Source organism: Aptenodytes patagonicus, chromosome 18, assembly GCF_965638725.1.
Source record: "Aptenodytes patagonicus chromosome 18, bAptPat1.pri.cur, whole genome shotgun sequence".
Lineage (NCBI taxonomy): Eukaryota > Metazoa > Chordata > Aves > Sphenisciformes > Spheniscidae > Aptenodytes > Aptenodytes patagonicus.
In genome coordinates this window covers 2,220,294-2,323,839 of record NC_134966.1, presented here as the reverse complement: position 1 = coordinate 2,323,839, position 103,546 = coordinate 2,220,294, and the positions used below count along the sequence as shown (strand labels likewise).

Sequence of the window (103,546 nt, the reverse complement as noted above, 5' to 3'; positions counted from 1 at the left end):
GGCCGGGCTCAGTGCCAGGGCGGCAAGCGGGGTGGGTGCCGGGGCCGGCGATGGGAGAGGGCAGGGACAAGCGGCATGTGTTGCTGCGCCTGGGAGGCTTCAGGGTCAGACTGCTTTTTACATTGGGAAAAAAGTGGAAAATTGGGGGAAAAAATGGAAAATTTGGGAAATAATTTGGAAAAGATGGAGAGCAGCGAGTGCCCACAGCTGCTCCTCCTGCAGTGGGTGGCACAGGCACCTACGCAGCATCCTCCGGTCAGCGTCCTCCCGATGCCATAGATATCAACTCATTTCACAAGGGCTCATCAGAGAAAATCATCGTAACACTTTCCCATGTAAACGAGAGTGCACAAAAAGGGTTTACAGTGCGCAACGAGGGCGTCTGTAAAACACCCCAGAGGAACTGAAGCCATTTTCAAGCATCTAAGGAGTAAAGAAATCGGTTACATGCATTTTCAAGATTTTTTTTTTTCTTTCTTCTTTCTTTCCTCTAAAAGTGGAAGCCATTTGCAAAGGCGAGGGACCTGGGACAGGGCTTCGCCTCGGCCAGCAGATGCAGCTGCGGCCTGAAGCAACGCGGCTGCACGGCAAACGGCGCAGGGAAGAGCCCAAAGCCCTTTTTTTTTTCCCAGCTCCCTCCATTCAGGCTGAAAAATTGCGTTTCCAGCTCGTTTCAATTAATTTTAAGACTTTTACATTCCCTAAAAGCCGAAGCACTCATTAAACCAGAGTTTTTCCTATTGTCACACTTTGAAACGACCACACTACAACTCAAGCCAGTGGCTCTGGCTCAGCCGTGCCGGGACCTCCCGCGTGGAGAGAAGCGGCTCCAGGTCCCCTCGGCGGCGGCAGCACTCACCTCCCGGCTCAGGGCAGACACACTCATCACACCCTACGGGCCCATCCCATGGGGGGGAGCGTTGGGGCAGCTGGGAAAGATCAGGGCAAGAAAGATGCTTGTCCCGTGCCCTTCCCTACCCCAACCTCCGTGGCACCGCTACGGCTGCGGGCACGGTGGGGAGGGCTGGATGCGCCCCTGGGCGCGTCGCGGGGAGGCTGGGAGAGCTGCCGGGGATGGGGTACGGCTGGGGCACGCTCACCACCCCGCAGCACCCTGCCTCGGGGGATGAGGAAGCGCCGCAGGAGGAATATATCCACCTGCACCCATACATAAATAAATGAACTTTTTTGCATCTATAAGCAAAGCCAAACCAGCCGGGGCCCTGGAGTCACTCGCAGCCGCGTTCCTTGCCCCAGCAGCCAGCCCTGGCTCCTTCGGTGGCCGGGGACAGCCCCAGCTGCCAGCAGCCCCGCTGCAGAGCTGCAAAGCTGGCGGTTTCTTTGATCTCCAAAGATCAGAGATGTTTCCCCGCCCTGTCGCAGCCGCAGTGTGCCCAGACGTTCGACAGTCAGCCAGGAAGCGCAGAGCGGGATGTGCCATGGCACACCCCGGGCAGCTCCGGCTCCCACAGCCGGCAGACACCGATCCCGCTGCCCCGCAGCTGCCTACCTTTCCAGATGCTTCCAAGTGCTCAAACAGTTTCCTTTCCTGAAGAAACAGAACAAAACAAAACAAAACAAGAGAAGCTGTGAAACGCAGCCCTGGGGCTCTGCACCTGCAGCACATATAGGAAAGGGGTATCCTCTAGGGACGTCCACACAACCTGCCCACATTTTGCTCCCTCTTGCCCTCCCAGAGCGTGTGGGTTTTGGATGGAACCCAGGCACTTGTGGGCTCTTTGATTTATTCAGTGGTGGGTGAGCGTCTAAGCAAGAGCTGAGGAAGGGCACAAGGAGCTGAGCAGCCTTTGAGGGAATGTGGAGAAGTCCCCAGGAGGTATTTGCTGCAAGGGAGCTGGCTGCTGTCCTGGCCACCCCGCTCAACCTCAACCTCAACCTCAGATGACAACGGATCCAGCCGCGTGTCCTACCAGGGTCTGGTGGGGCTCCTTGTGTGTTCGGGTATGGATTTCCCTCCCTGCCTGCTGTGATTTGGGATTAGCTGCTGTTCATCTTTCTTGGCTTTACCTGGAGTAATATCCTACACGTTCACAGACTGGGATTTATTTAGTTACTAACAGCCCCTACAGCATAAGGAAAATTTTAAGCTTCACAGTAGAACACGTCAACCAGCTCCTACTGCCACAAGACCACGAGCCTGGAGTGAAGCGCCACGGGGAAACAAGAACACGTGCTCTCACCCATAGAGAAAAAGCCCTGAACATGTACAAGGGGGAGGTAAGTGCCATACCCCACTGCCTGCAGCTGCACAAAGGATGCCACAGTGTGGGACTTCCAGGCCTTTAGGCACTGAAAAACAAGGTTAAATGTTAAATACAGGTGGTTTTCTATGTTCCACAAGTCTCTCATGCACCTGGACGCACAGCAGCGCAGCCAGGGTTACGGGCTGCTCTGGTGTTTTAAGTGTGGCCCTTTGGTATCTCAATTGCAGCTGCTGCAGTGCCCGCAGGCTGGGATAGAAGATTCAGCAGAGGAGGGGGAAGGCTCCTTGGGCTGTGGAAACTCATTCTTTGCTTCACAGAAAGGAAATTTTTAGTAAAAGTCAGATTTCCCCAGCATATTCCTCCTGAGGAGCAAAACCCATCCGGAAAGCAGGACTGAGGAACCCTGAACGCTATTAAGTGGAGACTGAACACCATCCTGAAACCCATTGCCTGATCTTGTACCCAGGTTGGGGGCATGATGTTTAACCAACGGAGCTCAGGCATTATCCCATCCAACTGCCTCGTTGATCTCAGTGGTGCCAATAACTCTGAAGCACACCAAGACGATGCACCCTCGATGGCACCATCCGTGGTGTTGGAAGGGAGACGTGTATTCGTGCCGTAATAAAGCAGTCCTACCAGTGCCTGGGTAATCCACTTATCCTCCAGGACTCAACAGCTTGCCCTGAAGAACTGCTACATCTCATCCATCTAAAGCATTCTTCATCCCACAATAAAATTATTCCACACAATTTAAGAGTCCCAGACAAGGGTAAGTGGACCCTGGAGTCTTCCTCCCACATAAGCCAAAGGAGACAGCATGAACACTTGCTTTTGTGTAGGGTCTCGCTCATCACAGCCAGCTGCAAGACGCTGCTTTAGCCACACAAAGAGACCCAGATGGCAACTGGAGCCAACAGCCCCCCTCCCAAAGCCTCCCGGGCTACAGATGGAGACCCAACAAAATAGAGACGGTGCCCAGCAGACTGGGGAGTTTCCTGCCTGCCCTTTCAGCGTGGGAAGGCTGATGCCAAGAGTGCTCGGCTGAGAGGAAAGAAAACGAGTTGGTACCGTCTGAAAAAGGAGACTGCTGTTTTTTATTAACCAGTGAAGTGGGCCCAGACACTCATGTATGGGAGGAAAAGCAATGTGGGGAGCAGGCCCAGTCTCAGAAGTTGTGGGGTGCACGGCCCAGGCTGCTGCTGAGCTGTCTCCATGTGGAAAAGGACAGCCTTTTGGGGAAGAGGGCACAGCAAACCCCCAGAGCAGAGAAACTACCCAGCAGGATGCAGAGAGGCGGGTGGCACTCGGGAGCTGAGCACAGGCACGGAGAAGTGACGCAGAGGGGAAAGCAGGGACGCTCGCAGCCTAGTTGCAGTTCTTGGGCAGGCGATAGACACCTCCGGAGTAGATGAGTTGCTGGTCCCGGACCTTTTTCTGGAGAAAACCCTGCAGCTCTTGTATATCGATTTCTGTAACCACTGGGCCTGTCATCACAAACATCTTCAGCATGCTGTGAATCCTCTCCAAGGACAGGCTCTCGAGGTTGGTCAGCATAGCCTGGATGTATGTCCAGAACAGCTGCAGAGGGGGACACGCAAGCAACAGTAAATCACACTGACATCTATACCATGAAGAAAAGGAGTGCTTTAGCATCCCATATCCCAAAAGCAGAGCAGGGCTGTGGCTGGCAGTCAGTTCTGCTCTCAGCCATGAGCATGTGGTCTTTAAACAGGAAATATCCAAGAACTGCATCGGGTGTTGGGACACACAGCCGGAACGCAGGATTTGACGTGCAGTACGTGCATGACCCTCAGTGGATAAACACCAGTATGGCAACTGCGTGTTGCACAGTGGCACAACACACACACAACATGACACACAGGTAGGAAAAACACTGGAATTGTCCAGGAACCACAACACAGAGAAGGCAAAGGTCCAGCTGTTAGGGCTGGGTAAGCCTTTTTGGCAGTTTAAGTACCAAAAAGCGCTGCTTGGGTGAATCCAAATAAGTCATGACTATTTTCAAATATGAAATCATGTCTCAGACTTTTTCTTTTTTTAAACTGAAAAAACACATTTAGATGCCCATGTGGTTGCCTGGCTCAGCAGCCGGGCGCCCTTCTGGAGGGAAGAAGATCACTCTTCTGTGATCCAGCACCTGCACCAGTGAGCATTAATCAAGAGATATCCGCTTCAAAAAACCCTCATGCTGGACTGAGCCACTTGCAGTGGAAAATGCAAATCCAAAGTGCAAATTGACTCCACCATCTTAATCAGATTCCCCAAAGCCAAAAGCACGGGATGTTTGCATCATCGTGCCGGCTTCGCAAGCAGCCAAGACACACGGACGGGTACCTGCAGCTCTTCCTCTTTCTGGTCAGCCTGCGACGCCATGGCAGAGTCCCCCTCCTCATCGCTGTCTATCAGAACGACCTTCTCCACCTGGTCCTTCTGCTCCTCCTCAATCACAGTGAAGGTGCCTTGGGGCTCTTCACGCAGGACACCCTGCTGCAGCCACAACGTCATCTTACGCTTCAGCGATGTCACGGGCACCTTGAGCACTTCACTCAGCTCCGTCAGTGTCCACGTGCCTGCAGAGACCACGGATATCACAGAAAAGCACCGGACACCTGCCCACCTCCGCTGCCAGGAGCAAGCAGCTGTGTGCAGCGACTGCCTGAAAGCAGACTGGGTGCTGAGCTGTGGCCCTGCTGGGTGCTGTCTCTGAGGAGAGCTGGAGACCCGGCTGACCCCTGTGGTAGATCCAAGCCCACGAACCAAGTCTTGGTCCTGCTGCCAGAGCTCTCAGAGCCTACAGCCACCCAAGCAACGTGTCCTTCCCACCCACCCATGGGAAGCACACAGACACGGGTGGTAACGCCAAGTCTGCCACGGCACTCACTCTTGGTCTGGAAGTGCAGGATGATGGCGGCATGCACAGGAGAGACAGACAGGGAGAGGGTACGATCTGCCAGCTCCACGTCCAAGCTCACCAGGCCCAGGTGGTACTTCCAGTTCAAGGTCCTCATGGCCTGGAAAAGGGAGAAGCAGCCACTCACAGCAGATCTTCTAACAGGAACCACTCAGTGCTGCAATTATTGCAAACACCCCTCTATCACCAGGGCCAGCTGCACTCCACACACCTCTGCCAGATGAATGCTGCTCCGCTCCTCATGAGTCACCCTGCACTGCCACCACCCAACCGTTCCCTACCCACTCGTGGGAAACATCCTCCTCAGCACAAGTTGTTGTCCAGCCCTTGCCCAAGACCAATGCCCCTCTCCTGCCTGAAAGCCAGACACTCAGCTCTCTGGTAGGGTAAGCACAGGTTGAGGAAACACTGGAAGACCAACTGGGCCACTCAGGACAAACTCCTACCGGAAAATAAATACTCATCTGGGGCAGGATTTCCTCAGAAGAGAAGCAATCTCTTCTGATACTGACGTGAAAAGAGGACTGCTTGCTTTGAACGCTAGGATGCTCGAGGAGGCTGCTTCCTCCTTGCATCCTCTCCTGCATCCTCTCCTAACTAATTTTTTGCAGGCACAGAAACCAGCTGGCATCCACATCTGGCACGTAGCTACAGCAGGAGAAGAGACAGGATCTAGCGCTATGAGCTTCCCAGCCTCATAGCATGTATCACCTGGTGTATAATAACAAGTTAAAGAAAGTTTTCTATAGGAAAACCAAGCCTGAAGTGGAGTCAGAGCACAAGTGGATAGGCAAAGAGGAACGTCTGCATGAGACACCAAATTGCGTTCCGGCTGGGTGCAAAGAACCATCTGCGCGTGCACACAGACACTACACTGGCATGACCTGGCTAGATCCAGATCATCCATGCTCCAGATGTGTGCTCTGCACTCCACCAGATAAGAAGTTGCAAGATGAGAAAGCCGAGACCACAGCTCTGGAAGTGACCTAGATCTCTCCTTGACTTCCAGAGAGATGCTCCTGCTTCCAACCCATTCTGTATGTGCAGAGCAAGATGCACCTCAGCCTTCTCTATCTAACTGCCATGATCAAGTGCCTGGAGAACAGAAGAATACTGCACGGCTGCTTATATTTGCTCTGTATTCCTCTCTTCCACCTTTCCATGCTGTTCATAAAGGCACGGATTCAGCCTTTGTCTGAGCCACAGTCAAACTGACCAAAAATGCTTGCACCTAAACTGTCATGGAGTTCAGGGACCCTCCAGAAATGAATGAAACAACCCAGGAGAGACCACAGACAGAAGAGGAAGCAACATTCACCTAACTCCAGACTAACAGTGAACCTTAAAATGAGATCATGTTAAAAGAGCTTCTTTTCAAGAGGACAAACAGGGGAGGAGAGTGCCAGAGTACTGAAGAAGAGAGGCCCAACAGACAGGATGTCACTCTTACTACTATAGAACTTAGGCCAACAAGCTTAGACCAGACTTAAGATGCCTAAGAACTTCCACCTCAGTATCCATTTAACTAACAAACACTGGCATATTTTAGATAACTCTCTTCCCTAACTGCCATCACTATGACGACCCAGGCACCCCATGAAGAGATAAAGCCGCCTTTTGGCAATAGCTAAGCTAGCGCAGGTTCTAACCCCGATTCAAAGCTGAAGGACTTTGGGATTCCACCGTAACAGCGTGGGTGTACTAGCAGCTAAAATTTAAGGGCTGTTAAAGGGGACTTTGCAAAAACCATGCTATATAACAAAGTCTGAACACCATATACCTTTTTTAAGGAGGGTTAAGGTTGCCTCACCTTTAATTTCTCATACTTCTTGGAATAGGCTTCCATGGCTTCCTTGACCTGCTCTGGAAGCTCTAGCTTCTCCTCTTTCAGCGGCGGCCAGAACTCACTTGACAGGATAACGGCAACGAGGCTGAATGGTGGCCTCTCCTCCTCTGGGAGCTTTTCTTCCTCGTCACGAATGTTGGCATTAATGCGTCGCGAGTCAGCCATATCCTGGAAAAGGCAAAGGAAGCTAAGGCAACTCCTTCTCTTCCAAGTCAGTGCTAACCCTCAGTAAAGGAGAAGCTGAAACAAGGTGACTAGCGTTGTCTCCAAATGATGATGGGGACATTGGAAAGGACATGATCATGTGTGTCTACTAGAAAGTCTGCTACGTACTCAGAAACATTTGCGGGGAGGCTGAGGAAGGGCTTACAACTCAACACTAGCCTACACTGGAGTCCCTCCAGACCTGTGTTCTTCCCACAATGCTCCAAGTGAATTGAACTCCAGAGTCCCAACCCCAGAGGAGCTGGAAGAGCCCAGCGCTTCAATGCCAGAATACTGTACTGCAGGAAGGGCAGGAGAGACAACAGCACAAGAGCAACCATCCCCCAGAGTCAATAAACCAACCCACAGGGCTTAAAAAACAGACATGATTTTGAATGCACTTCTGCCTGTCACAAATCAGACCCCTCACTGGGATTTTGGGAACCCCGCTTTCCTAAAAGACCCTTTTTGGGTCACTCCTCAAGTCCCTCCCCTTCCCCAATGAGCTCAAACACCCAGGACTTGAATTAAAAAAAAAAAAAAAAAGTTACCTTTAACATGACTTCACAATAGTGCATCTGAGCTTCACCAAACCGCAGCTTCAGCAGCTCCACGTTGCGGATTTCCCTGATGAGAGAAACAACAAATCAGACACAGGTCCCTCAGACAGATGAGCCTGGCTTGGCCTCCACCCCTTGCAACACAGCCAAAAAAGGTAGTCCCTGGCACAAGGGTGCCCCTCCTAGGAAGCCTTGCAAGGCACATTATCTGAACAGGATGCCTTCTAGCATCTAAGTGAGAAACAGTCACTTCCTCTGTAGGCCAGCAGCTTTTGAAGACCTTCCATCCCTTTCATTTGGATGAGCACGGCACCTAGCCATCCCCCTCGACAACACGGTGCAACCTCAGCATTTGGCGAGCCACTTGCCCGAGACTGCCGATCCCAGACACGGCTCGCACTAGCTGCATTTCACAGAAAGGAAAACCACTGCAAATGTTGAACAGAGACATAGTTGGGTTGCAGCTGAGGTTTCCTGACGCTTCATCACTTTTTCTTACTTTGACACTTTCTGCTGACCCTAAGCAGCCTGTGCAGGTTGTGAAGGCCACCAGAACATGTGGGATGGAGCTAAGAGGGTGTCGGTGCCTCCAATTTCCTACGTGCTGCCCTATTAGTGCAAGCCAAGGGCAGGATTGAGCAGGAAGCAGCCTGAGAAGAGGTGAGCGCATGAAATTCTAGATGCAAACCCAAAGCTGCAGAGGAAATGGCCGAAGATATTCCTGGCTCCAGAAACAGCCGTTCATAGGACCAAGTCTGAAGCATACCTTTAGCAGGTGATTTCACCATGGAAAGCCCTGGGGTTGGGCACTTGGACCTCACCTCTCAGCACTGTAATTGAACTGATGTAGCAGCCGGTCAGCCAGAAGCGTGCGGTATTCATTGATAAACAGGTCCTTGCTGCCATAGATGCTCACCAGCAGGCTGATGATGTCCGAGGACCGACGCTTGGAACTTGATTTTCCTAGTGAAATCCAGCAGACCACAGTGCGACATTAACAGAGACCTGCCCCAGCCCAGCTCAGCTCTAGAGGAGCAGCAAATGAGCTGCTCAAGACTACGGCCCACCCGGGAAAACAGCAGGCTACCAGGACTTCGGGTCTTGGCATCTAACCTGGATCTGCATCAACCGGGTCAGGAACCCAGTCCCCTGGTTCCGAGATGTCATCATCACTCTCCTGACCGTTCTCCAGGGTCACTGGGTCAGCTTTCGAGAGCTCGTTTGCAAGATCACCGGAGCCCTCGGCATCCCCTGTGAGACCTGCCACAATCTGCCGCACCGTGTCTTCCCGAGTCCTGCCAACAGGCAAGAGAAACAGAGCAAGTGAAGGGAAGGGGGTGGAAAGGGGATGCGTAAGACAGCCCCGCAGGCCTCTTACCTCAGATACTTCCTGATGGGCTCACAGGCGACCTCCAGGATAACCATGGAGGGGTCAAGTTCCCGCAAGGCCTTGATGGCCGAGATATACAGAGTGATGATGTCAGATGTGTTGACTCCTACAGGAGAGGGGCAGAGGGAGTGCTCAGAGTCCCAGAGCACAGGCTAATGGCTTGGACGCCAGGAGCTTGCTCCAAGCCCTCTGTTCGATCTATGGAGTCGGAGGCGAAGGGCTTGCTGCCCTACTGCCCCAGCCAAAGGGAGAGATCGGACCCATATGTCTAAGAAACCAGTTCCAACTGCGAACACAGGCTCAGAGACTACTATAAACCGGCTGAGCCCAGATTTTGCGTTAGGAGCTCAGACCACGCACAGCAGAGAAGCCTTTACCCACCTGGACCAAAGCTAAACTTCTAGCTCAGCTCCTCACCATACTGCAAAAATGAGGCAAGAAGGGGCTGGGATATAATCAGCTACTGCTGCCCATGCCCACTCCAACACAGAGAGCACGCGATGTGCACAGCCTGGTTGCCTCTCACTCAAACATGAAATCAGATGATGGCTCCCAGTAGATCCCCACTCATGCCCAGGCTTCTTACAGTGTTAAGACATACACAGGGATGTAAAACCCACCAGGATGCAGAAGCCGCATTTCCAGAGCACTTTTCAGGGAGCTGAGCAGCTGCTGCCTCTGATTAGTCCTTTCCAGGCAGAACTTGAGGTCCTCCACAGCAGGCTTTGACTCTGGGAAATCTACAAACCAAGCAGTGATTTGAAACAGTGCCATGCTCCGTGGGAAGGCAAGAGGAGACAGCGTGGCAGATCAGGAGATGAAAACAGATCTACCATTCATCCAATCCAAGTCCAAGAATGAATGAACACTGAATGGGTCGCACCTACCTCGAATAATGCTGAAGAGCTCTTCAATGCGCATGCTGGCATAGATGCGGTAGAAGAACCTTTGGACGTGGCACCGCCAGCGCTTCAAGGTGCTGCTAGCTTCTGGAGAGGAGCGTGCCAAGGGACCATCTTGCAAAAAAACCCTGCTGAGCCAGCCAATCACTTTCTCAATCCACTGCACAAGGAGAGGGAGAGTACAGAGACGGTGAACACCACAGCCGGATGCACAACCACGTCCCACGCTTACCCCATCACCAGGCAGCTGCCACAGCAAGCAGAAATGAGCAGCTAGCCGAGGACAGCATTACCTCCAGCTGCTCTCCAAAGGCACCCTGGCCTGGGTTATAGCTGGGGAAAGCCTAGCTGAAAGAATATCTTTAACTAAAGATACAGGATATAGACTGTGCAGATGTGCATGAGGAGATAAGGGGTGACTGAGGACCGCGCATAGGCGCTGGGCTCCAAAAAGGATAGGGTATATTCAAAAACTTGCAGACTGTTCTATTCTTGCAGAATTCCATTCCATTCTATACTTGCAGAACTATTCTCTTTATGAGGATACGAGCAAATTGTCCATCACATCATCCGTGGCCCAAAATGTCTACGATTCCTGAAATCAGTGAAGAGCAAGCAAGCCATCCCGAGGACTCACAGACATACTCCTTACCAACCAAACTCAGGCACTTGAAACCAAGACCTCAAATACCAGCCTAGTCACTGAATAATAAAATAAAACCCTGAACAGAGAGCATCAGAGGGTTAATTTTTTTTATAGTCAAGATTTAGTTTTCTACAGAGAAACGTGTAATCATCAAATTTCAAATTTACTCAACTACAATATCCAGATATTCAAAAGAAATGCTTTTTTTAAATTTTATTTTTCCTTTAAGGTGGCAAATGTGTAGCACTTCCTGGGATAGTATTTGAGTATTAACAGCTAGTAAATATTAACCTTTCTCGACAACTGATTTGGACAGCCTGAAACAAAAATGCTAAGTCCAGATCTGGTTTGATTACGTTAATTTTTAATTATCTACTCGACTGAGGAAACACTGAAGGAATGCACAAGTTCTGCTAATTACAAGGCAGGACAAACCTGAGAACTACAGAACACCTGGGCATCGATCTGGGCAAAACTGTGGAAAAGCTGATAAAGAACTCTCCTAAAGAACAAAAGGAAAGGACTATAACTGATGCAAAGCAACTCAATTTTAAGGAATACAATTATTATCAAACCAACCCATTTTTCCCCATGGGTTTATCTTCTCTGGGTGCTCCTGCTATAGCCTGATTAGCGACTGACACTCCAGACTGCTGCTGATGTGTCTGGAAAGGGGGTTTGCTGTCAGCACTTGTACTTTTAGCAAGCTGTTTCCCAGACTTCTCCTATTTTACCTTTAGCTTGCCAGGCTTGTGCTTCTTCTCTTTTTTTTTTTTAATATCTTCCCAATTTGGATACCACTTCTACTTTTTTTTTTTTTTTTTAAAAAGTTGCCTCTTCCTAATTCTGACACGCTCCAATATTCTGCGGCCAAACACGCTGGCCTTTCTGAAGAGGTGGGAGCAAGGGGACCTTCTGCAACGTCTGACAAGCGGAATGCAGTTGCATTTTCTCTGGTGCCCTTAAAATGTCCTTAAACAATCTCCAGGTCATCCAAAAGCATTTCACACTAGGTCCACTAAAGAAAGCGTTGCACAGCAACTAAAGGAAAGTAAATATAAAATGACTGCCGATGTTTGCAGATGACAAAAACGGCCGGCATGGCAAAGAGCGAGGAAACTAGGGCAACCACAGAGAGCCGTCTGGTTTGCCTGGCAACCTGACTTCACGCACTGTTCGTCAACACAGGCAAAGGCAAGGTCATGCATTGAGGAACAAAATGTGCAGGGCAAGCCTGCAGCGCCAGGACTGTATCCTGGAAGAGCCATAACCCGGAGAAGAATTTTATTTTAAGGTCATACTGGGTAAACAGCCCAACACGAACTCGGTTTAAGGTAGCAGCAAAACAACTGGGTAGTTGCAAGGAAGGATTTTAATTCTGTATGTGGCCCACTGGTGAGATCAATACCAGAGTATCACCTCCCATCCTTGCTTCCTATTTTAAAGAGGTGCTGAAAAATTGGAAAGACGACAGAAAACAGCCACACAAATTCTAATTACGGGCCCACCTACGCAGAGGGAGGGTCCTCTGCAGGCTACGCGGCACTATGTGTTCTTGTAGTTTGTAAAACGGAACCACAGAAATTCTCTCATTACTACGGACATCACCAGGTGAAATATAATGGTCCATGAGGCACAGGTCGGAGCAAACCTTCCCCTCTAGCGTAAATCAAAATGGGGAGTTTTAACCACCTCTTCTGCCAGGGATGGTGGGAGTCATAGCCCTGGACCAGGTGTTTTCACGTGGAATCTGCTTTTAGCCTGAGCTGCTAAAGCAGTAACAGGAGCAGCTGCACGTCTCCAAAGGAAGGGCCCTTGCTGCCCGCACGCCTTCCTTACCTCTTGGAACTCATTCAGGAAGGAGTGCTCATATTCCCCCCTGCATCTTTGCTCCATCCTCTCCTCTATCATCCTGTGCAAGATGGTCGTGACAGCATCGGCGCTCACTCTCTCCAGCAAATTCAGCCGGCGGCTACAGACACAGACAATGATCTGATTCAGAGCGATGGAAGCAAAGGTACAAGCAAATGAAGAAAACCTAACTACCTGAAGGCACCTTCCTCCCTGTATGGTCCACAGATGCAGGCATAGCTCTTAGTTTAAATGCTCTGATAGCCGCATAGATGCACTACATATGTAACACGTGACACTACTTCTATCCCATCTTCCTTAGAAACATTATTTTCTAGCCATCAGAAACTTTTTCATTTAGAAAAGTTTGCTTCTCTGTGGACAGAAGGCCTTAGAGCACGAGGAAGATATTCTCAGACCCAGGGAGAGGAACTTTCTGTCTAAAGACCTGCTCTAGTTCAATCACCAGTTGGCAACCAGCTGCAGAAACCCTGTGTCAAGTTCTCTAACCAGTACCATGATACAGCCTGACCTCACCCATAACTCCTCCCGTTTCCAGATATCAAGAAAACTTGCTGCTGCTCCCCATCCGGACCATCTGCTTGTTCTGAGCGACAGCCACCACCCCGTAACCTACGTACAGAATGTCATTGAGCTGCTGAAACTGCTCCATGGCTTTGGGGCACCAGCACTGCTCTCTCTTGCTGCTGCAGCCTGCGCACAGCGAGCTCTCTCCTCCGCCCTCCTCCGTATCACTCTCCTGCTCGGTCTCACTCATGCTGCTCTCGCACTCGTTCATTCCATCTTCTCCCTTCTTCCACTGCCGCATGTATATCCTGAAAGTGCGGCTGTAGAACTGCTGGATCATCTCCTGGAAGGACTTGGTAGTGGAGAAGAAAAGGATAGCTTTGAACATGGTGTAGACCTTTTCTTGCAGCATCTGAGCGCCTGTCCCCAGGAGCAAGCCTGCCTTGGTCCACCTCTCCAGAAGTTCCAGGCTGTTCAGGTAGGGGTCCAGGCGGCACTTGAGAAGACAAAACGCGTCCAGAAGGAGCGAGGAGCACTGGGGCTCCTCAGCTGTGTTTTCATACTGGCTGATGCAGTTCCAGAACTCAGGAGCTATATTTGCCTGAAGGTCCGTCTGCAGCACCTCGATGAACCACTCCTCCACGACTGAGTGCAAGTCGTAACACCGCAGCACGTCCAGGGCTGCCCGTAGGTCGGCGTCCTTCAGCGGCCCCACAGCATTGGACCTCGGTGCTGCCTGAAAAGTGGAGGGGATACCAAGTTAAGCACGCATAAAGACTTCTCTAAGAGGATCTGTGGCAGAAGAGACCGCTCATCTCAAAGAGCGGGGACGAAATGCACGCGGACTCTGCTGTCAAACAGCACCAGGCGGATACCATTCCTCCGTGGAGACCTGCTGGGGTCTCAGCCCGCTGCTGGAAGCCAAGCGCCCACCTCCCAGGCCTAACACCCAAACCCGGTCCATTGCTGTCCCTGTTGGCAGCTGCTGCAGGACACTTGCGCTGGCGGGCGTGCCACGAGCCACCTTCGGGTCCCCCAAAAGCCAGGCTCTGGGGCAAAACCTTCCTTGGCCGATGTTAGCTCCCCCGGGGAGCGAGGAGGGAGCAGAGCCGCAGCACGGACGGGGAAAGCAGCGCCTCTCTGGCATGTGCGCTTTCCTGGCTGGTGTGATGGGGGAGGAAGAGGGGGACGGCTGGACCCCCACGGCCTTTCCCTGACAGCCCCCCGAGCAAATACAAGCCGCCGCACCGCCAGGGCCAAGGGGGGGTCGGGGCCTGCCCCGGGCCCACGGGGGCGGCCGGCTCCGACAGGGCCCAGAGTCCCGAGGGCGGCGGCGTGAGGTGAGGGGGGAGCGGCGCGTCCTCCCCCGGGCCCGGGCCCCTGCCCGCCCTCCCCGCGGGCCCCGCGTCGCCGCAGCCCCCCGCCTCCCGGCCCGGCCGCCCCCGCTCACCAGCCCCAGGGCGGCGGGCGGCACCAGGGCGGTGCTGAGCGTGTGCCAGGCGGCCGACAGCCCCGCGCCCGCCGGCGGCTCCATGCGGGCCGGGCCGCGCCGCGCCGCAGGAAGAGGCGGAGCGCGGCGGGACGTTGGGCAGGGCCGGGCCGGGGCGATGAGCGGGCCGGGGGCCGCGCTGCGGGGGTACAACGCGGAGCTGCGGGAGGGTGAGCGGGGCCGGGGCCGGCGGCGGGGCCGGGGCCGGGGCCGGGGCTGACGGGTCCGTGCCGCGCAGGGCTGGCGGAGCTGCGCGCCCGGCGGGAGGAGCTGAGCGGGCGGATCCGGGAGGAGGAGGCGGAGCGGAGCCGGCTGCAGGGCCGGATCTGGGCGCTGACCGAGCGGCTGGCCCGCACCAGCGAGAGCCTGGCGCGGCACCTGGCCGCCCGCGGCGAGCTCGACAGGACCATCGCCGAGACCGAGGCGGCCTACGGCAAGGTACCCCCCGCCCGGGGCTCCCCGCCCGGCCCCGGGTCGACGCGTTCTGCCGCTGCCCGGGGCCGGGCGGGACAGAGCTCCCGGCAGACGCAGTCCCCCTTAACGGGGAGGCTGGGGCTTGGGCTGGGGTTTGTTTTGGTGCTGTGCTGTCTGAGCTCGGGGAAGCGAAGCCCGGTGGTGCCGAAGGGCACAGGCATCCCCCCGCCTTCGGCTGCCCGAGGGACCGCGGGGTGCTGCCCAGCGAGGAGCCCGCACGGCTCCCACGGGCTCGGTGGGTAGCGAGTCCCGCAGAGCCCGTCTCAAGGGGAGAAGAAGTGGAGGTTAAGTTAAAGCAAATTGTCAAAATACATCAAAATTGCCCTTGGAACGGACCCCTAAAGAAAGACCATCTCACAAACCGTCATCTGCGGTGGGGGGGGAAGGAGGAAACCAGAGACAAGGCATTGACCCAGAAGACCATGAATTCATGCGGGTAAAAACAAACTGTGGTGGCAGAGCTGTTAGCTTACTAGACACTCCTTTTGCGCAACTTTCCATCCAATTTCTTCCATCTTTAATGGAATAACATCATTTAAAAAAGTAGAAATGTTGGACCAGTAAAGGGGTGGGAAGGAGGTGAACAGCACAAGGGCCCGTACTGTTATTTCAGGTACTGGGGGGGCTCAATCCCTTCACCTGTCCCGTATTTTTAAACTCTGCCAGGCAGGGACTGCTTCATCCTGCACATAGGATAGCAGCTGAATTCACTTTTGAATTACACATTGACCAGCTTTTTAAAAAAATAAAAGGATCTTTCCAGCTCACTTTCAGATAAGCAATGATCTTCCCTCTATTGGTAACCAAGAGCCGTTTCAGTTCAGGAGCACCCCTTCCCCTGTTAGCTGCTGCCTACGTTCTCCTTTTCCCATGCATTTTTTTTAACGTGGTCCCTACTCTGTGTCAGATCCTCTTCATCTCCCAAATTCAGTACTTTCCCGTGACAGTTATTTTTCAGATGCGGCTGGAGCTGTTTTCTCAGCCTACTTCAAGACCTGATGGTTTGGGGTGAAGGGGGGAACTTGCATAAAAATTTAACAGCTTAGAAATTGTGTTGTAAAGCTACATGAACAGACAGCACCTTTTAAAAGAAACCTTCCCTGAGATACAAGTCACAACCCCCCAGCCTACAAATGAATTCATGTTTATTGAAATTAAAAGACAGTCACAGCAGGTAAAAAGCAGAGGTGGTTAGGAGAGGAAACGCGGATGTCCTGTGAACAGAAACCGGTAACAAAGTTCCGTTCCTGTGGATGTACACCTCTTCTCTGTAATCGCACTCCTTGCCTTCCCCCAGCCCGTGACAGTCGCAGGACTCCACCTCCTTCCTCGGACAAGATGGCAAGATCCCACCAACACGGTCTACTGGTGTCTCGTCCTTCATCTCTTCTCTGACCACTTAGTGATTTCCACAAGTTCATAGGAACGTAAATGATCTTTGGGACTACAACCCTACTATCACATTTTGTTACAGTTGTCCACCGTGTTAAAACTTTAAAATGGTGAGATGGACAGGCAGCAAGATCTCCTAAACCTGTTGTAGCCTTGCTTCCTAGTGCATAGTAAGTGGGAGTGTTAGATTATATACAATATAAGCTAAAAATAGAAGAAAATTAATAAAAGGAAAGTCTGACTTAAGGTCATTGTAGAGTTGAGTTAGTCTTTAAGCAAGAAACCTAAAGTGTGCAGCTTTAACAGTGGAAGACAGCTGAAACTGGGTCAGCTGAGCACAATTTGATACTGATCTAAAAAGCCCAGGTATCAGCATCTCCCTTAATAACAAACTAAAGTTCACCCCGCAGCTGCTTCAGGAAGTTCTCTGCCTCGTGCTCCAAGATAGATAAATTGCTTAAGGTGTTTCGTATTCAGAATACGGGCACGAACCAGAGAAATTCCTCCGCAGCTATTCCCGCAGTGAGATAGGACGATACGTCACCGAGAATTAGATGTTGTGAGGGCTGGAGAATCCCTCTTGCTGCAAGGTAGATCAGCTGAATTCAAAGGGAACTCGTAAGAGAAACGGTTAGTTTATGTAAAAATAAGCTATTTTTATTTCTTTCTTTCCCAGATTCTGGAGAGTTCTCAGACATTGCTAGATGTCCTGAAGGGAGAAATTGGGAATGCTGGTAAAGCCAGTGAGCTGCAAAGCACTTCAAAAGAAAAAGAAAAACAAGCACGTGGACAAAAGCATTCCTAAACTTGCTTTTCAACCTGGGAAGTCCTGTTGGTCTGGGGCAGCTGCTGTTCTGGTACAAGGATGCCACATTTAATAAAAGTCTTTGTTTTGCAGAAGTACATTTTCCTTTCAGATGCACTTTGGTATTAGTTAGAGATCTACTAAAGTTAATCCTCAAATGCTAGAGATCAGGGTAGGCATCTACAAAAAAAACCCCAAACCTTTGTTTTGAGCACAGTGATACTGAAGCATATCCACAGAGGTGACCCATCAGCTAATGCTTTTGCCCTCAAAATAGCATTCACCTTGCTTTGCCAAGAACAAGCTGAGAGTTCATCTGGTACAGACAGGGATTAGAGTACAAAGCCGGGAAGTGCGAAGGCAGCGCTCAGCGAGGTGCAAATTACAGCTGCAAGGTAGAGCAGGCAAACTGGAAGGAGTAGAGAAGTCAGCAGCACACCAGGGCACCACGTGCTCCTGTTGAGAAGCACGCTCTGCGCTCTCACCCCTCCACTGAGCCCGTCCTCACCAGAGGAGTTGTAGGCACAGGGCTAATTCACTGAGAACAGCAGGCCGAGTACCAGAGCAGCATTTCAGTTGGCTGAAGTCAGTGGAACAAGCTGCAGGATATTGTTGGCTTTAGCATTCCTCGTTGATCCACAGTAGAACAAAGTCAGGACTAGTTCAGACACCTTGCCCCTAACTTTAATTGCAGGCAGCTTTTGCTTCATCACCTGCATTTTTTTTAAGTTGCAAATCTAGCAATAGAGCTGCCTTAAACTGGCCTGAGCTTGTCCACAGTGCAAGATGCCCACTGGGACCTTTTCTACTAGAAAAGCTGTGCATAACCTTCTCTTCAAACACAGTCCCTGACCTTCTTTGGCTGTGTGCACTGCTACTGGCTGTGGGCACTGCTCAGTGTTTAACTCCACATATCTGGTAACTTACTCATCCCTTAAGTCTAGCAGTCACTAGCAGTCCTGCATTCTTCCTCGCTCTACCCCAGTCTCAGCATCTTGTCCTGAAGTATTTCAGGAGAAGCCTCAGCACATGGGATTCACTGCTCCTTCCGACAGTACTTGCGTCACGTCAGACGCAGATGCACTGCCAGCCATGTACTGCTCCTGGGAGGTCACGCGGGGAGCAGATCTTGAAAGTTAGCGGGGAGTTAGCTTGAAAAGGACAAGCCTCAGAAGTGCAAGGAGGTGGAAAGCGTTCCTTTGTGTCCCCTCCAGCCAACATCTAACAAACTGCTGAGTTTTGGGGTTGTTTTTTTTTTTTTTGCATTATCTTTCCAGAAATATTTAGGCACCCAGGGCAGAAGAAGAGAACAGCCAGAAGTAGGTATGTCCTAACATTTAGTCCTGGCTGTTTTTCAGCAGAACAACCTTCTTCCTCCTGCTACAATATACACCAGAACAAGTGCAAGGTATGGAGAGCATTTTCAGTTCATAGACCAGTGTCAGCTTGACTAGACATTCATCATCTATATATAATAGACAAACCAATAAAAGTATCAAATTTAATCAAAGATACCAGCCTGTTCCTTTGGATAGAGCCACGCGCTGGGGTACCACTCATTTCATGAAGCCCAAAGAGGCCGTATCTATTCCAACTGCATCTCTTTTAATCCCAGAAGTACAAATCACATTAGCAGCAGTGTTCTGTCTTTTCCAGAGTGCAATTTTGACCCTGAGTTTACAGTAGTAGAAAACTTAAATGGAAGAGTCTAGCAGATTCTTTTGCATATTGGCTGCATTAAACAATTACAATAGAACTATAAAAATCCTAGAAAAAAAAACCATATTCCTTGTTCAAGTTTTGCAGAATAAAGGAGTGAAATGGCCATCCTGTGCTTTGCGTTAGAGGAGCAGAGCAAGCATGGCTAGAAGGAAGCCTCCCCACCAACCAAGACGGATAAATCTTGGGCCTGGCCCCGTTAGATGCTGGAACAAAGCAACAGGAGGAACTGGCAAACTGAAGCACAATCAGAGCTGTGCCGAGGCTGGACGCCAGAGTCGGGTATGGACAGATCAAAGCTGTGGCCAATGTTTGGGAATCTTCAAGAGGCTCAAGCCAGTCTGGACACTTCTTTACATATCAGTGCAAAAATGACACCTAAAGCTAAAGGCATTTATTCCCCTTCCCATCCCTCACACAGTGCGTTCAGTTTCCTTCACAAGAACGTAACTGGCACATCAATTCCACGATGGTTCAGTGAAACTAGACCCAGAAACATGCCAAGAACAAACCATGAACCTTCAATGGTTTTCCAAACTGACACCCAATCTAGCTTTCAAATCACAACCACTTCTGTGAATCCAGCTAACTGCCCAGATACTCCCAGTGCTCCAACTCTAGAACCGTTCTTCACTGGGGCCTCTGATGGGAGAAGTATTACAAAAGCCGTCCAGACCCCGTTCAGTGCCTGGATGGACGGACTCAGATAAGCACTGAGAGAATCTACATCCATCCCGGGATTACAGATCTGTTCTTAGGACGCTTGCCTAATCGGCAGCTGATCTTGAACAAGGAATATGCAAGGCCACAGGTAGAATAAATCATACATCTTAAAAGTAGTAGTTAGGTCCCAGAATCCAGTGCAAATATTCTCCAAAGATGCCCAATAGCATCTAGTCCACCCTTGGCATCAGGATCCAGCGAAAACTGTGGTGAGGGAGGGACCCAGAAGCTTATTTCCGTGGTGCTTGCATGGACATTTGGAAGGTGCACTGACACGTTTTGTCCAGCAGCCGCTGCTGCAGGCTAGAAGGTGAAGCGATCAAAAATACAGAGCAGGCTCGCTGCTGAAATCGGAGAGTCCGCCCTTCTCTGCTGGGGTGAGCTGTGGAGAAAGCAGAGTTGACATGGAGGTGTCATCAAATCCAAAGCAAATGAGTACCCGCACCTTTGGACAGTGAAGGCTGCATTGGCACCTTGCCCGGGGCTAACGAGCACATTTAATTACCCCCTCCAAACATGCCCTGGAGTACAAAGTGTGCCAGCTACCTTAAGTCTCCTTTACACATACAGGGAGAGGCAGGTCTGCTAGTGGCAGCGGGACCTTGTGTTGATCCCTTTGTGAGTGGTGGCACACCTCCCTGGGCGGTGAACACACACACAGGTGTTCAGTGGAAGGCACATCCCGTCCCATCCACCGTCCAGACCAACCCGAGCACTGAGATAAGAGCACAGCAGGACAAAGCCAAGACCTGCTTATTTAAAGTCTCACCATGACATGGTTCCCCTGGGAATCAGCTTCCTTTGGGAGGGGTCCCTCTGTGGCAGGCATCTCCTCATATTTCTGCTCCTGCCACTCGCTGAACTTCACAGAGTGCTTTGGGGTGTAGCTGGATAAATCTGCTGGAAGGACAAAGCTGACGTGAATATTTCTCACTGCCCCAAAAAGAAGTGGGATCAGGATCCTGGCAGGGACAGCATGGAAGCTGCCCATCTGCAGTTCCCTGTTCTGGTTCAAGCCCTGCCCCCACTAAGCCCAAATTCTGCTGTCAGAAGTCACCTCCATTGGCATTTCCACCTGTGTGGAGCCCCATGAGGCTCTGTAGGAAACATGGACAGTGTTTGACACCACCAATAACCCCACAGTGCCAACACAGTGCCTCGCTCACCTGAGTTAGGTGTACTGGGATGCAAAGTGCTATTTGGGCGTGGAATGTAAAAGGTGCAAGACTTGTCCTCCTCTGTTTCAGAAGAATCTTCTTCTTCTTCCTCCTCTTCTTCTTCTGCCAGTGAGCTCTCTGATGGGTACTCAAACATAGTCTGCAAACTTGTCTCATTGAAAGAGATCTTCATCTACACAACAGAAAAGGAGAATTATTAGAAAGCAGCACAAGAAACCATCGATCGTAACATTTCCTCCGGCAAAGACCATCTCCCACTCCAGGGCTTCACCCTAGTTTAAAGGAGCCATTGCATATCCCCCGACCTTTCCCCATGTGCCTTGCCGAATCTCTTACCGCACTGAGAGAAACCACAAAGGCAGGTACCCAAATAGATGGGATGGAGTCAGGGGGCTGAGAGGTCGAGAGTACCTCTGGCTTTTTGCCCTGGCACACGCTTTGCCATCGTCTAACACTGTGATGCCCAGCAGCCAGGAGGAGCTGCAGGCATGTCCCGCAAGAGGGATCAGTGCTGCCAAGGAGGATAGGAAAGCATCCACATGTTGGAAAGGTGACATCGCTGATGCCTGCCAACTCATTTGTGTACCCATGCTCTAGACAGTAGAAACATCAGTGATCAGGACTACATTTTTGGGAGGACGTCCTGGCAAAAAGCTATTTAAGCTAGATAAACACAGGGTTTAATACCAAAAGTGAGAAGATGGAAGCAGCTAAAGGAAAGGTGGTAACAGGTGGTAGTAGAGAGGGAAAATACTGGACAAGTGGGAGGTACTTAAAGGTTCTGTTCTGAAACCAGTTTTATTTAGTATTCTCACTAGTGACCTTTGCACAATAACTGGGACACTGAGAATGAAGATGACTCCAACATGGGAGTTCATCAAGGAAAAAACAGAATTTTATGGGTCATTCAGAAAAATGGAGAGCAAGAACACTAGAAATGGGACAATGTTTAAGATCAGCCCTTGCTCTAAGAGAAGTTTGTCACCTGTGAATAACTGAGAAAGAAAATTTTGGATTGGCTACAGGACTGTAATCATCATTAGGATTCTGCTTAAATAAACCAGGAATAAAGCAGGGTATTTCCACTGGAAATAGGGACTGCCTGGCTCCGTCCTCCCTGTAACACCCCGCAGGTAGTGGAAGGCAGCAATTGGACTCCCCCTTTCTCTCCTCCAGGCTGAACAAACCAGCTCCCTCAGCTTCTCCTCGTATGCCACTTCCTCCAGCCCCAGGAGCACCTTGGTAGCCTCTGCTGGACCTGCTCCAGTTTCTGCATCTATCCTGTAGCAGGACCCCCAAACCCAGACACAGTAACTCCAGATGTCCTCTTCCAAGTTGAAAGGAAAAGCCGAGAGAAGGGGTTGTTCCCCTGAAGCCTTAACATGTCTTAATCATTATCTACCATTCTGCTTAGAAGATCTGGTTACAAGTCATCTCAACAGGTGGAGCGGAGATTCAGCCTGTTCACACCAGCAAAAATGAAGGTTGAGAAAAAGCATAACAGCTCTTTTTAAGTACACCAAGAAAATAAACACCAAGGAGCAAATAAGAACTGCTGATGCCAGCATACAACCAGACAAACAAGGAGGATAAGCTTGCCAGGAATATTACGCCAAAAGTAGGGAAGTATCTAGCCAACGTGGATCAAGGTTCAGGACCAGCTGCCTAAAAGGGTGTTGTGATCCCTTTACTTCTAACTACATTTAAAATTGAGCTAATAGGGTTATGAACAGAATTAAAAGCATGTGGTTGCTTGTGACAGGCGGTAGGAGCTGGATGGTTCAGAAGATCTCTTCTGATGCTGTGTAATAACTGGCAAGAAGAAAGCGCAGCACATTTGCCCCATGTGCCTTACTTGCAGTCTTCCTCATAATCAAAATACACCACAGCCTGAGAAATGGCATGTGGCCCCAAGCAGCTATCAAGCAACGACGCACCACGTGTGAAGCCCAGATGCATGTATTTCTTGCAGCAGCAGCAGCCGCCTCTCTGCATCTCCTGTGCATGGAGCACCAGTGCGATGCTGCTGCTGCCAACAGGCCCTGCTGAAGCCAAACTTGCAACTGCATGGGGGGACAGAGCCTGCAAACTGGCAGTGAGCGGGAGCCGGCCTGCTACTGCGTTATCCTGCGCTGCCCACAGACAAGACACGCTGGAGCTATGCGGGTGGTAAGGGTTTTCAAGGCAAGACAGTGAGCATTTCACTGCTGCTTTTCAGAAAAGCATTGAGGGGAGCTGGAATCAAACCCAGGTAACACAGTGAGTACGTAACGCCTCCTCCGCACTGCAAATACGCACGATGGAGCTGTGTGCTATTCTGCCCGAGTCCGGGACTGTAACTCGGACACAGGCTGGCTCCCTTCCCCACGCTCCCAGGAGAAGGAAGGATGGAAATAACAGAGAGGGCAACCAGCTGCCTTTCCCCATTCATTGCCACAGCCCTGGCCAGAGCCACTTTGACCTTCTACAGATGACACATGGGAGGGGAATTACTGTATTTCAGAGAAAAGGGTTGGAATAAAATGGCCCTGAAGATCTGACTATCCCAGCCGCTGTTCCCTGAATTCCTCACCCCTGCTGCTGACCTAGATGCTCCCTGATCCGAGCCAAGCAGCAGAGCGGGCAGCGACCGCTCACAATGTGGCGTCTGTGCTGCGGGGATGAGCCACGCTGCCAGGCACGAAGGCCACGAGGGTGGAAGTGCCCAGGGTTCCTGGAAGCTCAGAAGCTATCCCAGAACCAGATACTGCACGCAGGCTGCTTACCAGTGCTGGCAACTGTGCTGAACAGGGCAAGAAGTACTTGACTAAACATTGAAAATAAAGGGGACAGGAGAGATGTGTCTTGTTTTTAGAATTCAAGCTTTGGAGACGGAACTAAGTTTTCCTGGTTTTCTGCCATCAGGAGGAAACGTCTAAGAAAAATGACTCTGAGTCTAATTTGGACCAAAGCTGCCTGTAGTGCAAGAGGAGAAAACAGCCTCACCAGGGAGTAAAACCAAAGAGTAGAAAGCAGCAGAAATGACCAGGAGACACCCCCCATGCAGTGCCCAGAGGCAACACACCAACAGCCCAGCCTAAGCCCTGAACTAAAGCAGCTCCCACTTGCCCACAGCCAATTCAATTCGGGCCACGCTCGCTCCCCGGAGCCAGGCTGGGTGTCCCGCAGAACGCTCTGCCAACAGGGTTTGTGGGGTACCTGCTGCAGAGGGGCCGCAACGTCGTAGGAGGCAATGTTGAAGCTATTCAAAAAGAGCAATCATTAACCACAGCGGTGCCAGCCCCATGCACCCAGGGCCCCAGCCTGGGCGAGAGATCGTAACAAGATAATTTGCTGCTTCAGCAAGACCTCCGGTTGGGCCAGCACAGCCTACGCAAAGGCTGACACCAGGCAGTCCTGCTTGGCATGAGCACACCCTGGCGCAAGACCCCCCCCAAAAACCACGTTGGCTTGCTCTACAGCAGCGTCCCACCCCCCCGCACCCACTGCGCTGCTACCAAGAAGTAGGAAGAGCCCTGTGGCCGCTCTGCAATAAAGCACTTGGATGCACCCAGGCAAAGCAAACACCGGAGGAACAACCAGGCCCTGGCACAGAGTCGGACTCCGGCAAACAGGCTCTGCACGAGCAGCCGCCTTCCCTGCACCTGCACACCCCCCCGGGGCGCTCAGTCAACCCTGCCCATGCAGAGCGAGAGCCCCAAAAGCAGCCCCAAAACTCAAAGCGATAAACCTGCCGTGGCATCGCCTGGGTTCCCCCCGCAAGCTCCCCTCCCCAAGCATGACGCGGTTTCAGGGGAGGCACAAAGCAGCTCTGCTGGATCCAACAGAAGATGGAGGGCAACTTATTCAGGCAAAATTAGGGGACACGTGGGTCAACACAGCTGCCTTAAGAAACCCTCTGAGCAGCTAATGAGCAGAACTGAGCACTGTGCGTAGGGAACACAGGCAGATTCAGTCCCAGGAACCATCGAAAAAGAAAAATCAAGAGCTCAGTAATGGCACAGACAACAGGTTTGCACAGCCAGCAGCCCCTTGACAGAGCATATGGACTTTTATGGAAACACAAAAGGCGACAGGGGTCATTTTCTTTAGAAGAAAAACGTATCCCAGAAGAGCCAAGCACACTCGAGCCCAGCCAGAGAACTCTGCTCATCGTGTCTCAGCAGTGGTTCCCCCGTTTCTGCCTCAGCAGCAGCTGCCAGTTGTGGAAAGGAAGAATTTTGCACCCTTCAGTTGTGGATGTTTGCAGGGATTTGTCACTATTTGCTCAGCTGAATGCTTCACCCAGAACTCTGTCACAAAACCAGGGTCCAAGCCAAACCCATATATCTATACATTAATACTCTGCTCAGCAATCAGAGCCACACTGGGAAGAATAAGGCAGGCTTTTCAGGGAATATTGTGCTGTTCAGCCACCAGATTTTTGTTGCCATAGCAAAAATCATTTATTTATTTGCTAGGTAGAGCACCCAGGAAAGAGAAGCCAGGGTGAACATTGCCCAACAAGCATAAATCTGAGTAGTCACACAGGGCTTGCTTAGAAAAGAAAAGAAAAAAAAGTCAACCTTGTTTCAGGGGTGCAGGCTGTCAGGACCCAGCCTGCACCCAGACCGACAACGAAAGAGCCCCCATGTACAAAGACATATTAGAAATAAAAATGACCAGTTAACAGAAACCAACCTGCGACATGAACAATGAAAGTCAGCAGACACCTCGCCTCCAAAAGCTGAGGTGGGAAAGTCAGCAAGACTAATTTCACAGTTAATGAAAGAGCAAACACCTGATGGCTTCTCACAAACCAGGGATATCTCTGTAAGTCTCGGGAGCAAACCAACGGGTTAATCTGCATCCTCAACTCCAGAAGCAACCTCTTTAGTGTGGCTTTTCTCTTCTCCACCCATTATCACATTTGCTTTGTGGCAGATGTGGCAAAGCCAAAGTGATAATGTAGGGTGTTTTACACCTTTTGACCAGGCACCTCTTTGGCAATCCAAATCCTCACCTTATAATAGTAAGGAAAAAAGAAAATTGTTCTAGGCATTAAAAGAAAAAAGAGAACAAAAAATCACCCTTTAACTATATTCCAGCAAGGAGAGTCAGAGTCAGCATATTGATCCCCACCATAGCAGCCTACAATGGGACTGAAAACGATTGAGCCCATTTCCCCTTCCCCGCAGAGCGATTGCGAACAGCCTTCTCCCAAACCCGTGGCTCTTGCAGGAGGCTGAAAGGGGCACCGCTGCTGTCCCCGCTCAGTGTACGGAGGAGCCGGATGGGATGGCAAGTCGTGAAGCACAAGCTGGAGTTTATTCCTGCCCCTGCTAACATCACACAGTACCTCCAGCATGTCCAAACCCGCCGCACTGCTGCTGCAGACTAGATAAGAGGGTAGTGGCTGCTGCGTGGCGACAAGAGGGACACAGCAATTTTTCGGTAACGTGGTTACGCTACCCAAGTACTTCACAAGACCCAAACAGCTGAGTAGCACCAGGGATCAAGATTTGCTCTTTTCAGGTACTAATTTTCCTCTAATCCTCTCTCCTCAAGCAATATAATCCTGAAGTGACAAAATTAGGGACTGCGCTGACTCCCTAGGCCATGCATGGGCTGCCGACCGTGCTGCTGGGTGTGATTTAAAGCAGCATTTCACACCTGGTCAATCAAATGCCTCCTCCTTTCTCAGCAACAGCAGCAGGAGGGTTTCAGCTGATACCTGCAGGAAGGGTGGACAACAATTCAGCATGAATACAAAAGAGCAAGTGATTGATATCTCCGAGAGAACAAGCATGAACAAAATCAGTGTTGTGAAGAACCTTGTGCTTCTGTGCAGTCTTACATTGAGCTTTGCTACATTTGCTGCTGCACCAGTTGTCTAAAGATTTGGTCAACGAGACGAAAGCACAAGAGATCACACTGGATACCTGAAAACTGCAGCAGCAGACAACTGGGAGTGCACCAGGAAGCCTGTTGACATAGAGCAACCCATAGAGATTTGCAAGGAACAGCCCTCCCAGGCTGGGCAGGAAAGCTCCTGAAGCACCAAAACCCATTCGGGAGGTTGGTGGAGGCTCTGCCCAGCAGAGCTCAGGATGTGTGCGAAGAGGGGGGGGTTCTTAACACAGAACGACCTCCCACCTCCACACTGCCGTGGGGTGAGAGCGAAGGTCCCTGCACAAATAACTGCTTGTGACACTGGAAAGAGAGGGTAGAAGCAGATATTTTATGGTGGACAAAGATCCCAAAGGGGTTTACCCTGGTCTTTCCATCTGACCCAGTCTGACCATTCTCACAGGTCAGCAGATTTAGTAAAAGGAGGTGGAGGAGCAGTTCATAAACTGCATACCTTTGCGGGGACCTTCATTTTTTTCATTACAATCTGCAGCCAGTGATCTAGACAACTCCCATGCAATGCAGTTTTCTCTCTGAAACTTTTAGATAAAGGATTTTTGGGAAAATGAGCCATTTCATAGGAGTTAGCAATGAGCTTATCTACGTGCCTGTACTTGTCCTGAAAACGTGGTCATGTGTCAGCCCAAATTGTTAACTCCAGGCACAATCTCTATGTGCCACAGCCTGGAATAGTACCCTGGGGGCTGCAATAGCATCAGCATATTACCAAGGCATTTGCTATCATTCGGAGAAGATAAGGAGCTTTTGTACCTCTAAAGCCTTTCCTTGACACAGGAGGAAAGGGTTTTTCCCTGACAGGTACCCCTAGGAATGGAGGGGACTTGAGGCTTGGTTCCTCTATCAGTTTAACCCTGTACTGCTATGGCTGAAGCAGCCTAAGTACGCCCAGAAAACTGCAGATGGCACTGCAGAAATGCACTTTTCTGTCAATCTGTACAAAAAGAAGAGTTTTGAGGCACAGGAGTTGGCTGTTCCACCATAGGCTCACTTGATCATGCTTTTCCAAGAAGTGTTTCCTAAGAGTAACACTGAGTTTTGCTCAACTATAAACTACATCACAGAGTTACTTACTGAATAGAGCTAGCAGCACTAAAGATTTACAGCAGTAGCACGTCAAGGAAGCACTGTGTTGCTGGCAAAGGGGAGGTTGCCTCCAGGATTGCATCCCAGCTCCCAAGCCACAAGGCAAAACAAGAAAGTCTCCATTTACAAGGCAACCCACAAAGCTAGCTCTGTGTAATCAATATGCTGAAGCACATGGTAGATAGGAGCAATGCATGGAGATTCGAAATATTAAACTCCTTGTACAAGACACAGGGAAGTTTCAAATTCCTGGTGAGAAGTGACAGGGTAGGGACAGTCCCGGAGAGCATTGCAGGGCAGGCAGCTTTGTTAACTCTTCCCTTGACTGTGTCAGACAAGGAGAGATTCCAGCACCCAAACAACCACAGGGCAGTTGGAGTCCCAGTCTGACACGGTACAAAGCAGCTATTCACCCAAGGATCCCTTCATTCCTTCGCACATCTGCAGACAGAGGAGCCAGAGCCTTCCACAGTTTAACAAGCAATTCAAATATTACTTACTTGGCCCATAAGAATTGGACAAATCTCCCTACATATATGAAACAAATCTCATCTGAATACACAAAGAGAGCAGGCATAAACAAGATACAATTAGTGTCAAGACTTGGCATCTTCATAAACAACGCACAAAACTCCCAAACAGCAAAGGATTCTGCTTTACAGGCAACTCTGAGCATACAATTTGTGACTGCAAGGCAGTGCAGTGCTGGGAGATGCTAGCCGCAGACATTTCTGTGCAACCGAGACTGACCAGAGCAGTCCAAACAAATACCTCGGTTTGGTGCAAGTGAACAGTCTCCAGCTGGAATGGGACAGATGGTGCATCATTTCCCGGGAAATACGGGGAGTTTGGGAACATAATTACTTCCCACCCTGGCAAGGAGCTCATTCTAGACTTCAGGACCAAAAGCCTTCAGCGATGTGAACAGTATTAGCTGCACGACAGAGTTCATGTCTCTCTTGCCCTTTTTCTGTACTACTAATATGCAAAAGATACTGCCTCGAAGACAAGTGACTAGGTGCAGCAAGTTATAGAATCATAGAATAGTTTGGGTTGGAGGGGACCTTCAAAGGTCATCTAGTCCAACCCCCCTGCCGTGGGCAGGGACATCTGCAAGTAGATCAGGTTGCTCAGAGCCCCGTCCAACCTGACCTTGAATGTTTCCAGGGATGGGGCATCCACCACCTCTCCGGGCAACCTGGGCCAGTGTCTCACCACCTTCAGCGTAAAAAATTTCTTTTTATATTAGATTTAGACTAGATATAAGTCTAGTCTATTATATAGGTTATATATATATAACAACCTATATTGTCCCCCTTGTCCTGTTATATATAGGCCACGCTTCTTGTGATGCAGCCCAGGATACGACTGGCCTTCTGGGCTGGGAGCGCACATTGCCGGCTCATGTCCAGCTTTTCATCCACCAGTACCCCCAAGTCCTTCTCGGCAGGGCTGCTCTCAATCCCTTCATCCCCCAGCCTGTATTGATACCGGGGGTTGCCCCGACCCAGGTGCAGGACCTTGCGCTTGGCCTTGTTAAACCTCATGAGGTTCACACGGGCCCACTTCTCCAGCTTGTCCAGGTCCCTCTGGATGGCATCCCGTCCCTCTGGCGTGTCAACCGCACCACTCAGCTTGGTGTCATCTGCAAACTTGCTGAGGGTGCACTCGATCCCACCGTCTATGCCATTGATGAAGATATTAAACAGTACCGGTCCCAATATGGACCCCTGCGGGACGCCACTCGTCACCAACCTCCATCTGGACATTGAGCCGTTGACCACTACCCTCTGGATGTGACCATCTAACCAATTCCTCACCCACCAGACAGTCCACCCATCAAATCCATACCGCTCCAGTTTAGAGAGAAGGATGTTGTGGGGGACCCTGTCAAAGGCCTTACAGTTCACCATAAGGCTTACGGATATGCCCTCAGACCTGAATTTTCAGGTCTGCAAGCTATACAATTTCCCTAAGCACGCAAGTGTTTTGCTCTCATAACGTCTGAGATATTTTCTTCAGCTTGCCTATAGTCCTTCAAATGCCTACAAAACAGTAGCTCCATCCTGCCAAGTTCCCAAGATCATATGAAGGGCACTTCTCAGAAAACATCAGCACCAAGTTCCTTCAGTCCAGATTTTCCCAGGATGTTTGTGCAGTTTCTCCGTGTGATAGACGCTTCACGTGACTCTCCCTACACAAACTGTCCAAAGAGCAATATCGTTACAGCTTCATGGCATACCCACGTCCCTCTGCAGTCACTAGGAAGAGTCTGGGTTTGTAAATAGATTTTAAATTGCCCAGGTTTCTCTCAGGAGGGAAGTGAGCACAACCCCAGAGGTGAAGGAGATGCTGCTGCAGCAGCTCTTACCGAGATTTCCTTTACTGCCACTGAACCTGGAAACTAAACATTTTACTTTTTCCTACCGTTTCCCACATATAACACAGACAAGCAGGGCTTCTGCCCTAGCCGGCCTGAGTGATTACTTCCTCAGCTCTTCTCAAGAACACCATGACCATGTACTGGAAAAAGCAGAGTGGGGAGGAAAACCCAAACTCAAGACAAGCTGGAGGAAGATGGAGGGAAATTATAAACCATCTCCAATCTGGTCCACAGATTAAGGAAACTGATTAAGATAATGTTAACTGTAATCCGCGTGATCAGAGTTCAGAGCACAAAGCACTCCAAATCTCCTCTCAAGCTCTGGGGCGGGCTGAGCCCTGGGCACGTCCTAACCAGCTCCGAAGGCAGGCTCGTCTCTTATTTGCGTAAGAGAGTCTATTTTAGCTCTTCTGTCCTGTTCCCTGTGCCGCCGACAGCAGGAGGAAGAGAACTGGGCGGGATTTGGGAGCAGCTCAGACCGTCGCTGCGGCACGAGGCGAAGCATGGGAGCGGCAAGGCCATGGAGAATCTCAGTCACAGAAAATTTCCCACTCGGAGAGGAGATAAATATGACTCATCTGCTCTGCCAGGGGTTTAGTACAACAAAGTACCAGCACTTCAAGGAGCTGGCAGGCAGCGAGGAAACAAAAAACAACCTACTTCCCCACCGATAGCCTCAGGTGCAGCTTGTGAGGTGGTTTAAAAGCTATAACCGCAACAAGATCCTGATTTCTAGAGTCTTCAGCCATCAATATCATAGGCTAGAAATCAGCAGAATTAGAAAAGGGCAGGGAAATTGCCCTGTCTGGGTGAAACAGCCTGCTCACATCTGACAGCTAGTGGAAATCACCTCTGCCGGGGAGGGACTATGCCTGATCATCCAAAGACACATTTTCTGAGTGGGACTTGTCACTGCTGACCTCATCTACCAAAAATTCAATACGTTCATGTCAGATACGTAGTACTACAGCCCCTCCTTAAAGGTGGCAGATGTATTTGCCCCAGCAGAGCACAGCCACAAGACAGAAAAGAGAACAGGAACACACAGCTCTCCGAGAGCTAAGTAACACAAATCTTTGTCCTGACCCTTTCAAAACACAGAGACGAGGGAATCTAAGTAATTTTCGTAGAGAGATTTTTGCTTCTACCACCAGGGTAATTTACTTGTGTTATGGTTAATTTACTTGTGTTATACATTGCAAAAAAATACTTCAGGCAGTCACCGGTATTTAGATTCCACACTGTGCAGACTTGCTCCAAACAGGTCTGGGCAATAGTTGGAAGTGTTCATCCCTGCCAACATCTCGAGCCTACACCTGGTTCTCACAGGAGACCATCTCCAGCAGAACTGCACAAATGGAAAGCTACAGAGCAAGAAGTTCAGCAGGTTAGACCAACAAAACTGCTGCCCAATCCTGCCCATGATGAAAAGCTGAGGGATGTTTAGAATAATTTTTAACAAACATTTAAGTGGGCATTTGGAAGCCATGCTCAGGCATTATGCAGCTCAAAACGTTAGAAAATGGACTATGCTGAAGTCCACGTAAGCTGGAACTTTTTGAAGTTCAGCTGAAGCTGAACATCTTAGAAGACAATTTTGCAAAGAAGCCTTGTTCTTGTAAGCCCTGTTCACACAAGGCTGCAGCTCACCTTCCAGCACCCGGCAAACTGCCCACTGTGACAAGCAAAAAACATTAAAACCATCAATAATGTGATGTCTGTTGGCTCTCAAATCCTGTTATTTACAGGACTTTGGGTGGCCTGGCTGGAAGTCACCTTTCCTGCAGGGTCCCCAAGAGGTGCCAGGTCCTGGAGAGGACAAACATACTGTCGCTTGGGATGAACTGCAGGAGTGACAGGACATAAGGAAGGAGCACAGTCGGGGCAAATTCTGTACAGACAGGACCTTCAGCAGAGTCCAGCCTCCAACAAGATGAGAACATGAAGCCTAAAGACAGACAACTACTTCTCAGGACCCCAGCTGGCTCAGCAGTTTGCAGTCCTTTCCAGTCACTCGCTCCAACATGCCGGTCACATGTTTTACAGAAACCTAGATTTCTATCTTGCTGACAGCTTTATTGTACATTATTCTGACAGGTAACCAAACCAAGACTGATTCTTGTCAGCTCAGTCGAGCTAGATTTTACCCTCCGAGATCCCAAAGATCCACATCCTGCAGCAAAGCCTTCCCTTCCTCCTGGGGCTGCTGTCAGGCTGAAGAACAGAGTATGAAGATGAGCACTGATCAGAGGTCACCAGCAGCGCTCTGCATCCTCTCCCCCACTCCCTGTTTAGAATAAAGGTCAGTAGGTCTCCTTCCACTCCTGTGCACGTATCCTGTCCTCACCGTCAGAGCTGACAGCTCAGCCAGCCTCTTCCAGCAACTGCCCAGCGCTCTGCTTGAAACCCAGCACATGCGTTCCAAGCCGCAAACGTTCACTTAGTTTTCAACCTGAAGTCACACCCCCAGTGCTTTAGCTGAACTAACCGTGATACCGCTTGGAGAGGTCTCAAAACGGCCATGGAGTAGATGAACAGTCCTGAAGGGCATCTTAACACCTGTAGGAGGACAACAGCTCAAACTCCTTGCCCACATGGGCAGCCCGGTCCTCGGGACGAGCGCGGCTGGGGCTCTGCCCTCCACCTGCAGATCTTCATTGTGTCCCATCATACACAAACCCATGTTCACCTTCACAGCCCTGGGTGAACGACGACCATCCCACCATAGCAGCTCTAGTTGCACAAGATTGCTGGGAACCCATTTTTGATTCTGACACAGGAACAGCATTTCTCTCTCTCCCTCATCATCTCAAGATCCAGCTCCAACCCCAAAACAAACAGCTGCTTCACATATTTGAAGTGTCTGGAAGGAGCAATAAAGCTATTTTTCCTGAAAGGCCTTGAACACCAGCAGCGATCCTCAGGACACAGCAAAGTCGTAAGTCCTGCAGCCGCCGTCAGCAGCTGTGCAGCCAAGAGCAGGGGGCTGGAGCTCCCTCCACGCAGACCAGAGCAGCGCTGGAATCCACTCCCACACTGTCCCAGCCACCCTCCCACTCCAAAAAGCCACAGAGGATGTGGACCGGAGGACGTGGACTGAGTGGGCTCCATTTTGCTGGCATCTCTGCCGCAGCCAGGCAATCAGTGGCCAGACAAGGGGATGGAAAAGGGAGGCCAAATTTCCGCATTTGAAGAAAAACACAATTTGCATCTCACAGAACAATCAGTCTAACCGCCACAACTGCCTCCCTCCCTCCTAATAAATCATTAGCCCTGACTGTAAGCACAGACACCCCCAATCTGCAGGAATGCGGCACTTCTAGGCTGTGCTAGACCTGCTGTTTATCTCGCCCAGATTCCTGCTGGGCACCAGCAAGCGGATGAAGTTTTCCAAGTCACCGAAGTTTCACTAAACACCACTTTCTTGAGCCTGGAGCATACTTAAGGACCTTTCAGCAAATCCAAGGCAAGGTTTGGGAAGGAGGATGCTCAGCAGGAGGTGGGCTCATCCAGCAGGTCTGCCTGGAGAGAATCACCCCAAAAGACCCGGGTAGCTGCTCATTGAAACCAGCATCAGGTTTGATTTTGATACCCCCAAAAGAGAAAGGAACATTGGTTTTACCAAAGAACTGCAGCTTCCAGCTCACAGGAAATGTCCGCTTCTGCCCAATTCAGGCCACAATCAAGTTTCTGAAAACCCTGACATATCTACAGATCAGAACCCTTGTTTTTGGCCGGTTGCCTTGGCGACACACAGCGATCTCTTGGGAAGAAACCAAGGAATGCATCCTAATACTAGCTCCTTCCTTTTCAGGCATCAACACTCGGCCTTATTACCCAGAGTAAAAGCCACAAACATCCTCTAGGTTAAGAGTAAACAGAAATCTTTCCATTTGCTACAGCATCAGCATCTTCTAAACCCTGGCTACAAAGTCAAACTCCATGCTTGCCACCCCTAGCAGGAAGGGAACGGAAAGAAAACCTGGTGTTACTCCCACTACATCGCCACATTTAATTTTACCCAGAAACTTGTGTCTCTACTACTTCTCCTTAAACTGGATCTTATTTTCCAAAGGGTCCCCATTTGTTTCAGCCTCCTGAGCTCTGCAATGTAACAGGCAGTTCCTCCTTTGCCTTTTAATATCTCTCTTCTCAGAAGCTAGATTTTTATGCAAGTTCTCATGCAGGACGTCCCCCACGTATAATTCTTGGCAAACGCCGTTACAGTTGTATATGCATCTTGCAGTATTTAGCACACTTCATCTTCAGAGTGCCTGCAGAGCGGGACAGTTAATGCTATTAAGCTGATAAGCACGTAGGCAGAGAAGCTACATGACCTGCCCGATGTCACACAAGTCCAACACTGAACAGACAAAACAGCTATTAACCAACTTCAAAGAATCATATATTTTAGGCTGGGAAAGGACCTCTGGAGGTCTCTAGCCGAAACTCCTGCTCCAAGCAGGTCTGACCTGATCAGTTGCTCAAGGCTCTCCCCAGGCAAGCTTCAAATAGCTCCAAGGATGGAGATGCCACTGCTTCTCTGGGTTCCCGTTCCAGTGTTTGACCAACCTTAAACAATTCAGTCGCTGCACTAGCCTTGTCCCCGTCTCCCTCCCTCCTTTTTGTACTGTTAAGGACAGCTTCCACTGCGCACCATTTAATTGGTTTTGCTTACTTGAGGCTTTATTCTTTTACCAGCGAGGCTACTGCCCCAACAGCACCACCCTGCACAGAGAAATCAGCTCCTCTGGCTGCATCAGAAGCCGGGCTTCTCTAAGAGTGTCTGTCCCACAACGTTTCCTCTGTATTTTCTGCTCCATCCTAAGAGTACTCGTAACTGTAACATGTTGTCTTGATATTTTCAGCATTTATACCACACACCTGATTTGGTGTAAATCCAATTAAATACCCCAAACCGAACTGAGCAGAGCCAAGAGAACAGCTGGAATGAGGGCAAGCCAGCAGGTATTTAAGCAGCAGAACAATTCCAGTCTGATCAAGCACTTCCCTGTAGGAGGGCAAGGAAAAACTGCAGGAGCGCTGAGCAAGAATCAACACTCCTGCTTATTTGCTTATTCTGGATCTCATGGTGCTCATGCTCCAGATCTGCTACCTGCATTAGTCACAATCAAATTAATACAGACTGCATGCTCTGACGAAGGAATTTAACAAAGTTAAGCCACGAGAAACAGCATTCCCTGCCTCCCTTCTAAATGAGATGCACCCTATGCAAAGGATTTCCTCAAATTATAATGCTCAGTGCCTCAGGCACCCATGCGGATTCAGTCCATCAAATATTTAGTCGAATTTAGGTAACGGAACGTCAAATGACTCTTCCCGCTATGGAAGAACATGTCATGTCGCAGACCTAGAAATCGGGATTTGTCACCTGGGCATACTGCTTTCAGAGCCAAACAATTCACACCTAATCCTCTGGTGCAGCAAAATAACTCGCTCTTTCAGCATGACTGTGTCTTTATCACATCCAGATGCATTTCACCAAGCCATACAAAGATTAATTCTCAATTTAAGGCTCACAAGTATCTAAGTTAGATCCCAAGCAGTGAGAAAGACACTTGGAGCAACTGACATCTTGCGGATCTTCAGAGATGTAGCTGCACGTCCAGAAGAAGCAGGCAGGTGGTATAATCCTATCAAGGGGAGTTAAGTTGTTGCTGATCTCTTTCTGCCTAATAGAGACCTAATTCTTGAGCCTCTATCAATAGATCACTAATGCGGGGAAGACACCAACACCACGCTGCCCACTGTACTGTGTCACAAGCCGGGCAGTGACCACGGGGAGCTCAACGTGTCGAACACCCGCCAGACACAGCGAGCAGAGCTAGAAAGGGGGCAAGTCCACAGCCGTTCAAACCACGCGACTCACCTCGATTTTCTAAATACCTGAAATATTTTACTTTCCGTTATCATACGTCCAAGAAGCAACTGTGGGAGAGGTCCTGCAGTTATCACAGGTCATATCCCACCCTCATCTACTTGGCGGAACAGCACCCAATGCCCCCTCCCTGAGGGCAAGCCTCCGGCTCTCAAAAAGACCAGAAAAACACTGCCCATCTTCCCACCCCGTGCCTCATGGAAAGACAAGCCAAAAGTAGTACCGAGCTACTCTCAGCCTGGCTGTTCAGTGCAGAGGCGCCCCAGGCAGTTACCTTCTTGCGGCGGGAGCCTGTCTTGCTCATGCAGGACCTCTCCAGGGACAGGTACCCCCCAATCACTTCGATCTCGTTCACCGTGGGGTAGCGCTTTTTATGGGACATCCCCGCTTGGGGCCCGTCAGCGTTCTCCACGGCTTTGCCTTTTCCTTTGCTCTCCTCATCCTCCTCCTCTTCCTCCCGCTGCGGACTTCCACTGGCATTAGTGAGAGTCTGCAGCCCCGAGGCAACGGGCTTCCTTTTGGGCACAACAGTGAAGGTGCTGCCTCCCCTCTGCTGGGGGGCAGAGTGTGGTCTGTACAGGGGCATGGAGGAAAACTCCATCTCCAGGTCAGGGCCAGCTCCTCCAGGCTGATCCACCAAGCTCCCTGTTCTCGCAGCCGAGCCAGCCCTGGGAGAAAGCTCCCCGCTGTCCGGCTCCACAATGTCATCAATGTAAGTCACAGGTACCAATGGATCCAGAGGCGCCGGTGGGGAAGCGACAGGCTCTTCCTGCTCCGGGGCGGAAGCCCTCGGGGGCTCCTTCGGTGCCTTCTCCGAGGACGGTGGCGGTGGCACCGGCCTGGCGCTCTGGGCTGGGGGCAGAGCCGGGCCGCCCTCCCGGCGGGGCACGAAGAGGAAGGAATTGCGCGAATTCAGGCGCAGCTTGGCCAGGGCCTGGGCCTGCAGGTCGTGGGCTGGGATGGCAGCCAAGTCGGGCTTGGGGGCCGGATGGATTTCGAAGGAGCCCCCAGCTCGGGGTGCACAGGCAGAGAGCGGCTGGGTGGAGCCGGTGGCACTGGGGGCCAGAGTGGCACTGGGTGGGGGTGACGCGGCCGCTTCGGCCTCCTCCGGCTTTGGCCTCCTGGCGTTGGTTCTGGCATGGGAAGCACTGGCGGATGGCACTGGCGGCCCCTTGGACGGCGCGGGACGGCCGGCGGGGACAGCGCCGGGCTCGGGGATGCGGCTGCCGGGGGGCAGGCCCCGGGGGGTGACGGTGAAGGAGTTGGAGCCGATCTTGTGGAGAAAGCAGTTGGCCTGGGGGGCTGCGGCCTTGGGGGCAGCTGGGACCGCCTGGGGGGCCACGGCCCGGGGGAGAGCCAGGCTTGCCTGCGAGGCCGCGGGTTGGGGGGTGACAGCCCGGGGGGGAGCCGGGACCGGCTGAGCGGCCACGGGCTGAGGGGGGGCAGCCCGGGGGGCAGCCGGCTGCAGGACAGGAGGCTGGGGGGTGGCCGGTACCGCTGGGGGGGTGGCAGCCCGGGGGGGAGCCGGCAGCGGCTGGGGGGCAGCCGGCACCGCCGGCGGAGATCCCGGTCCCACCTTTGTGGCCGAGGCCCGGGTGGCGCCGGGTGCCCTCTGGAGGGGCGCCGAGGCCCGGGGGGAGCCGGGTGCCCTCTGGAGGGGCGCCGAGGCCCGGGGGGAGCCCGGCACGGCCGGAAGAGCAGCCGGCCCGGCCCGGGGGGAGCCCGGCACTGCCGGAGGAGGAGCGGCCGTCCCGCCTGGCACGCCGCCGGGCCCGGGCCCGGCCAGCGCCTCCCCGCCGCGGCGTCGGCGGCCCCGCGGCCGCTGCCCGAACTTCTCCAGGAGGCGGCTGACGGTGCCCGGCTCGGCCGCCTCGGGCGGCTCCGGCGGCTCGGCCGCCTCGTAGATGACGACCTGGTCAGCGCGGATCTCGGCGAGGGCGGCGCCCCGGCGGGCCAGCAGCTCCCGCAGCGGGTCGGGGCGCCGCGGCGGGGAGGAGGAGGAGGAGGAGGCGGCGGCGGCGGCCGGGTCCCGGCGGCGGCCGGGCAGCGCGTCCCCCTCGGCGAAGCAGGCGGCGGCGTCGGGCTGGGACTCGATGATGAGGATGTTGTCGGCGCGGATGGTGCGGATGCCGGGCACGGCGCTGTACAACTCCAGCAGCTGCTGCAGCGGCCGCGCCGCCCCGGGGCCGTGCCCGGGCAGCCCCTGCCGCAGCCGCCGCCGCTCGCTCTCCAGCCGCATGAAGGGGTTCTCGCGGAGCGGGCCCAGGCTCTCCGCCACCACCAGCCGCTCCCCCGCCGGGGGCTCCGGCTCGCCGCCGGCCGCCCCGGCCAGCTTGGCCCGCTTCCGCTCCAGGATCTCCCGCTTCCAGGCGGGCTGCGCCCGCGGCCCGGCCCCGAGCGGCGGCTCCGCGCTGCTCATGGCGGCGGCTCGGCAGCGCAGTGCCGCCTGTGCCGCCGCCTCCGTCTGCCGCACCTGAGCAGGCCCCGCCGCCGGCCGCTGCGCCGCCCCCGGGCCGCCCTCGGCGGGGCGGTGGGAGCGGGGCGGGGCGGGCGCCATGACAGGGCCCGCGGCGCGGGGCGGCCCGTCGCTCGCAGGCGGCTCCCTGAGGCTCTGGCTGGGGCCGTGCGGCCGCCCGCTCCCTGCCGGCTTCGGGGCCGGTGTCAAAGAGATCCTCCCCTGCGGGACCGTGGCAGACTCTGTCCGGCGGGGAGAGCCCCTCGGGGGCCGCCTGGAAGCGGTTGGGCTTTGGAACGGGCGGCATTACCCGCCTGGAGGGGCAGGGAACGTGGCTGGCCCTGTCCCCGGGGCTGGAGGCCCGCTGGGGTCCCTGCCTGCCCACACCGCCCTCCCCTCGCACGCAGGAGCCCCCAAGCACTGGGGTGCGGGGCTCGGGGGCACAGCTGGGGCAGGCCCCGGGGCGTCTCCAGCCCGCAAGGAGCCACGGTGACCGACCCTACCCAAAAGACCCTAATCTGCTCTTTTCCCCCCATCGTGGACTGGCCGGCGTGGCGCCAGCCGAGGACGCAGGAGCAAGAAACGCCTTTCGGGGTCACCCCACCATCAGCTCAGCCACAGTCTGAGGAAGAGCAGGTGTCGGCATGAGCAGGCATGGCGGGCAAGGAACAAGCCATTGGCACTGGAGGAGTGTCTCATTGGGCCGCCCATCAGAGGAGCATTTTAAGGAGAGCTCTGGAGGAGACAAGTGGGGCTTTCCATGGCACACGGCAGCGGAGCGGGAAAGCATTTTTCCCACCAGCTTCGCTCTTCGACGACGGCTGCTTGTTGGGCACAAAAGCGTGGGGAAAGGTGCTGCCACGGCGTTATTTCCAGGCAGCGTCTGTTATCAACTGCCAGCAGGTTTGTTTGGGAAGTCTGCAATCAGGAAATGATCGCACAACAGCTCAGGTCTTTCCACACCTCTGATAACGCTGTGTGCTGAAATCCTCAGCCTGGGAGGCGGAGGGGACATGGCGCACCGTGACGTAAATAACCTTTGGTCAGAACTTGCTGAGGTCCCAGCCTGCCTGGGAGCTGCGGAGCCGCGCCCCGGCATGCCGGGCTGCTTCGACATGAGCGGCTTCACCCCGCTCCAGCTGGGCTGCTGAAAACACAGGTGTGTTTATGGGAAGGAGCACCATATCCTGCTGATAAGGCTCTTACCTTTGCACTCCCGAGCCAAACAGAGCAATTGCACCTTCTTCAAATGATACCTGGAAACGATACTACTGAAAATAGTATTTTGTTGCCAAAGCTGCCCGTGTGCCGGGAGCTGTGTGATACCCCGATGTGCTCTGTGCCCCGAGAGCTGCTCTGCTGCGAGCCGGCAAACCAGAGCTAAATGGAAGGAGGCAGCTCTTTCGCGATTCAGCTTAAATAACACAAGGGTGATTTAAGGTTTACACACGACCTGCTGTACTCAGCCAAAGCACAGGTCCACGATGCACCATCCCGCATCCTGGCCCTCGCCAGGGCCCGCAGCAGGTGCCCGGGGTTGAGGATAAAGATGGGGCAAGCGGGTAGTGACATTTCCCCGCCTCTGGTGACTCATGGCTCAGGCACGTACAGAGCCAACAATGTGCCTTTGTACTCGGGAGATCTCAATGGATTTCTCTTTCGTGGTCTTGTCTGGTTGGCTTTTGAGCCCATGTAAAGCCCGTAAATCCTGAAATAATGAATCCTACGGTTTATCTGCACCTGATGCAAAGAAAACGCCTCCCTTTGTGGGGATTGAACCTGACATCTGCTGGTTTCACTGCATGCCCGCCTGCCTTTATAACAAAAAAAATAAATCCAGCCATTATTCATCTCCTCCCCTGCCAGTCAAGATTTGAGAGCCTTCTATCATTTCTGTCAACTGTTTCTTTCCTAGGCTGAGTCAGTGAAACAGCGTTAAGGACTGGACAGTGAAACTTGGCTGGCAAGTGAGTGCTTTGGAGCTAATCCCCGGAGTCACTGTATTTACACCCACAGCTAACTCGAGTACTGCCCAAGCGCTGTCACTAAGAGGCTCCTGTGAATCCCACTCAGCTCTCATATTTTGGCACAAAAACTAATGCCCGACAACAAAACTCAGGTGTGACGATGGCAGGGGACAGGACCCGGAAGGTGTGATGGCAGAGTGCCACCGTGTAGCACAGGCATGAGTTCCCGGTGCTCCGGGAGCGTGGCTTGGCGGTAGCGCCAGGGCACAGCTCACGTGGCTGCAGAGGGGGCAGCAGGATGTGCCGTGTACGACACGTCGGTACCAGCGTACACACCACTTACAAAGGAGGTAGGGCTGGCGACAGTAGGATCTGCTGGTACCTGTACCCCAGGTACAGCCAGGTGACAAGGGAACAGGGGAAGAGCAGGGCCCAGCAGGACTGAGAGACACGTGAATTCACCTTAAACCCGCATGAGACATCTCAGTTCCTCACACTTTTACAGGGCAGTGCAAAACTCCGCCTGCACAGCTCCCGCTCTGGGTTTGTGTCCATCTCACCACCATACGTAACGGAGCACGAAGGGAGAGGGAAGGCGGCGATGGGTAAAAATAACCTGTCGTAACTGGGCTTCTGCAACAAATTTGACTTTGTACCCTACGACACCGATTTAAGAACAGGACAGTGCCGACATGGAATGGTTCCAGGATAAAGAACAAAGACCGTCTTTCTGGCCACCAGGTACTCAGGGCACCAAAGATTCTGCGAAGGCCTCAGGGAGAACAGTAGCCAGGTCTCTGGCCAGAAGCTGTCTGCGCAGGTGGTGGTAAAGGGGTTAAAAGTGATTCCTGTCATCTGTCACACTGCTGAGATGGATACTGCACCTCCCATCCCACTGTGGTGGCACATGGAGAAGAGTGTCTCCAAACGGGGAGGATGCAGAAACGAAGGCTGAGAGATCCCAGCGCTGAAGACAAATGCCTTAAATGACAGAGTTGTCCAGCCTGTCTTGCTCTGCCTCTGTGCTCAGAGGGGCTGCGGTTACCGCATTTAATGGAAGATGAACATGCAGGTGACTGTCAGCCTTGGAGATAAAGGGGAAAATTGCAGCTGGGAGTTCAAGCCAAACCTGCTCACTTTGGAAATTAAGTAAGTCAAACAGACCTGCGACAAAGAAAGTGGCTTACGGGAATTCGATGCCTTCTGCCCTCCTGGGGATGTGCTTTATTTTGGAGCTGGTCTGTTTTCCCCAGAGGGATTATCAAGCCTTTAGCCTTTTGAATTTCTCCAGGGCTCTGTTTCTCAGTTTGTAGGATGGTGCTCAGGGATTGGCCTTCCTCCCAGGAAAAGGTGCAATGCTTAATGCTCTGTAAGTTCCTTAGTGATCCAGTCCGTACTTGCTAAGCTGCAGATAGTGCTGGAACTGTGAATCACCCCATACTATCCCCACCACTGGATTTGCCTCTCTCAGATGGTCCCTTGTTTAAAGCATTGGGAGTTTTTACCTTTCTCCCCTTTTAAGTGCCCTGTGCCGTGCCGATTCCTGGGGCACGGCACTCATCCAGGTCTCTCGCATGTATGGAGCTCTGCTCTTGAGTTTTCAGCATTTCCCTGGCTGCTGCCATTCAGAGATGCCCGGCACCTGTACCTCCCTCGCCTGCCAGCACAGCAACGCATCTGCCAAGTGGCATTTCCTGGGTCTATAAACTCAGCCAGAGAACAACAAAAAAAACCCAAACGAGAGAAAACCTCCTTTCCCAGAAACGTCTCTTTTTATTAAATCACGTCTTAAAACCTAGAAACATTCATGTATTTGAAACCTGGTTATCATACACGAAGCAGCAGATAGTCTCAGAGAAATGTGTTAACATAGGCAGCAGAGATGGCAGATGTCTCCTGCGTCACGGCCAGGTTTGCCCCACGCCTGGGCAGCAGGCAGCCTGCCAGAAACCGCCTCGAAAACCGGGGGGAAGTGCTTTGGAGTAACTTTCTTCTGACTTTTCCAAAGAGCCAGCCTGTTGGTCCAGGGCCCGCTGAGCACTCAGAGCTTACAATCTTTGTTTTCAAAACTCTCCGTTAACTTTAAGACAGTTTTGGCCCCAAACCAGCATGTCCCAGGTTGAGCTCCCTGACCCAGAGGCTCTCTTGGGGCTGACGTTTCGAGCTCCTGTTCTGCCTCCAGCTTCCCGCCGAGACGGCATGAGCGGAAGAGGGACCCGACTGCTGGGACGTACCGCGGGCGGGTGCGTGCAGACCCAGCCTTGCCTGAGCAGCGCGGAGCAGCACAGACGGGTGCAGCGATGTCACCCTGCACTTCAGTTTGATTTCGAAAGGAGCAGGATGCTGTCAGCTCCCTCTGAACTCAGCTGAGAGTAAAGGCAGAATCAGACCACAGAGTGTTTTATCTTCACATGGTTTGTCAAATGGTTGATTACTATTCACACTTGGGTGGTTTGGGTTTTTTTTCCCCCCATTATTTTGACAACTATGCTTATTTCTTTCTTTTTCTATTTGGATGAAAGTAACTTGCTCAAATATATCAGTTTAGGAGCATTACTGGATGTAACCTATCCTTCTCCACATTACCAGATCCATTTTCAAAGCCTGCACCATTACCTTTTCCACTTGTTACTCACATGTTTGGTTTTCTTCTCAGAAAACCCACGATGCCCCCCTCACCAGCGGCTCCGCAGCAGCAAAGGGAGGGCTCGCAGCTGAGCAAAGGAGCTGGAAATGAAAACTGGTGCCTGAACTCAGAGGAGAAACAGTAAAGACTCTAAAAGCACATTGACTCCCAGCCCTGTGAGACCTTGGTTTTTGCTGCGGCTGTTGCTTGATATCACAACTGAAGTCACCCCAGTTCCAGGAAAAGTTGTTAAAGAACAACGGGAAACACAGCGGAAAAACTACAGCCCCTTGCTCATTTGGGTACGACTCCAGCCTGGTTTCCTGGGACGGGGAACACCAAACTCACTCAGTTTCTTCAGTCATCCCTGTCTTAACACCTAGCAAAATAATGTCTCATTTAGCATAGGGGGTATGGCAAGCGCAGGGGCGCAGGATCCATACTCAAAGGGCCTTGCTTGGCTGTACTTATTTGTGATTTTTTTAGGGCATTTCAAACGTAAGGGCAAAGATACCTGTCATTGAATTCCCAGCTCTGCACCAGCTCCAAGTTAACAGGACCTTGTAGCGGGGACTGTATCGCTACAACTGAGTTTTAGCACTAAAATAAATTTAAAAAAAAAAAAAATTATCTCATAACCCCACACTTTCTACTGAAGCTTTTTTAATACCACCGACGTGCATCTGTGCTGGTCCTGAGCCAGAGGCCAGGGTGACCGTGGCAGTGGCCAGTCCCTGGCCGGCTGCCGCAGCCTCCTCAGCACCCCTGCAGTTCAGTCTCCCCAGCTAAGAAATGTTCCCCAAGTACAACTCAACACGTCCCCTGCACAACCACGGGAGGAAAACGCCACTCACGCACAGAGAAACCCCACGGGCACCAAGGAGCAGGGCAGGGACTGTGCCTGTAGGTTATCGCTGTACTCGGTGAATCGCAGGAGGGGCCACCCCATGACACGGGGTGAAAGCTTGGCTCCGCCGGCTGCTTGAGGGTCTCTGCGAATACGTTCGCTTTGCTCAAGGCTGAGCAGCGCAGGTGGAGAGGCTCCTCTTGCTAAAGGTCTATAGGGCCATTACTGCTGTGATTAATCACCAGTTCATTTGGATGCTGAGATTAGGAAGACTGACTGGAGTGCCCAATTAACTAACTATAGGCTGCCTCCCCGCTATCACAATGTAAGACAACCCAAGATGGGCCTTATCCGTCCTTAAGTAGGTCAATTTTAAGGATACTCTAAAAGCAATACAATAATGCGAAAAATTATTAGGTTGTATTAGTTCTTTAAAATTTACTAAACCTTTATGGAAAAATGCAGTTTTGCTTCCCTTCAGATGGATTCTTTACATTTAATGTCCATAATGTTTATTCCTTCCAGCCTTTAAGTTTTTCACACTGACTGGCAGTATGTTGGGCTGAATTTATTTCTGAACCAGAGCAGCTACCGGTTCCTATCACTCTTCGATAGCTCAGGCACAACCTCGGCAAGAGATTGTGCACTGGCATTTTAGGCAGAGACAGCAAACTCTGGTATCTTGCTATTAATCCTGCCGATTACACAGCGGGATTACCTGGGAGTAACAATGATCACAATCAGGTTCACGGTCATTAAACCACCCATTTACTCACTCAGCTCGAGTAGATGATATTATTAGCAGGCTGACTTCTCATCAAGACCATAACAGTTTCCAGTTGACTTTGGCTTGTGTTTCCACAACTGAGAATTAAAAAACCACTCCCATGGAAGATGCAGAAAGCATCTGCATACTCTGTGATCAGTGGGACAAAATACAGGATCACAAACAACTTTTTACAGGTGGTGTGGAAAATGATATTGCCGCTCGATATCCCTTGGGAGGATATCTGCGTGGCATCCTTCAGGAAGGGCTGTCTGTATCATCAGCTCCGGGGAATGTCACTGCAAAGCCCCAAGTACAGAGCGATTCAGCTTAACGTGTACCTGCAAATCTGTGTCCCGATACTGGCAGTGTGGCCCGATCGCTCGAGGAAGGAGGACACAACCCAGCACATCCTCCGATGCACGGTTCCAGCAACACATGCCAACTGCCAAGGGCCCTGAAGGAATTTTTTAATCATACAGTAACATACCTTATCCTGGACCAATACATTAATAATATATGTGTGACTCTTAAACTGGGTTTTGATGGGTTGAATGTGTGCACTTACACCAAGAGAGCAGAGCGAGCCTGTCGTTCCACCTCCTGTCTGGGCCGGGATTAAGGACACACTCCCATTTCCAGATCCCACCAGGCTGGCTATTTAAAAATCAGCATTTTCCATTCTTTCAACTAACCCCACTTATGTTGCCTGAAGGTGACAAAGCAGCGTTTGCAGTCACTCTGCCAGCAGAGCCTTGGGAACAGGAACTCCCAGCCACAGGTCACTAACGCAGTCACGTCGCGAAACAACAGCAGCTATTTGTGAAATGGATGCGTGCCAGAAGCCGGAGAGACACTAACACAGCATGGACGACGACGGTAATGCTGCCAGGGCAATCGAGGGGGAGCATCTCCCCCAGACCATAGGGAAGAGCCTGTGTGTGAAGAGGCGATGTGAACACGCATACTTGTGTACTCCAGAAGCCCCTGGAGCAGGAAACCTGTGTCGAGCTCCAGGCAACAAGTCCAGGCTGAGAAACGAAGAACAAATTCAGTTCCAGAGTCCCCTCCGCAGACGCAACGCGGAGCCCCCCCACGGGCTGTGGCTCGGGCGGCTCTAGAGGCACTCGCAGGCAGAAGGAGGTGGGGTCCCAGGGGTGCACACAGCAGAGTCCTCGCACGGGGCAGGACGAGTTGGCTGGTTGCCTTTTGCGGTCAGATGTTTTGCTAGAGCTATAAGGATTTTTCAGGTTTTGTTTTTTTTTTAATGCAGGAAGGGATTATCTGCTAAGTCATCCGTTTCCCATCCCAGGTCTGGAGGTCAGCTGCAAAGGGAAGTTGGCAGCTGCAGCATGAGAAGAGGTGCAAAAAGCTCAATTTTTTACCTATTTCTATGTCCCTCAGGTAACTGAATTTTCTTCTTCCCTTTACTTCCCAGCCAAATGAGAAAAAGAGAAAAGCCTCTCTGGAAAACCCTGTATAAGAAAGACAAGTGCCACATCCAAAAACACGACACACACCCACACACCCCCTCCCAAGCCTCTACAGCTGAGTGAATGTTCTCTGCAGGCACCAAGCTGTCGGGGACTGCTCCCAGCGCGTGAGCCAGGCTGAGGAGCAGCAGATGGGACAGCCGATGCACTTGCTGCCCACCCTTCTCCTCTCCTGGAGGTGACAGTCCCAGCCCAGGCCGTATTGCCACCAGCAGAGCTCTCTGCTGACATTCATCAGGCCAGGTAAGGGGTTTGAGGTCACATCCAATACTGCCTCGTAGCAAGAGCAGCAGAAACTCCCACGCATGGCTGGGGTGAACAGCCAGGGTTGGCACCCAATTTAGCTATCCCAGTTTAATGTGCTTCTCTCCAGGGTTAACCAGGTGTCCCCATTTCTCCTGCCCTTGCTAAAAGCAAATCCAGACCACACGGGGCTGCAGCAGCAGTTCCCCGTGGTGGGGCTGAGCGTAACGGTGCGACAGGGTTGCTGATCATCTAACAGAGCAGGCGGGGATGGGACCTCAACCGCACTGTAAACTACTTGCTCGAATTACCCTTATTAGAGGTGAGCTCCACCAAGCCAAGTCAGACGGCCATTACCGACTGCGCGTGAAGAAACTAGTTTCAGGGCTTCAGACAGACACACCCCAAGAGCAGGTAGTTGAAGGCTGGAAGAAGCAGGTAGAAGTGGAACGACAAATTGTCCTGTGTACTCAGCAGCCACAGCTCCCCCAGGCAGAACGCCCTGCGGGCAAGCCGTGCCCCGCAGGCACTGCCCGGGACTGTCCTCAACATCCCCCGGAGAAGATGCTGCAGAGGCGCTCGGGGTGCGAGGAACCGGCGCTCAGCCTCTGTGGAGGGGACGTCCTGACTGTGACCGTGCTGCGCGCTGGCGGCGAGCGCACACCCAGAGGTCATCCTTTACAGGCTGGTCCAACTGAGGAAGTTACAGGCTCTATTTTTAACTCTAAAGTTTAAATAATTACCTTTTTTTTTTTTTGCATCCTATCCTCTGCTGATCCCTTCCTTTCCCAGCAGCCACTTGAAAAATTCAACCAGTTAAAAAGGGGAAGAAAAGGGGAAGAAAACTCTATTGTCTTTCCAGTCACAGCTTTTAGAGTATTTCATCTCTTTAGTCAAATGAACACTACAAAGGAAATAATATGCTCATGTCATAAACATCACAAACTATGAGGAATATAGATCTTTGGAAAAGAGAGAAATGCATTCATTGTTTGTCATTATACTATACTATAGTCAACTGCACCAGTAAAACAGTCCGTAATGTTCATTCAAACATACATCTTCCTATAGAAGTTATGTGACTGTACAATCTACCTTTCTACTTTGCACCCCTAGTTCTACACGTGGTCAATGAGGATCGATATACAATAGTTCTACAGAGAAATCACTGAAGTGGATACATAAACGGGCCCTTTCGGAGTTAAGTAAGATTCTCAATAGTTCCACAATGCTACATTCATGCTACCAAGTTCACTGAATTGGGATTTTACTTTAGAAAAGAGAAAGGAAGAACAGTTTGTCTGTCTCCAGTTAGGAGCATAACCATAGGAGGTAAAAGGGTCAGAAAGGGGGAGAGTTTTGTGTCAGCATTTTAATCCTGCCACTACCATTTCCTTCTCCAAATAACACATGACTTCGTGCTCTCATCACAGCTACAGCTCCCACCTCTCACAAGCACAGCTGGCGGAAGCTACCATGCTAAATAAGAGATAATTGGCATAAATTTTGTTTTCTTTTTTATATCTAGCGTTTTCTTTTTTATATCTAGCATTTTCTTCCAAAAGCTACAGACTGGTGCCTATTATCCCCTTCACTACAAGTCTGGAAAACATGACCAAGTCAAGAGGATAAGAGTCCAGCCAGGGATGAGACATAGCTACCAAACCTCCCGAGGTCAGGCCAGCTCAGCAGGGCGGCTTCCCAACAGCTCCGAACCAGAGGGGGAGGCAACAGCCCACACCTATTTGGTTCAATATGTTGCTTTCAATGACTTTCAACCATCTCCCTCCACCTATTTCTCTCCTTACTTACTATATGTACATTATTTCTGCAAAAATTTTGCTATAAAACTGCCATAAATATACAGGGTTCAGCAGTTCTAGCCAGAGGCCTGCTCCCCAAAATTACAACCACAGATATGTCACGGGGGAAGGAGTACTCTACAGATCAGAACAACTAGCTCTTTTTGTAAATATTTAAAAAAGAAGATTTGTACATATATTTTCCTTCACTTCACAATCAACTAATTTTAGATACCAGGAAAACAAGGTAATCCTTCCCTGTTACCTCCAGTATATTTTACTTATAAAAGAAATAACTTGTGTCACCTCCCAGAATTGCCAGTGACCTATGCAGACTGTAAGTAGTATTTATCCTCTGAACAGGAGAGTAGAAGATGAAAAAAAACCCTTCCCAAAACAAAAAGCAACCCCCCGACCCAAACAAACAAAAACTAAATATATTCCAAAATATATCCTCAAATATCAAGTACAAATCTGGGTGCTCAAACCACGGCTGCTCTGACAGAGCTCTGGGTTTACTCTGTCCCGCACCGGAAGGGACGTGAGCAGCTCAGACCGATAAACAGGTCTTTTTAGCATTGGAAAAGAAGTGGTTTATGCACAAACAACTGGCAATCAAGTGAACATAGGGAAGATTCAAACTCATGCTACAAACCCGTGCTGTATTCCTCCAGAAGCATTTCTTCCAAATGCCTCAGCGAGCAGTCTCCTTGGAGGGGTTCTGATGGTCGTGTAACCGCGCTGCTCCACACAGCAGACTAGAAAGAGAACTCGTCTCTCAACACATAGCAAAACACTGGCATGAACAAGTAATTACCATGGCTATTAATTTCTAATTCATTTTTATACCATAGTGAACCTGACGGAGGTTTCTCAGCCAGGTACCATATTTCTAACCTAAAGTATTTCAGCAAAACTAAAGTCCCATAGTTTTGCAAGCAGCAAAAGAGAAAGTAACAAAGTTGTGTCTAATTGGAGGAGAAATATACATTCGTGAGAGCACATACAATTAGTGCAACACAGCTACTCTGAAAGTAACAAACCAAACCAGATTAATCAATGCAGCAGACATGCAGGGTCTGCTAAGTTATGTTAAAACCATGTTTGCTGGTGATTAAATATGTCTACAGAAGATATATTACCATTTTGAATATATTTTCAAGCAGACCAAAAATACCTCATCTATTGGTTACTGGTGTGTTATTTTTAACTAATTAAATATTGGGAGGGATTGTACCCCTCTCGCTATAAAAATTGCACTTATTTTCTATTAAACAAAACAAAAAGTTAGATTTCAATTCTATACTCCAGTATATATTCACATTGAAACTGGATCGTCTTGATCTAAGCTTGCAGGAGTAGGTGTAGCCGTCCTTGCTCTCCAAGATCCCCAGCACAGAAGGTCCCATCAGTACAAACCCCTCCTTCCTCTGTGCTCTGGTCACTTCTTCATTGTAGTGCATGGGTAATTGATTTTATTTTTTGTAAGAAAACCTGAGCTTCAAAAGTCTTTAAAAGGACCTGGAATCAAATCTGGCCCATTCTGACCCAAAACAGCTCAGTTCTGCAAGGAACTCCATCCTGTCCTCGTTTCACACAGCTCCTCCTGAGACACCACGGCTCTGACCTGAGGCGAGTGAGGTGTCAAACCCTTTCCCTCCAGTCTCTCTTGACCCAGGAGACTTTGCTCCCGACACACTTCCGAGGGCTCCTTCTTCCCTCCCTTTAGCACTGCTGCCTCCTATAGGGCTTTGAAGGGCTCCCTGTGCCAATAAAAAAGTCTCTCTGCAATAAGCATGACTTCTTGGACACCGGTGATCAACTTCCTCTTGCAAAGTCTTCTCCAGCTCATAAAATGTCATCGTAATCCAATAGTTTAGAGTGCTGGCGGGTCTTCCAGAGGCGGTAAAGGCGGAAGTCAAAGTAAGTCTCAATCATTTGCTTACCTAGGAGAAGCGAAACGAAGCAGAGGGGTTACACCCTGCACCACAAGGGAGAGACGCGAGAGGCCGCAGCAGCAAAAAGACCCCAACCCACCTACAGGCAGGGGCACAGGAGAACCCGTCCATATGCCTCATTTGGAAAATACCGACATTCAGCCAGGGCACGTGAAGGTGCCCGTGAAAAGCAAACGTCTTTTTAGATCTCCTCAAACCATGAAAGGCTCCTTAATAATCCCCTGGCAGGTTTGTCCATGGGGGCAGGAACTGAACACAAAGTCGGTCTCCAGACTTTGACCTCTCTGCACTGACTGCAGAAGTGGGGGCCGGGGGCTGTAGAGTATCAGCCAACAGCTCCAGCAGCCTGCACGAGGCAACCTGGCACAGGGACTTCAGAAAATTACAAATCAAGAGTAAACTCATTGTAAAGATTTGTGGGAAACATTACAAATAGTTAACACTGAAAATTCAAAATAGATTATTATTTTTTTTTAAAATTAACGTTAACAGGCTGTCTCTGTCCTGCAGAGCCGCATCTTCTCACAGCAATGAGCTCAACAGGACACACTAATGCAAGTTCTGCCCCACTGGCACCTCTGATTGAAGGTGGGGGGGTCTCACAAGGCAGTCACAGACTGAAAGCCGTGCACAGGGCTGGCACTGGAGGCAGCCAGTGCATTTGAAAACACAAAAGCAAACTGGACTCTCAGACAGGGCTCAAGGAGGGGATTTTCGCTTTTGAGGCCTGATTAAGATTAGTTTCAGATGACTTTGCAAAGGATTAGAGAGGGGACGCTATTAGCACATCCCAGATTGACCAAGGGGATAAATTCAGACGTATTCTTCAGCCCAGCCTCCTGAAAGATCAACTGCTTAAATGCATGCGCACAGAACCCGCTGCCTTGCCTGCCAAGCTGCATATAAACCCAGGAATTTCCCTGCAAGTTGCTTCTTGGCACACAGGTATGAGCATGTTCGCTGTGGGATCTGTGCAAGCACTGTATAAAGCTGGGTCCAAACCTCGACAGGACGTGCACAGAGAACTCTGTGCAGCATGAATGTGCTCAGCTCCCGTACATTCCTATGACAATAAGTGAGAGTTAAGAACAACCCGTCAGTGCTGATGCCAGCTGTGAGCAGCAGAGGAACTATCCACAGCGCTTATAGCCTAATGCTGCATGTTTTTAGCTTCCAAGAGAACCAAGTACCAAGGACTACAGCAAAGATGAAACAAGGACAACTTCAGAGTAAGTCGACTATATGTCGCTTATGAAACTGTACCCATAATTACTTAGATTGACCAAAAAACAGGAAAAATTCTATAGCCCTTTGTAATATCTTGAGCTACAGGCAGGAAAAAGCAAAGTGGACTGAGATATAGAATGGCTATAATGGGCTACATCCCAGGTGCTTGTTGATGACACAACTCACTCGGTACCAGTAAGAGATCCCTCCACACTTGGTTACGGAAAAGATTCTGCTCCCGTGTGCATCTCTCCCATGGAATTCATATGCTCTAGTAATATGACGAATCTCCTAAACTCAGCCTGGAAAGGAGCTTATTATTCAGGCTACTTTGCCGCTGCCAGTAGCCTGGGAGAGGGCTCTGCAGCTTCAGGCACAACAAACAGAATAGCTGAAAGGTGAACATGGAGCAACTGCAAGGGAAAACCCAGGTTCAGCAAGCGAACTACACAAGGTGGTTACAAGCAAAAGGATGACCATGGCAGGGCTTAAGGGAGCTCAAAATTGCTTTTTCATGAAGATGCCCACTGAAGGAGGCAGGCTGATCAAGACGACGTGCGTCTTTGTACAGAAAATAAATTACCTTGAGCTGATAGTTCAAGTGGAGACTCAAAGGCAACCCTATAAGGATTCATTAAGTTTTTCAGATTCTGAAATAGCTGAAAGGAAAACATATCGAGAGTTAGCAGCTGAAAACAAAGATAAACTCCAGGGCACCCAGAATTGCCCATCCTTGTTCCCTACCTCTAAAAAACCCTCCACTACATGTCCTTTAAAACATCTAGCTCATCAGTAAATAAAATGCTTTGAATGACTGTTCCCCCTAAAGGCTCCAGTATCTATCCCTTCTTGCACGTCACTTATCATTCCTCCCCTGCCCTCTGGGGAAAGCACAATCCATAGGGTGGTTCGACAATTCACAGCCACTCATGGGACAGGATGGCAGCATGTTTCCACACAGCAGAAGAGGAAGGTTTGAGTCACAGTGTGACTCTTGACTCCCTGGGCTTGGTGCTACACAGCAGACATTCCCAGAGAGGCGACCCAGGAAGCTCTTACCTTCTCCCCATTGGGGTTTCCAAGAACATAGCAGCCCATGATGTGAATGATATTTGGTTCAGGATTGACTTTACTCATCAGCCGGCTCAACCTCTTCCAGAAGCTGGAAGAAACAGGAAAAAACCAGAATACATAATTAAAAAAACTCAATCAAACAAAAAACTGTCTCCTCATATGCCTGCACAAGGATGTGTGTGCACACACTGCTCAGAAGGGGCCTGAGGCTTGTAGCATGAGGAGCAAGCTGCTCTGGAAGAGCCATCGGTTCTTAGACAAGGAAGAGCAGGGGCAGAGCAAGGGCCTGAGGAGCAGGTCCAGGTCACGTGGTAGAGAAGGAGGAGCAGCCCATTGAGCCAAGGAAGCTCCAAGGTAAAGAGAAGGGAGCAAAGTCCACCAGGAGTGCTTTTAGACTGACAGTTTTACTAAGCATCCTCTTTTTATAGCAGTTCCCTCCAGTTTCCTCTCTCCCATTTCTATCAACGATTGCCCTTTCTAAATATGAGTGTTATCAGGGCACTGGTTCATATCCAGGGCATGAAATCAGCAGAGAACAGCTGGAGAGGTTGTTCTACACAGCTACAGAGACAACACCAAACCAGGCTGTTCCATGTTAGCCAGTGCTCGGTGCTGCTCACCAGTCAGACCCGCTTTACATTTTGTGACTACTGACCAGGCACACTGTGCCTAAGGGACATGAAATACAACAATATCCCCTGTGCAGTGGGTTAGAGCAGACTTCTGGAGGGCTCTAAAGCCCAGCAGTTCCTCTGTGGGGTCTGCAATCAGATTGCAGTGCAAGCTTTTCTCAGGACTCCCTCCCAGGGATGGTTGGATGGAGACATTCACTTCCAAGCATCCCAGTTTTCAGCTGTGTGTTCACAGCTTTCTGAAGGTTTCTGAATTACCAACTTCGGACCACCTATGCCTGGAAGGCGTTCAGAAGCATGTATGTGCACACATGCCTAAGAATTTTATTGACAGTGTTTATGCCAGAGCATGAGAGCGCTGAACAGATGTTGATTTTAATACTCAGTTCTCATGCCAACAAAAAGTTGTGTAGAAACAGGTTGGTATGCATCCTCTCCCCCACAACGAAGCACTGTTAGCCAAGTAGGTTTGAGCCAGCACAAGCGAGCAGGCAGCAAAACAGGCGAAGCTTAACTCTCTGCAAGGAGAAGCAAAATTGCCTCAGCAGCAACCCTGGCTGACAGGCTGGCATGTTAGTGAAAACCCTCCTCAGTAACGTGCTGGACTTTGAGCAGGCTTTGCAGAGACAAATTCCATTTCCCCCTGCAATTAGGAGGGCAGTTACTGGAGACAGCTGTGGGGGGAATGGTTAGGATTTCTGCCACTAGTCGCCTGCTTAGCCACTTCTGAGCAACAGAGGCACGAGGTGCATGTTCTGGTTTCTGGTCAGCAAAGCCTGTGTTACGAGAGGAGATATTTTTTTTTTTCCTCTTTTGATAGTCTCTAGTCCGGAGAGACACTAAACAGCAGATAAAAGCATAAATCTCCTGGTGACCTGTCACAGGGCCACACCACCCCAGGGATGAGCTCGGCTCTGTCATCTTTGCAACCCCCCGTGAAGGAGCTTAAGCTGCTATTAGGTCCTCCTTCAGCCTCCTCTTCCCCTGACCAAGCCACCCCAGCTCCCTCCACCTCTTCTTCTAGGCCATGTGCTATAAACATTGAGCAAACCGAGCAGAAAAATGCTACGCGAGTCCAGAACATAACGCAGCCACTCACAGGATCATATCTTCCTCCTTCTCCACTTTTGCAAAAGTGGCAACTTTGTTCTTTAACAAGTATAAGTGACCAGGACCTCCCTGCAAGAGAGAGACAGACAAATGCAAACCACTTTGCACAGGCCCTGAAGAAACAAACCCTGGATGTGTTTCTTGTCCTGCACAGCCATACCCAGAAGTGCCACGAGGGAGCAGAGCAGACACGCCAGCCTGGCACGGCTGTTACAACCTCCATAGCAGACACTACAGGCACTTGCCAAGGAAATATTCACGTACGGGGAGTATGTTGGGGGTTGGATTCTCCAGTTTTTACTGTTATATACCCACCTCACTCTAGAAAAGCACAATAATAGACAAAAATCTTCATTGTGGGTGGCTGGAGAGTAATAGGGAAGACAAGAAAGTCCCTTTCATTTGGGGATGCTAGGGGACTTGCCGTGGTAGGCAGACGAGAAGCTGAGCAAAGCAGGGATAAGCAGGCAAGACATCACTGTAGAAGAACTGGACTTTCGCAGTAGCAGGCATAAAAAGATTGAGCACAACATCAGGAAAATTAAGAGTTGCAATCTCCAGGTCAGTGTGCTGCAAACCCTGCTATTTTGCAGCATTAGGCGCGTGGGAGGGAGTTCAAGTTAGGTTACCTTCCTAACTTCTCATTTCAAGGTTCCTTGCACGGCTGCCGGGGGAGTCCAAAGCTGACCACCCTGAGGAACAAGAGACTTGGGAAGGAAATCCCCGGGAAGCCCCGGATCCAGCAGGGCCTGAATCTGTCCCACCCACAGCTCGGCAAGCCTGTACCCTGATCCCTCTCCTGCGTAAGCTGGCCTCCAATTCCCAGCTGTGCCATCTGCCGGCCTGATCCACAACACCCACCACTGTCACACTGAAGCTGTATGAAAACTATAACCATCACACTGCAAATGCTTGTTCCTTTCTCTGAAATCCTCCTTTTGAGGTCTGTACTAATGCTGGTTTGCTTGGGTTTCCTTGAAAGCAGCTGAGAAGCAGCCCAGCTCTGGAGTTGGCCACACTAAATCAGAATTTACTTCCTGCTGTCACAGCAACTTGAGACTGCTCATTGTCTGGGGAAATGAGAAGTGAAAGCTGTACACATGCAGTTACTTTACCAGAACCTGACTTTGGAGTATTGGTTCCTCTATGTAATTTTCCCCTGTAGAAAAAGACAAATTTGTAACAAACCACCCAAGTGCTTAACAACTTTCATGTACCTGGCAAAATATCAGCATCTTCCAGATTTTGCAGCCTTTCCGATAAATGTTAAGCTTCTTCTCTATTTCCTCTGCAAAAAACACGTTGGAAAAGATGAACCATGGAGGAAGTTAAAAATTCATCTTATTCTCACTTTAGTCCTGAAGGCAGGAGGCTGAGCTGTGAGAGGTGCTCAGCACCTACATTCCCACTGATGTCAAAGCAAACCCTTTGCTTTCATGCTGTGGAAAGCGGGAAACCCCAGCATATCACAGGGCAGAGAAGGTACGGTGCAGCACCAGACGCTGCTCTATAGTGACCACAGCACAGTAGCAGACCCAGCTGTCCTGACCCTCTGTTAATGCTCCTACTCACCTACAAGGGTACGATGAACAGGTGTCTTTGCTGCCCTGTGCCTCAGCTTCCCTTTCATAAACCGGGAGCTTGGCATAGAAAATGGGCTACAGAAGTGAAGTTTTATTACTGCAGCACATTCAACAGCACCTGACTGACTGTCAGGTGTCACTGGGGTGATAAAAACACCTTTATGAGTGGCAGCTGAGGCACAGGGTAGTGGAGTGACTGTAACCTATTGATCAGTTACATTTGCAACGGGCAGGAGTTAAGAAAAGGAAATAACACTCACGTACCTAGGATGTCATCAAAGGTGGCATGTTCATGGTCCTGGAAACCAAGAGAGAAGACATATCAAGGTTCACTGTCACTACACCAGCTCCCATGACATTATTATAGTCTCGAATATTGCACACAATCCCATTCCCAGGCAAACATGCTCTAAGAGCACAATTATACCCGCTGATGGCTTCTAGTCACATCACAGTAATTACCACCCCAAAACATGTCTCAGCAAAGAAGCTGAAGACTGAATGGTCCATGAAGACCAAGTCCATCCAAAGGCTTGAAGATGAATCCTGCAGACAAGTCCAAAGCACATACCATCAGATGTAGTCAGCATCAGCAATGCGTATTTGCCTCTTGGCCCATGTTTTGTAGCCAGCCTCTGACTTCACACGCGTCTAAGCTGGCTAACAAACAGCCACGCTCCCAACACATCTGCCTCTGGCATAGCAGGGTCATCAGGACAACCGTACAACTCTCAAAGGAAGAGAGAGGCAGCAAAGCTAAACCCCCCAGCAGCACTGCCTGCTGCACATGGAGACTGCATTTTCTGGGCTGTCAGTCCAACCCTTCCCTTTCAAATTAAGTGAATATAAAGTGATTAGGAAAAAGAGACCCACGACTCCTTGCTGGTGTTTCAGACACCTGCTCAGGCAGGACTCCTAGTGAAAAATCAAGGTTAAATTCATGACTGACAGGGATGCACCACTGTACATAGGGTGATGGGGTTCACGGTCCACTGCAGAGCTCTGAGGTCCTGCTCATTCTGTCTAAGGATGAGCGTAAGGAGGAGCCCTAAGCCTGGCAACACGCGGCTCTGCTTGTGTGCTCAGGCCTGCCCTGCCTTCCCTTGTTAACCTTCCCAGGCTGCCTGGCTGTGCCTGCATAGTCTGGCAGCCCACGTGCAATTTTCACTCCACCTTACTCTTCCACCTAGACCTGAGCCCCCACAAAGCTACCCAGACCCCAAATCTGGGTTCAGCACAGCCCTAGCCCTTTCCTGACAGCTTTTCCAAATCACATCAGTGTTTCAGAATCACCATAACAGGAACTGGGGACAAAAAAAAAAAAAAAAAAAAATTCTCTGTATGAAGCCTGCTCCCACACATCCAGACATAGCAGAAGAGATATACTTACGTAGAGAATGGGGATGATAGAGGGATCGTCCCTGCGGATAATTGTCGGGACATACTCTGCTTTGGGCACCTTGGAAGAAATGAGCTGGAAGGGGAAGAAAAAAAAAAGTGCAACAGGATGAGGAGAAGCCAGTAAAGTCTGGACAGAAGCACAAAGGCCATGAAAACAGTGTCCTGTTCAGTTGCTCTCAGGTGTTACCACAACTAGCAGCTAATCCAGCCTATCTGCATCCCTGTGGGAAGGTCCTCCAAGCCTTTGGTCCACCACAGAGCATCCCCAGGCCTGCCAAGTACCCCCATGTGTCACAGTCTCCCCGACCCCCAACAAACGAGCACACAACTCTGCCCAAAAGGCAGGACTGACTCTGAGTTGACAGTTTGTAAAGGGGAGACCCGTGTGCACAGAGGATGAAGCAGCTTGTGCATCACCACCAATGGCTGTACCCCAGTAAAGATCGCTTCTGAACAGCCCTCCTCTGTGTGAGGGTCTGTGCTTCTGGCTGCAGAGGACTGTTCAAACTGGCACGCTCAGCTGGCCGGTGGTGGGACGGCTGCATGCCTTAAGAGGAACCAGCCAAGGGATAAAATGGCATCAGGCACAGGTAGGCACAGAGCCGTAGGATGTCAGGCAGATGCAAGTTGCCTGGCAACTCTGGCTGAAGCTTCAGCCGGCTCCATCAGCGTGACAGCCCAAGAGGATGGGCCTGCCACCAGCACAAGGCAAAGGGCTATGGGAACACGGGCAATTTGGCTATGCTGTGGTTTCAGGCACCTCTGCTCATCGCTGTGAGAGTGGAGCAGGCAGCGGTGCTGGTGGGCCTCTAAGTGCAGCCTGGATTCCAGCTTGGGCTGCCTTCAAAGCCCTCCCTCCTGGCAGGCAGCACATCGCTGCTTCGGCCACATGGGAGTTAATGTAAAGTTTCTGAAGAGGCACAATGTACAGAGTCCAGGGATGGACACTCCTCACCTGAGGAGACACACTGGAGGTGACAAGGGCTGAGCAAACCCAAGTGTTGGTTCCTAGTGTTTGGGTCTCACCTTGGCACTTTGCCCCGAGAGTGCTTCGGGGCTGAGACTGCACAGACAGCCTGGGAACACATACAAAAGCAGACTGTCTCCATGTCCTTCACTCTTCCCAAGTCTTAGCAGGACCCATTCAAACACAGTACTGCTGTGCTGGACTGGCAGTGCTGCCCTGAGAACAAGCTGGAAGCTTGAGACCCCTTTTTGCCCAAGTACTTGTGCATGCAGCCAAAGAAGGGATGTGTCAGAACCTGGTCCTGTCTGCCAAACCCCAAAGAGCAGAGCAGGGGGGAGCACAGGGGGAAGCCTAGCATCAAGGAATGATAAAAGAGCAGAAAGCATCTCAAGGGATGACATATGGCTCCTGTCCTGGTTTCAGCTGGGATAGAGTTAATTTTCTTCCTAGTAGCTGGTACAGTGCTGTGTTTTGGATTTAGGATGAGAATAATGTTGATAACACACCGATGTTTTAGTTGTTGCTGAGCAGTGCTTACACTAGTCAAGGACTTTTCAGCTTCCCATGCTCCACCGACTGAGCAGGCTGGAGGTGCACGAGAAGCTGGGAGGGGGCACAGCCAGGACAGCTGACCCCAACTGGCCAAAGGGACATTCCATACCATGGGACGTCATGCGCAGTACATAAACTGGGGAAAGCTGGCCGGGGGGGGCCGCTGCTCGGGGACTGGCTGGGCATCGGTCAGCGGGTGGTGAGCAATTGCATCGTGCATCACTTGCTTTGTATATTAATTATTATTATTTTATTCTATTTCAATTATTAAACTGTTTTTATCTCAACCCACGAGTTTTCTCACTTTTACTCTTCCAATTCTCTCCCCCATCCCACCGGGGGGCGGGGGTGGGTGGGGAGTGAGCGAGCGGCTGGGTGGTGCTCAGTTGCTGACTGAGGTTAAACCACGACAGTCCTTTTTGGCGCCCAACGTGGGGCACGAAGGGTTTAAGATAACAACAGATTAACCAGAGCGCACTAAGGAATTTATATCTGTTAACAGTTGCGGGTCACAATGTTGGTTCATCTGTTCTTGATATTGGTTTGTCTAATCTGCATCATGCTCTTTTTTTTGCTGTACGTGTTAGAGATTGGTGTTGGGTTTTGCAGTTTGCTGTGGTCTGCAGTGATTAGTGATGTTTTGCCTGGGAGGTTTGTTATTAAAACACTGGCCTTGAGCTTAACCTGGTATTTCAGCTTTGTACTGAAGCCATTACTGTACTTCGGGTACCACTTTGTGGAGACAATTAGCAATTACAGTCCTTCCTCTGAGAGGTTTTTCACGGAGGAAATACAGAATGGCAGCGTCGCTACCTTCTTCTGTGATGTTTCCTCCTTCGTTACAGTAACTTTTCAGTATCTTGAACATCCTTGGGTAGTTAAGATACTTCTATTGGTATCTCTTGGGAATATTGTTTCGGTTTTGTCTAAGGTTAATAAGCAATTTAAGAGTATCGTCCAGAGATCTGCCCCAAGGCTGGATAGTTATGAGTGGCAGGGTGTGTGGGATAGCATGGGCAAGTACCCAGGCCAGTGGGCACCCCCAGTGTTTTGGAACTTCACCCCTGAGCAAGTGCAGAATCCTGAAAAATTAGTGGAATATTTGGAAAAAGTATGCTGTCACCCTGGCAACTCCAGAGAGACGCAGATCACTGTAACGTGCTGGGGCCTGGCCCATGCCTACCGAGCCCTGTTCAACACCATTCAGTGCCCTCAAAGGGAAGAGAAGGTCTCTGGATTTGACGGTTAAACAACACGCACTGCGGCCACTCCGATCCTGGCGACAGGCCCTGCGGCTGAACCAAAGAGCCAACCTGTGCCAGTATCAGTCGCCCCTGTACAGAAGAAGAAATCTTGGAAGCAGAAGTCGGCTCGTTTAGTAAGGGAGGAAGAAGCTTCTTTTAAAAGGGAGCCAGAGGAAGAAGTGTACGAGACAGGCTACCCTGGAGAAGGGCCATCATGAGAACAGGAGGAGGAGGGCTGGCCACTGCTCAGGGAGGAAGAAGAGGAAGAACTCATAAACAAGGCAGTAACCACCCGATCTCTATCCCTGAGTGAGCTGCAAGATATATGAAGAGATTTTAGCTGTCATCCAGGCGAGCATATTGTCACCTGGCTGCTCCGATGCTGGGATAATGGGGCCAGTAGCCTGGAATTAGAGGGTAGGGAAGCCAAGCAGCTGGGATCCCTTTCTAGGGAAGGGGGCATTGACAAAGCAATTGGAAAAGGGACACAAGTCCTCAGCCTTTGGAGGCGACTCTTGTCAAGAGTGAAGGAAAGGTATCCCTTCAAGGAAGATGTTATATGTCGCCCAGGCAAGTGGGCCACCATGGAGAAGGGTATCCAGTACCTGAGGGAATTAGCTGTGCTGGAGGTGATTTATGGTGACCTGAGCAATGAACAGCTATCCAAAGATCCAGATGAAGTCAAGTGCATGCGACCCATGTGGCGGAAGTTTGTAAGGAGCGCACCATCGTCATATGCCAACTCATTGGCAGTGATGACCTGGAAGGATGGAGAGGGACAAACGGTGGATGAACTGGCTGGCCAACTCTGGCAATACGAAGGAAGTCTCTCTTCCTCCCTTGTCTCAGCTGTGGACAAACTGTCCCAGGAGGTCCAGCATCTCAGAGAGGATAGGTCCTACTCCCCACCTGTACGGACCAGTATCTCGGCTATTAGGAGTCAGTGTTCTTTTGCTCAAGAGAGAGGATCTAAAGGGTACACACCACGGGGCACCCTACGGTTCTACCTGCGTGACCACGGAGAGGACATGAGGAAGTGGGATGGAAAACCTACCTCAGCTCTAGGGGCATGGGTACGTGAATTGCAAGGGAAAACAACCACAAAAGGGGGTTCTTCCAGGAAAATTGCTGCTCCAGTTTCCAGTGGGCAGTTCCCCAGACAGAGTAGAAGGGCTGATCTTACTTCTGATCTTAACGAAGAGACTTCTGACTCGTATTTACAGGAAATGAGAAATGAATACTATGACGAGGACTAGAGGGGCCCTGCCTCCAGCCAGGGGGAGGAAAGGGACAGCCGGGTTTACTGGACTGTGTGGATTCAGTGGCCTGGCACATCGGACCCACAGGAGTATAAGGCTCTAGTGGACACCGGTGCACAGTGTACCCTAATGCCATCAAGCTACAGAGTGGCAGAACCCATCTGTATTTCTGGGGTGATGGGGGGATGCCAACAGCTAACTGTATTGGAAGCTGAAGTAAGTCTAACTGGGAATGAGTGGCAAAAGCACCCCACTGTGACTGGCCAGAAGCTCCGTGCATCCTTGGCATAGACTACCTCAGGAGAGGGTATTTCAAGGACCCAAAAGGGTACCGGTGGGCTTTTGGTATAGCCGCCTTGGAGACAGAAGAAATTAAACAGCTGTCCACCTTGCCTGGTCTCTCAGAGGACCCTTCTGTTGTGGGGTTGCTGAAGGTTGAAGACCAACAGGTGCCAATCGCTACCACAGCGGTGCACCGGCGGCAATATCGCACCAACTGAGACTCCCTGATTCTCATCCATAAGCTGATTCGTCGACTGGAGAGCCAAGGAGTGATCAGCAAGACTCGCTCACCCTTTAACAGTCCCATATGGCCAGTGCGGAAGTCTAATGGAGAGAGGAGACTAACAGTAGACTATCGTAGCCTGAATGAAGTCATGCCGCCGCTGAGTGCTGCCGTGCCGGACATGCTAGAACCTCAATACGAACTGGAGTTAAAGGCAGCCAAGTGGTGTGCCACAATTGATATCACTAATGCGTTTTTCTCAATCCCTTTGGCAGCAGAGTGCAGGCCACAGTTTGCTTTCACTTGGAGGGGCGTCCAGTACACCTGGAACCGACTGCCCCAAGGGTGGAAACACAGCCCCACCATTTGCCATGGACTAAATGAACTCAACGAACATTTGAGAGGGATGGCCCATAGACTAAGGGAATGATATCTGTGTGTGTGTGTGTATATCTATCTATCTATCTATCTATATCTATCTCAAAAAACAGGAAAAGGAGTGGTGATTAATGGAAATGTATTGGAAAGTGGGGGACCTGGGCATGACATAGATAGTATAGAATAAGGGGTGGATACTGTCCTGGTTTTGGCTGGGATAGAGTTAATTTTCTTCCTAGTAGCTGGCACAGTGCTGTGTTTTGGATTTAGCATGAGAACAATGTGATAACACACTGATGTTTTAGCTGTTGCTGAGCAGTGCTTACACTAGTCAAGGACTTTTCAGCTTCCCATGCTCTACCGACTGAGAAGGCTGGAGGTGCACAAGAAGCTGGGAGGGGGCACGGCCAGGACAGCTGACCCCAACTGGCCAAAGGGACATTCCATACCATGGGACGTCATGCTCAGTACATAAACTGGGGGAAGCTGGCCAGGGGGGGCCGCTGATCAGGGACTGGCTGGGCATCGTTTGGCGGGTGGTGAGCAATTGCATCGTGCATCACTTGCTTTGTATATTATTATTATTAGGATTTTATTCCATTTCAATTATTAAACCTTTTATCTCAACCCACGAGTTTTCTCACTTTTACTCTTCCAATTCTCTCCCCCATCCCACCGGGGGGCGGGGGGTGGGGGGGTGAGCGAGCAGCTGCGTGGTGCTCAGTTGCTGACTGAGGTTAAACCATGACAGCTCCAAAGTAAATCAGGCAAGTAACAACAGGAGGGAGTGACTGCTGGGACTGGGGACTCAGGTCTCTATTGTCAGGGTTATCGAGACTCAGGCTAACTCGATTCAGTGTTGGTGACAGTCCTGCTCTGATTTGGGGTTGGACTACAGGTCCTTCCACTTCTAGTTTTCTTTCAACACATTATCCCCAGCAATAACAGATGCTGAATACCATGTCATGTCTTGGCTGACCTCTGAGTGACCTTCATACACACCTGAAGAGTTGCCTATACAAAAGACTTGCCTCTTCTCATGAAGATCCTAAACTTAGTTGCTCTGAAAGGACAGACAGAGCCTGAGTAGATACAGGTAGCTGAGTTGGAAACCCTCACCATTATTTTTGGTGGAATAAAGTCTTCTCCATCACATGCCATGGCTTCAAGTTCCTTTTCTGCTTCCCAGTTCAAGTCAAAGTCACCATCCAAAGTGCCGCAGGAATCCTGAAGGTCATGGCCTGCCAGAACACAGTGTACATTACAACGGCAGAACAGCTTGCTTTCCCCACTCAATCCTCTCTGGCAGCTACCTCGCAAGAGGTACCACAAGCCATGAGACCTGTGCCCTCCTTTCTTCCACAGAGCGACAGACACCACACTTTGGGGCTGGTGTCTCTAAACAGACAAACACTTAACGAATGAAGAATGCACACACAGAGCCCAATACCACATATCACATAACTTTTCGTCACTCTCACAGTCACCAAGTTTAGCTTTCAAATGCTAGTTCACAACAGTCACCCTGTCATTTCAGAAATGGAGAAGGAGACAGAACGCAGACAGACTCTCTACACTTTAACACTGCCAAGCTGATGAGCAGAAGTCCAAAGACTTCAAAGCTGGTCTCCTTGTAATAATTACTGCGCTATGTCTTCTGAGTGACTATAAAGAAACTCTGCCTTGTTGTTCAAACAGATCCTGGCAGAGAAGTCCCAGAGCGTGAGGACAGCCGTAGCAAACACAGTAGTATTGCAACAGTATACTTGAATTTGCTCTCCAAATTGACCTTACCTGTTGGCCTTCAATGCCTCCTGGGGAAAAAAACATCTGGAAGGAATATAATTGACCATTAAAGGTTAAATATAGAGATGATTCCCTGAAGCCAGGGACTGAGGAAAGAGAACCGAGATGCCTCTATTTGTGCCTTTTGGGATGTCCGACTGTCACTGGGCAGTGCCTGGAGCCTGTCTGAATCATGTCTTTTCCATTTGCCTCTGAGTTAGCTGAGGGAGCGGGGAGAAATCACACTGCAAAGGAACAATCGGGTCATGTTTTGAATGTGGCCTTTCACGCATCTCCCCCTACAACCTGGTACGGTGTCTTCTACAGCTAGGAGGGCTGGATCTCATGCTTACCTGGCAGGTCAGTTCATTTCATTAGCGAAATTCATTCACAACACAACCCATTTCAACATGGGCAAACTCATATCCACCAAGTCCCTTGCCTACAGGATTTCAATAAAATCTGGGTAAAACAGCCACTCCCTTTATAAAAAGACAGTGGGAAGATGCTGGCATTTCCTCCTGTAAATTAACACAACAGCATCTCAGTCCCCACAAGCAGAACATCGCAGCATTAATGGGGAATCCCAGAGGAATTCCTGGCAGCCCAAACGAAGATCAGATTGCCCCAAGCTATCATCTGTGCAGCCAGCACGGCCAGGAAATCAAAGCTACATCTCATGGAGCGCTGCAGCTGTGCTCTGGAGCTATTCTAGCCTAGGAAAGAGCTCAGAAGGGGCTCTTGCACAGGAAGCCAGGCAGGTTAGCCCCACTATGGTGAACGTAGCCTTGGACTGGTGTGCTTCCAGGTAGGTTGTTTTGGTCCCAAGCGAATAAGGGAGGATGGGAACAGAGGGCTGTAAGAGAGCTGTACCACTGGGTATCCTTTGGCAACTGCACAATAACATGAGGTTAGATGAGTTGTGCTCTACAAATAAATATAGGTACACACAGATGAACAGGTGCATATACCTGGAGTGTTACTTGCTCAGATCTTATGAAACTAAAAGGATCACAGATGGGACAAAAGGGCACAGAGGAGTTACTCCAGTGGGACTCCAGTCAACACCTCAGCTGGAGGGTTTGGCCACAGGAGGAAGCTCAATGGACTCAGAACTCACTTTCTCGAGAGTCATGGAAGGAATCAGCTTTGATGGGAGTCGGGTCACTCCAGGACCTGCTGAAGCTCCTCTCACGCCGTTCGGCAAATGCTAGGATAAAACCAAAGCATGACATTAACAGACTCCAAAGCCACCTCTGTTGCTGCCAGCAAAACAAAACATCCAGTAGATTTCCACCAAAGCTACACAACGCAGACTCCCCTATGCTTGTTCTTCCACTTGCCAAATGTGAGTCCTTTCCGCACAGCAAACAACAGTCTATCATCTTCTGGCAGAAGAAAAAGTGCCCACTTTCTGAGCAGGACCATTACGGGGTATGTAACACAGAAAAAGGAGGACACTTGATGGTCTCTCCTTAAATGCACACTGCTCAAACCTCAATTTAATCAAAGCTATTCCAGTGTCCCATTGTAAATGCTCTGACTCAAAGGCCTCACACAAAGATGTACTCAACAGCTAATGACACATACATGACCAGAAGAAGGCAGTAGTTCTGCAGTCAGTTCTCCCTTCACATCTGTTTTTGGGCAGGCACTCTCTTCATGTTCTAGTGACATCCCAATCACAGCTGGACCAAACAGAGAGGGGGCCCCTGGAAAGCTCACACTTTCTAAATTTTGTTCCAAAAGAAGAAATCCTTCAGTTTTTGCTTGCCTGCACTCTGCTGAGCGCACCCCTCTGCTTTTTTTTGCCTTTTTTTTTTTTTCTCCTTCCAAGGGGCATTATATTGTTTGTACTGGCATTTCCCAAGTGGAATCCAGGGAGCTTGGTCCAGCTGGCTGCACCACAGGCAAATTCCTGGGAACTGCCAACCACAATGTCTGACTTGGCAAGTGCATGTGAGAGCCATTATGCCCAGATTAACAGCCACTTATAGCCACTACTATCTATTTCTGGTAGCAGATGGAACAAGTTTGCTGCAACGTATCTAGTAACAGCATCTCATGTCAGCGGTACAGGAATTCACTGCAGATTTGCATCACAAGAGCTGAGAAGCAACCTGTCCTCTGCTGCAGTGTGTCCAAGTGTGGGTGTCCAGGGAGACAAATCACATAGGAAGTTCTTCAGGTGATCTCCATCCTCAGCTTTCATTTAAAACCAGGCATTTAGCTATTGTGCACACGAAGAAAGCTTTAAAAACATGACCCGAGAGTTACCAAGGCAGAGAGGCATGCCTGAACTTCCAGATAGCTCTAGTGGGAGGTGAGTCCTGTTCATTTCAGGCAGTGCTAACTCAGATGCCAATAAAGACACTTTAAAGGGCAATGCTGTTTGCTGTTCACTTCCCAGAGCATATGAGAAAGGAGAGGAAAGAATGCATGTTCAACTCAGCAACGCTTTGCTGTGGGCAGCCTGTACATGATGCCTGGCCAGGGAGTGGGAAGAACAAGGTGTTTCCTCTTCTGGAGCAATCCTTAGCTCTCAAGAGCTGGTTACACCATTCTCAGCCCATTTCACAGCGATAAGGGAGCTGTCCCAACCAAGTTATGGAGGAGTGCTGCCTTCCTCAGGGAAAGGGAACTGCCGTTTCCCAGGCCTAAGAGGTGATTTCTTCCCCAGTGAGGCATAACACTCCCTTATTTCCCCCTTGCTCCAATCTCTTCCCTGTTCCTCTTCTTCCTCCCTTCCACCGTCCTCTCAGCTCCCACCGGACAACTTTCCACCAGGTCCTGCTGCGGAGATGGCAGTGGGACAGGGGAGGAGACAAGAGAAAGCCGCCAGTCCGTGTGGCACATGAAGCACCGACTGTCCCCAGGGAGCCACAGCTGGTCCGCAGCTTCAGTAAGAGGCCAGGCAGCCCTAGCCAGCTCTGCTGAACTCTCAGCTCTGGTTCTCCTCACAAGCGTCTATGCTGCTGATCACTGAAAACCACATGCACATGGGACAAGGACCCTGCAGCTCTCCTTCCACTCCTCACACTGAGGCCACAAAGATCTCCCACGGCCAAGGCAGAGGGTCCTCGGAAATAGCTTAAAGGCTGCTTGCAGACATCTGTGTGTCCTGGAGACTTGCAACAACCTGGCCTTCTTTTTTGTAGGGTAAAATGGCATCAGCAGGTCAAATCCGTTCTCCGGCCCAATGCTAGGTCCTTTCTACCCGCATCTGCACGCAACATAGGGTTCCCCATGTCCCACCGGCACAAACCCCAACTCCTCACAGTCACATCTTACAGGTGCTCACTTACTTTGTGCTTTAACCCTTCGGCTCCCCACCATGCGGAGGTGCTTCCGAAAATTCCTGAAAGAAAGGCCAAACAAAACCTCTGAGAAAGGTAATATGAAGCAATACCTGGGCCCAGCAGGACTGAAAAAAATGGGAGGAAAAAAAATAAAATTGGGAAGACGGTGCATTTTCTTCTGGGCATTCCAAAGCTCGAGAGCAGGTTCCCAGCCTGCACCTATTCAGTGCTGCAAATAGTTACGTTTGTCAAGAGTGTGGCTGTTTCTTCTGAACTCCCTGGGCTGGTGGTACAGGGCAAGTGAGGTCCTACATGGCAGTCCCCTTCTCACGGCCTGCTTTCACTTTCCTACGACTAAGGCACCTGTGCTGTAACTTTGCTGAAGACACTGCCACTGCCCATGCTGGCAATGCTCCCTCTTCTCCTGGTAAGCAGCAGTAACTGCTCCCCTCTCTCCTTTCTTCCACACGTGCTTCAGCAGGGAAGTGGGGTACCCAGGCTCTGCCATACTAGGCAGCATGCACACACCATGCCCATGGCTGTGCTCATTCCCAAACACATTCACAGCAGCTGTTAAAATCCCACCTGTGCTGTTAGCAACCATGCAGCCCGTACTGCTCTCCAGGGCAAAGAGCTGGGAAAGACTGAAGCAGCTTCTTCCTTCTCAGATAACGCTGTTCGGTAAGGCTGACTGTCCTCATGGGCCTGCTCTCTGCTAACGCTGCCTGCCCAACCACATGCTTCCCTGCCCAGGACTCACAGGCAGAGTTCAGTGGGGCTGCAGAGTACACAGCTCCAGAGGCAAGTCCACCAGAGGGTAAGCTTCGGGGAGCAGTTACACTCCGTAGTCAGGTCTGCGTAAAACAGACTGTCCTGGCCACTCCTGAGAGACCATGGCAAAAGGACTCTTTGTCCAGCCCCTCCGAGTGCAAGGGACCTGTTTCCCTTAGTTTCTCATCACTCACCTAGACAGGAACCAAACAGGACAGGAACCAAACAGGACACCAGAAGAGACACAGGGAAGAAACAGCATGTGGACTATCAAGAAAAGTGTCACCCCTTGGTGAACCCTACTTAGTCAGGGTGACTTCACTCTGCAGTGCAGCCCCCATGGCCCCAGGGATGTCAGTGAGCCTGTGTACCAGCAGCCTGCATGGAGTGGGGGAGCCTTCCTAGATTCCTTTCTGCCCCACCAACATGCACCACAGACATCAAGCAACAGAGACTACTGCTGGTGAAACGGGTAAAATGACAAGTCATCTGGCTCACACACAAGTTAGTGGGATGAGTAAGGACATGTTACAACCATGCAGATGCTTTAGCAAACTAATTGGACTAGAAGACACTTCCAGCACTGACATGAAGTTGTTCAAAGAAAGTCAGATACGTCTACTCCTATACAGAGAGATCAACACAAACGCAGCCCTTGTGGGAGAGCACTTAACCCACGCCACCTTCTGCACTGTCCCCGACTTTGGCCTTGGATCCCATGTTGTCATCACGATCCAAATTCAGCAGCTCAAGAAGGAAAACTAGCAGCTGGGTAGTGAAGCTGGGAGCAACATTATTCCATGACAAATTTCCATCTGCACTTGGGCTATTAATGTTATTTTCCAAAGATTTATTTTAGTTCTACTTGGGTACATGAAGATTCACTGCTGTGGATCAGACAGCTGCCCCCTTTAGACTAGTAACTAAAACAATTCACTTCACTAACACATGCTGGACTGGCTTTATGTGCAAAGCCTTCTGGGGTGCGTGATGACTGATAACGTGGGCTGTCTTACTGTGCATTAAATTCAAATCCAAATAAATACAATATTTTAAGGGAACCAGGGTCGTTCTTTACACAGAAAGGTCTTAGATGTATGTTGTAACTCATCAGAATGAAAATCTTTATGGTCCATTGTGAGACCAAGATCATACCAGACACTGAGCACCAACGTTAGTTGCCAAAGCCACTGTTACCTCCTTTGGGCTTTTGGCATTTTGGAATAAAATCCATTTTTCTGTTAAATGCTCAGTTGCCCTCTCTGCAGAGGAGCTTCTTCAGACCCTGGGGGGAAGGGGGGGGTAAAGCAGTCTTTGCCATGGAAGAGTGATGCTCCCAGCTGCCTAGACAGCTTGGTCTCTCCCATGAGTGCGGGTTGAGGGCAGCTGTCTAGCTACATCTCCTAAATACTGCTGAGAGCACCTCCAGGGAGAATCCAGCTGCTCAAGGTTAACCATTGCACTAAATGCTCAGAGAATGGGACAAAGGCCTTTTTTTCCCCCCTCAGCTCTTCTAGAAAAAAAGCATTTTGGAAAGGAATCATAGAATCATAGAATCATAGAATCATTGAGGTTGGAAAAGACCTCTAAGATCATCGAGTCCAACCGTCAACCCAACACCACCATGCCCACTAAACCATGTCCCTAAGCGCCTCATCTACTCGTCTTTTAAATACCTCCAGGGATGGGGACTCCACCACTTCCCTGGGCAGTTTGGGTTCCAATGTTTCACCACTCTTTCAGTAAAGAAATTTTTCCTTACATCCAATCTAAACCTCCCCTGCCGCAACTTGAGGCCATTTCCTCTCGTCCTATCGCTTGTTACTTCGGAGAAAAGACCAACACCCACCTCGCTACAACCTCCTTTCAGGTAGTTGTAGAGAGCGATGAGGTCTCCCCTCAGCCTCCTTTTCTCCAGGCTGAACAACCCCAGTTCCCTCAGCCGCTCCTCATAAGACTTGTTCTCCAGACCCCTCACCAGCCTCGTTGCCCTTCTCTGGACACGCTCCAGCACCTCAACGTCCTTCTTGTAGTGAGGGGCCCAAAACTGAACACAGTATTCGAGGTGCGGCCTCACCAGTGCCGAGTACAGGGGCACGATCACTTCCCTACTCCTGCTGGCCACACTATTGCTGATACAGGCCAGGATGCCATTGGCCTTCTTGGCCTCCTGGGCACACTGCTGGCTCATGTTCAGCCGGCTGTCGACCAACACCCCCAGGTCCTCCTCTGCTGGGCAGCTTTCCAGCCACTCTTCCCCAAGCCTGTAGCGCTGCATGGGGTTGTTGTGGCCGAAGTGCAGGACCCGGCACTTGTCCTTGTTGAACCTCATACAGTTGGCCTGGGCCCATCCATCCAGCCTGTCCAGGTCCCTCTGCAGAGCCTTCCTACCCTCGAGCAGATCAACACTCCCACCCAACTTGGTGTCGTCTGCAAACTTACTGAGGGTGCACTCAATCCCCTCATCCAGATCATCAATAAAGATATTAAACAAGACCGGCCCCAGTACTGAGCCCTGGGGAACACTGCTCGTGACCGTCCGCCAACTGGATGTAACTCCATTCACCACAACTCTCTGGGCCCGGCCATCCAGCCAGTTTTTGACCCAGCGCAGAGTCCACCTGTCTAAGCCGTGAGCCGCCAGCTTCTCGAGGAGAATGCTGTGGGAGACAGTGTCAAAGGCCTTGCTGAAGTCCAGGTAGACCACATCCACAGCCTTTCCCTCATCCACTAGGCGGGTCACCTGGTCATAGAAGGAGATCAGGTTGGTCAAGCAGGACCTGCCTTTCATGAATCCGTGCTGGCTAGGCCGGATCCCCTGGTTGTCCCACTCATGCCTTGTGAGCGCCCTCAAGATGAGCCGCTCCATAATCTTCCCCGGCACCGAGGTCAGGCTGACAGGCCTGTAGTTCCCCGGATCCTCCTTCCGGCCCTTCTTGTGGATGGGCGTCACATTGGCAAGCCTCCAGTCTTCCGGGACCTCCCCCGTTAACCAGGACTGCTGATAAATGATGGAGAGCGGCTTGGCGAGCACCTCCGCCAGCTCCCTCAGCACTCTCGGGTGGATCCCATCCGGCCCCATAGACTTGTGAGCATCCAGGTGGCATAGCAGGTCATTGACTGCTTCCTCCTGGATTACGGGGGGTTCATCCTGCTCGCCGTCCCTGTCTTCCAGCTCAGGGGGCTGAGTACCCTGAGGATAACTGGTCTGACTGTTAAAGACTGAGGCAAAGAAGGCATTGAGTACCTCAGCCTTTTCCTCATCCTCAGTGACAATGTTCCCCCTTGCATCCAATAAAGGATGGAGATTCTCCTTGGCTCTCTTCTTGTCAGTAATATATTTGTAAAAACTTTTTTTGTTGTCTTTAACGACAGCGGCCAGATTGCGTTCTAGCTGGGCTTTTGCCTTTCTCATTTCTTCTCTGCACGACCTAACAAGATCCCTGTACTCTTCTTGAGTCGCCTGCCCCTTCTTCCACAAGCGGTAAACTCTCCTTTTTTTCCTGAGTCCCAGCAAGAGCTCCCCGTTCAGCCAGGCTGGTCGTCTTCCCCACCCATTCTTCTTACGGCGTACAGGGACAGCCTGCTCCTGCGCCTTTAAGACTTCCTTCTTGAAGATCGTCCAGCCTTCCTGGACCCCTTTGCCCTTCAGGACCGTCTCCCACGGGACTCTCTCAACCAGCGTCCTGAACAGGCCAAAGTCCGCCCTCCGGAAGTCCATGGTTGTGGTTTTGCTGCCCCCCCTCCTTACTTCACCAAGAAGCGAGAATTCTATCATTTCATGGTCGCTAAGCCCAAGACGGCCTCCGACCACCGCATCTCCCACCAGTCCTTCTCTGTTTGTAAACAGCAGGTCGAGCGAGGCACCTCCCCTGGTAGGCTCACTTACCAGCTGTGTCAGGAAGTTGTCTTCCACACACTCCAGGAACCTCCTAGACTGCTTCCTCTCTGCCGTGTTGTATTTCCAGCAGACGTCCGGGAAGTTGAAGTCCCCCACGAGAACAAGGGCTAGCGATTGAGAAACTTCTGCCAGCCGCTTATAGAACGCTTCATCCGCCCCTTCATCCTGGTTGGGTGGTCTATAACAGACTCCCAGCAGGATATCTGCCTTGTTGGCCGTCCCCCTCATCCTTACCCATAGACACTCAACTGTACCATCATCACAATCGTTGAGCTCTATACAATCAAAACACTCCCTAACATACAGGGCCACCCCCCCGCCTCTCCTTCCTCGCCTGTCCCTTCTGAAGAGTCTGTAGCCATCCATTGCAGCACTCCAGTCGTGAGAGTCACCCCACCATGTTTCTGTGAGGGCGACTAAGTCATATCTCTCCCGCTGCACAATGGCTTCCAGCTCCTCCTGCTTGCCGCCCATGCTGCGTGCATTGGTGTATATGCACTTGAGCTGGGCTATCGATTTCGCCCCCGGCATCGGCACGCCACCCCTAGGCTCATCTCTAGCGAGCCTGGTTTTATCCCCTTCCCCCTTCGAACCTAGTTTAAAGGAGGTGCAAGCCTGGGAATGCCTCTTAATGTGGGCATCCTGTGGCCATTCTGAGGGCTTTTTCAGCTGTATTGGTCTTCAGGCCCCTCTGTGCTTGCATGTTAGCACAAAAGGACTGGCACAGCACCCCTGGGGGAGCCGCAATCTGCTCTGTGAGCAGTGGGGCTACGTAAACCTGCCCAGTCTTCCTGCCTGGCTCCTGCAATTGCACCTAGAAAACCCAGTGTTATTTGATCACTAGCAAGATCTCTTCACCCATCAAAATTCAACAAGCATCCCTCAAGTTACAGTGTTAAAGTCTCCTCACTACTCCCTTTCCTGAACAGTCCTCCTCCTGACAGGCTCCAGCTTGCCATGCAGTCCACACGACCCTATGCCACCTCCATGGTATCCATCCCAGCCAAAGGGTCTCCAAGACACAGCAGCTCCACTCCGCACACTCTGCAGCTCTGCCTGCAGCAGTTCATTAGCACTCTGCAGAGAAGCCTTGTCATTGTCCGAACAGAGGTCAACAACAGAATTACTGATGTATATCAATGCTCTGCAAAACTCCCAACAGCACCTCTCACGTTCTCCTCCTCGGCTCCTCCTTGCAGCAGTCACAAGGTTCAGCACACCACTGGGCATCACTCACTCTCGAGGCAACATCCATTGCACCAGCACAGGTACCATGCCACGCAAACCAGCCTCCCTGTGCACCAAACACACAGGGCCAAGCACTGAAGGGGCTGTGCGATAACAACTGAACTTCTGAAACACCTGAGGCCACGAAGGGCTGCCCAACAAGTATCCAAAACTGCAGTGGGGCTGAGGTCCTCCTCACTCTCTGGAGAAGAGAGCTGAACACTAACTGCCAGCAATCCTTACAGCTGGCACAGCCAAAAACCCACATTGACAGAAGCCCATCATTGCTATCCTATCTCCTCTTTATCACGAGATAAATGCAGATGGGCTCCCACTGTACAATCCTGCCTAGACCTTCAGTGTCCACAGGAGGTGAGGGGACATGCTGGCTGCTCAACACAAGGATGACATGACTCTGTCCTCTATCCTAACTACTCAGCATCACCGAGGTATACAACTCCTACTCCTGCATTTGTAAGCCATGTGAACAAGCTGTTTTCTAACAAAGACTCGCCTCTGTCTAAAAAATTCTGAGATATCTCTTTCTTTTTAAAGATACACTGTCTATTTATTTACAGCATCTTTAGTTTTGATTCTTATTTCTCTTCATTATTGATGAAAAAAGCCACCACCCTTAAGTTGCTAAAAAAAAAAAAAATCTTCCTGGCAATTTCCCAGTTAAGAAAACCTGATGTTTTTCTCCCACTTTGTTTTGAACAGCGCTGACACGATCATGGCAGTTTTTAACCAATGACACAAATGCTGTGTTATCCTTCTTAGTAGGCTGCCAAAATACATGAGCCTTGGCACATTTAAAAAAAACAGAACAGTTCTGATTAAAACAGTGGCTAAGTGATGTGCCTTGTGACGCCAGCAGAGGGAAACCAGGACCCTTCTGTAATACCTGGAAAAGGGATCAGTCTCCATCCCCTTTTCTTTCCTTTCTGCTCTTTAAAAAAAGACTAAAGAAATAGACTTCTGGTCACTAGAGATGTTAATTTTGCCCAGGTCTTAGATTTCTTAGGTGCATTTGTAGATGCAGCAACAGGACATAAAAGTATTCAGCTATCCTCAAACGAATTCCAAATATTTGGGAAAGGGCTGGCGAAATTGCACCTTTAAATTTTTTTTTTTTATATATATTAAATATTTTTCTGCCTGAGACACAGATCCTGTATATTGTATTTGGAAGCTTAAAAGAAACTTGACAGTGTTCCTTTAAGAAGATGGAGATCAGCTATCTTGAGCACTGCAGCAGCACCATTAACCTCCACATTTCCAGCACATCCACTGCTAGTGTCCCTATGAACAGTAACACAGACAGGGACAACCACGTTCAACGTCATCAAGCGTCACTAATGACACCCGAAGGGCCCATGCAACACCAGGCAAGGTTATGGCTATGGGAGAAAACGGGCCCTACCTCTGTATAACAGCTGCAGAATCATTCTCTCGTTTCCGTCTCTTCCTCTCTGCGTAGCCCCTGAATGCCCTGGGAAACCATTTTAAGCCATTAACCACCTACACAGCTTTGAACTGGAGAGGACATGAAACACAGACAGGAAAGCTCTCACCAGACAACAGAGAGAGATTAGGCTGACCGAGGAAGACAGCCAGCCCTTGCAGGACTGCGTGCGAGTCAGGGGCCAGGCAAAAGACTCACCAAACCAAAGGTCCTCACTCTAGGGTGGGTGGCTGGACAAGCAGTTGTTCCTAAAGCAAACATAAGAGTGGCCAGAGCACGGCCCAAAGAATGGGAGCAAGCAGCCATCATCCCTGCTACGGAGGAATGGACCTAGGAGACTGCAGACACAAAACCTCTGTACACCAGGATCAAGAGGGACAAAAGCATGCTAGCAACTGTAGTCTCCATTTCGAAGATGAGGTTGGTTGCGGTGTGATCCACATAGGCCTACCAGGTGCAGCCATCTAACCTCTTGCCAGCTGACAAACAGCCCTAGCATAGGGAAAGCACAAGTGAATATGGGAGGAGAGGGAAGGGGAGGAGAGGAGAGGAGAGAGGTTTCTCCAGGACACCAACAGACAAGGAAAAAGAAAAAATTAAGGTTATACTTACGAGATGCTAGAGATTCCAGGAGACGCAGGGAAAAAGAAAGAAAAGAGGAATTCATTAGTGCTCAGCCCTGGCCAGCATTCTGAGGGAATTCTCACTCCAGAAGGAATATTTCTTGTTAGGTGGAAAGAAATTGCTTTTTAAATTAAACATTTCTCAGTGGTGAGACTCCTACTTGACCGAGCTAAATCCTCCCTGGGGCAGCATTGGCATGTGGCTTGGATGCAAATTAAGTTTGTGTAGACCCAGAGAACATGCAGATGTACAACTGACAGCTGAACGTGGCCCGTCAGGCTACGACGGGAGCTCAGCATCATGGGCTTCTGGAGCATGGAGACCTTCTCCCACAGTGACAAAGATTTGTGAAGTCAGCCCACGCTGTCTGTCTATGAAGGAAGCAAGCACGGTGGGCTGAAAACACTAGAGCAGAGGACAGGGGCACCTGGGGGAGCCATTCCAACCAGCTTAGGGAAGTGCCCTGAACTTCTGGAGATGTTTCTGTGTCATTTCTAGAGGCAGCACAGAATCTCCAGAAATGTTAACCAGGGAGCTACGTTAACCAAGGGAGCTGTGCTCCTCAAGGGTTTCCTTAGGGCACCATTCCCCAAAACAACATCACTTTGGTCTCCGACAGCTCCAAGCCTTGTAAGCCCTGCCATGGGCCACCATCCTGTAACAAACCTTGTGCACAGCAAAGATGACTTCAGATAGCAAAGGATGTGCCCAAAAGCAAAGGAAATGTGCCGATTTTGTGCATGGTTTGGTGTGTCAGATCAGAACTGTAAAATACCGTTCACTGTTATCAGCCAACATTTCTAAAGAGCAAAGCACTGTCAAATTGCTCTCAGACTGCCCACAGGCCCTGTCAGCCTGGTGCCCAGGAGTGTTAACCAGCTGGGGTGCCACTGGACTTACAAACCCTGAAGAGGAGGTAGAGGGACATAGAGGTCAGGTAAGAGAAGCAGCGCTAGGACAATAGAGAGAGCAGAAGCCCACAGAGACTCCTCACTCCCACTGTCAGGGTGGGATTAGCATCCCACCACCATGCATCAGATTCCACAGACTGGCACCAGGGAAATGCCTCCCCCGTGCTGTTCCCCATGCTGGGAGGGTGGGTCACATCTCCAGCTGAGCTGGAGGAAAAGGGCATGAAGATAAGTGTTTTTTCTGGGGGATACAGATCCATTCCAGTATCTCAGCAGCCACCTCTCTCCCCAGTGCTGGATCCAGCCCTCCCTGCATCAGTCCTTACAGGTCTGATCCAGTCTGGGTTATCTCAACACCAACAATCAGCCTCTTTTCAGGATTTGGGAAGGGAAAGGTACGAAGAAAAGAAGAAATGGCAGAGAAATAGATTACAAAAAGGACACCAGATTAGACAAGGAGAAATAAAGAAAGCGGTAGAGCTGAAGGTGACAGAGACACTGGAAGAAGGACACAGGAAAAAGGTGACAAGGCTGGAGAAGGGCCTTAGAAGGCAGAACAGTATCTCATTTCCCTCATTGCTTGCCTTGGCTTTGCAGCCAGGTAGGAAATACTTGAAACCAGGAAGACGGTGTTTCCTGACAAGCTAGGTACAACCTGGAAATGAGGCTTCCCTTATTCTCTTCAGTCCTTTGAGAACCACCTCCTCCCAACGCACAGCAACCAGGGGCACCAAAACCTGCGTGGAGTGTGGAGGGAGAGGCTGTTCCTAACTCGGATCCGTTCACACTTCGCAGAGATTTTACTGACACCTTCTTCAAATGACCAGACCGGCACAGAAGCTGTAGGGCTATACCTCATCCTATAGAGACGTACTCCTCTGGAGTGACAGACGCAGGGCAAGCCTGGAATAACATTCCCTCAGGGCAGTGGCTGCAGCAGAAGCAAGTGGTGGAGGGTCTCAGCTGGTGCTCCCACAGGACCCTCGCTCTGCAGAGGCAGCCAGGGACAGGGCACAGTGTCACAGAGAAAAATAAGGGAAGCAGAGAAGAGCTGGGTAGCCCAAGGAGTTAAAGAAGGTAAAATCAAACAAGTGGGAATAGTAGGAAAGAGAACTAGCAAGTGCAAAAAAGAAATTAATAAGAAACAAGGTTCTCTCTCTCTCTCACCCCTGGACTGCAGTGCCAAACATACAACTTGATTGCTCCAGGCTCTCAGATACAGCTTTGAGTGAGCCACGAACTTTAAGATACACAGTAAAAGCTACAGCAGTAGTTTCACTTACGCTTGCATAGTTGTAGTAGCAGTTTGAAAACTGAAGAGGTTCTCTTTTGGGAACCAGGTTCGTATGGGGACGTCATCTGGAAGAGAGAGAGCAAAACGTGAGAATCCAGCGGGCAGAGACATCGTTCACACAGCAAGACTTTCCAAGCTCTTTCTCTTAGTACTCTTCTTCAGCATCCTGCCCTGTACTAAACAGGAGAGTCTCATCCTCCTCATATATATGCACACTACCACCGAGCATTTTGTAAATTTGTGCTAAGCCTGTTTATCAGGCTACTAAATGAAGAATAAAAGCTCTATCCTAAGCACGGAAGATTAGAATAATCCAGGAATTACAGAAGAGACATTTAAACAAGAAAAAAAACAGGGGAAAGAAACATTTTTCATTAAAAGCATTTTCCAGCCTCTGCCTTCTCCTTAGTACCATTAGTTTGAAATGTCCCATTCATCCAGTTCTTTCTGATACAGCCTCCCGTGGAAGATGAAAAGCATTCACCTTCCTCTCTTCACAACTTTAAGCCTGAGATCAACTCTCTTTTTCCTACCATTGAAGTTTCAATAAACCTCTCACACACCTGCTCCTGATGACCTGGCCTTCATGAATTTTTCTGCTTTTAGAAGTCAAACCGCACATCAGCTATACAATCTGCAGGTAACTCTGTGCTTATTTGTTCCCCTATGTTTGTAAACTGCCCTGCCTGAACCAACTGCGGATTATTTCCTAATTCTGTTGCATTAGGACACCGCATCATCTTCATGTAATGACCACTAAGACAAAAAGCAGGCAGCAAAATAAGTCACTAATTATGTGTGTGGGATGGTGGTGACCAGAAGGAGGAATCTGACCAAGAAGCAACTCCTGCTGAGAGTTCTCGGGCTGAAGTCGGTCAGGCAGGGAATCAGAGGTGTATTAAAATCCACTGACACAAGACGTGCGAGATCTCAGTGGATTGGATCTCTGGGATTTGGGGCTACCTGATTTTTCATCTTGCTTCACTCCCAATTTGTGGCTTTCTTGCTTAATGCCTTGCCACATGTTGCTGATCATGTGTCTTGTTTCACTCATTCAAGTTTTAAGATCACTAGCAACTACGGTATCTTAGTCATTAATATTCTGGCATTGTCAAGAGTAATTTTTTTATTCACTTTCATTGGTCAAAACCCAATCAAACCCTTCATGCCTACTGCAGACATAATTACTACAGACCAGATATCTTACCAAATGTTCTGTACAGATCATCATCTACTACAGACTGATCCTACTGTTCCCTGACAGTACAAAAAGTGGCTGCAATTGCAGATGCAAAAAATGCTAAATCCAACTGGGGAGGCTTCCTTCAAGGTGAAGCCTCTAAGAAATCATATAGAAAGCTGTAACAGACACTCCTTCTCAGCTAACAGTTTATGTCAAGCCTTGTATAAAGGCACCCTAAGGAAATAGATATGTTAAATGAAAACTGCATTCTAGTATGCTAAATACTCATTATGAAGTTCCTATGTCTGCTCTTCTCCAAAAAACACATAGACGAGAAATGCAAAACAGCTCAGACTGTAAATGAATTACTTGTTTGAAGTCTTGAACCCACAAAAGTGGCGAAGGAGGAGAAGTTGTACAAATTCCTTTTTAGCCAACAATTCTGTACAGATTTCTCAGGGACTGTGCATCTCAAAGGACTGACAATCTCTTAATATATTTTACAGCTTTTAAGCCACTAGCTTTGATTCAAAGCAGAGCTTATGAACAACAGCTAATATCCTTACGAGGCTTTGCCTGGGCAGTTGCTGGAAGCCTCCCCTCCTTTTCTGGAAGACAGGAGTCAACGTAGGAAAGATATCACACCCCTACCCACAACACTCAATGGAGAATAAAGGATTTGTGACCCTTCAGAGGTGCCTCTTTACCAGCCAGAGGTAGAACAGAAGCAGAAACACACAGCTGGGGACTAGGGAGCACAGCTCAGCTCCAGAGCTCATCCAGCTAATTAAAATTCAGATTACAAGTATGGCTATTTTGCTTCCAGGAGCAGGCAGCATGCTCCTTTTTGACCAGGCAGAGCATCTTGTTCTCCTTTCTTGTTACCATCAACTGTGATGAAATAGCCAAGGAACCATGGGCCTGGGTAAGACTGGAGGAACACCACCACCACATTCAGCATCTCCAGCCGCTTGCCAGGCTGCATGCAAATCTCAGCACCTCTATCCATGAGTGGATGTGTTTATATCAGATGCTGGGAGCAGCACAGGAGATGACAGCTTGTGCTTCTCTGGAATGGTGTTAGGCATCATAAACTCAGCATAAAAATCCACATTAAATTCTGCCAATCTGGCCTAACTGCCATGAGTGTTGGTTTGCAGCAATAACGTGTCATGTAAATCCAAACAGAGAAAGCAGCACGGTAAAAGCAACCTCTGGCAAAATTAGTCTCTCTCTCTTACCTCCATTCATCTCTGCTCTGTTTTCTCTGCTAGCCATGCATGAAGGACATTCCAAGAAATACTTCTTGCAGCCTGCGACAGTTGTGCCATTCAATTCTCGGTTTTTCTCTGAGTAACAACGCTTAGATAGAGAGCGCGAACGAGACCAAGCTGAGAAAACTTTCAAGCCATGATGCCAGTGCTATGACGGGATTTGGCCTCAGAGGCACAGCGCTGCCTGTGCGGCCACACGTGCAAGCACTCAGAAGCTTGAGACAAGCACCAAGGGTAGCTGCTGTCTGCTTGTATGAAACATGAAATACTTATGGAGGCATCTGCAGATTCAGCACTATCAACTCTGTTCCCATTTAAGTAACTACTCCAATTTCTTTTCAGAAGGGCAATTCTCCATTTCACATTGATAACTGGCCCTAACAAAAACTGCTGCCTAGTTGAAAATACGTATTATAAATGCCAAGGCCCAGAAACAGAACATGGCATCTCTCTATAGCATTTGCTAGGACTTGTTTTCTGGCACACAGAGGCATTTAGCTCCAGCTATGAGGAGTTAAACTCCTCCATTAGTGATTTGCAGCTTTCCTTTGGTTCTGTATCAAGTAACCTGCTTCAGTCCCACAGTGCAGAGTACAATTTTGATTTGTTCAGGAAAGCTTTCAACATAAATCCATCAGCATTAGAACAGGAAATCTTCACTTTCTTAATTCAGTACACATCATGAGGCTGCAGTTGATTTAACTCAGCAACCTGATCTCCACAAGACCAAGCCCCTGGGTTGTGATCTCCTTTCCTGAAAGGCTGGGACTGAAATGGCTTTCTTTTTCTATCTTCACACAAGCTTTCTGGCTCTGTCATCATATACAGAGCCATCTTTTAGCAAGTAAAACACATCTGATCATAAAACCATAAAGGTTTCCATACAGGAAAGCTCTTCTCACTCCTTTTCTTGCATTTAAGCAATAAAAATAATAAAGTCTAAAGCACATATAGTGTCTGATGTGAAGCCCAAAAATCACAGGGAACAAACAGAGAAACAACGCTTAAAAACTATGCACAGGAATTAGTGGGACTGTAGGTGTTCTGCACACTTGATAATCAATTATTTTCTAATTATTATTCTTTAGTATTAGTCCATGTATTAATTTAGTCCCAGAATTTCAAGCATCTAGGCACGAAAATATGGTCCAGAACCCAACCTTTCTGTGATTTTACCTGCAGTAAATATCACAGTGATATTTACTAGAAAACTATGAACCCAGGAAAGATGTACAGTTTGATCTCCACAGTCCTTATACTCAATTTATTTTCAAGGAGAAAACCTTGACCTTTCCTGGCTGGACACTCCGCTCTAAAAGCCTTGATGCGTGTTTACAAAAAAAAAAATCAGACAAATTAGGTCAGACTCTTTGCCAGCCACATATAGAGCTGACAGGCAAAGATAGACTGCGCACTAGCTTATAATTCAAAGCACATAGATTGTGGCATATATTTGATTAAGTTTTTAAAGACAATCAGGATTTTTTCAGTATAATTGAATAATTACAAGCCCTATTCCCTGAAAATATTGAGCAAATGGATAGCGAGTGGGGAAGAAAGTCCAATATTGTGTTATTTGCTAGTATTTATGGAAAGACCGTGAGGTGGCACTGCATGAGGGACCCCACTAAACTGCTTCCAGCCACGCAGACAAGCATTTTGGAGACGCATCGAAGTACAGAACACTGTACCTGAGCTGAGCTGAGGCTCCCTCTGAGCACCCCGGCATGTTCACAAAGATTTCACCTGCCTTAGCCCCAGAATGAGGCAGAAGAGAGAGGGTCCTGCTCTGAACTGCCTCCTGGATGAGCATAAATGTAGGTGCTTTGACACAGCCCCTCCTCTCTTGCTCTTCCTTCAACAGAAAGGAAGCCCACAGACATGACCCTCACTAAGCTACATGAAGCTGTCATGAAAACCACCCAGGTCATCTGCTGCTTACAAGCTAGAAGCAGAGACAACGGAGCTTGGACGAGCTGGCCTCAAACTGAGCTCAGCTTATTTCAAACTCCTCCTTTGACAATCTGTTTCCATGGATGCTAGTACAAGGTACCAGAAAGGTGCCAAAGGGGAAACGCTACAGGGCCCAACTCGAGGCACATGGCAATGAAACCTCCACGCTGGGATGAGATGGGTGTCACCCTTCACCCTTGTGCCGATGAGTCCCTTTGTGTCCTTCCAGCACCCAGCAGTCACCCTTACTTACCAGACACTCGATCGACACTATACATCCTCTCCAGCCTTTTTCTGTGCCACCCAGTCTCACTGGATTGATGCTGCTCCAGGTCAAAGGAATGCTGGGAAGGGGCAGCCAGTCGTGTGCAGTTTGGGCACTCCTTGGAGCCCTGCCGGCTGCCTGGCCAGCCCTTGCAATGCCTGCTAATGCCGTGAGAGCCGCCAGCGCTGTGCACTTGGTGGCCGTGGTGGCATTCCTCTTGGGCAGCCCCCTTCATCACCACCAGTTCCATACTTTCGTTCTCGTGGTCCGACAGCATCGGCCTCTCGCCAGAGATCGTGTAGACTCGTGGCTTCGGTCCCTCGCTTGGCATCTTCTCTGCCTGCTCCTCGGAGAAGCTCCTCTCAAACTTGCCGTCTGAGATGACGGAGAGCCTGCGCTTGTTCTGTGCCGCCTGCTGCATCTCAGGGGAGTCCTCCTGTCCGATGTAGGAGTCTGCTAACAGGTGATCTGAAAGAAATGGCACACTTTCCTTAAAACCAAAGCACCCCAGACACTGACAAATTCAGGAGGCTCTTTGTTACTGCTGCAGAAAGGGGAAGGGAGAGAGAGAGAGATGTGGTGGGTTCCCCCAGGAACCTTTTCAGATGAACGCATGCCCACAGCCTGGTAAACCTCCAGAGCTAGTACTGAAGTGAGAGACGTTTCTCACAGATATGCCCAGTATTTTAAGCATGCAACTGGCCAGCAAACAAGGCTAGAAGCAAATGCAGCTCTTGGTGCACAGCCTGAAAATGCTTATGTGCAAAACAGCCCTTGTTCAGCTGCGCAGTCCTGTCTGCTTCAATGACTTTAGCAATGCAAGGGCTACTGAGCTGGTGAAAGTTTGCAGGACAAGGACCACCACCAACTTCTCTAAGAAGTGACAAACTCTGAGTGTTTTGTGCACCAAGTTATTGTTTTTTAGAATTAAAGGAAAGGGGCAAACCACCAGGGGTTGGGGTTTTTTCCCCCTGATTTTCTGCCAATTGGTTTGACATGAAAGAAATGCAAAAAGACTTCAGCCAACAGCTGCAACACAGCGTCCTGCTGTCTGCAGCACCCCTGGTTAGCAGGCCTCATCGTGTGTGCAGATGGCGACAGCACAGCCTGCGGAAGCTGTCCTGAAGGAAAATAGAGCCACTCCCTTTGTAGGGTAGGAAGATCGAAAGGAGAGAGGCCCATGAGTGCAACTATCTTTGGAGCCCACACACTGGATGAAGTGCCAGGAAATCTCAGCATTTCCATGGCAATTCCATGCATGAACCCAACAGTAGCTCCCACCCACCTGCTAATCCTTTTTTCAAGTGGCTGCTAATTACCTCTTACACTTCCCTTCAGATGGGAAGCAGCTCAGGGACTGTTAAAAAGACTCAGCAGGGAATGCATTATTCATGTGACTACTACCCCAGAAAAAATAAAATCATTAGTGTCCAGCACAGACAGCAGCATTTTAAACAGAGGCAGAAAACAAACCCAAGCCTTTACTTCACTAGATATTTAATGAACATCTTTCCTTTAGTTACTGAGCCATGACCTGGAAAAACTCGGCAACAATCTGAGGCTTGGCTACCTTGTAGCTGGCCATGAAGAGATGAAGGAGGAAGAGACCTATCCCAGGGCAAGTCTGATGTATGTGTGCAACACGGACCTTTCACTGCTGCCACATTCCGCTTCCTATGAAGTGCTCTTGTGCTCCTCTGAAAAGACCCCTCCCAAGCCGAGTTCGTACACTTTCATCTTTTGACTCTGAAGCCCATCCTGGATTGTGCTCACGTTGGGAAAGGCCTCTCCCCCTGCTCTATTTGCAGCAGAGGCTGAACTGAATCTAGCTGGTACTGGTACAGTGTGTCACCCTTATCTCATTTTTCTGCTTGAGATACAACTTCCTCCAGCACCACTAGGAGATAAATACGTCTTTGGCCACTCTGCTCAAGAACAACTGTCAGGACCGTTCAGGCTGACACAACTCAGGTTCGTTTCATTTGTCTCCTAGTAAGAACTCACAGTCTCCGGATACTGTAGCTGGCAGCTGTGTGACTCCTTGAGCTGACCAGGAGAAGGAGCCTGTAGGACTCCTAAAGAAAGAACTATGCCTCTTGAATCTATAGCTGATGCCGTCTTTCCAGACTTCACATGAAGTCCAAAACGCATGCCTAGGACTAGTGAGGGAGGAGTCATGCACCTCACTGATACTGTCCAGGTAAAACATGAAAGGCGGGCAGTGGTCTACTTCACCCATGGTCTCCTGCACAGAGACAGCACGGACATCTGCACCTCCCTCCAGGAAGAGGGCCTGATGGACTACGAGGGCCATCACCAGACGGGTCTACGAGGGCCATCACCAGAACAACTGCAAGCCATTCAAGTGGAAGAAGCTGCTCCACCAGCTGTCATTCAACAGCTTGTCCACCGAGTCCTACCAGCTGCAGGATACGGCGTCATGGACCAACCAGTGCAGAAAGTGTTCACAGGCTCCAAAGTCTCTCCAACGACTTATCACCCCTCAAGAGGCAGCAGGCCACCACATTTGTTCTACAGCGACTCAGACTCCCTCCAGTTCCAAGACTAACCGTGCTTTAGAGTGGGCATGTCTTGGGAAAACACCACCAAATGACTCTTCAAGATTTGCCAAGATCTGTGCTGGCTAATAGTGCCAAGCACACCATTTTTTAAATTAAAAACAAAGGCCAGTTCTAAGTATTCGTCTCAACTTGTCAAACTTACTAATCTGTGTGGGCACAATGACACTACATATTTCTTAAGACACTGCAAAATAGTGGCTGACAGCTGCCCCTGTTCCTCCTGAAATGAATACTTCTATGGAAGACATATAGCCTCATTAGAGCAAACACACAGGATTGTGCACCTTTACCCACGCACTGACAGCACCGCAGTTCAGAGATCCGAGAATTTCTGAACTCTGGTATCTGCGGGTAAATGGAAAAATGAAGTGCCCAAAGCATAGTATGTCTGAAAATGCTGATGATCACAAGTGCAGAGAGACCAATTCCAGCCTCTGTTTTATAAGCATTGAGGTCTGTTCAGCCCCATAAAATTTACAGACACATAAGTGGGACATTACTGGTTTCAAGTAAGAGCCAATTTTTTACTGAAATCATGGCAGGGTTACAATTCTTGACTGGATATATTTGACATAAACTACCTGTCTGATCTAGTGTGCAAAATGCGAGGATAATCCTTTTTTCCTACCTTACTTGTCCCTTACTGAAGATGTTTTCACTTGTACTTATCTAGGAGTTTTCATGGTCTACACTACAAAGGCCTGCCACCACACCAATATGCTTTCTCTTTGTCAAACAATTGGATAATTATTTCTTTTCATTCAATTTAGCACCTTCAGTAACTACACATGGGAGAAGCAACTTCATATGCCAAGGGAATGTGACGCTTTATTCAAGACTTACAGTTAATAAAGACTTTATCTACAGAAAAAAATTAGTATGGAAGGAAAAGAGATTCAAAAATCCATCATAATGAATTATTGGCTTCTAAGAACGAACCTGCACCACTTCAGGGAGCAAGTCTGCGCTAGCGTTCACGCACACATGCGTTCACGTACACCAGCAGCCCAGAGACATTACCAGTGACTGGTTCCCTTGTCTGTGCTTGCAGTGAATTGGATTCAGGTGCCAAAGCACTGCACCTGCTTCCACTATGGCTTTTTAGGTTAATAGTTTGCTTCTGCTAGGACAGAAGTCAAGCTGGTCCAGAAATCAATGCTGAATTAAATCTGAGCCACAGGGATGTTCAGTGAAGAGAACCAAGAAACAGTAACAGGGGACTTAGCAGTAACTGGAACTGCCTTCTAAGAGTCAGCTGAAGCAGACTGCTGTTAACACCCTCTGCCTCGCTACTGCTGCTCCGTTTCATTTCATTTTCACATTGCTCTTGCCACCTCTCCCACAACCAGCTGCTCCATCAAACTGCCACGTCAGCCCAGGACAGCGTGACTCGGGAAGCCTGGCACAGCACCCTCCTCTCCAGCCACTCTGATGAAGCTGACCTGGTAACAACTTCTGCTCTCCCACTTGCTTTCATCAGCAACACCTTTGTCTCACATAGCTGCAAAGCTACCTTGGAGCAGACAAATCAGGTTCCTCAAGCGGATTTCTTTTCACCTAGATTTCTGCTCTACATGGATTTATTGCGCCTGAGAAACTTAACAGCAGATGAAGGGAAGAGGACCAATGCACTTGATCGGTAGATCACGTGTCTACTGGTAACAGAAACATCCATATCATATTTTCATCACTTCCCTGTCTACCTGGGCTAAGTCTAACAGCCTGTCCAGAGCCTGAGGGCTCGACAGTCCAGTCCCAAGGGCCAGTCCACTTCTCCCCCGACTTGTTATTTACGTGAACACGTCTCTCTGGCTTCACTTGCTCCTCTCTAATATTTCTTTCTTCACCTTCCACGCAGCACTGCCCAACACAGTCGTTAGTGCATGCGTATCACCAAAGACATGACCACTGACATGATAATCTGTACTGGTTAATTTGCGGTATCTCGGGAAAGAAAGAATCCACATTCTCGGCACATGTAGTTCCTGATAATTAGGCACTTATTACTATTAGATACTTATAAAATATCCGTTCTCATTCAGTAACTCTAACTTGAGCACTTGCTCTGACCCAGGTAACTAACCGTGAAAGGACTTTCACATTTTCTTTCGCTGTCACAATGTTTCTCGAGAGGAGGTAACACACTGGGATTAGCCTCAGCTGACTGATGCCCATACACAACAGTGGAGGGACTCACCGAGCCAAACTCGTATCTGATGCAGACTGCCTTGTAACCCCATGGGATGAGAAGTTTATAAATCAAGACAGAATATAGCCACAAGGCATAGACAGAAGCTTAAAAAAAAAAAGTCCCAAATTTATTACTGTATTTAGCAGCCAAATTGATGATTAAAGCACCTTAGATTTAAGACCTCAGTTCCAGCATCAGAAGCAAAGTGGCAAAGGGGAATTCAGATAAACCCTATTAAAAAAACACCTATCATCTCAGAAAAATAAATTTCAGAGAAAGTTCTCTCTTCCCTGCTCCACCTTAGCTGGACCTCTCTGGACCTGATGTTTATGGTACCAACTTTAAAGGAAAGAATTGTCTCAGCCACTGAAGATGAATGGAAAGACTTTAGGTTTACATTATATGGACTTAACAGCATTGTTCGTAGTAGGAGGAATTAAGTTAATGCTTTTTTTTTTATTTTACACCAGTAGGAGTCCAGGTGATACCCTCAATGAGGAGGGCGGACGGGTGTACTGGCTAGAGCCCAGGGCACTGTAAAAACAGCAACATCTTTTCAAACAGCACAGCTGAGCAGTTTCTCTTGCAGTTTCTGTTCTGAGATGTCCCATTTGCCTGCCACTGACCTTCAGTTGTGCTAAGAGGCTGTCAGGTCCTGTTCTCCTCTGCTCCGTCTCCGAGCATGCATCGGAGCCATAATGCAAAGCTCCCTACCATGTTAGCTCTGTCCTTCCCAACGCTAACCTACCGCAACGTGACCCCGCCAGCACGGGGCTCCTGCCTCCAGAGACAGGCTGGCAGCCAACCTCGCTGGTCTGCAGGGTTGAAACGTAGTCAAGAAATAGGCATGGTAAAACCCAGGAAATTTGTTCAAAATATTGAAGCATGAGGTAGAGAGATAAAAAATGGAGATACAACAATTAAAAAAGGTCACAGTGGCATTTCAGCCGTGCAGTAGCTTCGGAGTCAAGTGAGCGAATGACATGCACAATGTTCGTTATGGGATTACCCGAAGCCTGACCAAGCCAGCACTGCCGTGACTTTATCGGGCACCCTGACCCTACTGCTCCTGAAGAAGGATGTCACACGCTTCTCTGCAAAGCCACAGAGAAAAGGCAAGGGCCCCTTCAGTAACGGAGCTGCTCTGAGAAAACAGAAGGTCACTTAATTACGACAAAATCGTTCCAATTAGTCTTCTGCACTGAAATAGGCCTAGAAAACAAACAAACAGAAGATGCTGTTGACATTGTGCCTCACAGATCAGTAACCTTTTAGTCTGGCCTGTAACATTAATGTGAATAGATGAAATTGTTACTGTGAGACATGACCCAAAGGAGCAAGTAGCAGCTCCACCACCAGCCTTAGCATTTCCATGGTAACACTGTGACCTATGTTTTTATTCACTTTATAAGTGAATAAACAACATATTCCATGGCAAGTTTTAGGATACACCCACACCATACCTGTGCTGTCTGATCCTGGAAGCAGCCTGAAACCCTCAGAGATGAGATCTCACATCCCTGCTCTGCCCTGAATTCAGGCTGCCTACAAACCCCTCTGGAGCACAGGCTCTTTCTAGAAAGACCACCTCCATTGCTCAAGGCCAGCCACACCACGTCAGCACAGGGATACACCAAGAGAGCTGGGCCAGATGTGCTGCTGGGGTCCATCCTGGGGACAGGGAAACATCCTCTAGGGAAAAAGGCAGACTTGGTGCTTACCCTGAATCAGGCTCCACTGGCAGCTCCACAGTCTGAACATCGGCAAATTAAAGGTTCCTCTTATAGCACTGTGTAGCTGCAGCCTTACTTCATGGCTTCATAAAAGACACAGCTCGCAGGTCACTTGCTTAGACTGAAACACCTGCAAGCCTCACGCCAGTTTCTCAAGCCCATGTCAGTTCCTGGCAGTGTCAGGAACCTCCTCTGTTGCAGGGCTGCTGCCCTCCACACGCACTCACACCCCCTCCTCTGAAGCGGCAGAAGCCCAGGTTGCAAACACAAGCGGTTGCTTCGGTGCAGTCTCTGCACGTGGCACAGTAGCCTCGGCAAACATGTTTTTCTCCTGCCACCACTACCCATTGCTATTTGGCTTGGGGAAGCTCACAGGTGCCCTCTTCTCCTTACACACTCAGTGTTTTCACTGGTGGCTGAAACATCATGCAAAAACAAAGGACAGAAGCAAAGATGAGTTCTTCTGAGCTTAAAAAGAAGCTTCTTCCAGTTTCAGAGAACTATCCCCTTTGGTTTGTACTGATGCAAACCAGAGTAGCCATGCTGTTTCTGCAATAACCACAGCAAATTGGGGTCAAGACCTGCTAGGCAGCTCTGGCCCAAGGCCCATCATCTCTGCAGCACCAAGCACACCTTATACTTGCTGGGATCTTTCCCTCTCTTGCTTCCAGAGCCTTTCACGTGCAGCTTGCCCAGAGCAGCCAGCCTGCAGCAGGCAGACCAGCGCTGCATCCTATAGCGACAGCCCCAGCACTCCAGCAGCAGCAGTAGCTGCCTGCCAAATTACCCAACCAAGCAAAATAGAAACTGCCTGATAAAGAAGTTATCAGGAAAAAACCCAGCATAACTCCCTTGCTTGCCTCAGCAAAGGATCCTTCTGTCTGAACCCCATCTCATCGGGATGCATCACTGCTCCCCCAAAGAGGACAAAGTTTCTCAAATGCTCCACTTGCTGTCATTTTTAATTTCACTGCCCCATGCGCTTGGTATCTTTTTCCTCTCATAGTTCCAGTACATGGAGATAAAGAAATTTAAAGCAATATCTCAATATGGGGCCTCTGACATCTAAGCTGGGAGAAGGGGACTCTGGGAATGTCCAAAACTCTTTATCCCACAAGCACTGGTGAGACTCTGAGTGATTATTTCTTCTACATTGTGCTCTCTGCAGCCTTTTTGCACCTCCCTTTCACAACATTTCAGTCCTTTTCCCTGTCTTTCTTCTAGGTCTGTCCCAAGGGACACCCACTCCTACACTAAAACCATGCCACAGACAAGAATGGAAAGTCTTTGGAAGGTACCAGAAAGCTATGAGAGTCAGCCAGGACTCTGGCAACAGCCTTGAAGTCAGAATGAACACTGAACATGGGAGAGTGCTCTTCTTGGGAACCTTCCCAGACCTTCAGCCTGCATGAGTAAGCCAGCAAAGAACACAGGCAGGAAGAGAGCAGGAGATGCATTACCTCCTCAGCACCAGCTCCCTTAACAGATCCGCGTCCTGCCAGCTGCAGCAGAGTCCAACCCTCCCTTTTTTCTAATTCCTCAGAATATCTTAAAGATCAGGAAGAAAAAATCTGAGTGATCCCAAGGGGACAATCCCTTCATCCTCTGCCAAGAACTCATACCCCGTCACCAGGCAGCTCCCCTGTTCCAAAAGGCAAACAAAGAGAAGAAAAATCTGTATTGCCATCATCCCCGCTGTAACCTCGCAGAACATGGTCAGAGCACTGTGAGCCAAGCAACAGAGGAGAGGTAAATGTACCTCCCAAGTCACCTGGAAAAACCTCCTCCAGAATAAGACATCAAAGAGTTGCATAGGGATAGTCACACTATATTTTTGAGCCATGAAATTCTCAGGCCTTGCATCAGGAAGAATCAGAAATTGTCACCAAAAACAAATACCCTCCCTCACCTCACCTTTTTCTCGCTACGTGTACACCCTACAGTACCCTGCAATCCTCTTTACCTCCTGCTGATGTTCAATTCCATACCCACTGCCCTAGTGAAGGAAGCCGAGCGTGGACAGACTGCAATTTCATTGAAAACCGAAGGTAAACAAAGCCTTGCAAATAACTCACCCCTCATTAAAATGCTCAGACACGGCAGCTGGCCCATCCTGCTGATATACAATCCCTCTGTAGTTCTTCATTACCACTCCCCAATTTTTCAAAGCCATTCTGTCACACACATACACACAAGCTCTCCAGAGGAGCCACCAGAAATAGACTTTGAGGTGTAAAAGTTACCACCAAAGAATGAGCTCTTTGATCAGTGGTGGAATGTCAAGTAAGAGGTGGGATGCAAAAGCCGTTATACCACCTCCTTTCCTTGGAGTCAAGAGATTCTAAAGACAAAAAAAGTCAAACCAAAATGGACGATCCTCAGAGAACAAAGTGCAGCAGAAACTGAGTAAGCTGGGGCAGTCTCTGCACACTTGGCATCTCCACCCAGATGGTGGGTCTCCTGTGTCTGCCTGGGGAGTTACAGAGCTCCACCCTCCCGCCGAAGAGTTGAATTAGCAGGTAAAGCAGCAAAAGAACTGGCATCCCAAAGATTCACGCCCACCTCATTTTCTGCATGAGATATTGTCTTCTGCAGGGAGAGAGGAGGGTTCTAGCTCATGGATCCGGAGAAGAGGATCCTGCCCTTTCCTCCTCCATCTAGGCCTCCACTGTCCCACTGATGGCTCTGCCACCTTCCTGCTCCTCAAAGACCACAACCCTTTTCCCTTGCTGCATTCATCAATGACTTTAAACCTTTCTTAAACCCTTTTTTTCTGGACTATAAACTACTGAAGTCAAGGCCTCCTTCCATCCACACTTAGGCTAGAGCCTTAATCCCAGCTGCAGTCTGCTGGCAGTGCAGGGAGCATCCACGTGTACAGCTTCAGTTATTACAGCGGAAAGCAGGCTTATCCCACCAGGTAAAGACACTCATGGTGAAAGCCCAGCGTGCTATGAACAGACATACGTGCACCGAGGACTCAAAGCTCAAAGTGTGCTGAGCTTTCTGGACCTAAGTCACCAACACATGCAAGTAGGAATTTAACTACAGGATACTGGTGGGCTTGTACAGCTATAACACTGCCTCTCCCTGCTCTCTTCAGCCAAGCTGATGAGTTGGAGCAGATTCAGGTACTTCTATATATGTGCTACATCTTCAACTTACGTAGAAGAGGCCCTTCATTTGTTTCACTGGAGTCATTGGATGAAAGCTAATCATACAGCTTAAGTGCTCTGCTGAGCCAAAGGTGAAGTGTTCAGAAACTTGCAAAAGCAATACTGAGATATACAGAATTTCTGCAGGAAGGAAAGAGTTGACTTCTCTGTTATTGGACTACTGAGACAAACAAAAAGGAGCCGAATTTTCCACTCTCAACATTTTTATAGGATAGCACTCTTCCTACCATGGTTATTTATAAAGAAATGTTACAGAGTGTGTTAAATTATACACTGCAGAATTTCAAAAGAGGACTTAAAAAATTATGATTCTTTTTTTCCCCTCTTCTATAAACATTAAAGTAATTTCTAGGGAACTTTATTTATTTCCAAGTCAGTATTTAAGCATCCCATAAGGATTGTGGTATATCCATGTGTACCTCTTGCTGCTTGATTCTTATCTGCAGCAACTAAATTTGCTTGGATTTAAATAAAATCTCAAGCCTGATACACCAAGGGGGCAGTGGGTATGAGAAGGCTTCCCTGAAGAGCTTACAGATATGTTACAAGCACAGAGAGGGCTTAAGCGCTGGTCTGGGGAGCCTGACAGTGGCACATTATCCAGGAGTCACATCAGCTCCATTTCCGTGTTCTCCTTATCTACAGTCAGAGAGAGGAATGAGCAACTAGGAGCACCCACAAGGCTGAGTAAAACAACAGCTTTGTAAGTGCGCATCAGAGAGGCTCCTACTCCTTGGCTTTGACCAGGGCTCCCCAGGTCTCAGGCACCTGAACAGATCTGCCATTTCCCCTCACCTCCATCAGAGATTCTCTTTCTGGCCTGAATGTGACCCCACAGGTACTATGAGGGCACTACAAAGTGAGCAGGAGACGACACTTCTCCCTGTTGGAAACTGGGGTTTGGGGACTGCAGAAAAGGACCAGCAAAGACTCCAGCTGACAGAAGCAGCTGCAAAAATGGCCGTGATAAAGGATGTTTTTGCCATTCTGGGAAGCCTCCTCAGACCTGTCCGGGTCTGTCTCTGCACTGCCTGTCCAACCCCTTCCTTCCCCCTGCCTCACAGACACTTCACTCAGCTGCGTTAAACCCCAGCCTTTTTCTACCCTTCCCTTCCTACCACCATGGGTTTTTCTTAGACCAAATATTGTAAGGTATGTGTCACTGGAGTTTCTCATGCCTGAAATAAAATCAAAGAAAACTGCAGTACATTGTTTTAAAGCCCTTCCATTCACAAAATTAGCACAATTCAGCCAAGGACAACTTGAAGGTCATTAGAACAGATCCAAGAAAAAAGGCAGGGACTCGTTCAGCTGGCTGTCAAAGACTAGTGCAATTGGGCTTGCTCTTTCAGCAAGAGGCATTTCCTGCCTGTAGAGGTTTAAACACATACTTACAGTTTACATAAAATGGTAACGTCACTCTACATTACGTTCTATTTAGTAACTTTATCCCCTGCAAAACAGTTCAATGCTACAGAACAATCTGCTACTTGTTCACACAGGATTTTCTGTGGATTCCACAGGATTTTCTATAGGTTTTGTAGTGAATTTATTGTCTGCAAAATGTTTTCTTTCCTCACAGAGAAGACACAGCCCTGTTAGAAGTCAAGCGAGTTTTTCTTGTGCTCTCTTGCCCATCAAGCAGAACTCATCATAAGCTGACAGGGACAATATCTGCATCTAAAACATTAACACGTTAGCTAGTACATACTGGTGTCCGCCACTAGACAAGGCAAATCTCATTTTAACCCCTGTTGAAGCAAACCCTGGGAATAAATCCAGAGGTTACCTCTGCCAGCAAAGACAGATTGCTGCACATATACTAAGCACCTCAGTTAACACACTATAACTCACCTTTTTTTATTCCCCAGTGAAAGCAAGACCTAGGAGTGACAAACCAGTGCAGAAGCCTTGTGCGGTGCAGTCTTTCACTTCCCAGCTGAAGCTTCTTCCAAGGACATCAGCTCTAGGGGTGAATTTATGACAGGACACTTGTCCGCTAAAACTGAACTTGTCCCCACAGCACACCCAACCCTTGAGTCACCAAATTGCCTTTTCTCCTCAAGGGCTTCACAGATCTAGAGGGTGACTCCTCCTGCCTCTCTGCTGCTGAGATCTCACACTAACCCTCTATATGATAAATAAATGCACTTTTATTCTAAGGCCTATTAATAAATAGGTGCATGCACACACAGATATAAACAAGGTACGTCAATTCTCTTACCTGAGCCGTTTCTACCTTCAGGATGGTTTTGTGAAAGATATTCTCCAAAAGCCCTTGCCGCTCTGCATATCCAAGCATCAAAGAAGGCAGCAAAGGAAAGAGAGAGATGGGTAGTGGTTAAAGGCCAAGGAAAGAAGGAACAGTTCAATATACTGCTGTTTTCCTGCAGCTGCCTTTCCCTCATCTTCAGGTGATGCCAATTTAAACATGCTGCAATAGCAGTGGGGGCTCCCTGGTTAACATACCTCAGTTTTCCTCTGGCCAAAGGGGAAAACAAAGATGGACTACAAGCCCGGGACTATTTTAGTCTTTAGCTTCTCTGTTAAAACTGAAAAAAATTGAAATGCACCTGCATTAAAATTGGCCTTCTTTCTGTGATGCACATAGGGACTGGATCACTGTCTCTAACCACCCTGAGTTAAACTCCTTCTGGCAGCCCAGGGAAGAAGGTATCCCCACCCTAGTCCCAACCATCACCCCAGCCTTTTACTCTGGTTCTAAATGCTCCTATCTGTGAGGTATCACAGCTTAGACGTTAATGCTAATACCCATTTCATCTACCTTAACCCTAAGCTCTCAAGCACCAACTATGTTAGTATTTGGATTACTGGACAACCTTATTTGAGGGACCCACACAACAACCCACAAAAGCAGTTCCTGGTTCTGTGATGGATTCAGGTCCCATGGATAACTAAGATTTTACTGAAATATACTGAGAATCAACCAGGCAGGGTGAGCTCAACCCTTATCACACATCAAGGCCTACATAAGGGAGCAAACCTATGAATATTCCAACCACAGAAAAGCTTTCTGCTTTCAACCCACACAGGAAAAGAATCCTTGGTCGAGGCATGCATTCCCTGGTATACAGTAAATACAATCGCCAGACTCCTATTGCCAGGACATTTGTAACGTCCTGCTGTTGTGCTTGTTCTCCTGTACCCAACAGACCTGTGACTGAAGAGAGCTAATACCAGCTTTTCCCCAGCCATCCATTTTCCCCAAGTTTGTAGAACAATCTCTCCAAGGTCTGCAGCATCACAATCAGGCTGATATTTGCCAATGGACAGTCCAGGGTGGAGGCTCACAAACAGTAAGACGAAACAGCCACCCACCTCCTTGGCAAGCTAAGCCAACAAAACCCAGCAGCCAAGCACTCTCAGCCTGCAAGCACACCAGCATCTGTTGGGGGAGGAGATGAAGACTTACTGCAAGAGAGGAGACTCTCCATACCAAAACATCACGTCCACTGTCCTCTTCCTTCAGAGGTGTTCAACCTCAGAACATCCCTCTCCAGTTCAAGCTGCCACAAAAGGCCATGCTCATAACAGCCATTAATCATCTAAGTGGAAAATTACTTTGACCTCCAAAGCAGCCTTCTGCTTTGCTTACCTGATACAGCAGCATATCCCAACCTGTGTAGCGAGGATTTTCCCCCACTGCTTTTATACACTTCCTCCCAAAAGGGGAAAGATTAACAAAGCTACAATATACCTCCCAGAGCGACTAGAGCTGGAAGGAGTGGGAAGTCCATTTGTCATCCACAGCCAGCAACAGGGGATCGATATGAATGATGAAGAAAGAGTAATTTAATCTCCCTGGGACTAAATTTCAGCACACCCAAATGCAAAATACTTCGGAGCAGCGCAGCCGGAGCTGTGCAAGAAGCAAGGTTTAACCTTCTGCGTCATTACAGGCTAACATACAGTGCTGAGGTTTTTTCTGTTTCCAGATTCTTGCCTGTCTAGTACCAGGCTGTATCTTTAGACACTAGCCTGGGGTGGCAGTTGCCCAAACTGTCTTCCTCAATGCCTAAGCACCCACAGAGATGGTCACACAGAGGCTGTCACATGGGGGAGCTGTACAATTAGCACGCAATCCCCACTACGAAGAACAAAGGGATGACCATCATGGTTCACCCACACAGGAGGACAAGCGCCCCATGGATGTTCCTTGCACCCACTACCTTTCTGTCTGGGCAAAAAGCAGGACTTGGTCCTGGGCCAACACACATGTAAAGTTGGGAGCTGGAGTGTGGCAACTTCAGGGAAGTGGCTGAGTCACCATCTCTGGAGGTATTTAAAAGATGTGTAGATGTGGCACATAGGGACATGGTTTAGTGGTGACTTGGCAGAATTAGGTTTACGGCTGGACTTGATGATCTTAAGGGTCTTTTCCAACCTAAATGATTCTATGATTCTAACATCAGGCTATGCAGCTGCAAGAGCACTCCTGAGCTACTCCTGCACTCCATCTTAAGAGGTGGTTAAGGCTCAGCCAAAGCCACGGCTGATCTCATGTAGCACTGGCTACAGCCCCACTTTGAGCAGATGACCAGGCTCAAGACTTCCAAGATCTCTTCCACCAAGACTTCTGGGACTCCAAGGTTTCCCATCGAAATCTGTGTCCTTGCAAGGCATCATCAACACTATTCACAAACAGGGCACTTACACCCTTGGGAAAGACTTTGAAGCTTCTCTTGTGCATCAGCAGTCATCCCATGTAGAAAAAATAACAACAAGCAAGTTCTCAGGTAAATAATCAGTGAGAGAACATGGTGATTTACACAAAAAATGCTGAAATATGACGATAAAATTTAGTCTGTAACTAGTTCAAAAGCTCCAAGAGCATGTTAGCCCATCTATCATTCTCTCCATTCAACTCTCTGCCAATGCCCAAAGCTGATCTGTCTGCCTTAAAATCTGAACCAACACTTCACCCTTAGCTTGCAAACCACAGGCTCAGAAAATTAGTACCAAGCACTTCCTAAGACCCAAACTGCAAAAGGTTAACATGGAGCCAGAGAGGAGCACTGCCACCCTCCATCCCACCTTGTTTCATGGTGAAAATAGTGTCACTCGGAATAAGAGCCTGAGTTTGAAGGTGCTGCAGTGTCTCTAACCTCACTCTCCTGTTTCCCCAAGCAGATGAGGTAGGAGGGTAAAATCCCAAGTGCCAGGGCTCCCAGAGAACAGGCGATACCCTGACCTCTCCTCACGGGTCAGAAGCACAGTCAAGGAGCACAGAGCTACTCGAAAACGTTGCTGCCTGGCCCAGGCTGAAACTGCAGTTCTGTCACTACCGTTCCACTTCCACTGCTCTCAGACACTGCAGGCCAACCTAAGAACAAACGAATGTGGATGCTTGATCACAGTTATCTAGCGACAGCTAATAAGGCAATGACGCCTGCACAGTACAATGTGCAACTGGGATTTTCCAGCCAATTACACTGCAAACTTCAGACTAATTTTTTTGCCTATTATCTCACTGGTTCCCTTCTACATTCCTGCTTCCCAAGTGCCACCGGCTTCTCCTTGGCTGTGCCTCAACTGATCTCCCACAGATGTCTGCATGTGCCCTTTGCCAAGGGGACTCTGCTGGCCACGCTAGCTCCTTATGCCTAGTCTCCCCTTGCCAAGCCTTTTGTCTTCCTTCGCTGCCCTCACTGTGCTCACAGTCACCACAGTTTACCAGCATCTGCCCGTATCGTTAACGTGCCATTTTACCCCCTCTCCTTGGCTACCCACTGACTTGATCAAAATAAAGTCAGAGCAAAATTCAAACAGATGGTAGCTGCTCTGTTCACCCCATTCTTTTCTATTTCTTTTATCAACACACTGTATTCATACAAGTCACACAATTGTACTTTTCTCTCAGCTCAGTTTTGCCTCCACTATCACAGCCAACATAGTTCAAATCCCATCAAGCCTTCTGATGGCATTGGACAGAAAACCCTTCAACTGGGCTCAGAGCAGAGACACCTCAGGATAATTTAACTGGCAAGAGATAAAAAAGGAAACTTGTTTCACATAAATGAGATGAAGTACAAGGTGCCTTACAGATACACGGGCCGATGAGCTATAACCCTGAGTGTATGACACTGCAAAAGCTGCATACAAATGAGCAGGTAGTACTGAGAGGTAATCAGCTGATGACATGACAAGTTTAGCCCTGACTCATCTAGAGAGAGGTTTTCATTTTAGTAGCAGATCAGACCTGCATGTTACACAGTCAGCACAGCTTGATTTAACAAAAGGATATCAACCAGGGACCATAGCCTTGGTACGCTGTGCTACTGAGTCTAACCAGTAAAGACAAGACTGCCATTGCCTCAGAAAAAACACCACCATCTTCTCCAGCTTCTCCTCCATCAGAATGACTTCAAGAGTGTGGAGGGCGGGATGGGGTAGCACAACACAGGCAGCAAAGGCAGCTGCCCTTCTGAGGGCATTTTTCAGTGCTCACTGTGCATGAGATGTAAAAGCTGGACTCAGGTCTGGAAAAGAAGCTGACTGAGATTCTGCAAAGAAGCATAATGGTCTAGACATATATTTGCTAGAAGGAGGAAAGCCGCCAAATAACAAAGATCTCGATTACAAAGTGATGAGCGTGGAATAGCCTTCATGTCTCCAAAATAATCACATCAACAGGATAAAAGAGGCCTTGATGCATACTAGCAGCTATGAGAAATTGATGCACATAAATTTATGCAATCCACCAAACTGACATTGAACTGAGTGAAGAAATGTGTATTGAAACACTCAAGAGAGAGACGAAAGACCTGAGAGAACTCCATTTAGAGCACAGCAGCAAGCTAAGCAAAACCTGGACTATTCAGGATTATTACATGGAAAAATAAAGAACACCCACCACCTTCTCGTGTTCCTTCAGAAGTAATGCCCAGAGGAGTTGCAGCAGGAATCTGTTGTGACAGCATCTGACAGTGCTGCATCTCAGGAAAACAGGAGAGAAGAGACCTCCTGCATCATTAGGACCTACGTCCTCCTACAGCAGCAATCCTGCTCTTGTCACTAAGCAGAGAGGGGAACACCGCCAGCATATCCACAGTTAACAGCTCAGTCCTTAAAGACTGTTGACACCTACATTGTTTAAACCTAATAGTAACAATACCGTGACAACAATTAGTTTTCTGAACTGTCTATGTAGGGAGATGGTAGCTGGAAAATTTCAATTTTAGATTTTAAAATTTTAAATTCTCACTCTCAAGAAAGGGAAATCAGATGTCAGCAATGGATCTTAAAGTCAAAGACCCCATAGTCCTGGAGGAATTTACAGTCACAAAGCTTGGACAGGAGGAGAGAGGACAGAGGAGGAAGAAGTTAAAACAACGAGATAATCAAAGCATGAGAGAGTTCATACCACTCACAGGAAAATTCACAAGCGGAAAAAAGGAATCTAGATTCCATGAAGAACCAAAAGTTGCTCACACAGTAAGAAACCTGGGATAAGGAACACATTCAAGTACCTCGACACTTTGCCCGTGCAAGATTTACCCTTTCGCAGCAACTAACGCTTCGTGGCCTTGTTTAAACCCACTCTCTAGCCCTCTCCAGTCAGTAGAGAGGGAGCGAGACCAAATTCTTATCTCTCTGTGGGGCATCTTGGACTAGACGCCAAAGTCCTGAAATTGGGTACGATGAACCACATGCTTGACTCAAATATTTCTTGTGCTAACTATAGCAAGGAGAGATGGTTCTGGAACACCCAGCAAAAGTCTCACGCCTGTTTGCTCGCACTATCACACGCTCCCAAAGAAAAGCTGTAGGCCAGAGCAATACAAAGCAGAGCTGCAGGAAAAGACTTACTTTATTGCCACATTTGGGGTGCCAGTATTGTTCTGTAGGCGTCAAGGCAGCAAGGACAAAGAGAGATCATTTCTAAAGGCTTTGGTTCATCTATGCCCTTGAAAGTGTGCCAAGGAAGCCAAGGAGCGTGTGTCAGACACCACACAGGCCAGGATCCTGAAGAGACCCTGCGTAAGCCCAAACCGCAGCAGCCTGGGAGCTGTCAGCGGAGGGGCAGCACCAAGATCACGACTCAAGGACAACTGCCGTCATCCCTGCCTTCAGCACTTGTGCCCCAGGAGCTGCAAGGTGAAAAAGCACACACAGGAAGGAAAACACAGTACGACAGTGAGATCTCACATACAAGCACTTCAGATTTGATCAAAGCAACAGCACTAAGCCACAGTCACTTTCCAGGTGCCGTACACAGAATCAGGGCACAGTTTGCTGCAACTCTCTCAGGAGAGGACAAGACTACAGAGACCAAAGTTGGTAGCATTGCAGATGCTCTCAACAATGCAACTATGCCATTATTTTGTAAGAAGCTATTTAAAAGACCTAGCACACAACAAACTGCATGGAGCTTAATTAATTCTCCTGGGACAGGAGACTCCCCTGAGTAGCTCTGCAGAGATTTTAATTTAAGAATCTAGGGAGCTTGCACCTTCTGCTTAGATCACATTACTCTCAACAGCAAACAAATGATGCTCCCTGCTCAGTAAGACAGTCAAATACACACACACACGCTCCAGCCATGCATAATATACATCAGCGGCCACTTGGACTTGAGGCGAATTTCAGGAGATGATTTTTCTCTCAAAAAGAAAAGTCAGGAGAAATATGAACAGGGCAGAGCTCAGGAGTTGCAGAGAAACAATCCCAGGGCATCTCCTCCTGCAGCACGAGAACAGGATCCCACAGCTGCCTACGTGAAACCGCAGGAGACCTGATCATTGCAGCAGTGCTACCCACACGGGTGATCCAAGTCCCCAGTCCTCTTGAGAAGGACAGAATAGTCTATCTTTGTAGCCTTATCTACTATCCTGCAGAGCCTCCTCACTGTACCTAAGGAAGATAAGGACACAGGGGATACATGGAGGAGGACCCATGGCAGAGCAGAGGAGCTATGTGCGATGTACTCCAGAAAGCCCAGAGGAAACCTTTCAGCAGGTGGGTCATCACCACTGTAGAAATTCTGAGGGTGGCAGAACCCTCACAAGGCAGGGACTGAGACGTGCCTGGAGTGGCAGGATGGAGCAGGACCGGCAGCGCTTGTCCCCACCAGCACCTTCTCCATGCAAAAAGACAATGCGGGGAGCTCCTCAACAAGTTCTCTGCCCTCCCCAAAGGCTTTTTCAATGAGGCATTTCTAGAGCAGGGCACTTCTAGAGCAGGGAGACACATAAGAGCACCTGTCCTGTGCCATAGTCTACATGACCAGACACTCCTCAAGGACTTTATGTTCCCCAGCCCAAATCCACTCAGCTAACTTTTCTGGTCAAACCACCACAATCCACACCACCGAGAGAGACCTCAGAGCTCCCACATAACAGTAGCAGCAGCTTGTCAGCAGTTGCAGCAGGTATGTAACAAACCAGAATCCCAGAGGCACCTCCTGGACTCTACAGAGTTGATACTACTTGAGTAGCATCTGACCATCCTGGTGTGAGCTAAAAGGCTGTTGTGTTCAAAAAGTGTTAGTCGCTCTCAAACACTCACGCTACCATTTGAAATCTTAGTGATTACCGAATATGTTGTTTGTGTGACTGGCTGCCTAACCCTACACCCAGAACCCCATTACAACAGTTATGGTGCATTTTGTGTCATTTCTGTATATCCACCTGGCTGACACGTGCCAAAAAGAATCCCACTTCCAGATCTCTGAATGCCATTGAAAGCGCTCACATTTTCATTACTGGTTATGAACAGGGTGCATCATAACGTGGGGAAAAGTTCCAGGCTCTACCTGGGCAGCTTTCTCCAGAGGCATTCCAGACGTTGAGGGATGGATTTCTTTACAATGCAAACAGACAGCAATATGTAGAAATCTTTGGATCTCCTCACTGCAAGCCATAAGACTATCTTTCCTCCTGGCACAGTAGAGACGCTGTAATGCTGAATTACAGTCACAAAGAGGTGACTGAGATCTCTCAGCAGCACGGATCGAGTCCTACACATGACTCCGGGTTATTCTAATGCAATTTTGTCTAACACAAAGGAGGTGTTATATAATATCGCTGAAAAGTTTATTTCTTCCTATTTTTTTCAGCAGCAAAGAGCTAGTCTAGATGTGGCAGAGACACTGACAGACCTACCCCTTTGCACAGTTGTGCTGTAGGAGCAGCTAAAAAGCTGCGCCAATGACCCCAGTCACCGGATGACTGCCGTGACACTTGCACTGCAGCGTGGGAGAAGGGTCGTTTCCATCTTTCTGGGCAAAGGGCACTGTAGCAAAGCCCATCTGCGATAGCTTTTTAAACTTAAGTACAACCAAGCAACATACACATTTTTTAGGATCTCCCATGTTTGATACTAAAAAGCACTGGGACCAGACGGTTAAGTGAAATTCTACACTGTAGGACAAAACATAAAAACATAACAGGCACAATATAGAACCCAAATCTTTTAACTGGTCAATGTAGTGGCTTGGGACACTGCCGGAGAGGACAGATGTGGTGGGTCCAGATGTTCATGCAATAGGTTTTCCATTCAAAGGAGCAAGACCCCTTGAAGAAAACTGCTGACTTTGCCTTCAGACACGCAGATGGCATTTCAGCTGATGAGAAACCACCGAGCAAACTGACCACGCTTCCAATTCCCGAAGATCAAAAAGATCCAGCCCTGACAAATCCACTTCTGACCTGCTCCTTGCCAACCTAGCAAATAAAACCTGCGGATGATGTTAGCCGGGCTAGCAGCAAGAAGCGGGGACACCTTTGGAGACAAATCACTTCTCCCAAGGCTGAGGGTCCGCTGCATGCGGGGGTAGCGTGGTCACCCACAGTCGCCAGCCAGCTGCAAGCGGGTGGTTGCTTTTGGGGGCATCGCAGCAGCCAGCGAGGGGGACCTGCCAGTCGTGTCCTGCGGGCGCATGCCAGGGTCCCTGCAAGCTCTCCTACCCCAGGCTGCCATTCCCGAGCCCCGGGGGGAGAGCGCCCTGCCCCGATGGCCCTGCACAGCCGCCACTCCGGCCCTGGGAGACAAGACCCAGGGTCGTGCCACGCAGCCGGCCGCCTTGCCTCGTCCTGAGGGGCTCGGGGCCTTCCCCCCAGCTCGGCGCCCCGCGGGCGGGACCCCCACCACGGCCGGGGGCGGGCAGGGTCCCCGGCACCGCGGGGCTCCCTGAGGCGCCGCCGGCGGGGCCCGCTCCCCCGCTCCGCCGGCACCCACCTCACTTTGGCCGCCACCGACGACATGGCCTCGTTCCTCAGCGTCTTCCTTTTGGACACGGCTGTGCCCATATTCGCGCAGGAGGGAGCCGCCGGGGGAGCGCTCATCGCACAACCCCGCGGCTGCCCATGCCGCGGCGGGGCCGGGTGCCGGGGCGCGCCGCCGCCCCTCGCTGCCGCGCTCCCTCAGCGCCCCGCCATGCCGCGGCGACCCCCGCCCCGCCCCGCCGCGCTGCCCCCGGCGAGTGCGGCGCTCCGCTGCGGCCGCTGCCTCCTCATTGACTGCGGCAGGAGGGAGGGCCCGGGCGCGGCCCGCCGCCCAGGAAGCGCCGCTATATTTGGCCGGCGGCTCCCTCCTCCGCCCCCGCCTCCTCCCGGCTGACATCATGGCGGGCCGGTCGGGAGGGGGGCGCCGGCCCCGCCTGAGGGGCCGCGGCGGGTGGGAGGCGGTCGCCTCGGCCCGGCGACCCCGGGGAAAGGCAG

The 103,546-nt window shown here is 49.7% G+C and overlaps 3 protein-coding genes across 7 annotated transcripts; all 3 read right to left on the bottom strand.

Moving 5' to 3' along the window:
• Positions 1-3,300: 3,300 nt before the first annotated feature.
• ANAPC2 (anaphase promoting complex subunit 2) lies at positions 3,301-14,986 on the bottom strand. The gene is given in 17 exon segments (XM_076355792.1): positions 3,301-3,806; positions 4,584-4,819; positions 5,131-5,260; positions 6,971-7,174; positions 7,762-7,837; positions 8,592-8,733; positions 8,884-9,065; positions 9,149-9,266; positions 9,781-9,900; positions 10,048-10,222; positions 12,548-12,680; positions 13,201-13,823; positions 14,538-14,636; positions 14,638-14,685; positions 14,687-14,761; positions 14,764-14,808; positions 14,810-14,986. Coding segments are annotated over 17 exon segments (2,796 nt in total). The 3' UTR covers positions 3,301-3,593.
• A 1,192-nt stretch (positions 14,987-16,178) lies between these two features.
• On the bottom strand, positions 16,179-38,575 carry LOC143168854 (taperin-like). Its single transcript, XM_076355793.1, has 4 exons — positions 36,417-38,575; positions 20,856-21,039; positions 20,459-20,589; positions 16,179-20,071 (listed from the first exon to the last, which is right to left on the bottom strand). Exons 1-4 carry the CDS (start codon positions 38,559-38,561, stop codon positions 20,009-20,011), a joined length of 2,523 nt encoding a protein of 840 aa, XP_076211908.1. The 5' UTR covers positions 38,562-38,575; the 3' UTR covers positions 16,179-20,008.
• Positions 38,576-47,386: 8,811 nt separating this feature from the next.
• NSMF (NMDA receptor synaptonuclear signaling and neuronal migration factor) lies at positions 47,387-103,208 on the bottom strand. Of its 5 annotated transcripts, XM_076355268.1 has the most exons (16): positions 103,065-103,208; positions 94,090-94,151; positions 82,172-82,651; positions 77,498-77,573; positions 75,292-75,297; positions 74,638-74,706; positions 67,322-67,374; positions 65,137-65,226; positions 63,351-63,472; positions 57,316-57,399; positions 56,190-56,223; positions 55,560-55,630; positions 54,332-54,411; positions 52,586-52,688; positions 52,110-52,185; positions 47,387-50,287 (listed from the first exon to the last, which is right to left on the bottom strand). In XM_076355268.1, exons 1-16 carry the CDS (start codon positions 103,169-103,171, stop codon positions 50,190-50,192), a joined length of 1,611 nt encoding a protein of 536 aa, XP_076211383.1. In that variant the 5' UTR covers positions 103,172-103,208; the 3' UTR covers positions 47,387-50,189. The 5 variants fall into 5 exon arrangements, with proteins under 5 accessions (XP_076211383.1, XP_076211384.1, XP_076211380.1 ...); XM_076355269.1 differs by lacking the exon at positions 65,137-65,226; XM_076355265.1 differs by lacking the exons at positions 74,638-74,706; positions 75,292-75,297.
• Positions 103,209-103,546: the final 338 nt, after the last annotated feature.

What these genes read in the sequence shown, in the direction of transcription:
- LOC143168854 (XM_076355793.1), bottom strand. Translation starts at nt 38,561, where the DNA reads ATGAGCAGCGCGGAGCCGCCGCTCGGGGCCGGGCCGCGGGCGCAGCCC. An exon ending in CAGGCTCCCGCCGCAAGAAG is followed by an intron (nt 21,040 to 36,416) that starts GTAACTGCCTGG and finishes TCTGTTGTGTAG; the next exon opens with ATGAAGATCTCTTTCAATGA. An exon ending in CCCAGGGGAACCATGTCATG is followed by an intron (nt 20,072 to 20,458) that starts GTGAGACTTTAA and finishes CTTTCTCCACAG; the next exon opens with CTCACCCCAGCAGAGAAGGG.
- NSMF (XM_076355268.1), bottom strand. Translation starts at nt 103,171, where the DNA reads ATGAGCGCTCCCCCGGCGGCTCCCTCCTGCGCGAATATGGGCACAGCC. An exon ending in AAGGAGGAAGATATGATCCT is followed by an intron (nt 52,689 to 54,331) that starts GTGAGTGGCTGC and finishes TGTTTCTTCCAG; the next exon opens with CTTCTGGAAGAGGTTGAGCC. An exon ending in ACTTGAACTATCAGCTCAAG is followed by an intron (nt 50,288 to 52,109) that starts GTAATTTATTTT and finishes CGCTTCTCCTAG; the next exon opens with GTAAGCAAATGATTGAGACT.